The following is a 144179-nucleotide window of genomic DNA, read 5'->3' on the forward strand; positions in this document are numbered from 1 at the left end:
GAAAAGGGTAATCTTTTTAAGTATGATATACATGTCTATTGTACCATGTCTACACAGCTGTTACTGTTATTAAAGGTCTCTTCTGTTTGACTTTATAAAAGTGTCATTCATTTGTATTGTTCTACCCTGTTATAATAAGTTTTGAAGCCTGTTGACCCCCCCCCCCCCCACCTGTTAGTGGCATTTGAGTGACTTCAAGCGTATATTAATGTATTGCCAAGAAATCTGCTTATGGGTAAATAAAGAGTTTCCTTGCCATAACATGAATTCAGTTTTCTTACATTACAGTGAATTTCATATTCATATCTGGAAAATGTCAAAACACTTATATAGACACAAAAAAAGAACTATCTGTATGGTGCAAAGAATACCGTGTATTAGTCGTCCAAGCTGAAGAGTAATTACTAGAATGCAATAGTCAGATGCAATGTGAATAGCAGTAAGGAACACATTGTTTGCCTTTTCAGCCAGGTGAGAAAAATTACATGTATCATGTAATGTATAAATGAAGCATCCTGTTTAATGTAATTTTAGGTAATAATCTCTACATTTGACATTGCCATATATTCTATTTTTGTTTGTCCTTTGTGTCAGAAAAAAATACTTTGATTAGATATAGGGATGAAATACATATACTGGATATGTTTTTCTGTCTGCATTTAAGAATAAGGGGCATTTAAAGTCTGCTGACATAAAAGACAAGATACAAGTTAATAGTATCTATGCATAACGTATGAGTACACATGATGCAAAAATTGATGTAAACTGTAAAGCCAGTAAGATGACTTGTTATGCTTGAAGCATTTTCATGCCCACTTTTGCATGAAGTGGAACTGTGTGGTCTTTAATACCAGGTTCAATTAAGTAGTTTCAGTGGCAAGTAAACACTAATTGATATGAATCATAGGTGAGCAAAAATATAATCTTTTCTCACAGTAGTTGACAAAGTGTACATATAAATTTGCAAAAAGAGACTAGTTTTATTCCAGTGTTAAGTTAATATTTGATGTAGTGAACATTACAAGGTACTCATTCCAGAGCTACCAAGTCTCACGCATTCTGCGTGAGACTCAAGCATTTAGGGGCCGTCTCACGATCTCACGCATGGCACCCATTTTTCTCACGCATCGGGCGAAGTCTGCAACTTGGGCCTATAATAATGAGCATAGCTCAAAATATTAAAGTGATAGTTGCAATTGAAGGTATATTTTCCTTTTGTCTTTCAAAATAAGTAAAAATAGTCACTTAAGTATGCACCTGATCGCACCGTTAAGATCTAAAAATTGAAAAAAGCTCCCTACCGTGGGAGGCCACAGGGGAGAAAACCCCTCCCACACCCTCGCTCGCGCGCACATTTGCCAGCCGAGTCATGAAAATCTCACTCATAAAATTTTTTTGAACTTGACATCCCTGTCATTCGAGACATACGGTAGTATTGCCACATTGGTTTGGTAGTGTTGTATTTTAGACTGCCGGTATATCTACCACGTACCAGCAATAGACATATAAAGTTTCATGAAATTGCCTTCTACTAGTAATATAGGTTGATGTGACAGGCTTAATGTTTCTTTTGAAAATGTATGGCAACTGGATCTTTATTATAATCCACCATCCCCCAGAACATTCATAGGGCTTGACTTTAGTGGTGGCCCAAAGCTACTGGAAATTGGTGTCAGGCCACCAAATATATCTTTTGGTGGCCCAATCGTGCAAAGATTCAAAATGGATTACTGGTAATGCTTTTGTAATACTTCTATTTCTGGCCACAAGAATTTCAGATTTAAAGATTTTAGTAGCACATATGGGGCCACCACACAGAAAAGATCCCTGTTCCATTGTTATAAATCACCAATCTTTGTCAATCTGCATTTTTGCAAAAGTGATATCAAATTTTCTTTGTGTTTCTTATTTGATAAACTCTAACTATGCTAGTCTATATCGTGGTATCTGAGAGTTCTTTTCCAGATTTTATAGTGGACACTTTAGAGATTTCATAACACTTTGCCCCTTGATGTAACCTTAAAGGTGAGAGAGGGCACCTCCTATGCCTTGATCAGGGATTATCACCTTTAGATGGTTTAGCATGACACCCAGATATACAGTGTACATGTCATTCATTAGGGACCTTCACACGTGTAGGAGAACTGGATTTAAATCCTGTTCTAGGGATCTTCACATGTGTATTAACAGTTCACCAGATATAAATCCTGTCAGGGCATCATGGCACTATGGCATCAAGCAAACATGCATGTTGAGTACGATGGTAGGCTGGCTCAATCTTTGCAGGAATGTGGTTGAACTTCTAAAAAAACAGTAACTGATCCATACTTAATTTTTCAAAAAAAAGAAAGAAGAAAGTCATTTAAAAGAATTGCAGTTGAATTCAAATTTACTTTAAAATGACACTTTTCTTTGATATTGTGGTAAGATCATTCAAACTGCAATGCAAAAAAAAAAAAAAAAGAAAGGAAGAAGAGAAAACAATGATGCTATTTAAAAATGATAAATAATTCTTGCTTATTTCCATATTTGATATTTAATGTCCTACAATTGTACATACAGCCAGTATTGGATGGACTCCATATTTGTAAATGTCGGTCTTCATACTCACAGACAATTCGCTGAGCCTACAGGATAAAATGGACACTCCCTCTGTGGGCTATTGTGAATTAATTGATACAGTGGATAAGTTGGTACAATTATGAGACAATGAATCTTCCTTCAAGTATGTAAAATACCTGCTTATCCTACCCTCAGTAAAGCAAATCCTGACTTAATTTGCGCTCCTCACATTTTATAATGAAAATTGTTTGCCCCATCAGACAGGAGTCAACTCTCTGTCTGACTGCATTTTTTTAATGTCAGTTGTCTTCCTCCCCCCCCCCCCCCCCCGTCACCCCTAAGAAAGAAAGAGAAAGAAGAACAGAAAACCTTCCTTTTATGCGAGTTTGTGGAATAAACCTTCCCGGTAGAGTAAACTGGGGCACCGACTCGTTTAGGGCACATCCTGAATGCATTATCTGAACTCAACTGACTGTAGCTCTCAGAAAACCTCTTTCTTCCTATCTGGATCTACATGTTTATGAAGTACTGCATTATTTAGTGGTATGGCAAAAACCACCATCAAACTTTAAAGGCACTGTTCCACATCATGGTGGCTTACTTTCAGAAATTGCCGAACTCTGCATGAATGACAATTCCTTTGATCGCATGAAAACATGGCCACTTACTAAAACTTTGACTCATGAGAATAATGATGCCAGTATCAAGGGGTCTTTGAACAAATCACTAAAGAAAATGTTTACTAAATTTAGTTTATTCTAATGCTGCCAATGAAACTAAAATCCAACAAAGAATACAAGAGAAAGAGTGAGAAAATGTGAGAAAAAATTAAGAAGAGAAAAAAAAATGATGTCACGCAAATTATCCATTGTTTGTGTCGGTATGTGTTTTCCTCAAGATAATGAAATATTTAAGAGTTTGTAGAAGTGGGAAATATTTTAGAAAATACAGGAGTGCCATTTCTGTGTTAAACTACTCTTTTTTCTGGATTATTATGATAAATAGACAAGGATTAGAAGGTGGGTGGATAGGAAACAGGTACCATAAAGACACTGCGTACATCAACTGTCTGTATGTTAGCAAGGTGAATCTGAACTTCCTGTTATTTATGCATGATTAGCAGTTGGGTGGTACGGAAGGGGGGGAGGGGTTGGACTGGATGGGATAAACTGGAACTGATGTACTGTTGACCGAATCCTGTCTTTTCATTTCCTAATCCAGGTCTGATGATCTCACGCCCATCCTGCCCTGACTGTATTCGGCACCCAGCCACAAAGCGTTTGACAGATAGCGGGATGGCTGGTCAGTTAATCGGAGGTCAGCCCTCCTGACGGAACCCCCCCCCCCCTCCAAGTCTCTGAGGGAGACACATGTGATTGCGTATCTTTTAGCCCACCTTGATCACTCGGTATACCTCAAGCAGAAAAAAAAAAGGAGGAAAAGGCAGAAGCTGGATTTAGAAAGTCTCTAAGTTGAGAGTTCCCCGGGCCATCACGTGAGGCAAAGGTGAATGGAATAGCCGCTTCTGGAGCTAAATTTAGCCGCCACCACGGATCTATGACACATGTGTCGAGTCAACCGACGGGCAGTGTGAGCAAAAACCAGATCTGTGACGCATCAGCAAGCGACAAATACTTGCAGCCACCATTACAAGGAGGCTGCAGGCTCACCCATGCCTCTGTGTCTTTGTTGGAGAAATCACTAAGACTGTATAGATAAGGTGCAGATACTCGTGTTTATATGCGCGTGTCTGTGAGAATTTTAGGCCATTATTTTGTGCCAAAGTCGGATTTAACTGTACTGAACAGAGCAAGATAGATGGGATTGTTGAATTTCAAGAAATCTTTCAGGGATCTTACAGAGGATTACCAGATTGGCAACACTTTTCAGCTCGTGGATCACATCCTCTCCACTTCATGGAAACTATGATGTGTGTGTTGGCTCACTGTTGACCACCCTGTGTCTTCACAAACTTCTAAATTGTGCACAATTCTGGCACTTTGTTAAAGACACTCCATTTCTTTATTGACGCAAAAAAACTAAGAAATCATTTCCGAATTGATTTACCTGTTGGATATTTTCCTGGATTTTAGTGTCACTTGCCATTCATAGGAGTGACCATGCCCCTGTCAGGGTCCAAAGCGCTCCAGGAATGGTGCAAGCGGGTCACCGCTGGCTACCCAGGGGTCAAGGTGGAAAACATGACCAAATCCTGGAAGGATGGCCTGGCTTTTTGTGCCATTATCCACCACTACAAGCCAGAACTAATGTAAGTTTGTTGATTTTTTTTTTTGTGACAGCTATAATCTAAATATCATAATTAACTATGTTATTCATTGTTATTATTGTCATTATTTTTATTGTTCTTATTACTATTATCATCATTATCATCATCATTATTTTCATTACTACTACTTCTTCTACTTATGTTACGAACATTGTCAATATTGTAATTTTTTATCGTCGTTATAATCATAATATCAATTATCATCATTATCAAAATTGTCAATATTACTGTCTAATTCTTCATATTCTGGTTGCCGAGCGCATTTTTGTTTTACATGCTTTCTACCTGGAGGCAGCCCATTAGAATCTTCCTCATCCATTTGTAAATTACCCTAATCAATCAAGTCTCATTCAGGTTGTCTGTGTTTTGAGCCATTGTTTTATCACCAGCCATACTGTATACGCTATATATTTCGCGTGGGTTTTATTTTCGCGAATTTCGCAAGTCTGGAGCTATTCGCGAAATTAACAACACGTGAAAATATTACCTTCCAAAATGAATCCCTTGCCTTGACGATACAAACATTTTACGGCTTACCGAACAGACCATACTGGCTAAGCTTGTTTACGTACATATGCATGTCCACGTCTAACTAACGGTTACTACATTTAGTATACACAGCCCAGTCGCTGTGGTAGCATTCGTTGCTAGTAAGTTGAAAATTCACACTTTCTTTGCCACTTCATATTTTCTCTGGTCCCCCATTCGCGAATTTAACCACTCGCAAAAATGTGTGACATCGGCAATTCGCGAAAATTTATGTACGTGAAAATTATAGCGTATACAGTATTGCTTCACCTGTTCATGCAGGGTACACGCTGTACAGTATCGGGGCATCAGGTATCTCTTGGCTTGTGTTAACAAAATTCATTCGTTATAAAGACTTGATAGCATGAGGATTCATGGTTGGCCCAATATATTCGCTGTCCACACGAGAGTACATTTTGAAAACCACGAATAGCACCAGTCAGTGAATATGCGTACAATTGTATGTGCATCCAAGCGTACGTGTATGCGCATCCGTAATCGACTCCAGTCAAGATTCTTTGGTGGCGTATACAGTACTTATTTACGCAGAGATTTGTGAAAAGTTGTACAATATTTGTTATGGAGATTCTTGAATACATCTGAGCTGGGAAAGCCACTCTACTGGGTCCTGAAAGATCTAAATCAGAGGTTCAAACACTCCTTTCAAAACCAACAACCCCCCTCCTCTCCCCCCCCCCCCCCAAAAAAAAAAACCCAACAAATAAACAAACAAAACAACAACAACAACTACCCACAAAGAAACAAACAAGTAAACAAACAAACAAATAAACAAGTAAACAAACAAACAAACAACAAAAAAGCAGAGCTTGACCACAATTTTACTTCTGAAAATCTATTTGTGCTGGCTCACTTTTGCTTACTGCAAAACTTTGTCAATACCAACATTACTGGCCTTTCAGAATTCACATGGTAAGGCTCTTCAAGTTTTGCAGACTCATGGTCAGAGAGATATTGAACAAACTTGATCTGAGAGTTGCGGTGCCAGTGAATTTGCTACAAGATTACAGCTTACAGCAGAACCTGATGTGTGGTAATGCTACTGGAGTTGTCAGTGATCTGTTTAAGAAAGGAAAGCTGATATTACATCAATTGTCTTCTAACTGTGTTAGGAGAGGTTTTGTTGTAATCTGCTGTGGCGATATTTTATGTGTGTGGGTGTGTGTGTGTGTGTGTGGATGGGTTTTTTTTCAAGGGATTTTTAGCAAAACTTGACAATGCAGCAAACAGTCATTTTTACCAAGACTTTGCAACTAGCCGAAACAGATATTCGCAGGAGTTGTTATTAATTTACAGTGTAGTTTTCAAGGTGGGTATCTTTCAGTTGAGAATATCAATGCCTCATTTCATTTTCAAGGCTAAAATGAGGTCCTCCATCAGTTTAGCCTTGTTTCAAGAAGCTAATGGTCACTTGTGTCCTGCTGTACTTTGAGTTTGGCTCCTAAAATTACAAATACAGTACACTCCCGTTATAACGAAATGCTCGGGACCGGCAGTTTTCTTTCGTTATAACGAAATTTCGTTATAACCGAACAAATGCAATATAGCGAAAACAAGGAAGCCAAGCATACATGTATATGATATTCTGTTTGTTGAATACTCGTCATACAATGGAAAGCTATGTGAACAATAAAACAAATAGTTATTCAATTTCAGATTATTGTATTACAAATAATGCAAGTTCCCCTCTGAAACTGTGCGTGACACACCAAGCGAACATACAGTGATGTGACGCGTTTGCCCAGGCAGAGATGCTATAGATGCTTGTTCCTCTTCGTATTTTCGAAAGCAATCCTCAGTTCGTTATAACGGAGCACATTTCTTTTGTTTTTCTCTGTCAGTGGCGCTTGGAAAAGACTTCGTTATAGCGAAAATTTCGCTATAAATGTGTTCGTTATAAGCAAATTTTGTACCATAGACTATAATGGCCATTATTTTGGGACCAGAAGTTTTACTTCGTTATAACGAAATTTCGTTATAAACGTGTTCGTTGTAACGGGAGTGCACTGTAGTAGGTCAGACCAGAGTGGTAGTGCATTGGACCTTTGATGGTGAGGTTGTGTATTTCAAGAATCACAGGATATTGAATGATGGTTTAGCCTGACAGTTAATAGTTTCAATTTCAATTTTTGTAAATATTTGCTGAAATATGGAAAGAGAACTTTGATCTATAATTTGTTGCATTAGAAGGGGATGGTACATGAGTAGCTGTTCAGGAATTCTCTGTACCATTGCCAAGTTTGTGTTTTGTTAATTTCTCTGAACAGTTCAGAGCGGTGAACTCACTTTGTGGTTTTTCAGCCTCCTATCCCTGTATCACTAACAAAGAGCTTCGTCCAATTTTTATGAGAAACCACTGAGGAAGTTTCACATTAACTTTAATCACAGGCTTGATCCTACACAAGTAAGCATGTAACATTATGTTTATAGGCAATGGTAAAAAAATATGAATTGATGGTAAATTTCAATGCTGACATCCTTTCATATCAATGATACACATACCCTTTGACAAGGATAATTACTCATGATTTTACTAGAAGAAACTTAATGGTTTTTAAACTATCAAACTACTGGTACTGTAAAACGAGGAATGTTCCTGTGCCTTTTAATTTCGTGAATTTCGCGATCGCCAAAATTTGCGAAATTAAGATGCATGCGAAAGTTCTTGTCTTCATTACAGAGTTTACGCATTGAATGCCAATGGCAATTCACGAAAATTTCATGCCGCTCAAAAGGCCGTCGGCTCCAATCAGCGAAAATTTCATGCCGCAAATATATCATGTTTTACAGTTGATTTTATGAATCCATTTCAGAAGACTCATGGGAAAGGTTTACAGCATCATGTGAAGAAAATATCAAACTACATTCACAGTGTCAATGGGAAATATGAGATCATAGACAACAAGACCACCATGGATGTATAAAGTGCAAATGTACATGTAGCTGGCTAAATAGTTTCACAGCATGAAATTTTCGTAAATCGGAGACGACGGCCTTTTTCGCGACATGAGATTTTCGCGAGTTGCCTCGAACATTCAATGCGTATAGTGTAGGCAAGAACTTTTACATGCATTTTAATTAAATTGCGAACCTTGGCACTCGCGAAATTCGCGAAATTGGAATGCACGCGGACATTCGTCATTAATACAGTATATGACAGGATTAGACAGTGGCACAGTGTGAGTTGTTCTGTACTGTTCCACTGCTTGTCCAATGTTGTTCCACACTTTTCCACTGTTTACAGTGGTACAGTGTGATTAATTTCACATGGATTACTAAAAATTTGCAAGCTGTCATGCAATGTAGCTTTGTTCCGTAGTGTGTCTACAGCTCTAGCATATTGAAGTGAAGTACACTCGTACGGATTTACAGTATACCGTGTGGTGTTGCATGTTGCTATTCCACAGCTGACAAATTACATCAAATACATTGTAGTTTAATTAGGCACTTTTTCATTGCCAACACTGCTTCTGCTTCAGCATGGTTGTTCATTTTTTTTTCGGGGGGGGGGGGGGGGCAAACTACAGTTAAAGGGATGAGTACAGTATTGGTGGAGAGGAGAATTGGGCTTTTAACTTTTTGCGAGATACCAAGAAAACACTTATGAAATAGTACAGAGCATACCATTTTAAGAGGAATTCAAAGTTTATTTGATGAAAATCGGGCTTGGAATGACTAAAACATCCAAAACAAAGTAAAACAAAGCGATCGTAATAAAATGTGGGTCCCACACTTTATTAGAATTGCTCTGTTTTGGATATCTCAGCCATTTCAAAACCAATTTTCATCAAATAAACGTTGAATTCCTCATGGAATTACATGCTTTTTCATATTTTATAAGAGATTTCTCATTATCTCACCAACAAATGTTAGAAACCTGAAATTAGGTCTCAACCAAAACTATACGATCCCTTTAATGTAAAATGTTTCTGAAAGTGAACAAAAAAGTTTTTTTTTTTTTTTCAAAGTACCCACAGTGCCATTGATAATCAAATTACTTTGCTGTATTTCAGAGGAGCTGTCTGTTGAGTCACTTTTGATTGGTAAAATGAATTTTCTTTCTAAATCTTCAGAATAAACAAGAAAATACTGTAACACCTACAGTGTCGCTTCTACAGTCACAAGGCAGTTGCATCATTGACCTCAAAAATCAACTTTCACAAAGAATCTTGTGAGATGAGTAGTGGTGTGCCAGCCAATCTTTTTATATAATCTGATATCTGTTTATCTAGCAATGACTGTTGACGAGCCAGCCGCAACTGTTTTATGGAAAGTTTGTTGTGTGTAATCATATTTCCCTGAGCTTGAAATCTTGAACATGACTGTTAGCGTTCATGTTCCATGTCACCCTGCATCATGATTGATGAAAGAGGGAAATAAAGAGAGCTATCTTTAGCTGTGGGACAATTTTAGAATTTCCTCCCACCAGCCAATGAGTCAAGCAGGGACGAACATCTCTCTTTCAGCTTTAGTTAAAGGACAAGTTCACCTTCATAAACATAAGGATTGAGAGAATGTAGCAATATTAGTAGAACACATCATTGAAAGTTTGAGGAAAATCAGACAATCCGTTCAAAAGTTATGAATTTTTGAAGTTTTGGTGCAGTACCCGCTGGATGAGAAGACTACTGCAGTGTATGATTAACTTAGATTTCACATGCGTGCAACAATATAAGGAAAATATAAAGAGAATTTCACAAAATTCCATCTTTTGAAAAAAGTACACATTCCCCTGACTCGTTACCGACATATGTTATGGATAATATTATTCCCCCTGCCTTTAGAAAGAGGCAAGTCAAGTGCTCTATTATTATGCGAAAAAAGTGAAAATATGTTGAATTTTCTTTTACATTTTCTTTATACTGTTGTACGCATATGACTCACAAGCTGTAGTAGTCTCCTCATCCAGCGGTTCGAACACAAAAATTTAAAAAATTCATAACTTTTGCATCGATTGTCCAATTTTCCTCAAACTTTCACTGATGTGTTCTACTAATATTGTTGCATTTTCTCAATCCTTATGTTTATGAAGGTGAACTTGTCCTTTAATAGTAAGTGTAAGAGATTGAAAATGCAGGCATGTTTGCAAGTCTGTGCACAATTTGATATTGACATACCCTAGATAGTATCACAGGCATTACAGTATAGCAGACAAGATACGCAGATGAACAGAGAAAATGTAAATTTTGAAAAAAATGACTTTTTATAAATGACTTTTTATAAAAATGACTTTTTATAAATTTTCAGTTGATAAATTTTGCCAAATCACTTTTGTTTGCATTTTGAGATTTAGACATGTATGCAAAAAAAAAAAAAAAATGAAAAAAAACTTGTGGCATTAACAAATAGTTTTTATAAAATGCAGAGTGCTGCAGTTCCCTTGCCTGCTTCACAATGTTGTCTTTTGTGTAATATATTGAAATTTGTATGCCTGTGAAAATTCTCTGTGAGATATTCTTCTATATGTTGAGTGCTTAGTTGGTGCAATAGAAACATTTGATGATTTGGCCAAAGTTAAAAAAAAGAAAAAGTATATTTTGCAGTCTAATACATCAAGGCACAGCGCAAAGTGATCAGCTCATCAAGAAGTAAGCTCAATAGTGATGTAACCAGGGCTCGACACTAACGGTGGCCCGGTGGCCCGGGGCCACCAAAAATGAAAGTCGGGCCACCAAATTTCAAAAAAGGGCAAATTTGGTGGCCTGCCTCGGGCCACCAAAATTTTTTGAAGAGTATGTCAATAAATTCGTAACTTTTTGCGACGGAAATTAGCAGTTAAATTTGTTTAAAGGATGGATAAAAGGACTGAATGAGTGCCTGAGAGAGAGTGTTGCAAGTTTGTTGAAGTTTATATTTGGGTAATTCCATGGGGTTGGGACTGAAATTGTGACATACAAGTTGAAAATTCAAGTTGGGTAAATTGAAATTTCCTTTTCCCCCCTGATTTGTTACTCCCATTCTTCAACATATTCCACCAGAAATCTGTTTATTACTTCGCACACTTTCAGTCAGCATGGGTAAACAGGTATGGCAAAATACCTATGTTACACGGACTTCATTTGTTGACATCCTTCATCATTTTGTGTTCTGAAATGATAACAATGAACACATCCACGTTTTTTTCGTCCATAGCACATCAACATGTTATTTAACAGGCGCATGAGATCATTATCAGTAAGATTGTATGTTCTGATGTCAACTGCAAGCCACTTTTATTAACATGTTTTTTTCTACAAACCATTAACAATTTCAATCAAAGGTTTAACTTTTTCATCAAGAGTGACACAATGACAATATTCTTAAAAGCACCGCAATTGAAGCAAGTGATTTGTATGGGTATTCAAGTGAAAACATGATTTTATTGTTATAATCAGGGGTTTTCAGACAACAACCTCGCCCACGGTGTACTACCTATGTTACACAGACAGTATGTCTTTGTAACATAGGTACACTACGACATATCAACTGATTTCCTTTATTGTGGTGTGAGATGTTAAAACCTACACATATAGACTTTATGTATGTTCCCACAAATAACACTATTGTAACAGTTCTTTGGAATTATATCTACTGCACACCTGTGGAACAATACCTATGTTACACAGACTTCAATTCTTTGTAACTCTGATATGAAAGAAGGCAGACTTAATCAGAAGAAGAAGAAGAAAGTGAAGCTTTACACAATTTGACCTAATATACACTAACAACATCATCAACTAGTTGTCAACTAACTAAGAAAACTAATAAAGAGAAATCAGACAAGTCTTCTTGTCTTCTCCATGTTCTTTGTTTGAAATTAATTTCTGCTCTTTTGTCCAATGTCCATTTAGCCCTCGTTTTTGTTTTTTTCTGTCCATTTTCCCTCTCTGCAGTTTTCTTCTTGTCTAGTTTGTTACATTCGCTCTTCTTGGGTGTTGCTTTGTCGGCTTCCTCTCTGTTTGTGGAGTGCTGTGGATGTGTCCTTTTCACTCTTTCATGTAGTTTAACATGTAGCGGTGGTAGAGGAGGAGCCATGGCAGATTCATCAACAAACTGAACAAAAGGTGTAAAGAGAAATAGAATAAAAAAAATAAAAGAAAATTTTTGTCGGGGTTGACTATATATTCCTGTTGATGTATCTGTGTGTTTATGAATGGAATTAAATAATTTTAACAATTTTGCTTACATTTCTACCTCTTGGCATACCCATTAGCTAGAGTTCCATGTGTACCTCCCACCAAAATTGAAAAAAAAAATGGGTTATGCTTAAAATGATGTAAATATTAATAATAATAATATAGCATGTAAAACATAGGAAAATATCATTTTCATACTCTATGCTAAAAACTTGTTTTCAGATGCAAGCTACACTGTAGGAAGGGCAGGTTGCTGCCCCCAGTGTCCTAGCTAAGGTTAGGGCTAGGGTCAGGGTTACGGTTACGGTTATGGTCCTTAATAGACTCCCAAAATAATACTAGGCCCTATTTTATATTCATCCCCCATCGAAATTGTCGCCCTCTCTTTTTGAATGATAGTGTAGAGCAATAATAGTCCAATTTTGATTGGGGTTCATAATTTTATTGAAGCCTTTCCTACCCACTACCCACCCAAACTGAATAGGACACTGGCATTTTAGCTTTGAGACTTCACACTTGGGTGAACATGGAATGGAAATGGTGAATCTTTGTGAAATGTTAACAACTTCATCAGAGCATCTAACAGGTCAGTGAAATCTTGGAAGGAAAACATAGACATTTTCGAAGTAAATCTGTTAAAGAGAAAGAATTTCACAGCTCCTAGTTCCCTCAATATCACCAGCAAAATAAGGCAAACTCTATTTCTCTAGTTCAGATGCTGTCTGGACATCTACGTTTTCCAACTAGTATATAGTGATTAATACTAACTCTAGCACGTCTACCTTGGTTGATACCTAATGACAAAAGGGTCCAAAAATTCACAATAATCGGGAGGTAAAACAATTTTATATTGCAGTGAAGATACACTGATATACTTTTGTATGGTTTTCTAAGAGAGGAATATATGCTCCTTTTGCAGAGACCAGCATGGACGGAAAATTTGGCAATCAAAATTATGAACATGAACCTGTAACAAATATCTCAGTATGTGGGACTACAGTATCATCGTCCACAGTATTTTTGGCCAGTTCAGAGGTTTAGATGTCGTTTTTTTTCCTCTAATAGAGTTACAGAATATGACAAATGTTATTATTTTCATAAAATAGCGTAAAAGCTTACCAATTGACATCAGAAACATTAAAACTCCTGTACCTACGTTACATGGACAACGGCAGAAAAACAGATCTTGCGCTGTCCAGGTAGGTGTATATTGGCTGTGAGTAGTTTTTCTGCCATTGGGGGAGGACTGCCAGTGACATGAATACGATTGCTGAAGTTAGTAGCTCTTCTTTTTATTGCGAGAGCGTCTTTCCTTACCTACGTTACACGAAGAGGCCGGACATCGCACTGAAGTACAGTGATATGTTCCGTATTTTCTCGTTTATTTGGAGGATTTTGATGCTAATTTTTGGATAAGAATACTCCTGAAATATAAATCTCATTATAGAAATAAAGTTTCTAATCATATTATGATTGGAAGTGTATGTAAAACCATGCTATACCTATGTTACAACAAAAATTGCCATGGACATCGTTTGTAACATAGGTATGAGGTTGCTTGAAGATGCTCTGGTGTTCTTATTTTGTTACAAATGTTTATATGCCTTAAAGTCTTTGTAGAAGTCACCTTGCCTCTCTTAATTATGATAGGCATAATGCTGAAAGGTTGTATATTCCTGTTTTACATTGCCATGAAAATGGCATATATTTATGTCACAACATAAACCACAAAAAACCATGGGACATCATTAGTGAAACAGTCGTAGACAAAATACATTTGTACACAGGCTTGTTTTTTTTTTCATCAAATAATTCTTCACACATTTCTCTCCAAGAATAACTGCAAACCACGGACAATTATTTGATAAATTTTTCAGAATATGACTTTTATTCCCTACACAACATGAAAATCTAGAGAAGACCCAACCCCATGGAATGACCCATTTATGAGTAGATAATTATGTCCAACTTCTAATTCTTACTATCATAAAACTTAAATATTTGACTCATTAAAAAAAAAGGACTTTTAATGTTTTTTTATTGTGTTTTTTTTCGGGACACCAAATTTTTCTCTCGGGCCACCAAAAATTTGAAATTTAGGATTTTGGTGGCCCCATCGGGCCACCAAACAAAAAAGTTAGTGTCGAGCCATGTGTAACGTATACATTTCTCCACAGGGTTTTTGTGGGGATATTTTTTTGTGACCAAAATATGACTGAGGCTCCTTGACTGAATCCATATTTTTAGAAGACATACTTATGGTTTAGCAAGAGCTGCTTCCCTATTCAGCGACTGATGACTTGGCATAAAGTTGAATGTTCTTATCTGTGGATGGGTTTCAGAGCCTCCTCAGGGAGGTTCAAAAGCCCGCTTGAAAAAGCCGTCTCTTCTCTGTTTTTACTACTTGGGCTGGTTTCGCCCATGAAGGCCCAACTGGCTCGGTTCCCATGGTATCCGAGGTCTCCTCCGATACACGGCATGGGCTTTTAAATTTCTTACATTTGTACATTTCCATTGAGCATGAAAGTGTGCAACTTGTGCAACGTATGTCAGTACTTGGTTAGTTTTAATAAAGGATGACTGGTTTGTTTACATTGGCTGGCGATGACCTTTAGTGATATCTTCCGGGTTGGCAAAAAAAGCGGGTTCTCAAACCTCCTAGCATATGGGCAATTCCGCAGTTAGGTGGACATGACATGGATAAAAGAAATGTGCCTCTTTATCTTACTCTTTAATCTAGGTATCAACTAATGCCATGGATGTTCACCAATCATTAAGGTCTTTCAAATTCAGTAGATTTTATCTTTCATATTGATTGATTTCGCGAGATCTAAAACCATCATTTAAAATGTACATGTGGGACTGGGGATGCTGAAATTCACTTAAATGCAAATTACAGTGGGTTCCTTTGAAATTTTTTCCTCAAAGTTTTGCTAAAGGGTAAAAGATAAACACATTTAAATACTCCAGAAGTCATGTGACATTTTGTCAATTACAAAAGGGTGAAATGACCTGCGAAATTACTCCGGACAAATGTAACGTTACTAACCGTAACGTTACTAACCATGCTTTTGGGTTTCTAGCTAAGAAATTATTGGTCGAACTGCTAAAAAACATTGTGTGAACATTTGTCATGATGCAATGATTGAAATTAATGCAACACTTTGTTTCAAGTAACTTGAATTTTTGCACACTTTTTGTTACAAGACATTGATTTTTTTGTCATGTCCTTTTTTCGTAACGTTACTAACCAGTCCTTTAAGTTGCCATAGCAATGCTATTATTTCTTGGATTGTATTCATCCTTATCTGTATCATAAACCTGGGAATGATGAACATGTTTTTGACATAATTTTGGCTTGAAATGAATAAATGGTAATTTAGTAGTAAAAACAAATATCTAAATTTGTTCAAATGTAACGTTACTAACCGTGGAATTGCCCATATACAGTATATACTGCAGTGGTAGACTCTTCGAGGCTGCTATAAATTGTACAATGTATAGACTGCAGGCTCTCAAACCACCGCAGTGGTTTCAGAACCCAACCTGATTGGATCTCCTTTTCTGAATTTTGTCTTTATACTGGGCTGAAAGGCTGCTTGAAGCTATTATAGAAGGCTTCAGAACCCCCTCTTTCCTTAGTCTTATACGGGGTGAGAGATTACTCACCAGCAGCTGACCTCTATTGATCTTAAATTAGAAATTTCTTTAAGAGCCATGCAAATCAAAAGCTCACAAGATATCACAAAATTGCAGAAAAAAAAAATCCATATATTGTAGATACTTTGTGAGGGTAAATCCTGAATAGCACCTTGACATTTCTGGCAACATCAACCTCAACTCAGACAAGGAAGTTATTAAAATTTACAATATTTGTGTCGGCTAGACTAATTGTGTGCTTATGGAGCTTAAAGGGATGGTATAGTTTTTGTTGAGGCGGGGGATTCAGATTTCAACTTTTTATGAGATAATCAAGAAACCACATTTAAAGAGCATACAATTCTTAAAGAGGTATTCAAAGTTTATGTGATGAACATTGGTTTTGAAATGGCTGAGATATCCAACAACAGAGTAAAACATTGAAGTGGTTCTAAAATTTGAAAAAGGTCGATCCCACTGGTCTTTTACTTGGACCTCTTTGTTTCTGAATATCTCAGCCTTTTCAACTAATTTTCATCAAATGAACTTTGAATTTCTTTTCAAATTGTCTGCATTTTCATATTTCATCAAAAGTATGTACATCATCATCATCTCATGAAAAAAGTTAGAAACTTGAAGCCCCATCTCAACCAAAACTATTATTATCATCCCTTTAAATGCAGTGGTACATGTATGTGATAGAGGGCTGATATGAAGGGGGCAAGGAACACATGTATTGCACAATAATGTCCATGTCAAACCCTTTCCCAGTGGGCGCACACACACACACTTACATTGCTGTATGCACACAGGCATACACAGTACACACACAGTTGGGGAAGTTTAGTATCTGAAGAGTTTAGATTATGCTAGACATACGTGTATGAGAATGAATCACTACCTCTTCACTTTAGTCCGGTTCCTAGAGTGTGATGAGTAGTTATATCAATTCTTGCCTGCAAGTCCGTTATTACCCCATCAAGAATCTATACTACAATATGTAAGTCCAGAATGATAGTCCTATCATTATTTGTAACGGTCTACTTTACAAGTGTTCAATGCCAATAGCATCTTTAAGAGTGTGGTTCTGAAAGGAGTAATGTGGACCAATGCATAGTGTATAAACAGTTATTGAAGTAGGGCATAGTGCTGACAGCTTTGTTTCACATTTCATACTTGTGAAAGTTTGTGTGTTATGTTTTGACATTGAATTGATGTTGATGAGTAGTAAGTACACTGTTGAATCATTCCCAGTGTAAAATCCTTTAAAGGCACACTTGACTGTTTTCAAGTTCATTCATCCCTTTTGCAACCCTTGAAATTAGGTTTCTTTCATTAACTGGTACAGTGTACATATTGTAAAGGAAGGTAATTCAGACCTTTTTTCAGAATAATAGAACTGGAAATTTCTTTTGATGGACGGGGAAACAATACTGAAGATTTTCAATGAATTTATTAGGACCCCGAAAAAAATTCAAATTGATATGCTCAGTAGAAAAGGAGAGTATATTATTTTAAAAGTGACATCTAGATAAAGTAAATATTCATTTCTTTTGTTAAAAAGAACCCTCTAAGGTCTATTACCATAAGATTTCTTACACCATGATGGAAGACATTATTCTTTAATTGTGCAAAATGTCCCAATATTTGCTAAAGGGATAGATGACCTTTATGTTTAACAATATTTCTGGTTTGTTATACATCAGCTGCATACTCCTTTATTCTACTAGAGTTTCTAATATTGTTTTAAACATTAAGCTAGGTTATTTAAAAAAATTCAAATTAAATTGTTGGTGGTGTATCTGTTTAGGGTGCAAGTTCGTATCCCAGCAAGAGTTGCTGAGCAATGAACTGTGTGTTATCATGCCTCCCCCACTAGCACAGACAAAGCACTGTCCTCAAATAGGACAAATAAAATGGACATTCCTTGTATACATTTTGTAAGAGAGTTAAATACAACCCACATTGGTCAAAGATCCTGCTTCATTCATTCATTTCAAAGTGTCAGGTGTACTGTAAAAGTGGAAATTTTCGCGGTGTTCAAATTTTCGCGCATTTCGCGCAACCAGAAACTAGCGCAAAAATAAAAGCACGCGAATATTTTTGCTTGCCATATGTGCCTGTGCGTGATGTCTTGATTCCGCGGAATTAAAAACACGCGAAACTCTTCCGACCCGCCCAAGTGCGAAAAATTAGTAATGCGAAAATATCCACTTTTACAGTATAACCGAATAAAATGGCCAAATCCAAACTAGACCCTATGGAAGACCAGCTACTGTGTAGTGCAGCTGCACATCTACAGTTTGTATCAATAGGCTATCCAGCTATCATGTCAGATGCAAATTGAAAACAGACAAAATACGTGTACATGTATGTAAACAAACCAACCATACTCAATAGTTCCTGTAAACTGTAGTGTTACAATTTAATTTGAATAGTAGTTGGTTTATTGGCATAGTGGTACAGTATTCGTTCTTACAAAATGGGTTCAAAAATGCAGCCAGTCAGAAGCACTGGAATGAATCACATTACTAACTTACAATGTACACATGCAACGGCATGCAAAAAGAATAAAGCAAAAAAAAAAATGTAATGACATGCTATACTGACATTATGCTTTAGCAGCACATACTCAATCATGAACAGTGTATTAAAGATTATCTAAGTTCGTGTTCAGTGTGTTTAGAACATAATTATTAGCTTTGGACATCTGTGCTTTTTAGCAAGTTTTTCATGTAGCTAGCTGGTATCAATTATCATAGAGTGAGATAAGTAATAGTTCACAGACCCATTTTATAAAACAAATAATGCACAGTTTTAAGTTATTGATGTTTCAAGACGAGATGCAACTCACTCTCAGGTATTTACAATATTGTGCAACATGCACTCAGCTGCGCCTCTTGAGTGTGTCACCATTGCAAATACCCTTGAGTATGCTGCATCTCCACTAATACACCCTTACTTGTACATTATTTGTTTTTTATAGATCTCTTCCGACATTGATAGTGACTGCATGATTCTCAGAATAGAGTGTTTATTCATTAAACATCATCTCGTACAGCTCAGTGGGCAAAGTTCAACAAGTTCTGACATTGCACTACTACAATGGATGGTGACTGGCATTTTCCAACGATACTGCAAATGGGTTTATGATTCGCTTATTTGCTGTGGCTATTGTACTTCCCTTTCATACATGTATATCTTACTTTATGTTATTTTAGAGATACTTGAATTATTGTATGGGTGCAAGAGTGTAGTTAGAAATGTCAAATTTCAGAACAGGCCAGCCAATAGCTTGAAACTCTTCACTTCTGATGTTGATGGATGTGTTACTTCAGGATGGTGTGATTCCCCTCTGATATTAGTGAAAGACAGTGAAAATCTAGTGTCAAGGACCAATGGGTTAATCAAAGATTATGTTGAAGATTTCGATCTGTGAAACCTGCAATTCAAGAGCCACACTTTCAAAACATTCTGAATGTGCAACTAAGCAGAAATATCAGCAAATTCAATGCCCAGATGCAGTTTTACTTTCATTTACAAGTGTATACTCATTGAGAATGAGGTGATTTTGCTACAACACGTGTTTCCCATAGATACATGTACCTGCGTGAGTATACGCGAGACTAGTCTTTAATGAGTTAAACGGATGTACAAGTGTAGCCATTTACACGTGTATGTCATCATAAATTTAATAGCCGCCATTCTCTCTCATAATTTTCAGCCTTGTTCAGTAGTACAGGTCCTTATTCATGCCCACAATACAATATATCAAAATGGTTTTAGCACTCTGTCCAGTATGGAATCTATCAAAAAAAAAAAAAAAGAAGGTTTTTACCTGTGATACATGATGATAAATAAGACATTCTTACTGTCATTTTTTAATGATAACAAGCTCCTTTGTATCACACAAGAGGAGTTTCTGTTAGTGTTAAGCAGGAAGTTTTAGCAAGTTCCGAGTTTTTTTGTGCGAAACCAAAGTTGGATGATTTTTTTTTTAAAGGAAAACAAAGCTACACAAAGAAAATCATGAAGATTCACATTTCGATGTTGATCATTGAGATTTTGTATGGAGGTTTCTTATTCCTGCAATACAGTGTAATAAATGTCATGCACATTGCATATCAGTTGTATCCAGGAAGAGTGGGAGTGAAGTCTGCATTCCAGTATTTGCAGTTAAGAGTTTTTAACTTTTTGAGTTGACATCTGATTGTAAAGCGCTACACACATCGGAGATGTACATAGTGTTAGCCAGGATACACATGTATAAACTTTGAACATTTGCTTTAGGCACCATATGCCCCTCCCCCCCCAAAAAAAAAAAAAAAAATAATAATAATAAATAAAATAAATAAATAAAAAAAAAAATAAATAAATAAATAAAATAAAAAAATAAATAAATAAATAATGATAATCCTATACTATAATACTCGAAGTTGTTGTTGTTGTCGCGGCCTTATGTATTTCCTGTTTTATTTCGGCGTTGCTGGTTTCTCTATCTCCTCCCGAGCCGTCGGCTCCGGGCAGTTGCGACCGGTGCCGTCGGCCGCAGGAGAGTATCCTACATCGAATGGCGTGGGTTTCGTCCCCTCTCCGCCTCCGTGTCGACGTCGAGGACGAAAAAGAAAAATTAATTAGCTACATGCATAATGCATTTTTGTGCGTGACGAAAGAGCCGAGCTTTTCAATATTCATGGAACCTGCGCTGGCCTCCTGCTTTCTCGATCTTCCCTCTTTTAGCTTGCAGAGACACTGGGGGATACTAAAGATGATGGTGCAGCGAAATCTCTGACATCTTCCGGCGGACACGCACGCACACACACAATGTACCTCGCAGAACTCTATACACACTCTACACTGTGTGTATATAGTTCTGTGATGTACCTTTGCCTCCGCCTGTTACGTGTACTGAATGTGTTGATGATGGTTACACGAATCTGTGTGTGCGTGATATGGACTACAAGGGCATTTACGTACAGTTCGCCATTATTGGCGTCCCCAAATGAAAACAACGAACGTTGGTTATGTAATTGTATTTTGCACAACTGCGGAATACTATATGCAGCTCAGGTACGTCATTTAGTTTGCTCGCCGTTTGCTCTCAAGTCCGGTGTCATTGTACGCAGACTGTTTAGGACGCGGCTAAATATATTTGCCGATCGTACCTTACATATCAGATTACACGCGCAGCTGTGTCCATTCGTTTGATACTGCATAGCTGCTGTAATCATACATATTCATAAGATGGGCGGACGTAGAGGAAAACCTCGCTTTGCCGACCGCCTATTTTTAAAATTGCAAGTGGAAATAGAATGTGTGGTTCTATGGTCTATCAAACCAAGTTTTGGTGACAAAAAAAAAGAGGGAGCAAATGAAGACGAATGCAGTGATGTATATATTCTTCTTTCTTCCATAACATGGGAACAATATTAAAGAAAAAAATATGAGGTCGTGAGAACCTACTCCCACGGGTGCCTATTAAACCTGATGACTATGATCTCCCCCTCCCCAAATAATAACAATGATGATGATAATAATAATAATAATAATGATAATAATAATAATGATAAGGATAATGATAATAATGATATAATAATAACAATAATAGGAGCAATAATTGTAGGCCTAATATTAATTATGATAATGTACAATCTGAAGCAGATGTAGTTCTATATTAATATGATATATCAAGCCAAGTTTTGGTGATTAAAAACAACAAGGAGGGAGCAAAATTATGAAGACGAAAATATCTTATTTTTCTCTCATAACGTGGGGAAAAGAAACATGAAAAAAAAACACAAAACAAACCGAGGCCTTGAGACCAGCCGTGGATTCCCGCGGGTGCCCGCGTGGATGCAAGAGCAGGGGGTAATCAAAGTCATAGTGTTAATATCTTCCCGTTTCGACGGGAACAACCTGTGGGCAGAACTTTCGGGGAATCTCATTTGCGTTTTTGGTAATTTTTCCCTGAATGTTTTTGTTTTTTGCCCTGCGGAGGTGGAAATGTGTGTGTGCGTGAGGGGGGGGGGGGGGAGGGGTGAGGGGAAACAAGACAACTGTTGGACTTCAACGGGTGCAAATAACCCCTCGAAACTCAAGTTCTATAATAAAAGCAAGTAGTGGCGGGAATGATCCCTACCAATGGACCGGATCGCCTGGCATATACTACAAAAATGTATTATAAAATTTCTGGGAAGGGTGGTCATTTAGAAGACAGCACAATTAACGAAAGAATGAGAAGACTTTTCTTTTTATTTCTTCAAGAAAAATGTGCAAAATCGTATTATGAGAAAAAAATAATAAAACCCCTCAGACCCGTGGATTTCCACGGGTGCTGCTAGTAATTAAAGAATTGTGTAATTTGAGGAAAGCTTGTGTGCATGTTACTCTGAGACCCTATTCTACAGTATGAACATAAAAAAGTCAGGTACCGGTACAGTGTCTATTTGCACAGTAAGTCCATTGATTAGGGACTATTTTAACACCTAGATAGTTTCCACTGAATGAATAATTTGATTTTTTACATTTTCTCACTTGTATTTGTGGTTATCATGTATTGTGTTATTTCAAAGAGTGATTTCTTTCTTTATACCAGAAATGCTGGTTTATATTATTATTCTGTATTCTGTAATGATAAATACTTTCTTCTTTTTCTTGCAGAGACTTCAATTCACTGTCTAAGAAGAACATCCGTGAAAATAACACTCTTGTAAGTATACTCGCCATCAAAAGTGTGCAAGTCATTTCTGTTGCAATTTTGCTGGTCTGCGATTCATGTTTTTCAACTTGACTGATGCTATCAATTTATTTTCTCAGAAATGTTCCATACTGTCCGCTCAAATTCCTAGATGTGACTCGATCTTCTGCACTTCACGTCAGTTTTTTTTTTTCAGTATAAAATCAGGATATCATTGCACTATTGTTATTGTGACTATTCATACCTTTTGATTGACATCTCCCAGACAGAACATGTTTTTGAAGTCTATGTGAAGGGTTTTGAGTTCAAGTAGGGATATAATTTGTGTGTGTAGACATCCAAGGTCAAAATCATCAGCTGGAAAACTGGAGAGTAGAGACCTCCTGTGAATGTCTGATACTTTAAACAGCTATCTCTTTCAACCCCTATCATAGAGAGTTCATACTGGCAGCGGTGCATACTGGAGAGTAGAGACCCCTGTGACTGTGTGATATTCAGCTCTCCCTCAACCCCTTTCATACTAGAGAGTTCCTTTATAAATTTATAAAGTATGGAAAACTTATGACATATTTTTTGTAGAACTTCTATGTACTGTATATCTAGGCCTATGTGTCTGTGAATGGCCATGTATCGATACAAAACTGCATCATATGACTATACATCGTTTATCAAAACTATGGTTTGAGCATCGTTTCTATGACATATTCATACAATGCTCTCATATCCATATTTTGTCAAAGTAGGTGGGGCTGATTTGGAAGGTTAGCATAAATTTCCAAATGAATCCTATGCAATGTAAAAACACTGTGTGCAAAGAAAGTTCACACTGTACAAGGGAGAGACTCAAACAAGTTTTGAGCTTCTCATGAAACATGACAGTGCACGATGTCTTTAATATGCTGCCATATAATCATTGGACATCGAAACATTGTAAAACGTTCTGAGTGGTCTCATTTCAATATGTCGTATCCAGATACAAGGTGTGAATATAAAGTTGGATGTGTCTGAAAGCTCTGTCAGTATTTAGTGCATGAGTTGGTGCAAATCTGAGCTCTGTCGGTAGGCTGGTAGACCAATGTCCTACAGAGCAGTGTTTATCAAAGGCTCAGATTTCTGTCAAGCTACAAAGAAAGGGGAGAAAATGATAATATTACAAGGAAGTACAGTGTATGGTGCCTGGTATAGCGACTGTAGTATTATCAGGGGCGATGAGGAGTGATTAATAAGTTGGCAAGGAAATGGAAGATTTTAAAGGGTGTGTACAGTTCTGGTCGAGGTGAGGATTTAGCTTTTAGCATTTTGCGAGATATTCTGAAACCACTCTATGAGATGTCAAAGAGCATGCAATTCTAAGGGGTATCAAAAGTTTATTTGATGAAAAGCGGTTTTGAAGTGGCCGAGATATCTATAAACAAGGTGAAACAAAGAGATCCTAATAAAGTTGGGGCATGTAGTCTTTTATTATCATCACTTTTTTGGATATCTCAGCCATTTGAAAACCAATTTTCATCAAATAAACGTTGAATCCTTCTTGAAATTACATGCTCTTTCATATTTCATAACAGGTTTCTCATTATCTCACTTAGGAATGTAAAAACCATGAATCCCCACCTCAACCAGTACTGTACAGCCCCTTTAATCTACAAAGTGATTTTATGTGAGAACACAGACATACAGTATGTGATCTGAGTCCAGTTGAGTGGTACAATGTATGTCTTCATTAATTGCAAATATTTAGAACTAGACAGCCTAGGAGTGAATATAGGCCAAGGATGTGAATCTATACATAGGTAGTTTACTACATACAGTCAAATCAGCCTTAGTGGCCACCTGTCTATAGTGGCCACCTGCTGCATATGGCCACCAAATTAATTTTCATAATAAAATTCCTTTGCAGCAAAGCTGTGTTAAGGACCTTGTCTGTAACAGCCTCCTGTCTATCATAGCAGTCATTTTTGTCGAGCCCATCGGAGGTGTGGGGAGACTAAGGGATCGCCTGCGGCGTCTGTCTGGCGTCGTCCGTCCGTAACGCTTCAAAAACTTCAATAACTCTTTACTCTGGGCCTCAATTGCAATCAAACTTCGAGGGAAGAGGGGTCATACAAAGTTTCACATTTTACCATATATGAAGGTCACCTCAAGGTCAAAGCTCACAGGCAGGGGTCAACGAACTTTTAGAGCCCAATGTTAAGTTTTTATGGTGTGTTTCTATTATGGGTCATAACTTTTGATCCATAACTCCATTTGTGACTAAACTTGGATGATAGATGTCCTTTGGGGAGTGGATGATCACCACAAGGTCAAATGTCACAAGCAGGGGTCAACGTACTTTTAGAGCCCAATGTTAAATTTTTATGGGGCGTTTCTATTATGGGTCATAACTTTTGATCCATAACTCCATTTGTGACTAAACTTGGATGGTAGATGTCCCTTGGGGAGTGGATGGTCACCACAAGGTCAAAGGTCACAGGCAGGGGTCAACAAGCTTTAAGGGCCCAATGTTAAGTTTTTATGGCACTTTCTTTTTTGCCATAAATTTTTACCCTTTTATATCTCTTTTTATCTGTTATATCTCTTTTTTTATCTGTTATATCCCATTCGCATACAATTTCATGTACGTGAATGGGCGAGACACATTATGGCACTTGCCTTGTTTTTTTGTCTCCCTTGTGGATGGCCGCTGTTGACAGGTTTGACTATATTTCATTGCTAGTATTCTAGAATTTATAGCTTTTACTTTATAAGTTCAAGGAACCACGATTCTGCATTAAGTGAAATATTTTTCTTTTACTATTTTTTCAATGTTTTATAAATAGTATATCATAGACTAATGTAATTTTAAACGTTATGTCTTTGCCATAAAGTACTAGTATCCCATCATCCTAGTTTCCCCATGAAGCTGCAAACCCGGAAGACAAAACAAAGCTAAACTAGAGAGGGGCCGTCAAAGGCGGCAGACCCACGCCTAAGTACAAAGTCGGGGTAAACATAATGTGCATTCGGTCATCTACCAGAATTCGGCCACTTAATTGCCAGTGTGCTTTATCACCAGCCAGTGAGTTCTACCAAAGATCGTACACTGAAGTGTACGATCTTTGGTTCTACAGTCACATCACACGCAAATCACATCATTACACATACGGTATTAACACTCATTCACGTACAGGAAAGTCCTCAAGTCTCCTCCAAAAATCCATCGAAAATCCCAAATTCCACAGTCAAAAGTGCAGAATCGGAACTTTTCCAAGCGCGCGCGAATTAAGTCCAGTTTTAAGAGTATTGTCTACGCGACGGGTCGCGGAAAAAAAAAGCGCTAAAAATCGAGAAATACGCCGTTTTCTTGTGGGATATTTTGATTATAGCAAGCCGAGAGTGTGATGATATCAAAGGTCGTATGAGTGTACGATCTTTGATGGTACGATTGTATCCACAAAAACGCAAAAGAAAAACAAAATTTACGTACCCCCTAGGCAATTACCCCACCCTATGATTAGTGTCTACGGGAATTATTCAATGCAAGGGTTGAATGCAAATGTCTACTGCACCAGTATTCGGCCACCAACGAGCGCCGCAACGTCCCCGATGCAATTTTGCACCAACAGTGTAGAGCGCGATGCATTTTCAGCGGCCTTGCACACGCATTGACATTGAGCACGCATATCGTGCAGTGTGACTGCGACCGAGCAAATGCTCCTCCAACGAAAAAAACAATCAATGTTAATTTGAAAAATCATCAAAATACGGGCCAGTTTGTGATGACGGAGAACGAACTTTCATAAATCTAGAAGGACATAGTCCCTCAAATAGGCCTAAACGTAAATTTCGGAATTCTTACTAACATTTGAGCAGCGAAGTCGGATCGTTTGGGAGTTTATGTTTTCGTATGGTAGCGGAAAATCGCAAAGTGAGAAACGGGAAATTTTCGGAGTGGTCACTATACCATGGGGTCAAAACTTCAAGGTCACACAGAATTTGCAAGGGTCAACCGATTATCACCAAAATCTAATCGATTCTTTCCTGCCATTATCCAAACATCCCCATAACATTTCGTGCAAATCCGTTTACCCGTTCTCTTGTTATCTTGTACACAAACAAACAAACAAACAAACAAAAAACAAACAAACAAACAAACAAACAAACATACGGAACCCTTTACATAACCCCCTGCCGATTTTCATCGGCGTGGGTAAAAAGAAAAACAAAATTTACGTACCCCCTGGGCAATTACCCCCCTACGGCAATTATTCAATGCAAGGGTTGAATGCAAATATCTACTGCACCAGTATTCGGTCACCAACGAGCGCCGCAACGTCCGCGATGCAATTTTGCGCCAACAGGGTAGAGCGCGATGCATTTTCACCGGCCTTGAACACGCATTGACAATGAGTGCGCATATCGTGCAGTGTGACTGGGACCGAGCAAAATTATTTCATGATTGAGGAATGCTCCTCCAACAAACAAACAAAAAAAGAATCAATGTTAATTTGAAAAATCACCAAATACGGGACAGTTTGTGACGACGGAGAGCGAACCCCGAACTTTCATAAATCAAGAAGGACATAGTTCCTCAAATAAACGTAAATTTCGAAATTCTTACGAATGGTGTTGAGCAGCGAAGTTGGATCGTCTTACGAACAGAGTTGCATGCAGCGAAGTCGGATCGTTTGGGAGATACGCTTTTGTATATGGCGCGCCGATGGACCAACAACACTGTTTATCGGCGATAAACACTTTATCGAGCGATAAACTCTGTTTATCAAGCGATAAACTCTGTTTATCAAGATGAAGCTCTGTTTATCACACCTTTATCAACTGATAAACTGAATTTTTCTCGATAAACACCGTTTATCGGCGGTCGATAAACAGTGTTTATCACAAAAAACTCTGTTTATCGGTCGATCGATAAACATAGTTTTTCCTCGATAAACACTGTTTATCACTTGGTCGATAAACATAGTTTTTCTCGATAAACACTGTTTATCACTTGATAAACAGTGTTTTTTCAGTGTTTATCGCCGATAAACAGTGTTTTTCGGCGATGAACAGTTAATCGGCATTATTGATCAAATGGCGCGCCATATTTGTATGGTAGCGGAAAATCGCAAAGAAACGGAAAATGTTCGGAGTGGTCACTATACCATGGGGTCAAAACTTCAAGGTCACACAGAATTTGCAAGGGTCAACCGATTATCACCAAAATCTAATCGATTCTTTCCTGTCATTATCCAAACATTCCCTGAACATTTCGTGCAAATCCGTTTACCCGTTCTCTTGTTATCTTGTACACAAACAAACAAACAAACAAACAAACAAACAAACAAACATACGGAACCCTTTACATAACCCCCTGCCGATTACATCGGCGTGGGTAATAACTCAAAGTGGTTAAACAATATGTGTGGGAATGTTATGAAATTTAAAAGATATGTGTTTATGAGGTATATGTCATCGCTGTGGTATTACGAATATGAACCTGTCAACAAGAGAAGGCAGTTTATAATACTATATGCCTGGGGGCAGCTTATCGTCACTTTAGTAATTGTGTTGGGAAAATGAAAATGGAAGAATTATGCATTAAAAGATACATGTAGATTAGAGACAGTTCATGGATGAAATCCCAAAACAGAGAAATTAGAATTAACTGATGTTTGTTATCTCTTACCAGGCCCTCATGATTACAGGTCACATAACATGATAAAATTCTGGGGTCTAGGGCAATTACTCCCTGGGCAATTACCCCGGACCCTCCCCATGGCCCTAAACCTAATCCTAATCCTGAACCTAATCGTAACCCTAACCCAAACTCCTAACCCTAAACCTACAACGACCTAACCCTAATCCTAATCTTTACTGAAACCTTACCATTAACCAAGTATTTAGCCGGGTGGGGGGGGGGGGGGGGGGGGGGGGTAATTGCCCCGATATCCTTTTACGTCTGTATCTAGTTCTGATACCATAGACGAAAAAAAATCCTTAATATTTAGGTTTTTTTTTGTTGCTCTTCTTCTTCTTTGAAAGTCTTTGAAGACATCACAAACCAGGGTTACACAGTGACTGCCAAATTGATGGCACACATTTTCATCATATTGTGCTTCAAATGATGACTGTTATTAAACAATAGCTAAATGGTCTCTGTAACTATTGGTAATGCATAGATTAGCCTGGAAGTTTAACAATGTACAGGAGGTGTCCCCTTTACTTAACATCATGACTGGTTGTTTCTTTGGCTGCCAACTGGATTAATGCCAGGATTAGGGTGAGGGTTAGGGAAATATGATTGTGCAATCTTGAGTTTTTCTAGTATTAACTGTATGAGATAGGCAGACTCTTGTGGAAAGTAACCATTTTCCCTTCATCGTTTATTGCTTGCACAGAGGAGACAAAACACATTGCAATTATCCTTTGTGACTATTCCTTATTTGGGCACCCCCTCTCTCCCCCCCCCCCCCCCCCAAAAAAAAGGTGATGATGATTGTACAATGAAGAAATTTATGAAAAAATACCCTTTATAGCCTGTTTTAAAGAAGATATATACAGTCTGTACAAACCAATGAATGTGATGCAGGTTTTAGAAATATTGCTCAAATGTTGAGACATGAATCAGAATTTTAGTTGAGATTATTTGTTTATAATCTCTTAGAAATCAATTACTGTATGTTCCCATATGGCATCATACAAACATACTAGTACGTATTGTGTCATCTAAGTCAGTGTATTTTGTCACTAGCATTGTTACATTATTTGTATGGCTGAGTCTTTTAATTCATATTATAAACAAGGATTCTTATTTCATGTTAAATAAAACAGGCCTGTTCATCAAAGTGTTTTCATTAAAAAAAAATGTTCATTTTGATAACCAAACTTTGCTGGGATATCAGTGTGACCAGGAGAGTGCATTCATCCTTACAGTTCAAGCCGTTTGTCTCAGGCCATTGTCCTCGTGTCATTAAGCCTGATCAATTAATAATTTCCTTCCTTGTCAAAAGTTTTGATTGCTGTAGAGAGATACACCCATCCATGTGGCAGACCTTGTGGTCATCACACTCAAGAGGTTGTCAGTGGTCAGATGCTTGACCATCAAGTCCCAGAAACCATATGTTTATGTGGTTTGGTGCTGTGCCTTTTCATTGTTTAATGTGTAGTATTTCATTAGGTAAAATTGATTAAAAAGATTCAGCCTTTGTTATTCATAAATTTCATCGTTTCTTTTAGATACAAGATTTTCAAAAGCCTCTTAGTTGCAAATTTTATGATGGTATGCATATTGTACCGTCAACCTTGCTTAAGTTGACCTCGCATACGTGAATAATCACTTTTCAGAAGTGGGAGGTTTTTTCAAGTCCTCTTTTCTGTATATTCTTTTGATTTTATCTCTCATTTGGTCAAATTTTCTGTAAGTCGAAGCTATTTCTTCAGCCCAAATGAATTTGACTTAGGCAAGGTTGACTGTATGCTTAATACTTAATAAATACAATCATCACATTTTGAAAGATTATTGTTCGTATTTTTCTCTCCATATTTTTTTTTTTTTTTTTTTTGCTCTGATGTTGTGCAGATTTAGTGAATTTCTCCAGTTCCATCTAATCTTTAAACTCCGATGTAAAATAATGCAATTCATAGGTGATATTAAATCATAGTGAATATTAAATCATGATTGTATGGTACTTAACTTTCTTATCAAATACGACTGTGACTTCGCTTCCTTGACCGGTGTCATACAGAACATATCAAAGCATGTTTGTACATGTTCTCAAGAGAGAACTCAGAAACAAAGTTGATAAGTTGATTTGTCGTGACAACAACTTGGCTGAGCTGTCATTGGAAAACTAGCACCAGAACCTCATGTACAAGTATTAGAGGTAGGCCTACAGGTAATATAGTAAAAACACCATATAAGACTTGATTAATGAGCTAGCCCATGTTTGCACACAACAGTGAATAAAGCTCTACATGATAAACACATTTTACAAACATCCAGCAGTTAACGATGTCAATTACCGAACTGTGAAAAACTGAATGAAATTCTGAAAGAAGGCCAAAATCATTCAGTCTGGATAATAACCATTTCATTCAATGGCCTCATATCCCAGGGAATACTACAACGAAGATTGTCCTCATTAGGTCCACTCGTTACATGCATTGAATTCCTCTTGGACCTTATGACCTCAGGTTACGCTAAGGATTTTTCACTGTATCAGTAGCAGGTTGTTACAAACCCACAGAGGACTGCTTCTTATACTTGCTTACTGAGACTACAAACTACAAATTCAGCATATCTGATGTTCTGAAATAGATTAGGTATCTGTAGGGCAAATGTAATATCAATGATTTTAGGGGCTCTGCAAGGGCAATAGAAAGTGGTGTAATTCTCCCAATAAGATAATACCATCATCATTATGTTTGGGTCATAATCTAACTGAGTGCCTAGACACAGAACCCACATGAAATGGTGCTCACACCTCTGAAACGATAGCTTGATTTCTGCTTTCCGGTACAGCTCTGTTTCGTGTTTGGTTAAATGATCTCTTCCCCCTTCTTCACCTTCTTCGTCTTTGTGTGAAGCAATTTATTAAAGGACAAGTTCACCTTCATTAACATAAGGATTGAGAAAATGCAACAATATTAGTAGAACACATCAGTGAAAGTTTGAGGAAAATTGGACAATCGATGCAAAAGTTATGAATTTTTTAAATTTTTGTGTTGGAACCGCTGGATGAGGAGACTACTACAGCTTGTGAGTCATGTGCGTACAACAGTATAAAGAAAATATAAAAGAAAATTCAACATATTTTCACTTTTTTCGCATAATAAAAGAGCAATTGACTTGCCTCTTTCTAAGGACAGGGGTAATAATATTACCCATAACATGTATTGGTAACGAGTCAGGGGAATGTGTACTTTTTTCAAAAGATGGAATTTTGTGAAATTCTCTCTATATTTTCCTTATATTGTTGTACGCATGTGACATCTAAGTTATTCATACACTGCAGTAGTCTTCTCATCCAGCGGGTACTGCACAAAAACTTCAAAAAATCATAACTTTTGAACGGATTGTCTGATTTTCCTCAAACTTTCAATAATGTGTTCTACTAATATTGCTACATTCTCTCAATCCTTATGTTTATGGAGGTGAACTTGTCCTTTAAAGCAAATTCTGTCGCAGACCTCACAACCAGAGGTCTTTATACTGACAGCATTCTCACATACATGTAGATTCATCATTATTATCATCATAATTACCCTCATCATCATCATCAAGACTATAATAATGATCAAATGATAAAAGTACATTGTAGTACCCATGCTCTTGTTGAGTGTTTCACAATCATTTTGTGTAATGTGTTTATTTGACCAATAAGCAGAAATCTTGCAGTTTACTTCTAGTTTGCAATTTTCATTATTGCTGGTTCTATTTATAATTAATCATGCTGAATCACTGTACTATTCAAAGCCTTGTATAGAGTAGGTCAATACTGTAGCAGTTAACATCATTTCAGTTTTTTGTTTAGCTCAAAACTTATTCCTTTCAGTGAAAGAGGAAATTATGCCCTTTTGACTTTTTCTGCGGTTTCCTGAGCAAACAAGTAGGTGTTCTCACAAGTGCATAGAAGCATAACGACGTAAGTCACCGAATACAGAACTGACACAGAATGTGACCTCTGAAATCAAGGAACACACAGGAGGTCATGTCTTGTAGGAATGAATAATGATTAAAGATAGTTCTGTTTACAACTACTGTATACGCCATATATTAAGCAAGTCTAATTTTTTGTGAATCAGGACTTCGTGACAATTAAGCAATTGGTCAGATTTGTTATTTTGGAGTACAGTTAGTAATAATTGGAGGCATGTGCATAGGCACGTTGCATTCATATAAAGTTAATAATCTCGCGCATAAATTCGCGAATGACATATAATTCGCGAAATTCGCGAAAATAAAAACCTTGTTAGATAAATGGCATGTGATTATGTATCAGCGTGCAAGATGCTGTCGAGAATACTGCTCATTGTAGGTCAAAATTTACTGCAACATGTATTTGCTTTTGTTTTTTCAGGAAAATTTATATGTCAGAAATGATACTATTTCATTTAATTTTCTTTTATCAAGTCTCTTTTTTCTTTGTTTGTGTGTTTGCATTTGTTTGAATTTTATGTGTGTGTGGTTTTTTTCATGGGGGGGGGGGGGGGTGGTAGGGAAGTTTGATAACATTTGTTTATCTACATTCTTATGTACAATGTATGTAATCAAGTAGGCCCCCCTAAATCGTACACAGTAAATTAGCACAATATGTTGCCCTGATCAAAATACATGTAGGCCTATGAATCCAGTTTCCCTTCAGAAAAATAATGTTTCAACAATTAAAATCGAGAAAGGCCATTCATTTAATCTGTGGAAGAGGAATGGTATTATATTGTATTTCATAAGTGAGTTCTGGTTGTACTGTACTGTACAGTTGTATATCAAGGAAGTGATACCTCCAGTACCTTTCCATGTAGGATTAGTTTCTCTACCAATCAAGAAAGTGTTGAAATGTTGATCATCCAAATAGCTCACCACTAATCATTTGTTTATCATGGGAAGTGATAGAAATAGAGACAGCCCATTACAATTTGTGCCAAGACAATGATACATGTAAAGAGTAGAATTTCTGAGCGATCGCAGCACAACTACCATTTGTATGACCTTGCTCCACACGTATACACATACACAGAGAGTTTAATACAAACCAGTTCAGTGTAAAGCTGGAATTCCCAACGGGCATGTCAGGGGTCATGGGGATGGAGGTTGGGGTCAGAGGTCATAGGGATGGAGGTTGGTGTCATGTTCAGGATAGAGGGTACCGCCCCAAGGTCTGGCTGGGTGTAGTCTCATACTACAGACCTTCACCTGCTTTGGTATCATGAACTACAACAGAGAACTTTGTCAATCCTTGTCATTATACATATTTTGACTCATTTTCAGATATCCTAGCCCTTGCTCTTATTTCACAAGGTAAGCTTGGATAAAAATAGATATTCTTCATCAATACTTTTGACTACACCACCTCAAAATGCCACCAACATATAAACAACAACAACAACAAAAACAACAAGTACAATTACAACAACAACAGCAACAACAACAACAAAACCCCACCAATCCAAGTTGCCAGTGGTGATGATTGATTGGACTAATTGTTATAGGACTTTAGGTGATGTGTTGATATTACTTCAATACCCCATTGGTTTGACAGATGACACGTAGTTGATGATATTGATGATAATAAGATATATTTATGTAGTGCATAATACAGGGGTTTCTGATGGTAATGATTGAAAGCAATTGTGTAAGAACTGCATCATCTTTCAATTTTCAATATGTACATTTCATGTTACAGGTTTTACTGTGATTCATGTTTAGAATAAAGTTCAGCGGTGATGGCCGTATCATTTTAGCCCTTCCTAGAAAATCATTGTTACAGACCCATTAGATATTGACATATCTTTTATGCATAACCACACTTAATGTACCAGCTTGTGCTTACACAAGATATCAACTTCCTTTTAATATTCAAGTTAATTAGTAAGCCTACATGTACATACTACGGCTTGTAAATGTAGTTTGATCTGTGACGTCAAATTTTGCAAACATCAATCATTATCAGGGCCAAATTCTAAGTTTTTGCACGATATGCAGGCTCAAACAGTTGTACAGGGAAAATAGGTTGATATGCAATTAGGTTTGGCTATGCACTCACGGCATAGCATTTGATACTCATTTATATGTATACACCTTACTCTTTTGTGCAGTCACATACACATAGACTGATTGATACACACCACACACACACAGATCTCACCTTAGTCCCACCTGAATGATTTATCCATGACTCACTGCCAAATGTTTGTTGTTTATTTACCTTTTATGAGTTCATTGTACAGTCAGCCTATGTCTATTTGTCCTTTTTTTCTTTGTGACCTGAAATCTTTGTTTAAGTTGATGTTTTATTGAAGTCTGTTACTTATCACAAGCTGTTTAGTGATAAGATTATTTAGAAAAGATAAGCTTTATACACAATTAACAAACACATGAATAAAGTTTCAACATCTCTGCTGTATTCAATTCTGTGTTCATATTTTGGTATTAATGTTTTCAATGTACTTCCAAATTTCATGATTCTTTTAAGAAAATGATGCTTTGCAAGTTTGCAGCATTGGAGCAAATACAAGAAAGATAATGAGGGATAATTTCACAGATCAAGATATCTCTATAGAACTGATCACACTTCATGCAATTATCAACATGTATATTAATAGATTTAGTTTCCTTAATTTTGAACCTTTTTATGCCTCCGCCAACGAAGTGGCCGGAGGCATTATGTCTTCGGGTTGTCCGTCCGTCCATCCATCCGTCCGTACATCTGTCCATACGTCTGTCCGTACGTACGTCCGTACATATGTACGTCCGTCCGTACGTACGTCCGTCCCGTTTTGTTTTTGTCGATATCTCAAGAACCGTGTGGTGGTTTTACATCAAACTTGGTATGAGGGTATAACCTGGGGAGATAATACTTTGTTCAGATTTTAGGGTCATGGGGTCAAAGGTCAAAGGTCACAGGTTACATGTATTTTGTGAAAAAAGGTTGAAATTTCATGTTTTTCTCCATATCTCGCAAATGGTTCAAGGTATCTTCATGGAACTTAGTATATTATATGCATGTACCGATGGACAGTGATTATCTAGGGAAGTTGGGGGTCATGGGTCAAAGGTCAGGGGGGTCAAAGGTCAAGGTCAACTCCTCAAAATATCACTACTTTCCTTATATTTATGCAATGCCTGAAGGATTTTTTTTAAACTTGATGTATGCATGTATAACCCAATATATATTCTGTGAGAAGTTTCTTGCCAAAAGGTCAAAGGCCAAAAGGTCAAAGGTCAAGTGAAAGTGCTAAATTGCACTTCTTCCTCCATATCTCAAAAGTAACTCAAGGTATTATCATGAAACTTACATATTTATGCATGTTCTACCTAACAGTGATTCTCTAGGAACTGTGAGGTCAAAGGTCAAAGGCCAGGTTTAGATAATACTTCGATTTTACCATTTGATACTGAAATTATACTTTTTCTCAATACCTTGAAAATTACTCAATGCATAAACTTATAAAAGGGTCAAAAGTCAAGTAAAAATCATCAGTTCCCCCAATACCTGCACTCTGACGTTTTAATCATTCATCCAATTGAACCTAGTTCTAGGAAAGTGAACATTCAGCACATTTGTGGCAAACCTGTCATTTTAATAGTTTGCCAATTGTGTGAAACTGTCATCACACATTGTCAAGACATTGTACTATAGACCTATTAGGAGAACCATGCATTATTGCGGAGGCATACACCAGTCGCCGTAGCGACATTTCTAGTTTAAGCCATTATTTTTGCATGTTATTGCTATCTGACTGCAGGGGTGTATCCAGGATTTTTTCTGGGGGGGTCGTAATCAAAGTTTTTGGACCTTTACCTTTGCGAGGGAGCGGAGCGACCGAGCGGGGGGAGGGTGTGGGAGGGGGGTGTCCCCCCTCCCACAGTAGGGAGTTTTTGAATTTTATATCTTAAAATGGGGCCATTTGGTGCATACAAAAGTGACTTTTTCAGCATACTTTAAAAAAAAAACACCCATTCATCATGTTAAAATTGGTGATAAAACCTGTGTTGGTCACTTGTAAGTTCGTTAATCGGTAAGTTGAAAACTGCATAAGTGCATTTAAAAAAAGTTGCTAACTAGCTAACCTTACACCTTCCTAATACATAGACCCCAGGGTAAAAAGCCCTCGAAAAACAGAAATTGTCTTTTACAAAAAGTGGACCTTTTGAAAATTTGGGGGGGGGGGGGGTCGTACGACCCTCCCGACCCCCCCTTGCATACACCCATGGACTGTGAAAGGTTAGCCCACTTTGCTAAATGCAGCTTTTCAAAGTATCCCCAATATTATTTTTGCCTTTTAATTTGAGTTGTTGATTGTTGTTTTTTGAGAGAGTGTTTTTGAGAGTTCCTTCTTTGAAACCACTTTTGTTATTATTAAGTTGAAATACAGGAAAATACTGCTAAAGAAGGTACGACAGGTTCTGAAATCACATTTTGGATTTGATATGAGCTCATGTGCTGATGAAGACATGAAAACATTCATGAGCATGAGTTCAGTGAAACACTTTCAGCATTACAATGGAAAGAGACATGAAGAGCAGTTTCTGTAAGGCATTACATTGTTATTCACTCTGACACTGTACAAGGCTGTATATTGAGCCTCATTCAAGAGGTATGTGGTAAACAGGATTTTGTGGCTCCATTCATGTTTGATGCTTTGTGATAACACCAAGGTTCAACATGAACAATCTATACAATACAAGCATCACACATTGGACTCTGTGCTATGGACTGCTCTCTGACAGTGTGTAATTGTATGTAGAAGTTAATACAAAAGGTTGTGTCAGTGCCTATCAGGGAATGCAAACTTCTTGATCAATGCACTGAGTTCTACTTCATGAAATGTTATGTATACACTTGGAATGATGATACAAAATGAAAATATAACATCTTGTTGCATTGTTTGATTCACATGTGTATATTTCTGTCTACCAAGTAGGCCTATTGATGTAAGCATTAGTTTTATATTTTAATATGAGGGTTTAATTTGAGCTTGTTTCAGCACTAGAGGATGTACTGTAGGACCCTAATGCTTTAAAGTTTTTGAAAAGAGCACATACTTGTAAGGAAAGCTAAACCACTTTCAATATTGTATAAAAGCAGGATATACATGTATGATTGATAAACAATATCTTCTTTGAAAGTGAAAATTAACATTATGTAGCTGTCGCAGCATCTACCAATGTAGGATACAATATTAGACATAGATTCAATATTCTAAAAATTCAATTGTGAATGAATTATTGTATGAAATTCGATTCATTGCATTTTGATGAATATGCTTTTCTTCTTTTTATCTACATTCAATTGCTAATATTGTGTTTGTTCTTTTGCTCTCTCTCTTTCTTCAATTGTTTTACCCCTGAACCTACTATTATATTCCTCCATCACTATCTTCTTCATCATATCATTCTTTTGTTTCTTTTTTGTTATCTTCTTTTTGTCTGTCATATTTATGCTCTTTGCTTTCCTTACCCTCTTCCTCCTCAATTTTTCTCACACCTCCTCTTCCTCTTCATTTTATTGATCTCTCTCATCTTTCTGCCCCTCCTTTTTCTTGTCCTATTTTTCCTCTTCTTCTTCCATCTCCTCTTCCTTTATCATCTTCTACCTGCATCCATTGATCAATTCATCCATCCATCCATCCATCAATCTATCAATCCATTCTTTCATCTATCTATCATTCATCTATCCATCTATTCATCCATCCATTTATCCTCATCCATCTGTTCATCTATCCATCTATCTATTTATCCATCTATCCATCTATCTATCCATCCATCTATCCACCTATCCATCCATTCATCCATCCATTCATTTATCCATCCATCTATACAAGTACATTCATCCTTATATCTATCCATCCATCCATCCATCTATTCATCTATCTATCCACCCATCTATCAATCCATCCATCCATCCCTCCATTCATCATTCCATCTATCCAACCATTTGTCCATTCATCCATTCATCCATCCATCCATCTATCCATCATTTTCTGGAATCAGGCCTTTGAGGTGGCTGAACGTGAGCTTGGCATCCCAGCCCTCCTGGACCCTGAAGACATGGTCAACTTATCGTCGCCTGACAAGCTCAGTATCCTCACCTACCTTTCACAGTACTACAACTACTTCAAGGACAAGCAGCCTGGTAAGCCCACATTAATCATTGTCTTTCACACTGATGCCGATTAGCGGGGTCCAAATCTCAAGATTTGCATCGTGATCCATATCTTCAGATTTTTGCCTGTGTGGACATAAAATAGTGCGATCAGCATTGCACTCCACGGTACAAGAAATCTTGTGATCATTTCAGAATTATTAGTTACGTTCAGACGACAAGCCTTAACCTCGAGGTTAGAGCTTGTAGTTAGGGCCCGTGAAGACGCACTCGTAGTTAGCTAACCTCGAGGTTAGCTCGATGTTAAGAGCCACGAGAAATCTTATGGTTAGCGCTCTAACCACGAGCCGCGGGGGGTCCCCACTCGTAGTTAAGCACCGTGTGGATACAAAAATCAACGCACTCAAAGGGGCGGGAATTTAACCTTGAGGTTTCGTAACCTCGAGGTTAAGATTCGTCGTGTGGACACACGTCTAAGTTAGGGGGCAAGAGCTTAACCTCAAGGTTTCTTAACCTCGAGGTTAGGGCTTGTCGTCTGAACATAACTACTGCCATTATTTGAGAAATAGTGTGATAATTTGCATTGCGGTGGATTTCTGAATCGTAGAGAAAATAGCCTAATCTTAATATTTTCAATCCCGTTATTCCAAACACTCGCGAACACAAGGGGCAAGGACTTTTGTTTTGGTAGATTTGAGGCACATGCAAGGTGGTTGACAAAATATCACAATCTGCAATTAACAAGATATTTCTGTCCACCTGAATGAGCACCCAAAAAAAAAAAAGTTTGGTATTTGGATTACAATAAAAATCCCGCTGTTTTGTTTGTGTCCATCTGCCTATTAACCTGTACCATAGGGAAATCTGGTGTTCTGTGTATTAAGTGTATGGGCATTTCAGAATTCAGTATGGAGTGGGTTAATGCTCTATGACCCAGTCATCCCATAAGACACGTGTCGTCTGTGACCAAGTATTTGTAGTTTGGGCATTCCTACTTCTCAGTCAGAAAAGGACGAGTGTAAAAAGATGTGCAGTTCATATCTTTATGAACAACTGTTGATAGAAAGAATTTAGAAATTGATGACAGCTTTTGCTTCTGCATGATTTGTGCCCATTTGCTCCGCTCAATGTGCTTCAAGGTTGGTAGGTATCCTTTCACCAGGTGGTAAATGGATTATCCCACCCCCACAATTGAGGGAGGTGTTTTAAAATCGCCATAATTTTGGTCCATGGCTGTGTATGAAGTATACCCAGCACTGGTTTACGACCTTACATTGTATCATGTATTGATATTCACTACAGGAAGTAGTTAGGAACTGTTTCATATGATGTAGAACCAATGCCATTTCAGCTTTAAAGATATTAAAACATTTGCCTTTAAAAGCACGATTGGTATATTTCTTTTCCTGTTGATATGGTGCAAATACAATTTTTCATTATATTTTTTCAATAAAGCCCCCCCCCCAAAAAAAAAAAACAACAACAACAACAACAACAACAAACAAACAAAAACACTACTGGAACTTCAACCAAGATTATAAAGTTATGACAAATGTTAATCTACGGACACTGGGCCATTGCAGTTCATAATTATCCCAAAGGTTATAAATGTACAAAAAGCTGATGAAAATCAAAAGAAATGATACTTTAATTAATAAATAGAGTATGACAGAATGAGGAAACCATGTAATAGTCATGCAGAGTTTTGTCAGCTTTCTGCAGATGACCCATTTGCAGGGGGAAAAAACAACATATTTCCTCTACCTCAAAAGTGAGAACTTTAGGAAAAGAAAACTAGAGCTCTGTGATTTATTAAATGTGCAGAATTCTGAATATCCTGTGGGGCATGGGAGATCTTTTAGTCGGTGTAGGGTTGTCCAAGATGATGAATCATACATTCATACATGTATATTTCTATAATTTAATATCCCAGAATATTCACAGAATCAGTATTATTCTGGTATTAGTGGTACACCTGTAGAAGCCAGTCAGATCTGAGAGAGATTTATTGTTCTTTTTTTTTCAGTAAATCAGCTGTTATATTTAGACTATAGTCAATGAATCAAAGAAGAATTTGGTGAAAAGATTTTACCAGAAATAGTTTTCTCTCAATATTTTGCCTTTTTCTTGCATCATAGGAAGCGTCTCCTCTGTCATACAGTTGGCATAAAATGTTAGACTGCCCTCTTTGTTCTGAAATAGCATGCAGTGCTTTATTTCATGCAGAAAATATGTTGCAATCAGAAGGACTCTTATGCTACAGTAACACACGGCCGGGTCACAAAACGGATTTGATCCGGGTGTAAATGAGCAGGATTAGTCGCGGAATGGAGGGTAATTTATGGTACAGTCACACACAGCCGGATTTCGAACCGGGTCCATAAGGAATTAAAACCGTATCGACCCGGTTCGAGCCATAGAGACCCGTATTGACCTGTATCGAACCGTATAAAAATCCACTTTAAATCCTTAACTGAATCCTTTTCGACTCCTATATCGACCCGTGTCAACCCGCTGCGATCCGCGCTGACCCGGATGTAGACCTTGTCATCATCTGTTGCATGAAGGCTATGCAGTATACGGCAAGGGTCCATACGGTTTTACGCTGCAGGTTGCAGCGGGTCGATGCGAGTCAATGCGGTTGGAACCGGGTCAATTCGGATATCAATACAGAATTGTAATCCGTGAGAAAATTTTGAACATGACCCAAAATTTTTCACTGCCGTATCATAGCCCCCGGAATCCATCAGGAATTGATACGAGTTACGATGCGGGTCAATGCGGGTCTCTACGGCTTGAACCGGGTTGATACGGTTTTAATTCTTGAAATCCGGCCGTGTGTGACTGTAGCATTACTGAATAACATTCTTAGTGTTATTCAGGTTTCAAGTTTTTTCACAGTCTGTTGATTGTACCTGGATCATTTCACATCAAACAGTGTTTTCTTTTTTGGGTTGAACTTTTTTCCTAGGGATGCCCTCTCATAAAGGGATGGTATAGTATTGGTGGAGATGAGGATTGGGTTTTTAACTTTGTGCAAAATACTAAGAAACCACTTATGAAATAGTACAAAGCATACCGTTTTAAGAGGAATTCAAAGTTTATATGATGAAAATCGGTTTTGGAATGGTTGAGACATCCAAAAACAAAGTAAAACAAAGCGATCATAATAAAAGGTGGGTCCCACCTTTTATTAGGATCGCTCTGTGTTGAATATCTCAGCCATTTCAAAACCAATTTTCATCAAATAAATGATGAATTCCTCTTGGAATTACATGTTCTTTCATATTGCATAAGAGGTTTCTTGTAGATTCACCAAAAATGTTAGAAATGTGAAATTAGGTCTTAACCAAAACTATATGATCCCTTTAAAGATTTGAGGTAGACTAAAAAAAAAAAATCAGTTTGTCTGAATCAAAATATCTGAATCATGGGTGTTAAATAGAGCTGGGACTGCCATTAAAACCAGGGTCATGTTCAACATACAGTTCACCCCCTGCAGTCAATTAGTTAATTGTATTATGACACCTTTTAGTACAAGGCTGCCTTCCTGCTCAGCTCAATGTGATTGCATCACCACAGTACATATATCAAGCCACAAGTACGGGGCGTATGCTTTCCTGTGATAAGTAGCCACTTAACTGGCAAGGGGGGGGGGGGGGGCATTGCTAGATTGGCATTCAGTATCCCATACAGACATTTCTCCATCTGATATTTGGTTGCTAGGGCAGGAGTGCTTAAAAGTAGAGCGAGGTATCCCTTCTGTGGGTGTATTTAAAGGAGCTAGCCGCTGCAGGTGTCTAGTTAGATTATGGCCAGGCCCACTGACTGTTTAATGCACCCTTCCCATGTCACAGCCACTTGTGCACGTAACTTTACCCACTTTGCGAGCTCATCGTAGAACTCAAAAGAATGGCTCTTGGGAGGGGAGAATAGTAGAAACAGTATTGATATTATTGTTATAATTTTTTTTTTTTTTTTACGTAAAAGATCATCCCATAAAAGAATCTCAAGTCGAATATATATATATATATTCTTTCTGTTTTTATTGTGAGGGCTACAAAAATGAAGAAAATAGATAAATGGTGTGATTGCAGTAGTGAAGTTCAGTTATGCTAGTATACGAATAATTTATGAGTTGTGAGTGCATAGGGCACGAATATCGCACGAGGCGCGAGATGAGCCACTGGTCTATTCAACAAGGCGCGTAGCGCCGCGTTGAATAGACCAGTGGCGAATCTCGCGCCGAGTGCGGTATTACGTGCCCCAATGCACGAACAAAATCATAAATTATTCGTTTTATACAACACCTTGTCCACAATCACAATACAAAATTAGTGACCGCCAACTCAGGAAGGCCCAAAAATAAATGTAACAATTAGGCAGAGAATTGTAAACCACCCTGTGTACTGCTTTCAAACACTCGTCATGATTCGACCACACAGTCACAGGAATCACGAACTCCGCAGGGTCTATACCCATTCTACGCTAACGTTAGATCGAGTTAGGCCTGGCTGTTAGGTCGATCTGAGATGTCGGTAGATCTAGTAGTAGGTCTAGACTTTGTCTATTTCCGAAAATGATTTTGTATAAAAACACAGAAAAATAATCAAATTACGGTTTCTCAACTTGAAATGAAGTCTTGATGTTGGGATCACTGTGGTCCACGTAGCAGATCAGAGTCAAAAGTAAAAACACAGCAGTACCGCTAGGTGTATACAGGCCGCGATACATGCAACTAGCTAGGTAAAGTAACTGTGTGTATACGTTAACGTTGCTGTACTCCGCCGCGCCTGGTCTGTGAGACTTACCGGCAGCGCAGCGCAGCCGGCCAGCACGTACACTGTACAATGTAGTTTGCTGGCGCTTTGCTACGGGTGTGAGCCACAGAACTCTGTGAGCGGCCATGCATTAGTAGCCCCCCGCGAAGCCGTGCTATAGTACCTTCGAGCCGTGCTATAGGCCCATGCCAGGGGCCTATTGTATGGCTGTCACTCTCAATGAGTTTGATAGGTATTTTCTATTGAATGTCATGTGACATGTTCTTGGCCAATCACAATTCGACATCATTCTGAGGTGTTGTATAATTTTTGATATGACATGATTACAGACCTGTCAAAGCAGCAATTGCTTGTCTTGCCAGACTGTTGTCTAGACAAATGACAGCTAACATAGCAAGAGAGTGAGAGTGGATATAGGTGTAGGTGTTGCCTTAGGGAAATGACTAATAATCTACGGGAAACAGGCTGTCACTATATGAGGGAGTCGGAGTCGTTAGGGTCAACCGGTGTTACCCACCACCACCCTCCCCACCCCGAGGGGGGAAGGAAGAACCCTCCCCTTGAACTCACACCCTAGGTACTGGAGTGACAGGGGTGAATCCCCGTACCCATCCGGGAAGGTATGAGACAGATAATGAGCCTAATGTGATCTGTCGCTTTGACTCGATAGTTAAAGGCATAACCACCTGACTATAAATGGCTAATACAAGTTCTTCACCACACAACTAAAATGAAACAGTTGAAGACTTCATGAATAATATCTACACTGCCACTGAAATAAAAGGGGAAATTAATAAAGATTTATGAAATCAAATAAATTTCTCTCTATTTGGCTTTGTATGCTTTTGTTAGACATGAACAAACTTGTGGTACCAGGTAAGTGAATTTTTCCTAGTATTGCATTAGAAGCAAGAGTTCAAACTTAACAGTGCAAACACTGTTGTTCCTGCTCAGTATGACAACCCATGGTTATCATTCAGTTTAGATCACTGTAAAATTATGACTCAAGAGCATGGGTTTCATTTTCGGTGCCCAACATATGAACAAGCAAAGATGGCACAGACCATGGACCTACTTTTAGGTCCATGCACAGACTAACCCATGTAGTAAGTTTCATTGTATTCAAATTAGTTGTAAATGAAGAATGAGTGAAGAAAATGAGATTTCTTCTCGATGGAATCCCATTTTCTTTGCTTATTTTTTCATACGTACTTTATATTTTTCTGGTCAGTTTCTCTACGTTTGCATTTATCAAATAAGTTGTAATAGAATTATGAACAAATCATTTAAGTGAATGTTTCAGCAAAATTGTAAGGCATGCTGGACTGGCATCACTCTCAGGCTGACCAGTATAACTCTGATCTGTAAACTACCATAACCTGTGAATGTGAAAGTCCAGATTATTATCTTTCAAAGTGGTATATTTCTGTTGCTGTTTAGAACTTACATGTAGCTCTTTATATAGCTAATATTCATGGTTATTGTGCTTCAAATCACTCTGTCATGTTACCTTTTGTGGGCAAGTGGTTTCGAATCAACAAAAGAGGGAGCTAGACAGCAAAACTATGTTTGCATAGGAGCACTGTGCTAAGACTAATAGCTAGTTTTAAGGCTCCTCATATGTGAAAAGTGAAACAGTATTGATAAGAAGCCAACTTTTTTTCACTACTGTATGACTTATTCTTCATTGAAGACTTCATCCATGTAAAGTGATTTTGTCAAGTAATAGCCCCAAGTTATTATCATTATTATATATTAGAACTGAAAATGCCTTTCTTTTGATAGTGTTTGTGATAATGCTGTTAATGTATTACTCAGAAACCAAAAGTATGCTAAATTGGTTTAGTCTGAACTTCAGATTTTATTGTATGACCTCCAGTAGAAGTGCAGTTGTTGTTGTTGTTGTTGTTGTTGTTGTTATTGTTATTGTTTTATCCTATTTGATTTGAGTGTCTTTGGAAGGAAAGTACAAGTCTTGTACATTGTGTATGAAAGCAGCACAGAGATGTCAGGGAAATGCTTTCAACAAGTTGTAGTGACAGTTACCACAAGAGGGCAGTATTGATCTGTACCGTATCCTCTTGTTGGGGGCTGTTCATAAAATCTGAAGTGATACAGTGTGCTCTTAGTATTCTGAACATGCAACTTTCAGGAAAGTACGAAGGCATTCGGGAAATCAAGGAATAAAATGTCACAAAAATTGTGCAGTACATGTTTACAGAGAGTGGGATAGTACAGTGAAGGAAAAGAAGAAAAAGGAAAGATTTCAGTTGAGGAAAACACTTGAAAAAAGAAAGTTTCATGGAGCTTTGTCAAAGTAATCATATCACATGTAGAATGTTATCAAGAAGTTTCATCAAACTTCTACATAGCATAAGAATGCTTAGGAGTTTTCAAGTTTTGATATATTGACAGTGATAATGGTCACAGTCATTTGTTTGAATATATACATTGTACCAATGAAGTGATGGTTTCATTAGCTCTCAAGTATTCCACTGATCTGCACATGAATTGATGTTAAATTTCCTTTCTTGAAATGAAATAGATAGAAATAGAATCTATCCTTTGTATCAATCAAAGGTAAAGCTTTTAAAAAATCTGGAATAGTGAATATTAAGGGTAAGGGGGTTGTAGTTGCTGAATTAATAACCACAGATGTGATGTTATCTTGCCCAATTGCTGAGTTCTTCGGTGATTTGTTTATCTGGTAGTAACCAGCATCATTGCATTCTGAAAATACATGAAACTAGTAAATCTTTTGCACTAACATTTTGGGTTAGTATTCATATGAAAACTTGCAATTCTTTCTAAATGGCTTTGCTCCTTTGAAAGGCCAACATGACATTATATTTCACTGTTACATGCGAGAAAAAAGAGGACAATTCATAGACATCAGATTGACCTGCAGTATAAAAAAAAAGGCAAAGATTTAAATAGGTGAAGCCGTACTTTTTTTTGGTATTTGTAACTTTGTATGCTTCTGGAAATAAGACTTCTCCTCGTAATGCAATAATCTACTTCTTGAATGTCAAAAGGTTAGTTGTCTGTGCTGTGGGATGTGAATACTGTGTGACGGGAGCAGAAGTCTAAAGATCAATTACATGATATACCTCAAATTTAAACCGTGGAATTTCTTCCTATAATCCTGGGAAGAATTCTGCAATGACATCATTTCCTGTCAGTATGACGTTGAATTAAATGCCATGGTGAGAAACTCTCCACAAAAAAAAAAAAAATCATTAAATCTCTTCATCATTAGATCAATATCATTCTTTCAGCATTTGATTTCAGTTTGTGAATAGAATCATAATCCAGAAACATTTGCCAGTTCCAATACTGTAACGTACTTTCACTCATATCTGCTCATATCATGACACATAAGTTGATGTGTTCTCTTGTAATAGTGCACCACCTGTTGCCTACCGGTATATCCAGGAGGCTCCTCCAAGGTTTCTATCTCTCTTTTAGCCATATGATGAGAAGAAGCAAATCTCCTCCCTTCCCATACCATCGTGTCATACATCTCACCAGTTTGAAATATCCATCTCTTGACAGAAATATGTCTCTTGATCTGCTGTTTATTCATAATGTATGTTTGATTTATCAATAGTTTATTACCCAACTGTTGGTTTTGAAATGTGCGCAAAGGGGGGGGGGGGGGGGGGGGGGGTGGGAGGGGGAACGGAAGTTATAGGGGGCAGAAACTTTCACATAATTGCAAAGTTTTGTTTAAAGCATATCAGAATGTTACATGCATAAAATTAGTGCCTGCAGTAACTGTTGTTTCATGTACATACATACAATGTACTCAATATGTCTCTCAGTGTGGCAACAAAGCTGTGCCACCATGTACTGTAGTGATGAGGGAATTCCCCCCTTCCCCTCCCCCCTCCCCCCCCCCCCCCCTCCCCAAAGACATCAGCTATGAGTAGTGTCCCTCTCAGCTGGAGTGATTTCCAGATTCTGTGCATGCAATCTGTTCATAAAATGAAATGTTAATGACATAAAATCAAATACTGGTAATGATGAAACTTTCGCAAATTTCGTGAGGAGCCAAGATTCACAAAAGTTTTTGTCTTTAATTTACTTTGAATGCCAGTGGCAATTTGAGAAAGTTTCATCCTGCGAAAAAGACCGTCAGCTCCAATTCGCGAAAATTTCATGCCGTGAATGTTTCTGGTTTTACTAACTGCTGTTTACTTGTTTCATAATACAGAGACATCACCTAATGTTTAGCATTGATGAAAAAACACAAACAGATTTCTCTCCTTTTCAAACCATCTGTCAAATGCAGTGAAATAACTCACATTCTGAGTATAAAGATTACTTCATTTTCCAGGAAATCTTAATGAACATATTATCATTACAGTTTCCTCAAATTTAAATTACAGAAAGCAAGCTTATGGTCTGAATTATTAATATCCTTGTCACATCAGTAATTGAGTTATATTTGGAACTAGATTTGGGCTTCTGGGACATAGCCTCAAGGAGAAAGATGCTGCTAGGTTATTGACAGTCGAATGTCATTTAAGTCATCTACCATGGGGTCTCAAGGGTACCTTAAAATAGCTTTCAAAATCACTGCACTTGCATGTCTCTAGCATTAACACTCATTAAAGACGACTTCAGTGAAGACTGATTTCATGCCTATAGATAATGTTTGAAAATGTCTTCCATTGATTTATAGAATTGCTACTTATTAGAAAATGTGAAGTGAGGGAGGAACACAATATTTCATTTTTTTTTTTGATGTTTATAAACAGTATCAAACTTTACACATACTGTATAAAATGTTGTTAAAGGCCATATCCCTTTTGCAAATGTCACAAAATTTTACATGATTAAAGAATAGTGTCTCCCAACATCAAGTATGTACAGTAATCTTATGGTGATACATCACAGAGTTTTTTATTCAAAAAAAAATGAAAAACTATCCCCATGTCACTCCAGAATATGCTCCCCTTTGGTACCAAGAATAATGGTTGGAATTTTTGGGGATCCACTGGAAATCAATAGTATTGTTTCCCCCTAATTTGAAAAAGGTTTCCAGTTTCATTACTCTGAGGAAAGGTCTGAGGATTTCAGGGTTTTAGAACAGACACAGGAACTTTAAGAGCAATGAAATTGCTCTTAAAGTTGGGGAATAGTTTCATCATGAAACTTTCTGACCCTCTAGCATACAATAAGTCAGGGTAGTACAATGCCAGGCTTTTTTTTTTTGCCATAAAAATCTGTAAACATACAATTCTGTTGTAGGATATTATATTTATGCTTTTCACTTTCACAATTTGAGAGCTAAAGCACAATTTTTGAAGAGCTTATTCTTAATGATGCCTTCAGATTTCTGAATACATTTCTTATCTATCACTCTGAAGCCCAGCTAACATGGTCCATGAACAGACAATACTGCCTTGGATATTGAGTTTCAAATACATGTAGCTCTGTGTGAAATTCATAGACTGAAATATTCATACTTTGATGTCTTATTTATTGTTTTTTCGTCCCCTAGTTTGTTATTTTTGTTTTCTCAATGTAGTGCTATGTCCCACCATTTGGTGTGAGTGGCTCCACATTTTCTCCCCTACCCAACACTTGGTGCATGTTTACACCCCTGGAGCCTCACCACCTGTTCCCAAGGGACAAGCTAGGTCCCTTGACTCACCCCTCCACAGTCCCTGGATGGACTGCTCGGTACATTATAACAAGTTTTCAAACTTTCCCTTTTTCTTTTATAGCCATGTAACAGATGACTGGCTGTGGTATACACACTGTTCATCAATTGTACTTTTTGGATGTGTTAAAAAAAAAAACATTGATTTTTTTTTTCAAAAGGAATCATTTGATCCAAACAGAAGTTCAAGTTTTCTTGAAAAGGATTGATTGCACCTAAAAATGATTGAGATGGAATAGAAAGATAAAGGGATGTTTCCTACCCCCTCTGAGACCGTTTTCATCTCTTTATAACTTTGGGATTTTTGTAATCTATTGAGTAGGCAATATACGGTTACTGCATGTTAACAAAGTTAACACTGATATGTAATGTGGACATGTGTGTTTTGGTTATCAGGGGTGGATCCAGGAATTCCATAAGGGGGGGGGGGGGGGGGCCTTAACGAAATTAAAGGGTGGCACATGCCGGCTGACTCCCCCTCCATTTTTTCTTTTTATTTCTTTTGTTTTAACAAAAAAATAAGGGGGTGTGCCCAGTGCGCCCCCTCTCCCTGGATCCGCTAATGGTTATAATGTTCCTTGAATTCAACATATGCAGAAATTAGCAGAGTTTAGCAACCTTTTAAATTTGGGGTGATGTAACAATACCAGAGGTTAGTGTTGGCTGTTCAGGAAGTGACCCCTCCTCTGTAGGCCATACCTGTTTCCACATAGGTTCCATTGTACATTGTTTCAGTGATCTTTTCTGAACTATTGTATAGTCTCCTTCCTGCTGTGTCTTTTAACCCATTGAAGAGTAGTCCTGTGTATACTTGGGCAAGTGTAGATGGGAAATGTGTGTTACAGCAAAAAGCAGCTCACCGTTTTTGTTTGTTTTGTTTGTTTGTTCATTTCCATCTGAGAAGATGGCTGGATAGCCTATATTCAGCTACACTAAGCTGGTCTTCCATGGCGTCCAGTTGGATGTGAGGTGGGACCACTTCACCGGGTTAAACACTCTGCTCTTTGCGATGAATGAATGAAGCGGGATCGTTTACGTGCATGAGTTGTGACTCTCTCATACACGGGACCTCCATTTTATGTCCTATCTGAGGGACAGAGAGTTTTGCCTCTTGCTAGAGGGGATGGTATGATTACACACAACATTGCTCAGTCCAGACTCGGGTTCGAACCCGGGTCCTTAGGATCGTGAGGCAGACGCGCTACCGACTGAGCCAACTCACCGTCCTCATCCCACCACCGTCAATGGGTTAATCTCACAGTAAGAAAGCACTGTATACTGTACATGTGTATTATGAAGCAGGTGATTAATAAGCATTATTAGCTTATTCAGTGGGAAGTAAAGATATGGACTACCATTACCCCCTTCAGTATGCATAGAGTCTTCATGCATATTGATCTGTAACATCAAAATTTGTAATCAACACCTTCAAATTCTTGCTACCTGATTGGTCCACTGCTCATCATGTGAGATGCAGTAAAAGTTGCCGTGGCATGCCATTGCTGTTGAACATACAATTTTGTTGAGTAGTTTTAGATATACAAATTGCACTCTGCTGTCATCCCATTGCATTTTCTCCCATGACTCCCCTGATAGCCTCATAATCAACTCAAAGTTTTGCACCATTGAATTCCTCTGATGTCACAATACCTACTTTTGCTGCAAAAACTTGATCAGTGTAAGCGTGCACTTAATGGTAATCACTTATTTACTGTCTACAGTTTCAATGGATTGCTTGCTAGTACGATGGTACAATAATACAACCATTCACCTTTCATGAAAAATGGTTGCCATTTCCGTACTATTATATTGAAGAATCAGTGTGGACCACAACATGCATTGATATCCGAGGTGTTGTATAAAACAAATAGTGCATGGTATTTACTCATGCAATACAGTAAGAAGAAGAAGAAGAAGAAGAAGACTTGTGCAATGGAACAAGATTTCGCATTTTGTGAAAGATGAGGTGCTCTATTTAATGAGGCAAAGCCGAGTTGAATAGAGTGCCTCATCTTTCACCTTGTGCAAAATCTTGTACCATCAAACTCGTGACCATTCACTATTTGTATACTTTTGTACAAAAGTAATCCTCCTTGACCATTGCAGTAAATACTGTATTAGGTTTACCACATACAGGGCTAAGTATAAAGCAGTTTGTAAGACCACTTGCTCTTAAGAATCTGGAAAGATATTGCAAACTGGAAAATCTTCTTTGAATTGCACCTCTTAGTTTGAAATATAACAGGGTATACATCAAAAGGTGGGTATTGAAACTGTTGTATTTGCCCATTGCTGGGGGGGGGGGGGGGAGGGCATGGTTCTTTAAAACTGGACATTCAGTTTTCACCATACTTCTGTATGTATTTCTTTGCCAAGTTTGGAAACTCCTTCAATTCTGATATATAGCTGTTTGGAGGCCAAGGTATAAACTTCTTGGCAGGCAGATTTCTGAATATCAGCTTCAGTTGCACACCTGTCTCATATGACACTGTAAGAATGAAGAATTTCTGTCTTGCAAAATGTCTGTTAAGCCCCATATGTGATAAAGTACTTTATGATATGCCGGTTGCCATGGAAACTTGGAATTGAATCAAGGAGCAAACAGCTTGAGGGAGGAGGAGGCTCAGGGAGAGAGGGAGTAATGGCTGCTATGGTAGTCGCCTACAGCTGCTGTTGATAATTGATTAGTAAGAGTTGAGGGGATTCAAAGGTCCTTTTTGAGGAAGGGGGAGGGATATTCTCTCCTCATTTTCCATAGTTTGTAGATTTCTCGTTTGCTGGAGAGGTTTTGCCGTACCCCAGATCTTTCACCCAGGCAATTTGTGGCAGACAACCCATATTCCTATAGCATCATCTAAGGGTGTTATGTCATGGGGGATTCGTGAGGAATTGAGGAGCGGTACGGCTGGTGCAGCCAATTGGGGGAGCTGCCTGGGGTTCGCTCAAGGGCACTTCCCACCCCCGTGGGACTTGTTCCCCTCATCCGCAGCTTTATCCCAAGCTTACACTCGTGTCTCCAGTGCAAGCCTGTTTGCGATATGCAGCCTTACACTATAGGAAGTGATGCAGTGGTGTTAGAAGTTTCGAGGCAACATCTACTTTCCTATGTACGTGTCTGCTTCCTTTTTTTTCCTCAGCTAGTTTGTTGAAACCTAATGTTGGTTCAAAACCATGTTTTGCATTGCGAAAGGCTAGATGCTGTATTGATAACAAGTTGTGACTTCAGTTGACCTGGACTTTCATTTGCCACCTTATACTTAGCGCCTTGCATCTTACCTGCCTGTTTAACATCTACACTGTAATTGGATCTACTTTAGAAACATCAGGTCAGCTTTCATCGTCCAGTTGTGTGTTTCACTTGTAATCGCCAAGACTGGATTTGGTAATTTACCAGACTTTGGAATCAGTGACTCTCACAGTGTACTCATCTTCCCCTAATAGTCAATGTGCAGTACAGCTTGTCATATTTATGTAGTGCCTATCACTACTCTGGAGTTGACTGTCCTTTTAAGGAAGTTCACATACAGATGACTGACAGGTCATCACCCACTTTGGATTGTACAAAGAGAAACAAATCCATTTAGATTACAGACCAGCAACAAACCACCTCCTAATTCAAGCAGTTGATATTCTACCTCGATGTGATCCTTCATGATGCCAACTTGTGGAGACATTTTCGTGAATTTTACATCCTATCAGTGACTACAGACCAAAGAATCCTGCACCATCTCATATTGCTTGATAGTCGGCACAAAAAAAATTCCAACATGGATCGTCTAAAGACACGTAATGTGCGCAAGCGTCTTGTAAACTATAAGACCACTGTGTTGAATAAAGTGGAGCTCAGAAAGATTTTTGGTGAGTACCTGTCTTCACTAACACCATTTAGGAAGGATAGCTACAACAAAGTTAAATGTGCTTCATACCATAGTCTTACTTGTCAGGGCAACTAAAATTCATTGTTGGGCAAGAAATCTAAAGAGACACTTGTCTATGTGGACCATGTGGGAAAGTGAGAGAAGTTTATCTAGTGGTGTTTTCCTGCTAGGGAGGCTCTTAAAGACTAGAATGATATATCCTTAGGTGTGTGGTATGCACTTAATCTGTTTTGTAAATGATACTGCTTTACTGTAAAGCAAGAAATATTCGCGGACTGAAATTTTTGCAAATTTGAGCGCATATACTTACATCTCAAGGTATATAATGTGTCTCAAGGAAGAAATTTCCTTTGTGTGGGTCAAACTTTCACACAAAAATGTGATCCTGTTTCTTCAAAGTTTGGATGTCAAATTTTGGTTGATTTATGCAATTTTTTAATGAAGTTTTCTATCAAAACAAGTAGTAAAAAATGTACAAATTGAAATGGAATTATTGTGTACAGACTAAAAAAGGGAATGCTAAATCCATTGAGATTGGCCTTATTTGTTCATATGAAGAAAGGTTCCAAAGAAATTAGAGAAATTTGTACCATATGTGTCGGTTTGTCACACCTTGTAAATCTGCATTTCGGTCAAAATGTTCTGTCTATTCAAAGAGAATCTTGGCAGAGCAGGGAGCATGTAGTTCTATCAAAATAGAGGGAAGTGGGGGCAAACAGGGTAGGGCAGGATAGGACAGGGGTAGGGAGATTGTACAATGGGTTACAGTTCCTTATTCCGAAGGTTCGTTATTTCAAATGTTCATTGATGCGGAAATGAAATAAGGTTTCTTATTTCAAAGGTTTGTTACTGCAAAAATTAAATAAAGTTCCTTATTCTGAAGGTTCGTTAATCCAAAAATGAAAAGGGGCTGTTATTCTAAGGTTTGATCGTATACAAATAAGTAAAAAGATTCGTAATTCTGACGGTTCATGAGTAAGCACCTTCTTATCATTTTTGGATTAACAAACCTTATTCAATTTACGGATTAGCGAACCTTCAGAAAATGAACCTTATTTCATATTTTGTAATTAAAAAAAAAACCTATTAGAATAACAAACATTTCATTTTCAGTTTCAGTTTCAGAATAACAAACCTTTGGAATAACGCCACAAATGTTTGGATTAACGAACCCTACATGTATTTCAATTTCGGAGGAATGGACATCTAGGTGTAGGGAGTTTTTCTGTATTGGAATAACAAATATTATTCCATTTTTGAACTTTCGGAATAAAAAACATCACCCTGTACAATAACACTTTAGAGCTGCATGATCACATGCAGGGGAGGGCATTGGACACCTGATTAAACACCTTTTTTTTCCCCTTTTTTTTAGAGGTGCTTCTCCAAGTTCAGAGTTGACAAGTTCAAGGAAAAAACCTTGACTACTGCTTATTTCTTGTATGGACAATGACATGGAAAATCCATTTCTAAGCTCATTCACAACCTTCTCTTGCATATTTTTTTTTTAAACAAATTCTTCCAATACAAGGATTAGAACTTATTAAGAAGCCTGGTCAACCAATATTTTATTTTAATTTTTTGAATCCAGCACTTGTGGAGGCAAATTGTAAAAACACTGTCTAGAGGTTAAAAAGTGTGATTTCCTGTTCTTTCCTGAAACTTGACTTTCTGTTTTGACCGGTTCTTAACCCTTTAAAGAAATTATTCTTGCCATCAGAGATTCCCACACCTTGCTATACCTCAGTACACAGGTTGTTTTCCTGCAGTTAACCTTTCCACCTACATTGTATTTCAGTTTCATTCAATTCAAACAGGACAGTATGTTCATCTTATTTGAATGAAGTAATTCATTATCATATAGTCAATTTTGGGACCAGCAATTTTACAAAGTGTCAGTGTGGACACAAGGGTTGGCGAGCACCAGCATGCATGCTTATCTCTTTAAATGTTGATTCAAGAACGATAGTTTGTGTGGGGGAAAAAAACTGTGTTGTGTGCTTTTGTTCTTCATTTCTTATTTTTAGTTTCCATATCTCACTTTGGGAGTACTGAGTCGAATGACAATTTTTCCAGTGCTTGTGCTGCAAGTCTATTTTCCAGACTTCCCTTTTCGACACTACATGAATAATGCAGAGTGGGTCTTTCCTTGCGTGCATTGGTTTTTAGTCAACTCTTCAACTCCTCTTCCTTCGCCCCCTTTTTACCTGCTGTCCTCTTCAGGCTCTTCCTGTTATTCCTTCCATGCTAATCCCTTTCTTTCTTTCTTTTTTTGTAAAAAAGAATTGTCTTGTGTTCTCTTGTGTTAATATCTTTTGTCTTTCTTTTCTGTTAAGACGAGTTCCCTAGTCTTTGTTATTTCAGCAGTTGTTATACTGGTATATAAGGAGACTGCAAACTGCAAGCTCTGCTTTTCAGCAGTCTCACTACATTTCCAATCAATTTTGACACAGAATTTGTCATTAAAGTCATGTATGTTGTATTTTAGTTCACAGTATTTTCCTTGATAACAATTTTGTAAATATTGGTGTTGTACAAAAAAGAAATAAGGAAGTTAAAAGCTTGTGACAGATTACTTAGGGGTTGTTGGCATTCCTCAGATGTGGGACCTTTGCTTTCCAAATGGTGTGAAGTGCCTACAAGTAGTTATATTTGTCACTTACTATAATTCCACTCAACCTTCAGCAGGGCAATTGTTATCGTACACTCATTTCAAGATAGTGCTTTTATGCTGACCACTTCACCTGGTTATCTCTCCACTGTTTTATTGTCACACAAAGGCAACATCATGGTCAACTTGGCAGAAGTCAGTACAGTAAAATCAAACAGCCAGAATGGTAAAAGTGTCATGAAAATATAAGACATTTACTGACAACGCTGTGGAATTGTAATTGATAATTGATAATGATTACAGTCACAATATATGAATTCAGTTGATGATGTCATCACGTCACAATTTTCCCATTCGTTCATACACAAAAGTATTATGCAAATCATGTTTTTAGTCGATAAAAATAATTGTATCTACACGATGACCAGGTAAGTTATTTATAACATTAATAAAGAAAACAACCAGAAACAAAAATTTTAAAAATTCAAATTCTGTAACTTTCTAGCCTTATATCTGTATTTGAGAAAATTGCTGCTAGTTTCTTTCATTATGCGCTATTTGATAGAACCCACTCAAGCATGGTGTGGCATAGACCCTTCGAACCAAAATGGAATCTGTCATACACATGATTTGTTGTTATCCAAGACACCAGGGGCCTGTTGCATATAAACCTTTTTACCTGATAAAAACTCTGGTAAGAAAACTTGGGTTATATGATTCAGCCATTGATTTTAATGCAGGAAAAAAACTCTGTGAAAAAATAACCTGTATTTGTCATGTAAAAAAAAAAAAAAAAAAAAAAAAAAAAAATCCTGCATTAGATCCCAGGTCTTTACCTGTTGATCTATAGGACCTACATGAGCAGACTCTTTGGGGTACGTGTCTTTGCAGAGGGGAAGACGAGAAGTCTCATGTATAGCTCTCTTGTCCCTTGGAGACTTGAACTGGGAACTTCCCATCCTTGAGTCATGTGTTCTATTCCTGAGTCAGCCTACGTCTGTCATCTAACCTTTACCTCGCAGTAGGGAAATGGCTTTAACCCATTGAAGATTAGTCCCAAGTGTGTTCCGGCAGGTGTCTGTGAGAAATGCTTCTATAGCAAAACCAGCTTGTCCTCAAGGAGTTAACTATCATATGGGGGAGGGGGTGGGTATGGGCAGGGCGGGGCTTGGCTGAGAAAAGCTTTCATGCTTCAGACTGTGTGGTTACAAAGTTTAGTATTCACTATTAATCTTCCCCCATGAAGAGATAAGTGTTGCTATCGTGATACAGTAGCAACACTTTTATACCGTAACATAAATTTAGAAATTAATTTCTTGGAAGAGAGTACATTTAATTTGAGGACATATTGTGTCCTCATTCTGAATATACTTTCTTCCAAGATATATTTCTTTGCATGTTATGGTAGACATATATCCCCAAACAGTAAATTTTACCACACAAGAAGGGGCCACTGAAAATTGTGTGTGTTGCCTATTCCACAAAGTAACAATTACCTATGCTTGCAATGAGACAAGTATGGCGATCTGGGAAAATAACTCTTAATTTAAGATTTAGAGGTATGCAGATTTTCACATGTCATACATTTCTGTTTTGTTGCTCTTTTGCAATGTGTTTAGTACAAGTTTTATACATCCTTTTATACATTCTTTTCAATTTCTGTCAATGAAAGTTTTTGCGTACATCATATGAACTGACATCTTTTTTCTGTATTGTCAGAAATCAATCACTCAATCAAGCAGTTTATTATATTAAGTTTCTCTATTGTTTTGAATGAATGTTTGCATGTTTTACAGGTGGTCCACCCCCTCAGAAAACTAAACTTGAAACCTCTGGCATCAGCGATCGTATTTCTTGTAAGTTGGTCAGCAAAGTGAATATTTTTTGCCTCGGTGTGCGTCACTCCAAAATACCGCTCTGTTTTGTCACTGTGTGTTTTCACATGATCACTAATCTCTCTCACTGACTTTCCTTTCTGTAGTATCGTGAAATAACATTTCAAATTGTGTTTTACTGGAGCTGGGCTGTCAATATTTATCCAAGAATGCCACTTTTTCTGTCTGTAGTCATGTATTCACCTCTTTTGTATTTACTATTTAAAGGGGACCTCCGGATGATTTTCATACTTTTACATTTGAACAACTATAAATTAGTCAAACTGAGTACAGAGTTTCAGAATGTTTAGTGATTGGGATGAGGAATGAGAATGTTTTCAAAATTTATAACAAATTGCAATGAACAAGGATGATGACATGACAGCCTCACCATAAGAATGCATGAGTTGGGGCTCAAGGGAGCAGAACAAAAGAAGAAGGCATGCATAGATTTTTCACAGGTGAACTTGTTGAGCAAGTGGTATTGTAATGAATTACACTGCTACATTTCTGAAATATATGAGGCTCTGATGTCATCAACACTGTTCAGTGTAATTTGTTTAGATTTTCAATTTATTGGTTTCTCACCTCAAGCACCACAATAAATTCCACGAATCTATACATGGAGCTGTTGATTTATGTACTACATGATGTGAAATTATGAAAATCGTCCAGAATGCCCCTTTAAGGGAAAAAACAAGGAGAAAATTGCTTGAATTAAAGTTGTAGAAAGCAATGAAAATTATTGATATGAATTAAAGCAAACAACATAGAAATTATATCAAAATTTACAGCCACCATAAAGTCATAGACTTAAAATTGTATGATACTGTGTATGAATTTGACAGTAGCCACTGACCTCACTTGATACCTTATTTCGCAGTACTGTTCCCTAAAACTTCACTTCTTTCGTGTATTCTGATATTATTTTCCTCTGTGACCCTTTGTGAAGAAATTCTTGGACAGGTGGAAGAAATTTATATCTTTCATACAAAAAATAAATCTGAACTCCATTAAAAAAGCACATGATTAATACTTGCAGGAAATGTAATGGTCATATGACCATGGTGTGTGTGTTTTTTAATGCTAAAATTTGTTTTTGGTACAGGATATCAGGGTTCATGTGATGCTTTACTATGCATGAGCCTGATAAGGTAGACTTTGATATTTTTTCTTAATTTTTCAATTTGCAAACTTTCTAGTGTGATCCAATTTGTTCCTCCTTGCAAGATCGCACCACAAAATTTGACAAGGATGTGGCTACCAAATTAAACACAGTTTCAGAATTGGATATTTAAGTGCTGTCTAGCATAAAGATATTTGGTGAAATCATTAAGTAGATTTTGATAAGCCTTGTCCAGTTATGTTTTCACTTGTATATAGGACTCCTGTCAGTGTTAAAAAAACAGTCATCATTGTGCATCTACTTAAATTCATAATGACCTCTTCGTCAGTTGAGGAATTAAAAATTCATTAATTTTCAATTAATCTATAAATTATGATCAGAAGAGTGGTATTCAATATGCTCTTATGCATTTACTCAGTCACCTTGCCAATTATGATTTTGGGACTGTTACAGAGTCCATAACTTTTCAAGGTAATGAGATGGCAGATATGATGACAAAGTTCTTATAATTGCTGAAAATTTGCTAAAATTTTCTCTTGTTCTTTGCTTAAATATGATTTTTCTAATCAAAGCAATTTTCTCTTTGCTGTAATTCCCCTAACTGTCTCTTTTATTGCATATAGTTTTTTTGTCGTTTCATAACTGTTGTTGATTTCTTTTTGCATTCTCGTGTGGAGAGAAAATAGCATCAATTATAAAATATATGTCCTGAAACCAATGTTCTGAGTGATTTAAAGTAGATTGATTTGTAGCTCTTCAGAGCATGTGGCTCTGATGAAGCTATAGCTCTTTTTTACATTAAGAACTCGCCTGCTGTAACGCCACTCTCTTAAGAAAATATTACTTCAAGCTTTCAGTACTTCAAACAAAGCTAGAATAGTGCTTTGCCATCTCACAATATAGAAAGCAGGTTAATTTATTTCAAGGCAGTTAGAAGAGTGCTGCTGTGATTCACTTTGAAGAAAAAAAAATCAAATAAAAGTTTCCTCTGCACAAATTATTTTCATTAATCCTGCCAAATCAATGAAATGATCAGCAAAGCCAGCAGATTGATACAAAGACAGTATGATTATTAGTGGTATGATTATTATTATTATTATTATTAGTAGTAGTAGTAGTAGTAGTACTATTATTATTACTATTATTATTTGCCGTTTTGGCTGCTGTACAGTGTACAAACACAAAACAGATTTGATTCAGTATGATAAAGAATGAATGTTGATAATTTAAAATGTCCAAATGTCCAAATTGTGTGCTGTAGAATGAATGAGGCATCTGATGGTCTTTATTGTCAGATCAAGATGAATCTTTCATATCTTTTGAAACCATTAGTTTGAAATTTTGCTTTTTTCCTTGAAGGGGAATTCATGACCCATTAGAAGTTATTCTGATAAGAAAATAAAATTCTATAAGCACACCTATGATATTTTGATCAAAGTTGGATAAAAATTAGGGACATTTTGAAATCGTGAAGTTTCGCTAATTTTTGCAAGACGCTCCTCGAACAGTCAATGTGCATAATTTGCAGTTGAGTGAGTTGATGATGTACATTGTATTCCCCTCACAACTTGCTATACAGTTTGTGCACAAAATCAAGAATTTTTCTGTTTTTTATTCAAACACATTTATGCTCCAGTCTCAGATCCTAATTTCTGTAACCAGTCATCATTCTAAAGTTATTCAGCCATGATGAATAATGTTGTATGTCATAATTTCAAAGCAGAAAAATTGAATTTTCATCAAGTTTTTGTACATGATCAGTGGAAAATTGTGAGGTGATGACATCATCAGTTCACTTAGTGTATGTTCCAGCAAGCTTCACAATGTCATAATTTCCCTCAATTCTGATCAAATTTTCACTGTGGTACTTATGAAATTGTACTCTTTCTTTTTCAGATAACTTTTAAGTAGGCTGGAATTCCCCTTTAAATCCCTTTATTGAATTTTTTGAGCAGACACAAGTTAAAAGGAAAAATATTAATGTGATATACTTCCTTGACCCTTGAGAGAGGAGTTTTCTGTTGAAGATTTAAAATCAATGACACCTCATAGGAATGATAATGTGCAGCATTTGAAGTGGTCACAAATGAAACTACTTTGATTTGTGCTTTCAAGCAAGCAAATGAAGCGCATATTGATGATATATTTACTTATTTTTATAAACAAAAATGTTTACAGCACCACCTTAGATATCTCCAATACAGAAATAATCTTGGCACTGCTGGAAGCAAACCGCCTGCTATATGAATTCAAAGCTTTTTACAAGTTGTTTCTTCAAAAATCTTCATACATGTATGTCTTCTGTACCACTTTGTGCTTGTGTCAAACAAAGTACCCCAAAACATATCGCTAGAATGTTTTTCACATTTTTCCCTTGTTACCTTCATATTCTTTCTTCCTCTTTTTCAGTCATATACTCTTCATTTTCTGTATAGTTAGATGTGATTGGTTTTCTCCTTTGGAGTTATTTTGTGAAGGGCAAACTGTTTGTGACTCATGTAATGTGTTGCGGGTCATTTCTTCTAACAAATAAATACTTGTACACATATATCATTCTAATGAGTAATGTTTGTGAATAATTTAACATCACATATCAAACTTACCATCCTTAATTTACACACACATACACTAAGTAACCTCATGGTGTACTGGTGTACTATCATATCTTTGATTGATGTAGGAGGGTTGTGGATTCTTTTGTTTTTTTGATCTGATGATGTCATGTTAAAATGGGCATTTGTTGAACATTAATTTCTTTAATAACTCATAAAATAAAATGATAGAATGGTACAAAGACCAATGAAAGTACATAGTGGATTCTTCTATAAAGAAAGATAGTCTCATCACAAAGTGATGGAAGATTAACTGACTTTGTGTGTGTGTGTGTGTGTGTGTGTGTGTGTGTGTGTGTGTGTGTTCAGTTCATATTATCTAGCTTTGTTGGACTCTTGACCAGTGTATCCTCATCATGATACAGTAAATGCCATATTACTCCCGATTCTTCCGGAATTACTACAAAAGGTTCGTTCTGTCTCTTCATGAACAAATCTGTGCACCATCTGTCGAGTGTGGTTCCTTTGTATTATGTTTCCATGTTCATAATATTTCACCGAGATTTATATAGTGTGACTTTTGTGTTCTATGTCCTTGCACATATCTATACAGCTTTTTCTCCTTTACTCTTTGAGAAACATGTGTACTCTCCCACTGTGGGTGCCCATTATTCATGTCTCAGAAAATTAATATGCAGTTTTGTTTTGCAGTAAGTTTTCTTTGAAATATAAGTAAAATGTTGTAACTTCAACAAGAAAAACAGCTTCCAGCAGAAGAAAGGTAAGAAGGTCTGTAGGAGTTTGCCGCTGTGACTGAAATAAGTTACCTGTAAAAAGTGGAAATTGTAATGGTGTGGAAATTTGTACAGTCACATTTCATGCATCATGAAGCTAGTGTGAAAATAAGAGTCTGCAGATATTTTTGTGTGTAATATATAATGGTATTTTAGCTCTTACTTTCATTGTGCAGAATTTAAAACATGTGATATTCATATTACCCAACTGAGCATGAAAAATTACTCCTGCAAAAATTTCCATTTTTATACTACTGATAAAACACAGTTTATCTCTTCTCCGTGCTTTTGTTGAATTTTGTTGAATTTTGTTGAATTTCATGAAGAGAATGGAATCGAATAAACAGAAGAAGTTTCAGGTCAAATTGTGAAATGTACATAATGTTGTTTCGACTGATCTATGTTTAGCTGAACATAGTTTTATGCAGGCTCAAATCCAGCGCATCACAACAGAATTTATATGGCTTGATTTAGGTTCAAATATCATCCTCTAAGAATTCCTACAGGAACAACGGATTGGAATAAAACCAGACTTTTGAAACAAGAGAAATCACCCTTGATGTGAGACTCAAAGTTTTCTCTTGAAAGGTTGGAAGTCAGAGGTTAAAGCTACGCTGCTGACATTATATTGGGTGTTTATTAAAATATGTTTACAACTGGCCAAACTCAGTATATGTTTTACATATTACACATGTGGGAAAGGCAATGGTAAGTATATTGAAGCATATATGAGATGTCAGGGAAAATCGGACAATCTTTGGATAATAATTTCTTTTGTTTCAATTTTCCTTCATCTGATATAAATAAGTCTGCCCAGCACTTCAAGGTTGAGAACCTGTCATTTTTAATGCCAAGTGCTCTGCCTTTCAAAACAGCTCATCTAGCTTTTTTAGTCATCAAAAATTATTAGTGTTTTCAAGTCATCATCCACTCTCATTAGGAAAATATGAACATTGTCCAGATAGTTTCACATTAGAAGTAATATTTTCTCAAGTAGATTATTATGCAATACTGAAGTAGACTGCAACATTCAACTCTTGGAAGTTTATAGGCTGAAAGAAAAAATGAATGAGCAAATTAAGAAGCTGCGTGATTTCCTGGCCAGTAGCAACAAGTAATCACTCAGCAGACTTGTTTTGAAACTTCTTCTGGTTGTGTAGCCCACTCTTCTGTCTTTAGCCTAATACTATCTTTTGCAGTCATGTGAATTCACTGATGGATTCCTATTTTGATTAATTTCAATCACTATGAGTCAGTTTTGCTGTCAATGGGATCAGTTTTGGAGACAGATACATGCAGTACCACTACAGTTTCTATAGCTTTCTGGTTTCTAAATTGAGTTTCCTATCAAGTAGTGTCATATGTGTAGACTCTTTCAAATCTTGTTTGTGATAATTTACAACCTGGCACTGCATGTTCTTTTACAATTAGCTTGAAGGATTCATTATGTGTACATTACTCCAATACACCTTATTGAATGTCATTTGTTTGTATGCATGTTTAAAGAGAGTTAAATGATTGATATATCATAATCTCTCTCTCTCTCTCTCTGTATGACATAGACCCCATTTACAGTGCGAGGCTCGGCCGCGGCCCAGCCCCGCTTCAGTGTAAACGTGCAAAAGGCCAAATGCGAGGTCAAAATTGGCCTCGCATTTGGCCTCACTCTGGAGGTGGTCTTGGTCGCGGCTCGGCGGCAGCCGAGCCCGGCCTTTTCTCAGTGTAAACGTAAACTGGGCCAAATGCACGGTCAATTTTAGTCTGGCTTCCAACCCTCTGCCTGTACTATTTCGCTGTTCAGGATATTAACCCCCTCAACGTCGAAAACTACAGTAGTATAGTTTAAGGTGGTTTTGACCTGCAAAGGATTTTTTCCTTCGGCAAAGGCCTTTGCCCGAACGGCGACTTCGTCGCCACGGAATTCATTCGGCAAAGGGTCTGAAAACCAGACAATACCAAATTGCATTTGTTTACAAGCAGAGCGCCACTACGACAACATATTGAAAGGTTTGAATCAAAAGCACGGCCGAGCCCGGCAGTGTAAACGGACAAAATTGCGGGGCCCGGCCTCACAATTGAGGCTGGGCTCAGCCGCGGCTCGGCCCAGCCCCGCACTGTAAACGGGGTCTTATATGAGGTTTGTCATATAACCAAAAAGTTAGAAACCTGAAGTCCATCTAAACCAAAACTATATCACCCCTTTAAGAATTCATGCAGCAATGCAGGGGGGTTGTGGGAGATTTGAAGTTTTTCATTAACTTCAGCTGGAAGCAAATTCATAACTGATTGCCAATTTTTAGGAGCCAAGGCTGTATATCTACCATCATTTATCAATGAAGCTGACAATCAATGATGTCAAAACTTTGGCAAACTGTATCGTAAACTGTAAATACCCTCCCTCTTCAACAAACACATGTTTGCTCAAATAAGCTGATATGTAAATATGACATTTTTGAGGCCGCATCATAGTTCAGGGTTATTTATCGCCTGCCTGTTCTGATTGCTACCATGTTTGTCGGTTTCCACGATTTGTAATCCACTTCCTCCTGTGTCTCGCGTGACATTCGTCAGCTGACGCACTTCACTCTCTTATGTTCTCATTCACACTGCCAGTGAGTGAGACCTTGATATTCATGTCAACACACTGATTTCTCCATTCATTTACTGGCTGACAAGATAGTCATGTGATAAGATTTCTCCGTAACATTTATCATAATACATGTCGTCAGTACTAGCTCTAAAATTATATAAAAGTGTTGCAATACATGTGTAAGGTGTATCAGACCTACTAGTATCTTTGCAAAAACGACATATGATTCAGGCACCCCATGTTTCTCAGTGAATTAATTTTTAGCCTTTTTCAGATAGCCAAAGGAACTGGTTTGCAGATGGCTTTCAAAATCACCTTAACCCACTGAGGACAGACTGATTTTGCAACAACACGCATTTCCCATAGACACCTGCCCAAGTATACTCAGGACTAGTCTTCAACAGGTTAATCAAGTTACCTGTTTGTTTGTTTGTTTGTTTTGGTTATATGAAAGCAAATTACAATCATATTTTTCTTCATTGTTTTTAACCATTCTCGGCCATTTATAGACGAGAGATGTTTTCCATTGAAGCTTTGCATAATTCTATGTGACTTCTGGACATGTTTGAGGAGAAGGAGCTGCATTCTGATTTTCCACATATTACATATTAATTACTTCAGCAACTAAATACCTTTCAATAGTGTATCGTACATGCACATACACACATATTCTTGCATCATTATGCACTTACCACAAGCTCTATGTTGGATTGACAGCTCAAAATGTGACAACACAGCTGTAATTCATTTATTCAAATCAGTTACAACAGCAGTAGTTTCTGAATGACATTTGCAGTTGGTGACTCTACAAAGCATGATGACAAATGAGGCATTCTATCATTTAAAAATGACCTTGAGAAAATCTAGTAAATGTTGAAGTTTTTTGTGACTTTGTGGTCTCAGAATAAAGTGCCAATTCACCAAACTTGTATGGAAAGAAAAATATTGTGGGATTATCTCGATGTAAAAGTGTTCTTAGTACTTAGTCAAATGTTCTCAGTCTTCCAGTTATCGTGTGTTTAATTCAACTTAGAGTTAAAAGTAGGATTGTTGGGTTGTGTTTCTCGATCCAACATATTACTTCTGAAGAGACTATCTCCATACTCTTAGAAACAGGTCTGTAGAATTAAGTAGACATTTAAACAAAAATACACAGCTTCATGTGAAATATGCAAATGATAATTAGTAGGACTTCAAACATTTGCAGTCTTTAAACAAGTCTGTAGAAGTAATTACTCATTTAAACAAACTACATTTTCTCATCAGACATGCAAATGGTAAGTTAGTAGGACTTTAAACATTTGTAATAAAACAAAAAACTAAACTAAACAAAGTTTGCAGCCCAGTTTAATCTCAAGATTTGCAGCAGGGTGGGGTTTTCCCCCTACTTTCATAATGATTCGTCTTTCTTCAATGCCACATGTTGCGTTGTTCTGCCACACTGCACATTTGTGTCTCTCTTACACATTGGACAAGCAGTCAGGTGTAGAGGAAGTAACCAATTTTTGTATAATTTTAGCAGATGTTTGAGTATGACATCATGGTTTATCATGCATGTATGTTCTGAGTGAAGGACGACCTTAGTAGGGTTCTTAAAGCATGACCTTTTTTTAATGTGTCTACAGTCATCTTGCTGATGTACACTTTTGCAGTATGTATGTCTATGTTCTAGGCAAGTGTACCTATGAAAAGATGCAGTAGGTAGTCATGTTGCTTATGATAATGTTATTGATTTTGAAAGAATTTAAGTTTTTATAGACTGAAAGTATCCAAGGAGGCATAGAATTAAAGCAATGAGATAACATGTCAACCTATTGAAGACTAGTCTTGAGTATACTGTGGCAAGTTTCAATGGGAAATGTGTGTTATATAGCAAAATCACCTCATTCTCAATAGATTAATAAACTCATTGGCCCGTATTCTGCTAAAAACTTAGACCCGAGTTTAAACCCACGCCTGGGTCTAAAGTGGGTTTTTGAGGTTTAAACCTGGGTTTAAACCACCAGTTTAGACCCAGGTTTAAACCCAAGTTTAATTTGTATTCTACTAAGTCCAGCTGTGGTCTAAATTGGGTTTGAATTAAACCTACCCAGGAGGAGGTTTATTTCGAGTTTAAATCGAGTCTAACGATGACTGGTAAGGGTACCAGCACACAGATCAATGCCAAAATGGCACAAAACGAGTGGCTGGCTGGATACACTGCAGCTAGCTTGCCGGCCACACGCGTGTACACACAAGATACGCCTACTACGTACTATAGATCCACGGTACTTGTGCACTTAACAAGTTAGAAGAGACTAGAGATCTAAATGTTAGAAATACTACTACTACCTAGTATTACATGTACTAATACGTTAGTCTAGACTTTACGATGAAAATAACCTGAAGACTAGACCAAGAACTCAATGTAGGACTAGAGGGTAGAGCCTGCAGATGAGGTCGATTTGGCATAGATAGACTAACATTGTCAGATCGAGAACCTACGTGTAGATCGTAGGACTAACCTTACTAGAACGGTGTTAGGAGTAGGGTCCTACTAACGTTAGTAGAACCTATTCGAATAGCTAGAGTACATTATTGTAACGTTAGGACTAACGTTAGATCTATCAAAAGTTAGGTTAGTGTGGTACGGTAGGTAAAATCTACTTCTAATAGTAATATCGAGACAGGGTTGATATATGCCTCTAACTAGATCTAGATGTCTAGACCTGTCTATTTCTAAATTTTTAGAATGGTTTCCATTTTTATTAACCGACAATCTTAAGAGAAAAGCTTTTATTCAATTTCCTACCTCAAAGTCCTGGTTTGATCAATCGCCTATTCATTCCAAATTCACGATTCAATCGACATAAAAAGCCATGTCCCATCCAGCGCACACAGCAACCGTGCCACCGGCCGGCGCGGCGCGATGGCCGGCTCTGCTGGTACTGAGCATTCAAAGCTAGCTAGCCAGGAATATAATACCGTTGTACCATGTATCCTGTGATGTGCGTCGCACATGTACACAAACTGTACAGTAATGTACAGTGCTTCACGAGTCGTCGCAAGCAAAAATACAGCATGCCCTTATTCGACATAAATACCCGTAAAAACGATTCAAAATCCAAGAAAGTCACGCTCATGTGACTGATACACTGCCAATAATAAATTTAAGTGGATTTGTGGAGAGAAAAGTAATCAGAGAGGGAGAATTTCTTCTTCCATAGAGGGCACCATGGTGGCTTGACCCAAGACTATTTCGGGTTTAATTTAAACCCGAAATAGACTTGGGTTTAAATAAACCTCGCTAGCAGAATACAAAATTAAACCTCGGGTCTAGCTAAACCATAGGTGAGTCTAAAATGGGTTTAAACCTTGGTCTACAGTAGAATACGGGCCATTGAGATTGAAGAGAAGTCAAGGTTCTCGGGATGGTTTAATGCTTCTATCCACTAGCTCAATTATAGTCTAAGACTTAACGAAGTTTTATGTACAGACATTTCAAAGCATTACTCAGTGTATTGTGAGTACCTGATTTCTGTGATGTTAACCCTTTGAGGACAAGTCCCTAGTATACTTGGGCAGGTGTGTATGGGAAATGTGTGTTGTAGCGAAATCAAACCATCCTCAATGGGTTAAAGTTTGCTTCTGGGAAGGATAAAAGGTGTTGGCAAGTAGCCTGATTCTTTGAAACCATTGGTCTTAGGATCCTAGATTTTATGTGACCCTTTACCTTGAAAGCCTTGTCCACTATATTTGGGTAACCTGTTTTACAAAGAGGTTAGAAAGTCAGCAACCAGAAAAACTTAACTTTTTAGAAAATTGTCTTGAGGTTTACATGCAGTCAAATGACATATGTACAGGAGATGTACATGTGCAAACATAATAGGCCTTTTAGGGTAAATGTTATGGTAGGATGCATTTAAAAGAGATGAAGATGAAAGGTTTCAAATTTGAAACATCCTTAAGCTTTGAAATTTGGACAGGAGATTGAAATATGAAAGTGTCACTTTTCATTGACATTCAAATTCCATACATATCAGCCAAGCTACTGTGTTTTCGTAAAGTTTCTGTGGTTTTCAAGTTTGTGACTCTAGCCGCATTTACACTTACTAACATCGCGATTTTTAAAATCGCGATATTTTGGTTCCACCACTTACACTTGCGCAAAAGCATGCGAAGTTTGAGCTTCACGAAACATCATGATTTTCTGGTCGGTAGTGCGCATGCGTAATTTACCTCTTTTCAACACGGTAGCTGAGTGGAAGCGCGCGCTAGAGTCTGTTCGTTTTCACTGCAGTGCAGTATATTTTGATCACAGCTAGCTGGTTGGAGCGTTGAGCCAGGGCTTTTTATCAGTACAATGCACCAATGCACACATAAATTTGTGCTTCTCGAGACTGTTTACTTACGGTAAAACTATATAGCTTGCTATATTAGATCACATATGTAGTAGGTGTGTAAAACTTTATCTACAGCAGCATTCAGGAGGATCATGAAATTTCGCCGATGACGAAAGTGAGAAGTAGGACTTGGAAGTTAGGACTGGTATTTTATCAGGCGACAGCAAGAACTCGCACTTGTTACTTGACCGAAAGATCGGTCTGTATCTGTCCGTCGGGGAATGTTCCGCGGAGACTGCGTCTGGCTTCACGGATCCCCTCATGGCAAAATATAAAAGAGTCCTCCGGACAGACGGATCTTTCTGTCTAACTCGTTACATACTCCTGTATATTCCACAAACGACGTATATGGAGAGCAGTATGGGCACTCCCACAATCAACGCATTTCTGGGAGAACATTATTTTGTTAAGTCGTCATGGGGTGATGATACGTGGTTGGAGAACTTCAAGTTTGCTATGTAGTAGTTTTCACGTACTAGTTTCATCAGGGAGAGTGAGGTGAGAGACCATGAGCCGATCGAGGATCGGACGTTTAGACCTGTACACTGTACCGTGTACTTAATACGCTGGCCAGTGGACGTACTCTCTACACGTTCCAAAGAGGGATCGGGAGCGCGCATAAACTCCCGGTGCAATCCGATACCGAAAGTCACGTGATGAAAAATCACGATATTTCTGCAGCTTGGGTTTACACTCGCTAACTTCGCCTCAAACTTCGCGATGTTTCAAAAAAATCGCACTCCGGCTGGTGATTTTTCTGGCAATGTTTCGAGGGCGTTTGGGTGTAGTTGCTTAGCAACTTGCACCCAAATGTAGCGATTTTAGAAAAATCGTGATTTTTCCAAGCAAGTGTAAATGGGCCTTGTGTCAGGGTAGGGTGGTGATGGATCAGAAATAAAAACATTAACCACTATGAACTCACAGTTTAGTGCCCCGTTAACCACTAATTCACCTCGCCATTATCACAAACCACACCTTCTTGTCTCTTTCTATATACAATGTATCGTGAGGGATTATAATCCCAAAGTGAAGAGAAGGTGCATGTTATAGTTAAACAAACCTTCGAAATAATGAACCTCTTTTCATTGTCGGATTTACAATCCACAATCAGTCAAAATAAGAAATCTTATTTCATTTTTCAATTAACAAACCTTATTTCGTTTTTGGAGTAGTGAACCTTCAGAATGACAAACTTTATTTCGTTTTCAGAATTATGAACCTTTGAAACAATAAACTTTTTGAATAATTAACTCTCGGCATAAAGAATTGTAACCATCTATCTCTACCCCTCATATTTTCTCTCCCTCGTCCCCTTCTACCTCTCTATAATTTAAGACACTATTCTTATTCCACCATTTTAATATCTTCCTCCTCCTTCCTAGTAATCTGTAAAATAAGATCTCAAAAGCCAATCATTGAGGGACATGGTTGTAAAAGAAAATTGTGGGTTTGTTCCCAGTAAGCTATTCAGAACTAATTTCTCTTGTGTGTCTGCTGTAGCAATAGACATACTGTAATCAGTTACACAATGATGTGTTAGTGCAAATCCTGATGAAAACATCTAGATACTTGTCATTTCTGCATCTGATTGAGAAATTTCATAAATTTTAAATTATAATTTCTGTAACAACTGATCACACATCAGAGATTAAGTTAGGAAACTTATTCAAGGGAACTAGAAATATTTCAGTCTTGATTCACTGCATTCCAACTTTTAGCTGATATTAATTATCTGTCTTTCCATTTGTCCAAAGTATATGACATATCTGCAAAGAAACTAGGCATGGTGGGATATTTCTTTCACCATATCCCCATTGAATTAGATTTCCTGTTCAGTTAAATCCTGGAAGCAGCCTCCATATCATCCTCCTCAACGCCTCCTGTCTCCCCTGTCTAGTTTTTGTGGTTTGTTCAAATATCTCTTTGGCTCTTATACAGTGATCTTCTTGACAATGAAAGACTTGCAGTCTACAGGAATCAATCTGCCACCATCCCCTCAAGCCCCCCCCCCCCCCCCAACCAAGTTTGGCTCAAATGAGATCACAACTCTACAACAAATTCAATACAAGTCACTGGACAGTTATTATATGGATTTGTTCTTTGTCTTAAATCCTTTCTGGTCAGGCTTAACTGAGTTGGAGCCATGACTTAACAGTTTGCTAGTCATGTGCAGTAAACATGTTTTTGTTTGTTAGAGGCAATGTCACTCTGTATTTTGGTTGTTGGTGTAATGCTGGTATTCAAAATAAGAGCCAATGTGTCGGACATTGGCCAATTCCATTCATATATCTTTGAAGATGACTAACTCTTATTGAATGGCAGTATTATCATCAAGTGCTAAACATGTTGATAGCTTTTATAGTACTATTCTTTTCCACTATGCAGGAGAAGTGTAGCCCAATTTTTACCCACAAGATTAGCAGCATTGCCTGTGTTGTAGCTCTTATTGCTGTCCCTAGTGACTTAGTTTGTGGAGCTTCCTGTGCACTCAACTTGAGTCAAGTTACAAAAATGAATAGATTAGAATCAAACAAACAGAGTTGTGAGAGTTCATTGGACACCCCTAACCCCCCCCCCCAAAAAAAAAAAATAATAATAATAATAATAATAATAATAATAAATAATAAAAAATAAATAAATAAAATAAAATAAAAAAATCCAAAAGTCAGTTATTTCTGAAAATTATTGAGTCTCAAAGCAGTGGCATTGGTCAGACTCATGTTATACCAAATGAAGCAAAGCAGTAGCCTCAGATCTCTCTTCCATTGGTTTGTGCAAAAGGAATGATCTAAACTGCAAAGCTGCTTACTAGTATGTATTCACATATTACATGTGTTGTTCGGTTTTTTTTTCTTCATCTGAAGTATGATTAAAAAAAAAGATTTTGAAATGACTTATTCTAGGATTTGATTAAGCATGCATAATATGTCAAATCTCTCCATTTATTTTTTTGTCTTCACGGTATGTTTCTTGGTCTACAGAGCTTCTCAGTTCCTGTACTGTACCATCTGCAACCTCTACCCTCTATATTTGCATCATTGCCAACTTAATACAAGTCTTAATTTGATGCAAAGGACACATGTTATTCTTTTTAAGATAAAATTTGAAACACTGTTACAGAACTTGGTGTTGAATTCTTTAAAAAGTTGTCGATGTTTAAATTCCACATTCAACTCTGTCGTAAAGGATGCCTACAGATGATGTGCCCCATAGGTAAATCCTGTATTCTTCATGAAAATATTATTCTACATAATCCAGGGGATTCAGAGTCAATATTTTCAACTTGTGAGTCACAAATCCTCCGGTCTTGTAAACGGCCGATAAAGAAGGGGGTTAATACCCTCTCTGCTCCTCTCTGTTACCTTGAGTACGAGGAAAAACCGAGGCGTACGGGCTTTAAATTTTTATCATAGCTTTACACCATTGCAAGACGTCAAGACATATTTATGGAAAGACTGGAATTAAGATATCTACTTTGTAAGTAGCCTGAGAATAACGTCCTTCATTTAGTAAGGATGTGACAAAACAAAAAACGAAAGATATTTTGTGCAAAGTGTATGAAATTGATTAAATTAAAAATTCATTAGCTCAAGTTAATACCCCAGCAGTCTCTGTAGCATTAAATCAATAACTGATATATTTTTTTATTTTTTTTAGTGTTTTTTTTCTCAGAGGTTGTGCTGCTTGTCAATTCAGGTAAAAGAAAATATTGCTAAAATGTGAATATTTCATACATTGATGCTCCCTGTTGTACCAATTATGAGGACTTATATGAGTATTTTTCTAGTAAATGTCCCATTATTGTCATTAAAAAAATAGGCTTCTATATTACAAGTAAAGAAAAAAGTGTTTGATGTGCAATACCATATATATTTGCTTAATATTTCTAGAAGCTCCTGGAGAATTAAAAAGTGTGATGTAAGAAAACTGAGCCATCAATGAATTTGGTTCAATTCAGAAACAGCTATTCTGAAGTTAACAAAAACAAAAGTTATATTATGTAGTTTAGCAACTTCAGAATTGTTTGTAGGTATATCTTCTTATTTTTTTTGTCTCTTCAATGTTTCCTTTTAAAAGATATAAATATATAAGTATTTTGTGTCATGAATCTATACTTAGTTTCAAAACTATTCAACAAAAGCTATCTATATTCTTATTCTCCACACCTATAGCATTCCAACTACACAGTCAAAGAATATCTTTCTCTCTCTCTGTCTGATAGGTTGAAAGATTATTAGGTTTACATTATGAATGATGACACTAATATAGCTTTTAATTCCAGTATTGAATTCCTTTCAGATCAGATTAAGCATAATGTATCTCTTCAGAAATTACTGCTATATCAAAACTATTTCCATGTTAGTATTCTTAGTTCCTTTTAGTGTTCCCCATCTCCAACCCTCATGAACTCACACCTTCTTTATAGCAATCCTGGTTTGTTTTCTTTCACAACAGATGCCCCTCTGAAATAGAGCCAGAGGAAATTAAATCTTTCCACAACTTTGGCAGAACCCATTGGAGATTTTGGTCAGAATCACAATCAATTGCTGAGCTCATCAGTGTCTGGGGACGCTGTAGACGATGATTAAGCAAACGTGGCGATAATCGTTCTTGTAAAGAGATACGAGTGGATCAGGAAAATGGATGTGCACAATGAAAGGCAAATAAATCTGTCTGGTGGAGAGAAATGGGCTGTCTTCAGTGGCTTGAGAGGATGTCTACTGATAGCTCTCAGTCAATGTAGTTGTTGTAAATAAAACTAATTCATTCAATTGAAAAATAATGATCAACCCCTCTATCAAAATTACATATCATATAAGCAAAGTTAAAAGATAGTTGTAACAACAACAAAATCCCTTCTCTCCGATATGTGCATAGTCTAATTTTAAGAAATGTCTTCAGTGTTTTTCAAAAAGAGAAAATTCACATTTTGCTGAATATCCCACATCAAAGTCATAGATATGTAGAGATAATTGATGATGAATTGATAATTTTGTTGTTTTCTTTTAATGCAGCAGTTGCTAGCCCTATATGCCCACAATTTTGTTGGACTGTATCACTCCTAGAAAGGCTTAGTGCTTACTTGCCTCATGTATCATGCCATAGATTTTTGTAAACTTTTATGGACTGTTATGGGGCATCAAATATTGCTGTGGGCCATGGTTAGTATGTGTTCACATCGTGTACTAGTATCATGCTTTTTCTTTAACAGGCCCACTGGGGCAAGCCTGGGTATTTGACACAGAGGCTGTGTGGAGATTGTACGAAAATTAAGCAATCCAGTGAAGTTGCTGTGCAACCTCTGCAGCCTTCATTTAAAGCCCATGAGGCTAGTGTGCAGAGGCTGTGCAAAAATGATGCAGTGACCGTTTAGCCACCGTACTGCGTAATTAGCATAGGCCTACGGCCTACACATGGTCGGACATCCATGTGAAGATTATGCAATGCCACCTACATTGTATGACACGTCTAGTATTAGGCAGCAGACGTACAACTCTCTCAAATTTTTTTAACTTCTCATGAAATAAAATCGTAAAGGCTGCAGAGCTGACGAATCTGTACGTAAATCTCCCAGCCACCTCCTGCCTAAGTCTTTAGGGAGGCCTCACAGAAAAGGTGATCCGAGACGGGATACACGCTCCTTACTCCCATCACTGGCCAATAAGGTGAAAGTTTATCATACTGCCGTGTGAGGTTCCCCTCCCCTTCCTCTCCCTTTCCCATCGTAGAGAGTGGTACCCCTTCTTTGATCCACCACCTTGACCCATATAGTATTGAGTAGTTTAGTAAAAATCCTATGAAATCCCCCTCGGCTGTCATGTGATCCACAAGTGTGATCATGTGATCCACAAGTGAGGAAGATGACACAATTCTAGTCATGATCACAAAGCCGCCTTTCTCCGAATCCACATGACTTTGCCCTCTGAATGGGACTCTAGTATGGGTGAGAACAAGAAGGGAGATGTTTTTCACTTGCTGAGATTTACAAGGCTGACCAAACAAGTAACATTTAAAGGGAGAAACTTTTTATAATGTCCTTTAAAATTTTGCCATTGATTTTGGTGTTAGTTGTGGAAAATGTATTGCAGGAAAATAGTTAATGTCCATGTATCTTGACTACAATAAAGAAAAAATGGGGGTGGGAAGATTTTAAAACACACAGCTGTAAGACACACTGTATACATTCTTTGAAATATCAGAAAAAGACAAATATGAGAACAAGTTCAAACTTGCCAAGTGTAGGATAACATTTAATCTCAACATTTATTTTTCCCCCCAGTAATGCATAAAGAATTATTCACACATTTTTGCACTCTTGAATTATGATATCTAATTGAATTTGTAAAAGTCATTTTCTCAGCAGTCAATGTATTGTGTAAAAAAATGTACAATTTACTTCCAGCATTTGATTATTCAGTAAGTGTACTTCATATTTACTTGTCCAGCATAGCATGGACTACACAAACTTCAAAAGACCTGGCAAAACAAAAAATAGAAGACAATACTTATATCATCATGGATGCATTACCTGACCACACATTTTAAAGAAATTAGCAATCATCTTTGAAATTGATTGCTAATTTCTTCTATAACTGCAGTTATAAAATCACCTAATTATCTTCTTTAAACAGAATTTATGTCTTATAAGTTTATTGGGGAAAAAAATTACATTTACAAGGTTATAAGAAAAATGTTGTTATATCTCTGGAATGTAACCGACATTTTATGCCTGCGAAAGTCACTTTCTGGATGGTAGTGTGCTGTGATGTCACAGACAGAGGGTGAAGTCATGACGAATTGGGAGGTACCAGCCCCCAGTTTTGGGAAAGTTTACCCTCCTAGGTTCCTACTTGTGACACACTGGGAGGCACCAACCCCCAGTTTGGGGGAAAGTTTACTCCCGGGTTCCTAGGCAACGCAACAAATGCTTCCTTAGTCTTAGATACATGTAACTTTTGGCTAATAAGGTCCTGTCTGATGTCTTCATACCTCCAGGGAGGTGTGGTAGAGGGGGGGGGGGGGGGGAGGAGGGGGTGTCTTGCAGTTTCTGTGACTTGTGGTTGGGAACAACATTCACCACAAGGCTGGCTATATACTAGGCCCCTGGTAGTAATCGCATGGTTCATAAAAGTAACATCAGTGTACTTTCTATTCTGCTGGTATTTTAGTTTGTGCTGTATAGGGCTCACACAGGTAAATAATTTCCCATAGAGACGTGTGTTAAAATTCAAATTTCAAAAAATTCTGTAAAATAGCTGGGAGAAATGAGGTGTTTCATCTTCACTAACCTGAATAAGTGAGAAATTACCTTTCATCCATCAAATTTCCAGGGTGGGTTGTTCAGCTCAAATTCTGTTCAACGGTCCAGAAAGCCAGACTACGAGTTCTTGTCACTCAAAAAATCACCTATTTTCCATACACGTACCCAATGAAATATAGTCCCCTCAAATTCCATCAGAAAAGCTTTCATCTTCCAACCAAAATGCAGTTTGGAGAGGAATTCATACTCAATATCTACAGCTATTCAGTTTTTTGCCAAACTACATCATTGATTTTTAATTATTTTTTTTTTCATTTATTTTGTTATCTTTGGTACGAATTTGTGAAGAGGTCTGGGACAGTCCATTTTATTTACAGGTGTGAGCCCTATAATGTCAGATATTTTGCTTCCATTTGTGAGCCAATGCAGCAAGATGTATTGAATGATTTGATCATTTATCAACATTAGGTCCTGTGAAGAGGCTAATACTTCTGATTGGAACTTTGCTTATTCCTCACTTATGCTATGTTTTGAGACATTTATTCTTTTTGTTCATACACAGAAATTTACTAATAGTTTTCTGACATTGTAGGTTATTGTACTGGTAATATCCCTATGAAAATATAAGAGTGCAATGTTACTCACATACAGAGATATAGCAATATATAAAGAGACATAGAGCAATCTCTAAAATGCCAAAAATTACATGCGCCTTGATCTAAGAGTAGTTGTCTGGCGTTGTCAACTGCATTCAATTGCATAGTTTGATAATTTTCTGTACGATCAGTGTACTATGATACACTCAAAACACGCAAACGCACGCAATTAATGTCCTTGTACGCAGCTAGGTTGGTGTTGCCGCGCCGCGCCGGGCTATACTGATAGACAGTATTTGATAAAGCTGTGTGCAGACGGAGGAGAATGAAGAAAACGTGCGCACGCCGATGGTATACACATGCTCTCACACCTTTCAAATTCAAATTTTAGGGGAGAGATTCACTTGAAGTGTTACAAGGGAAACAGAACAAATTAATCTTGATCAGCAGGTATTCATATTTATATGCACGTAATGATGACTGAGCTCAATAAAAAAAAATTAAAAAAAACAACTTTGCCTGTTGAATGACTCAAAGCTTTCTCCTTGTACATTTGTGACCTTGTGAGGGCGCTTCAAGCAGATTTATGACTGAAAGCAACACAAATGTTGAGAGTCCTGAGATATCTCATCCTGTGTGATCAAGAAGAACAGCATGTAACGTACTTTCATCAAAGCCACACTGTAATTCCTGGGCTAAGAACTGCATGGATATCCCAAAGTGACAAAGGTTGTTCGGTTAACCCCCAAGTAACTTAGGAAGCTGACAAGAGCAGTGGTCACTCTATTAGGTGGGATTTAGCAGGGATTATGCTTGAAAAGTTTACTTACTATGATAGATTTGTAAGATATAATCATAACATTTTAGAGATTGCTACTCATCAGGTTTGAATCTCATGTACCCTGGTGATGTAATCTCACTTCTGATCGTATCGGATTCTGCTGAATGTCAGCACGACTCCACGTATAATCCTCCAAGACTGGTTCTGCACCCCCAGCTTATTCCATGTGCTATGATTCACTCTTCCATCACCCCCCCCCCCTTCCCCATCCCTCATGTCTCCCCCTCTTTCTTCTCTCTCTTTCTCTTTCTTACTCCATCTGTTTCTATGTCGCTGTCTCTCTCTCTCCCCCTTTTCAGACGCATGCCATTTTATACCAAAACTTGATAACGAAATGACGTATAAAGAATCATCGTATAGCCGACAGACCGTTCAGACACTAATTTCGACCGTTCTGGGAAACGTCGTATAGATGTGCAGTTTCCCACTGCGCATGCTGTTATACTGTTGTGAGTGACAGCTGTGGGGTCACCTTTTGTGCGCGCTCCCATTAAGCCCCGCCCAGTTATACTGTTCTATGGTTGCCATGCATTCAGACGCACACGGAATGCTGATTCGTTATCGAGTTCTCGTTCGAAACGATGCTCTGACCGTCGTTTCGCTATACGTCGTTTCGTTAGTCAGCGTTCAGACGTATAAATTCATCGTATAGCTATACCGTTTTGCTATAGCTATACCGTTGTAGTATAAATTTTTTGCGTCTGAATGCCCTGTCTATTTCTGTATGTTTCTCTGCCTCTCATTGTATGTTTTCCGTTTCTGTTTTGTAGTCCCTTTTGAAGTTTAAGATTGCAAATCTTTTCAATCGCTGGTGGTCTGTTCACACTGGCAGCCAAACTTATAAATCTTTAAAATCAAGAAGTTTGTGTCACTATTGTGTGCACGTGAGAGAGAAGAAAGAGTCTATGTCATCTGATGGCTAGTGATTGTGATGTCACAGTGATTACCTATACATCAGAATGGCTGTGTGCTTCTGAGGCACCGCCAGCAAACAGATGGACTGGTCACATGACAAACATGGCAATGTTTCAGATGATGGTGTTCATACTGGCAAAAGATTGAGAAGGTTGTTAGGGGGCCGGGACTATCCTTAGTTTGAGTTTGAAGTAATGTGAGAAGTTTCACAGGACATTTACAGTCACACTAGCAGAACTTCGAGATCGTAAAGATTGTGATCTTAAACTTTGTGATATTTTGTCAGTGTGACTGTGGCTCATATGTGGGTTTTTTTCTCTCATTTTTTTGTTTGTCCATTTCTGTCTGTCCATCTCTTTGTCTTCCATGTATACAGGCTCTCCTCTCTCTCTCTCTCTTTCTCTCTCTCTCTCTCTCTCTCTCTCTCTCTCTTCCAGTACCCCTTTTGTACTACTATGTCATACTGGTGTATGTCTGTTTGAAGATGGCTGTATGTATAGATGAGATAACATCAACATTCTATCCATGGCTGTGTGTAAAATGTGACGTGAGTTTCCAGGAGAATGAATGAAGCCCCCAAGGCCTTGATTAGAACCTGACCTCTGAGGGGATTATGTGATTAGCCCCTTTTTATCCAATGTTTTTGAGTGACAGCCCAAGAGTGAATGTGGCTTCATGCATCATATATTAGTTCGGCTGTTTGAAGTTTAAGAAAAAAAAAAAGATCTTGCTGCTGAGCCAAACATGTGTACACAGCATCATTATTATAGAGTATGCAGGGCTCGACATTAGCAGCGGCCAGGGGCTACTAAAATTGATGTCGAGCTACCAAATTTCCAAAAGTGTTATCTTTTGATGGCCCGATCAGGCAACTCAGATTCAAAATGGATTGTGTTATATATAGATACATATATTTATGCTTGAATAATATGACCACACAACTTTTGGTACTTTTTTCCAATTCCAAAATACTCTTATAGTCAAACTAACATCATGGACAGGGTTTATTTGCTATAATTCACAAGACTTAGTCTTTCCAGATTTGCTGAATCCACATATTATATGTCTGGTGAGACTTCCCCTTTAAATGTCATATGACTCAATGTTAGCAAAATCATGTCATATCTCCCAGTCATATCACAAATATTTCTGGTTTTACATGATGTCATATACTGCATTTATCACTTTTCCACACATTCCTGAGTAAAATCTCCTTTGGATCAGTGCCAGAGGATGAATTTCGTTATCATTTTCAGTATTAGTTTGAATTTTATCTGATCTTGTTTCCACTTTGCTACAGTCACAGCATGCTTGTATTTGGTGTGTTATCATCCATGTTCTTTTTCTTTTCAGATATCATCATTACAGGATTTGTTATTTATGAAATATTATAGTGCAATGATGTGTTTACCATCACATAACAATGTTTCAATTCTTTTTTTTTTCTCCTTCTCCCTCTCCTTCTTATATCTTTTCTTATCCATCCTCTTTTTTCACATTCATTTTCCTTTCCTCTTGCTTCTCCTCTTTCTATTATTTCTGCTCTTCATTTTCTCTGCTATCATTGTTCCTCCTTTTCTTCATCCTCTCTTCCTTCTTTCTTCTCTGGGTATGACCTTTGACCTCCAGCCATCGATGAAGGCGTGTCAGAGAAGGGTCGTGAGATCGGCAGAAGGAGCCTCAAGAAGGCTAAAGACAAAGAAATCAAAGCAGTGAGTATCAGTTCTCCCATCCGCCTCATTTACTGTTTATTCATCTCAACCATGCTTGTCTCAGATGTTGCTTGAATATCTTCGAAGGAGAGAAAAAATTAGATTTCTAACATGAAATGAAAACTCCTTTTGTTTAACACGATTGCTGTGAAGGAACAGTAAATTTAGACTTTTGCAAGGGTGAAATTTTCTTGAATTTCACACTCTGCTGTCCCAGCATGATAAGATGACAACATTGATATTTTTTGAAGATGATTAGAATATGTACATAAATAATTTCATCCTCAAATTTATATACACAGTTGCATAAATGAAGTTCACAGACATTGATTCAGCAGAAAAAAAAAATCTAGTTGTATAAAAGTTTCCACTTTAGAGGTTTGTCTGTTTTGGAGTTTGGTCAGACCCATACCTGGGTTAGTCTTACCTCATTAATAATCTGCCACCTCACAGTAACATAGTGCAAACACTTAGAACTACAGTGTACATGTATATTAATCCATACTTGTTCACGGCATGAACGTCACAAGTGCTCGCTGCGTGGGTGATTTAATAGAACGCTTCTAATCTTCTCATCTCGTAGAAAAGTTCATTGCAGGAATGTGCCCTTGATTACTAAAATACTGTGACATTTAATGAAATGGAGAATGACATTTGTATTAACTTATCAGATCATTGCTAAGGTTACAAAGAATTTTTAGCCTGTCCTTAACCTGGCATCCATGCAATATGCTACTCTTCCTATGTACAATATTCAGTGAAGAAAACATGGTAGACGACTTTCATTATTTTGTACCTAATATTAGCCAAAGTCCCTTTATTAGAGCATAATTGATATGCTGCAACCAGGAATGGGCTGAACATAGCACAGGGCGTGGCCAGTTTATGTACACTGAGAATGAATGAAATAATGCAGGGGAAGGGGGCGGGGGGATGAGAAACTCATAGCACACACCCCCCCCCCCCCCCCCCCCCCCCAAAGACCTGGAATTTTGTATCAAAGACCATAGCAGCCTTCACAGATTGTTTGTATGCTGGTATTTTCTGGCAGTTTCCAGAGTGACTATTCCTGGGCCCCGTTTCATAAAAGATGTTAGGATGGCAACTCTTGCTGGAATGGCAACTTCCAATAGCAACAGCCAATCAGGAAGCTGGATTCTTGTCATTACCATGACAATTGCCATTCCAGCAAGAGTTGTCATCGTATCAACCTTTTATGAAATGAGACCCAGGTCTGTGTGATAGGTGACACTAGCACCTTGAATTGAAATCTTTAGGTGGTGGCAAAAGGATATATTTTCAAATATATAGAGCCAGTTTACACTGAAGACCTCTTACAATGTTTCTTTGAATTTAGAAAGGAATTTTGCCTCTCATAAAGGGTTAGCATGATTCCAATTCCACATGCTCATGAGCAGGGTTTATAGATTGTATAGAATTGGATACTTTCATGGACATGAAAAGCAAAATGTAATAATCACCATCCACTATGGCCCAGATACCAGCAGTAAAGCATACACCAATACCTCCTCAAAGGGGTTAACAGCCAAAGAACTCATTGAGTGTTGTCACATTCATAGATAGCATGCTGAAAAAGTAACTCATGTTCCAACAATAGAGGGCACCACCATAGATGTGATCAGCCTAATATATATGTGTTATGGTCTCCATTCTTGGTCACTAGAGTCTGGCATGTTTTGATTTTGTGTGGTGGAAAGATGGAGGAAATTATAATAATAATTGATATTTTTAAAGCACCTTTTCCACTGAATACAAAGCGCTATGAGATGTCATCCCTGGTTGCCATAGGAGATGAAATATGTACAAATTAAGGGGAAAGGAGAAAAATTGTGACTTTCCAGCTTATAATTAATCAGAAACAGCTCATAGTTAGTAGTACACTGTGTTTTGGTTTGTTTTTGTGAGGATAGTATCATATATTAAGCCTTGACATAATGCAATAATAAGTAGGAATGAGTTATCCCTTTAATCCAATGTGGCATTCATGAAGGTGTACCTTTTGGCACTGATATGTGTACTGACATGTTTTATGAAAATAATCCTTGCTCATAATTTGTTGCTGTATTCTAGCACCAGTTTAGGTGATAACTTTGATATTATGCTTTAACCTTTACACGATTTTTAACACAACATTTTAGTATGTAATGGTCTAATCTCCTGCAGTAGTGTAGGTTTATCCCTATCACCATGGCACTGTGCTGCATGAAAAACTGAAAGTTTTGAATTTCAAAACGTAGACATTTTGAAACTTGGCCAGGAGGTAGGCAACATATGAAATGTGATTTTCATACGAATATCACATTTCTGATTTTTTAGCCAAAGCATGTTACTTTGCATTTTTGCAGCTTTTATTGTCTGCGTCTTTATCAGGGTAACATGATAGTGGGTTGTAGAAAGAGAGGAATTTAGTAAGATTGAAATGTAAAAGATAATTTGACCCATCCTGGTCTGATGTCAAGTGCTATTTTAGGATTTAATCTCACATAAAATGGCATGACTTGATAGATTTTATAATGCTTTTCATATCAACAGATGTATAGGGGAAGGATATACGTGCCTGTTTGAGTTTTCAGATTCAGTGCTCAGTGGTTTCAGATCATATGCTGGAGTTTGCAAGGAGCATGGACCTACCAGCTCCATGCAAGGAATTTGTACTTTTACGTTACCAAGACTTCTTAATACTCTGTTTTGTATTCATGCATTACACTGAGATGATGTTGATGCCATTGCTTCAATGCAGTTAATGTCACTTTGATCAGAATATATTCTACCCTCACCGAAGCACATGAGTGTTTAGATTATGGCAGGAATTTTACTCGCAACTTTGATTATCTTTTCCCTATCAAGAATGAACCATCTACGTCAGCAGCCGTAGAAAGTCATACTGTTGACGTAAGTTGTCATCACATTACTTAATGCTCTCCCCTCTCTACGGCTGTCTAAGCTGCATCTATGAAATGATATTAATTATGCTGATACAGGCTGGTGCCTCTCTGTGTTTACCAGTTTGTGTCTGCGTAGTATACACACATATGAATGTGGAATGCAGTACATGGGTCACTGTAAGAAAAAAAGAAAGAAAGCTTCAAATAACCGAGAAAAGTTCTGCAAATGAAATTTGTTAACATTTCAAATGAGTGAATTATCAAAACAATTAATTTGTGTCTTTCTGAATATTACTCATATAAAGACATTGCAACAACAAAAAAAAGATAATGATAATTTATGCTCATGGGAAGCATGTCATATCTGGCATAAACAACATTTCAATTTGCACCATTGAATGATCATTCTCATTCACTTTCTTCATGTTAACCTGTTGAGGACAGGCTGGTTTTGCTATAACACACATGTCCCATAGACACCTGCCAAAGTATACTCGAAACTAGTCTTTAACGGGTTAATATACAAATTAATATTAACAATAATGTTAATAATAATATGTCAAATTACAGTAAATTTTCTGATATTTCACATCAGTTTTCCTTTTGAACAATTTTGTTTTCTTTTGTTTATCAAACTTTTGGACAGTTATGTAGATATGGTGTAAAGAAGAATATATGCATAAGAAAATGACAATAATGCAGATTTAGAACTGATTTTTAAGCTAGTTAAGAATTAAATAACTGAAAGTTTTTGCAAAACCTCAACATTAGTGGCCTTTACATTTTGGTTACTGCCTGTCATTCCTTTGTCCACGTTTTAAAGATTACCAAATTACAAATTTATCTTGAAAGCTAATATAGGAGTCAACTTTTCTAGTTACCACGTGTAGAGTGACTTATTTTTTTTTTCTTAAACATTTTCAGTGGGGTGATGGGGGGGGGATATGTTTATTGGGGAAATGCAGTGTATAAAATAAATGGCATTCCAGGCACACACACAAAAGAAAAAAAAATGGAGTACAGCGCATGTAATGGTACACATATTAGACTTTCAGGTATTAAGAAAATTGAGTTCTATCTTTTGGATTTATTTGAAATTCAATATATTGAATATGAAATTTTCTTCAGGATATATATAAGGTCCTTTCAACATGATACTGTGGTTGGCTGTTTTTTCACACTATTCCTCTTGTCACTTCCATCTCATATTTCAAATGAAACAACCAATGTCCATTGACCCAGGTGAGATATTATGTAAAGCTGATTGCATTGTTGCAAAACTACTGCTGAATGTAAAGACTGCAAAACATTTAAATCCTATGGCATTGAAATGAAAATAGCTGAGGAAGACAAGGAGGCTCTGTCTCTTTCGCTCTTTGTCTGTCATGCAAGACACTAATGCTGCAGAAAAATAGACTCATCTATCTAACAAGTGCCATTTGGAGCCATTTAATAGATTGTAGATATGTTCATTCTCCAAATCAGTGTCTTCTTAGCTTGATACGTGTGGCAGGAGTACAATTCTTGTAAGACAATGAGTGTGTGGTACTCTTGTTTGTTCGTATGTACAGACTTAAAATTTTGATTTCAATCTTTGTCCCAGTCAAAATCTGACCCAGTCACAATAGAAATGTGAGATAAGACACAACAAAAATTGATAGATGACGTAAAGGAAACAAACTAATAAATTATTTGATTTATGAATAATTGTTGCTTGTATACCGTGCTCTAAATGTAACCATTGAAATCTCACACAGTAATTGTTGGTTAGTCCATTGCACTTGATCTGAGGTGCTTACAAGTCTATAATCAAATTGACCAAAAAAAAAAAAAAAATGGGATAAGATCTATCAGACATGATGGTAGAAGTGCTGTCAAAATTGGATACAAACTATTGAAAGAATGGTATTGAATTGTAAAGTTCCATGTTTTTGTTGTGTTGTTGAATTCGTCACAATAACATACAGTGAACATGCAAATGAAGTGAAATGATGATGTCATTACCACACAACTCTGCCACTGATCTGTAGACAAATCTTGATCAAATTTCCCAGTGAAGTGAATTAAAAGTAGATATGTGGTATCCTTTGCCATTCATAAAACTCAGTAGATTTGAATGTACATGGCAATAATGATATTGTAAAGGAGGAGTAGGCTTCAGTTGGTAAATTATTTACCAAACCATGTTCTTTTGTGTATTGACATGTTTGTGTGACAACCAGTGAGAAGGTTGTGAGGATATGACATTACAGCTCCTCTAAGTTGCATACATGGTTATAATTGATTGTTTCATGAAACCTTTCTCCATTTTGTGACCTATTTCAATGAGAAATTTTTATCATTATTTATTTCTTTGATTTTGAATCAAGATTCAAAGGCAACTTGAAAAAGGAGAGAAATAACACTCTATCTTCATGTATTCTTACTGCCACATATAAATTTTTCCTAATTCATGCTTAGCCATGACTGAGCACCAAGAGAATCAACCTGCATACAGTACCTACCTGCTCAGTGAGATAATTCTTTAGCTGCAGTAACTTGTAAAGCTAATTCACAACAAATACTTCAACCCCATGCCTCTGGCTCAGCTTCCTGAAATCAAACTAACAAGAAAAAGAAGAAAAAAAGTATGTGTTAGTGTTAAAATTGGCTGCCCCCTTCAATGTAAGTTCAGCTCAAACAAGCTGGTCGGAATGAAACAGCAATCAGCTGATCCATACCACTCTTTTTGCTTGCTGCTAATTCACGCATGAAGACACACTAGCATATTTCCTTCCAGTAATGTTTCAAGTAGAAAAAAAAATGACAAAACAAAAGCTTAAAAACTCATATTAGGATGGAAAATATGTAGTAGAACTTACCAGCAGTAGATTGTTCTTGTTAATGAGATACTTCATTTCACTAACATAGTGATTTTAAACTGACATTTTCTTCTAAGAAGAGGCATAAGGAATATGTTTTCATCCATGCTTTTTCCATCAAAGTCTTTGCGACTGTCTTTTTTTCTTCTTCTTCGTTTGTAATGCTTACCATGGCTAATCAGCTCATAGACCAACCTTTAAAGCAGAGACCTTTTTCATCATGCCACCTGCTTGACTGCAGGTTACATCTTACCTACAACTGACGCAAAACTTTCCCTTGATGAGCTGTTGCTGTTGTTGTTCTTTCATACTTTTTCTCTCCATCTCACCTCCTTGAGTCGCTGAGTAGTACTGTGGACATTCTCCTTGTGTACACGAGGCTTGACACGTGGTACAGGACAAATACTATGCAGCACATTTGGCAAAGCGGTGATAAAATTCTGTGTGTCCACGATTTAAAGCAAATCCCATCATGATGCTCATGTTTCTGATCTACATATGCAAGGTTTTCAGTCAATCAGGGCTATTTCAGACCTGTGCCATGTCAGTTTCATTCTGGACACCAAGAGTTTTAGATGGAACACTACAGCTCTCCTCTTGCAGACCCTATTAGGCACTTTTGTAGCTCCTTTGCTCTCCGAATGCCTAACTGGTTGTTCCATCATGCACTTTCAACTTTCCAAGCTGCCAACTTTGTTCTATTTCTATATCAATTATTGCCTGAGATCATGGACGTTCATACTGTTTCCTGTTAAATATTTCAATCACAATTTCATCACGGTAAGAAATTTTGAAATGTCTGTGTGTAAATTTGAGGACAAATAAAATGCTGCTTTGTAATGTGTACTTTTCTGTACATAAATGTGCATGATTGGTCAAATGCTGTCAGTGTTGATTACCCATGCAAAGAATCCTCCATTAAACCAAGACATGGTCAGATGAATTCAGATCCATGTATGATGTCAGTGGTTTTGCTGCTCTTATTTTTGACAAAGAGTGGTACTTTCTTTATGTGGATGATGGCATGTGGATTTGAACATGATGTACTGACATACGTGGTGCTGTGGGTGTTACTATGCACCCTTTAAAATGTAAATCGGAGTGTCAAAATAATGACAAGTATATCAAGTACATCAAAACATGGCATCTATCCTCTCTCTTGGTTCAATGGCAGTGTGTTAAGTTTGTTTGTTGCTCTCCTTTTTAATCCAGTTTTATTCTCTGTACCTGAAGTTAACATCTTCCATTACTTTTCATCCTTTTCTTTGCATTACAGGCGGAGGGAGGTCTTCCGACCAAAATATCATTGAAGAGTGACAAGTGTGAGATCTGTGGAAAACGTGTATACCTGGTGGAAAGACAAGTGGTCGATGGACGTCTCTTCCACAGAAACTGCTTCCGCTGTACCAAGTGTAGGAGTACGCTCCGCCCAGACTCCTACAAGCTCACAAAGGACCCCAAGAAGTTTGAGTGTATGTGCCACAGTGAGGGAGGGGACATATGGAATCTACGGATGACGCCTACCAGTCGGGCGGGTGCACGACTGGCAGGTGTGGAAGAGAGCAACACCATATGGCAGAGCAGAGGACCCAGATCAACACCAAACACTCCAGAAAAAGCTCCTCCAAGACCCTCAACTCCCGTGAAAGCAGGCACTGCAGCAGGGCAGGCCACAGGGAGTGTAACACCAGTGTCCTCTCCAGCTAAGCCACCCGCTCCAAATGCCGTAATGATGCATCCTCATCTAATGATGAGTGCTGCCAGGGCGAGGTTCAATTCTCCAGCCAATGGCGGTCAGAGCAGTCCGATGGCCAGTCCTGTAGTCCAGAGACGCCAACAGAATGGTGGTCCTGCCACGCCCGTACCAGCCCAAAGAGCCACTCCAGTGCCAGTATCAGAGCCAGAGTCTTCCAACAAGATTTCAGCCGACTTTCCTCCTAAGCCAGTGCCACAACCAAGGAAATCACAGCAAGACAACAATGTTGTAGCAACAGAACAGCCATCTCCTGCTAAAAAGGTTGCTCTGGATGAAAAACTGATGACAGAAAGCAGCAGTGAGGACACTGGTGACATGGATGTACCAGGAGAGATGCCCTTGTTCTCCACAGATGAAGAGGAGAGAAGTATGCAGGATGGAGATACACTGAGCAGCATTGGCAAGGAGTCCAGAGACTCCACAGGGTTTGAGAGCAGTGATGTTGAAATCACCAAGACCAAGACTGGAAAGAGTGAGGAAGATACAACATCCCATGATGAGACTGTTCCAGCGGCAAAACCAGAACCAGCAACACATAAAAATGACTCGCCAGTAGATGCACCAAGTGCAACACCTGTGAAACTTGAAAGTAAGGAATTGGAAGAAGTCGCGGGGGCTGACAAGGAGCCTATAAGTGATAAAAAGGAAGATGACACAAGCAAGGAGGATACCTTGAATAAGGTCAATGAGGTCAAGAACCAAGAACAGGATAGAACTGAAGTGAAAACTGGTGAAGTTATAAGTAGCAACCAAGATAAAACTGTCGTAGAAAATGGTTCTAATGATGTCACAAACAAATCAGTCGAGGAAGGAAGTAGTGGTGACAGTGCATTGTGGGATACAAAGACAGAATTGTCAGACTCTTACCAGGAGGACGCTATTGAGGGTAAAAAGGTCGATGACACGCCAACATCCATCCACATAGGTGCTATTGAAAACAAAGATGACAAAGCAGAATCAATAGCAGTGACTGTTCCAGAGACAAAAGTCGAAGAAGAATCTACAGCCGATAAAGGCAAGGAGAACAATGAAACCACTGAAGATCAGCAGAAAGATGAGATTCAAGTAGATGCTGTGACATCTAGTCAGGTAGCTGAAAAGGAAGACTCATCAAAACAAGATGGGTATGAAGAATCCTTGAATCCTTTTGGAAGTGACAGTGAGGATGAAGAAGAGAAACAAGAAACATTACAACCACCCAACGAAAAAGTAAGCAAGAGATTTTCGACCAATCCATTTGACAGTGATGAAGATGAAGAACCTTACGATGAGAGTCTGAATCCTTTTGGGGATGATGATGACGATGACGAGGGACCTGTAAGCGACAGTGCAATCAATCCATTCTTAGGTACATCCACCAGGGACACACCCTATACTCTCCGACTCAAGAACCAGGAATTGCAGCCAGCAAGGCACTCGTTCTCCCACCCACAGCGGCCTGTGAAGCCAGAGAGACCCCCACCTCCTACCCTCAGCTCTGGCTCCTACAATGTCAAGACCAGGTCACAGATCCTGGAGGAGCTCAAGAGAGATCGGGAGACCCTGAAGAAGAAGAGGAATGCACCAGCACCACCACCAGGAGGCTTCCCAGGGTCTGTCAAAGCTCCACCAAGATCACGAAAAAGCCGCAAAGCACCGCAACCTCCCCAGGGGGGTCCCTCAAGGCCCGCAGAAGAAGACTCACCAGCTAAAGCCAAGGATGTGGAGGCTACACCTACCCCAGCCCCCAGGGCAACACCAACGGTTAATGGTTCAAATGATGACTCCAAGCCAGAACGTAAGCCGTCACCACGGTTGAGGAAGGCTCAGAAGGTGGGTTTTAAATTGCCAATCGCCAACTTACCCCAGCTGAAGGTGACCTCTGGGAATATTCAGAGGGTTGATGATAGTGATAGGGACGGGGATGATGAGATGGAGGAAGAGGTAGTTGTAGGTAAAGTCAAGAAAAATGTGAACTACTTCACTGACCTTAAACATGACACTAAAAGTAGCAGTTTGGGTGTAACAGAAAAGAAACATGTCAGCCATTCCAAAGCAATCGCTGAAACAGACAGTAGTAGTAAAACAAACACTCAAATCCATGACAAAGAACAGAAAGTAGAAAAGGTTGTTGAAACAAAAAATGCTTCCAACAAAGCAGGTGACAAAAAAGTTGTTCAGACTAGTGGAGGGGATAGTTCCAAGAAAGATTTGAAAGTGGTATCAGGGAGTAGTTCAGGAGGTAGTGTTGTACAAGACAACCTGACACAGAAAGTCAATCGTTACAAAAAGAGAGATGACTTTAGAGATCTGCCTGAGGAAGATCCTGTCCAGCAGACATATATCTCGGATGCAAAACCAACTTCAAAGGTGGAAGATGATAGGGCAGCTACCAAAGATTCTAGCAAGGTAGCCTCCTCAAAGGGTAGTGCACCGACAGCGAGTGACATTCCTGCAGACATAAAAGCTGACAGGAAATCCAGTGCAGATACGGACGATCTTGAAGACATTATGAAGAACGTCATGGAGTTTTTGAACATGGACCTTGAGTTGGAAGGGTTGGTGCCGGAGAAACCAAGCAAAGCTGAGGGAAAGAAGACCAAGGAGGATGCTAAGGCAAACCAGAGTAGTGAAACACCAAAGGCAGGCAAGTTTCCTACCAAGGAAGAAAGGCAACGGCCTGAAGACAAGACCAGTGGCAAGAAGACGGATGTAAAACCCCCCTGTAAGGATGTTGCCACGGAGATTAAACCACCCTCCAAGCCGAAGCACAGGCAGGATAGTGATGATGACGATGAGTCGACTCCAGTACCTGCCCCACGGCCGAAGCGTTACCACCGGCGGCACAGCCGACGTTCAGAGTCTGATTTCAAGGCATCTATCCATGAAGCTAAGGTGTGTTTGCATGTAAGCACGCCACTCCACAGATTGGCCAAGCCTGACTGGACGAGAGCATAGCTGGAACGGGAAGCATTGTGGAGTTCTTGGTATGCATGCCAGACTTTTGATTTCCAGCGAGTTTAGTGACAGACCACCAGGTCAAATATCATAGGCAGCATCTTGAATTGAAAATTAAGACAGTAGATCTCATAAACAAATGAGAATATTTTGAATTCATCATGTGTTCTCACTGTCTCATAATAGGTAGAGAGAGTTAGAAGCCATCCATTAGCAGCCAAACAACATAAACATTTGTTAAACTCATTGAAGACTACCAGGTACATATAGTCCCAAGTACTGAAAAAGTGGAAATTTTTACGGTGTTGAAATTTTTGCGCATTTCGCGCAACCAGAAACTAGCGCAAAAATAAAAGCATGCAAATATTTTTGCTGCCCTTATGTTCCAGTAGTTGATGTCTTCATTCCCCCACCCCCCCCCCCCCCCCATCCCCAGCATCCTGCGGATAGGAGCCTCCAAACTGTTAGAATCCCTGCATGTACCCCACTCTGTGCATGTTTGTGCATTGTGATGCATGACACAGCATTATATATGTGACCGTGCACCTCAAAACGAACATAAAGTCGCACACACAGATTTTGCCTGAGGACTGAAAATAAGTGAAATGGGTCAACCTAGCCAAACTTGACTTTTTCATATTTTCTGAAAGAGCGGGTCTTCTTTTACTTTATGCTAAAATTTGGTATCATAAAACGGGCAGGAAAGTGTGTTTTTTTTAGCAGTTTATCTCAAAAATTTTTGGTAGAATAGTGTGATTAGGTGTGTCTTTAGAATCCCTTTTTCATTTCAGAAAAACCTTGTCCACACTCTTCACTTTCAACTCTAATAACTTTTGAAAGGATAGTGCTACTGCTTTGAAAGTTGCCATTAATTATGAACAGTATGTGTTAATGAGGCGTGCTTAATTTCAGTTTAATCTGATAATCCCTTCATTGTTGTTACTCTGATGGTTTACTTCCTGTTTTTTGTCCCATTCATCGCACGGCCAGCACGGTTTGGTAAAGATTAAGCGCTTGAATAGACACTGTACTTCAGAGCCTCTTTTCTCAGTTCACACTTTTCCTTAGTTGTGCTTTCTTTCCAATATCTACATAGGTTAGGAGAGTCCATTTGATTTGAGTTATACATCATTTTAAAGCTTAAAGTCTGCCTTTTCATAATATGGTCTTAACTAAAAATTCATGTCTGGCGACTTTTTGTTTGTTTTGAGGTGCAGGGTCACATATGATAAGACCATAGCAGATGATGTTGAATGAGAAGAGAGAGAAATATTTTGGGGGGAACTCATGACCACGTTTCCCTGATAGAGTCACGAATCTTGAAGCTGAAGATATGTCTAATATTTACAGAGTGATCTTGGTAAAACAAAGCAAAAATAAAAATTGAGCTATGTTTGAAAGACAAAAGGTTAGATGTTTTTTCTGCCTCCTGTCCAAATGCAAAGTCTAAGATTGGGATTTTTAATCTTTTCAGTAAAGACATGAAAATGTAAATCTCTTCTAATGATATAACTAATATCAATACCACATCTATACTGCCTCTGGAAAGCTGTACAAGTGTCAGCAAAAGAAGGCATACACTGGAGATATCTTGGCATTTTGAGTTAAAACTTTCTCTACATAAGGCATCTGTAGAATAATGCTGACTACGGGTAATCATGATATCCCACCTTATAGTCGTGCCGTTACAAGCCACAGAAGAAGCATGGGATGTTGATTTCAATTTCTGTTGTGTAGCATGTCAGAGCATCTTTCCATGAATTGAATGCATTGTATGGATATTAATCAGAGAACGAATGCTATTTGCTTTTAGCAATATTCTGTATGCTTTTGGATGGCTACACCATGTATTAAATCTAGACATGTAATTTGGCAGTGCTGGAGGGGGGTTTGCTATGCAGATGGTATTACCAAGTAAACATGAGCCCTCTGTAAATATGGACTGGTTTCCCCATGGATCCTGTACACAAACCATGTGATATTTTTGGTTTTTACCTTTTATTAAGAAGATTTGTAATTTGACTGTTTATTTTGGCTTGGTTTTCTGGCACTCTGAATTTCTCTGGAGTACTGGTAAATCAAATTTCTTTTCTCCGGTCACCTTCCCCCTCCCCTTCTCCACTGCCCCTTCTATTCATTCCCCCCCCCCCCCCCCCCCCCCCATTTCTTGACCAGCCCTTTTCAGCAGAGTTGCGCTGAATCATTTTTCAGCTGTAAACATGGGACCAGAAAAGTGTTTGTGAGCCACAGATGTATAGGTGAATAAATAAATGACTGAATATATACAAATGTGTATAGTTCCGTGAAAATATAGAGAGATTTCTTGACAAAGACCAAGCTGGCCAAAATCTTGAGAGAAAAATGAAACGTCAGAATAGATTAACCTCCTAGCAGTACCTATTAACTTCTTCTGCATAGCCTACTTGATACTGCCACTTAAAAGATTTACCCAGCATAGGTAACATTCTTGCACCTATTTATAAATGTTGTTGTATTTTAAAGAAAGAAGAGAAAGAGAAAAAATGGGGCCCTAGGTATATGCAACAAATAGTTTGCCCCAGACAATACTGATATAACTCAAACATAATAAATCTTAGAGGTATCGAACAAGAATATTAGATATACCATAATATGATGTTTCCACGAGGGAGCTCATAAAGTCTCCACAAGGGAGCTCATAATGTCCCCACGAGGGAGCTCATATTGGAAGTCTCCGCAAGGAGCGCATAAAGTCTCCACGAGGTATTTATAGATACATAATTATGCTAACTACACATGTTATGCTTCAAATGCTGATTGGAATAGATACATGTACATATGTGGAAGTTGGTCAGTCCTTCTGTGCAATGACCAGACCTCCAACACCTCTCTTCTAGTACGTAGTTGCTGACAGATAGATAGACTTTCTTTTTCAGCCAGGACTTTCTGCTTCCATGGGGGCCTTCCTAACCCAGTCATGTGATGTGATGGCCTTTGATCAAGGCACTCTTAGTATTTTCAGAATGGAATAGACAAATAACTAGAAGTACACTTTTCTTGAATTCGTCCCCTGTAAAGTTGTGTCTGACTCCAATGATGTCGACATGAATCATCATGAGGTTTGAATTGTTGGCTCTGAGCCAGGGAACACCCTGGCAGATTTTTTTTCATGTATTTATTTTGATTTTATTAACAAAATGTTTTCTCCAACTCTGATGGCTGACTATGAGGACCATGAATACAGTTATTACTAAATGTGAACTTAGACGAATAAACAGATTTAAACAAACGTGTGGTGCCATCCAAATGCTATGAATCACCATCAATGTCATCAGAATTTTCCAGTTTGGGTAGATATTTTAAATATTCCTATAAATGCATGTTTTTTCTGGAGTGCCACATGCTGCTATGTATTAGTACTGCTGTGGTATATAATATACCATATGTCCCCCAAAGAATTACAACAGGAACCTCCACAATGATAACTTTACAAAATGGTAAATCAATCCAAATACAGTATCAGGGTATGAAACTACAACTTACTGCCCACATCTCACAGAAAACCCCATCCGATTTGCTTCGGTTGTCAAAGAGAAATGAGGAGTTTTGTAGAGCATGTTGGGAATCCCTTCCCTCCAACTTCTGCAGTCCATTGTATTCACACATTATGCAGTTCCAAGAGCATCCAAGTGCTGAACTTGGAAGAATCAGACCCATGACATGCTTTACAACAATCCGCATTACTCTGTGACCGCTAAATTAAATTGAACGGAGTTTTCTGCAAAATAGAAATAAGAATGTATATTTCAAGACCCTGAAGTAGCATGTAGACAGTTTAATCATATTAGGAGTAATTGATGCAAAAATCTGATCATATTTTTTTTTGACATACTGTATATATTTTTTAAATTTTATCATAAAGAAAGCAGCTCTTATAGTAGATTGCCTAAAAAGTTCTTCACACTTCCTATACCTACATCCTTTAGTTCTTTGGCAGCCCCCACTATTCCTAATCAATCAGCATCACTGGCTTTATGGCCAAGGAGGGGGGTTGGGAGGTCTGGTGTGCAGCGAGAGCGAGAGATCTCTGTTCCTTTCTAAGCTGTTCTGGGTCAGCTGGGCAGTGTGCCAAGCCAATTAGCTGGTGTGGGGACTTTATCCAGCAAAGTGACCTTTTCAGGCCTCTGCCAACATTGTATGCCTTACACTGTAAGAGAGAGCAACAGACAGACCAACAGATAGACAGAGAGTGAGAGAGGGAGGTAGACATTCAAGTGGTCATCTCTTCCTATTTGCGTGATATTGCTCCAAGATCCAAATGTGGTACTATTCAAGAGAGATCTCTTGCAGCAGATCCTCGGCAACTCTGTTACATTATTGTGTGTATTGTTTCCCAAGACTTGAATCCCCAAGGTTTTACCAACTTTGAGTCTACTCATAGCAGTGGCTGATGTTATAGAGGCTGTGTGTATTAGATACAGTGTGCATCATCACAATCTTCATTAGGTAGTACTCAATTTACTTAGTTATTTCGTAAGCTTTTCAAAACCGCCTTTCCTGTCTCTTTCCAGGCTGCCCGCAAGATGCCTATTGTTGATTCTTTCTTGGACCAATTTCTCACCCTCTAGTGTATAAACACCTAAATTTGTTGGTACACTCAGGTTTCTGAGCTTCATTTTCTCCTTTGCTGGACGTTGGACATTCAGTTTGACCGTCTTTGGTAATTTGCCAGAGAAATGTGCATCTGTGCAGGAATGAAAGTCCAAGCACCTTTCATGCCAAATTAGCTTCTTGCTTTAAAAGGTACATGTATCACTGCAAGATTAACGCGTTGAGGATGGACTGATTTTGCTATAAAGCGCATTTCCCATAGACACCTGCCTGATTATTCTCAGGACCCCTCTTCAACGGGTTAAAGAAACAAAGTTAAGATAGCAGATGTGTCCACACTCAAGCAAAGAATTATCTTTGATGTGTTGTCATGACTACCAACAAACTTATGTAACCTCATTAATTTGCGAGAGACATTTATCATCACAACAAAGTTATTTTAATTGGCCTGCCAAATGTGCTTTCAAGGTTTGTGTTTCATTGTGTCTTCTGTTGAGTAAATGACAGTACTCTGAAGACTGAAGGCAAAATTAGGTTAGAAGTGATGAGTGAAGACTTAAGCATAGCATCAAGTTTTTCAAAATATTGCAAAAGTAAAAGGATGACTTTCAGCTGTTCTTTATTGGTATCATGTCAAGCTATCACACATGCTGTCATGCTGGTATGTTAAGTTGTAATTGTGAAGTTTTTGCATCATCATGCAAGGACAAGTGACAAAGTTTTGAATCAAAAGTCCAGGTTCCATCACACTTCCCCGTCATCTCCCGCTGTATTCCACCTCCCGTGGCTCCCTCATTACTGGACAGGTGGTAGGTTTTTACTGGGCCTGGATGGTTAACAAACAATGAGTGAGTCAACTCTCTGACACATTTCTTTTCTGATGCTATTCATGTAAACAAAGAGGGTGTCTTTCAACTCAAGTCCTTCCCTACGTGTCCTTAGAGTCGATTTGAGAGTCTTGAGTATGCACACTGCCATTGCTGTTAATCAGTTTTGGATGCTGTTGTACACGGTCTCTTTCGCTTGCAATACCTTTAGAGTAGAGGACCAATCTGTCTAATTTTTTTCTAATTTCCTTTTGTGTTCTTGGTGCTGTTGTACACGGTCTCTTTCGCTTGCAATACCTTTAAAGTAGAGGACCAATCTGTCTAATTTTTTGTTTTATTTCCTTTTGTGTTCTTGCTTTTGTGGAGGTTGCATAGGGAAGTGATGAACATTGCAGGAATGTCAGTTTTAAGGCAAAAGTCTGAATTTAGGCCCTGGTAGTACCAAAGTTCTAGCCCCTCGTGTACGAAGCAGCCTCATGTAAAATGTATTTCAGGCCCTCTCTGTCTTTCTAACTGGCATCCCTGATGACACTGATATGGTGCAAGAATAAATTTAAAGATGATTCTTGCACAGGATAAATTACCTAGAACATGAATAATGTATACTGTAAAAGTGCAAATTTTCACAGTGTTGATATTTTTGCGCATTTTGCGCAAGCAGAAACTAGCGCGAAAATAAAAGCATGTGAATATTTTGATAGAGGATGTCTTGATTCCAGGGAATTAAAAACACTCGAAACTCTTCTTACCCTGCCGAGTGTGAAAATATCCACTTTTACATTATGGCGAATATTTTGTGAGGTTTTACTTTAGCAAATTTTGAGAGGCAGGTGCTATTCGTGAATTCAAAAACCTGCGGAAATATTAACTGTAATCCCAACATGATTGTGACGTGGACATATACAATGTACACTTCTCCATTTCAGTACAATGTACTCCACGATCGTAAATTTAGCCACTCACAAAATTTGCAGTAAATCCTGATTCGTAAAAAATTAGACTCACTAAATATATGCCGTATACAGTACAAAGTGTACATGTTTGTTACACAATCATACACACTATGTCAGCAGAAATTTGAGCTTCATGAGACAAATGACAGTTTTGATCATTCTAATGCCAGACTGTAATTTGTCGGGACATTCTGTAGGTGTGTTAAATAGCTGTTATGATCATGTGTCCATGCATAATCCTTCCCACGGTACAACAACAAAAAATAAAAACATCTTTCTATCTTTATTTTGTCCTGAGCATTGGTTACATCTATCTTTGGGGATGATTATTTAAAGATAGTATTTCAGCACAAGTATATCTTTAGCTGAGTCAAGGGATATTCTATTTTAGTTTTGTAAGCATCCAAGTAGCAACATTAATAGCAGTGTTACTATGTAAAGCAATGAAGCACAATGTTGAACAAAAAACCAATGTTGTTACTTCTCTAGGAGACTACAAGACTACATGCTAGATACTTTAACATTCAAAACAATTTTTTTTAAAGCTTTTCAGTTTTATCAAAAATATGAATACATTGTGTACCCAGTGCAACCGTAGTGGGGATTGATTACAGTGCGTGCGTGAGCAGGGTACGTGCCTGAGCTCATGTAGGAAGGATGACCTTGTCCGACGAGCACTCTGGCACAACACCAGGAAAATTTGACAGAACAGATTGCCATCTACAGTTGGCAAAAGTTCAGTCGTCAGTGTAGACAATGAATATAGAGTATGATCTGATAGAAGATTGTAGTATCCAAGTTGAACTATTGACATTCTTCATTGCTGAAATTTCATTTTTGACATTGCATTTGGCAAGAGTATGGTCCATGGAACTATGCATCAATTACTTCTTGTTACATCACATCCAGTATTAAGAGTGGAAATCCTATGGTACATAAATTCATTGGAGGAGAAAGGGGTTATTAAAGTATCAGTCTTCCTCATCCGTTCCAAGAACATCTCTCATCACACCGCTTGACAACATTGTTTCATGTGGCTGCTTTTAGTATAGGAAACTCACAAATTATCTTCAGGAGTCAACAGCATGTGAGGCAAAATTTACACATTTGTGACCAGCTGGGGTTATTCTTAGGTTTGTATGTATTTAGAAAAAGAAAACTTATTTTCAATGCAATACAACTTTTTGAGCACATGACATGACAGTGGTTTTTTCGTTTTTTGTTTTGTTTTTGTTTTGTTTTTCCAAAGTGATTACCGGTAGTCATTGAAGGACAAGTTAGAATGAAGCATTTACTTTTGAAAACTGATTTTATAGTCAGGTCAAGGTTTCTGCAGGGATTTCCTCACTGGAAGTTGAAACTCTAGGGCATATAGAGGCTTAATTTAGAGAAAATAATTTTCAAACTGCTGATAGGAGTATGCTAACATTTTAACATTTAGCAGATAACATTTTATGTACCCATGAAACAAACCAAAAATATATATAGAAGATGAAAATGATGTCATTTCGAAAATCAATTGACTATCTACTCATCCGGGGTGGTATACATGTGTACTAGCACCTACTCTTTCAACTGGATGTAAAGCTGCTGACATTTCAGTCTTTATGAGCAAATCTGTTTATGTTATCTGCTATTACTACTGCAGAAGAGTATACAGTGCATCTACAAATTGCAGTCCAACTTGCTGTATACGCCAAATATTTATGAGTCTAAATTTTTACGAATCAGGACTTCCGACGACTTCATGAGGGATTAAATTTGCAATCTTGGAGTACAGTACTGAATGGAGAAATGTATACATGCATGTCATATTTATGTCGGGACCAAAGTCAATTTTTGTGTGTGTCTTTAAATTTGTTCATAGCACCTGACTCGTGAAGTTTGCAAAAATATTTGACGTATGCAGTTCATTGTATTTCGTCTTCTGCACGCCATTTTTACTACCAAGGAATCTCACTGAATTTAGGGCATTCCATTATGATAGACCACTTCAATAATTGATACTGTCTGAATGTCTATATAGACATTTAAAAACTGAATATCAAAGGAAAATAGACGGTATGCATCAGAAAGCTTGATAGACAAGCTAGGGCAGGTTTCAAACAGTTCAGCTTTCTCGCCCTATCTGGCTTGAATGCAGCAAATTTGAGATGCAGTCATTTGTATAGCAAAGAGACTTGTTAGGGTGTAGCCAAGAATATTGTTTGGTTTAACATTGGACAAATGTCAATGTGCAAGTGTTCATTATGTTAAGGTACAAACATGCACACACACACACACACACATACCCCACCCAACAGAAGATACTGTCCATTGTATCATGTTCCTTTGCCTATCTTTTTATGACTCTTTGAAGTTGTCATCAAGTAGATACCAGGACAAATGGTTATCAGAGAAGCAAGTGCCAGTTTAATCAAGTATCTTTATCAGGGAAAAAAGATTTAATGAAAGCTGATTGGCTGATGATGTTGAGATATACTGTGTCTGTTTTGTCTCCGTTCCCGGAAACGCTGTGTATTGAATGGAGATGTCATTCTAATCGGAGGGATTTATCTTCCCCTGTGTGTGTATGTTGGCAGGATAGGATGGAATTCTATGCAAAAATATGTCTCGTTTCAGAGAGGGGAAAAAAAAACACTGTAGCTAGCTTGTACGTCATGGTCTGTTTAGCAAAGTGTATCTAGTTCTCTGAAGTCCCTGTGCCTTGTGTGAACATGATATTAGTAATGGCTGTCTTCAATGGACTTTGAAGACTTCTTGAGCTCATCTCCTTCCGCTTGATCCATCTTGTATCTGTGCTGGATTAATTTCAAATTTTACTTGATGCTTTTGTTTTACTTGTGAGCTTGCCTGTGGTGACACGGTTCACATTGGTCACTCGTTTCTGTCAAACTGACCAATGGGTAAAACCATGCCTTTCTTTCTCTATGAGCCGTTTAATTTCGAGGACATCCTGACCGAATTTTACATCGGGAAACCGACGTATTTCTCCTACGAGGTAAGCCCAGGTGAAGACATTAAATGTGTTGACTATTGAAATATGACACATGGAAGAATTTAAAGCCGTAATGCTGTGAATGAAGGAAGTTCACCATTGCTTGAAGATGTCACTCTTGTTATGTTGATGTACAGTGGAGAAATAACAGGTGAATTTGGGGGATAGAAAAGGTCTTATAATAGGTGGTAGATGCATCTATTTTGAAGCCAATGTGGTACCGACGTTCCAGTCTGTTCCCTCTTTATGACTGCTAGTATTTGGATGATTTGGTATGCTACAGTTGTCTGCATTTTCACCTCCTAAAAGTGAAATTATATTCAGGTAGCATATGAAAAAGTGGGCATTGTTCCCTTGCACTCCCTTAATATGAGTACCGACAGGAGTGACTGAAGAATCATGCTCTCAAATCTTCTTTTTTTTCTGTATTTAATGAGACAAATATTGTGTAGACCCTGTAAAGGAAAATGCTTTCCTGCATGGCTCACAAATTTATATTTCCTAGCGGATGACGCAGTAAAGTGTGAGTCATCCAGTTGTCACATCCACAACAAAATATTTTGATACATTGCGTGCATTGTTGTGCGGGTGTGATACAGCTGTAGCTCTCATACTGTTGTGTAATGAAATGTGAGGCTGGTGTCTTTTTTGAGTTCATTGCAGAGATTACACAAACCTTTAATATTCTCCAATATTTTATTTCTTGATACACATATTTATCTCTTGCAGTACATTTGTGTTTGTTGATTACCTACGTTGAGTAGTTGACAGAATGAACAAACTTCTCTCTCTGATTGTAAGTCTTTGAAGGTGGCATGGAGCTTAAATTGCTTATATTGATGATGTTCATGATGATGTTCATAATGCTTGAAATATGGTGATGATTATGAACTCAATGATATAATTTATGATTATGAGTAGCAAATATTGATAAATAGTCATAGTTCTGTTTTGCTGCATAGGATTATGATCTGTGTGATGGTGACACTGTATGTGATGATTATGAGGATGATGATGACGATAATTATCATGTTGAGTAAATGATTGCAATGAAGGTGAAGATGATGTTTTTAGTGGTGATGATGATGATGATGATGGTGCTGATAAAATTTTCTTTCCCATGGCTGGTCATGATACAAATGAGACTTATAACTCGTATTGGATTTGTCTTTGTTTTGTTTTGTTCATAGTAGTGCTGACTTTCAGAGATACATGTAATTGACTGGTATCTGTGCACATGTTATCATTGACATGTAGTACGCTCCATGTGTGCCATTGGTCCAGTAGGTTTTTCATGATTTTATTGGGATTGAGGGTGGCAGAGGTTGCTGGGAGGGGAAGATGGGGGCAGCCTAATTTGGTGATGATTCAGTTTTTGTGTGATGACACATTCAGTGGCGGGTCCAGAGGGGGGTGCACTGGGCGCGCACCCCGTCTTTATTTTTTTTTTAAATATAGGAAATAAAAAGACCAAAAAAAATGGTGGTGGGAGCGCATCGCCCCCCTTTAATTCTGTAAAGGCGCCTCCCCTTTATGAAATTCCTGGATCCGCTCCTGACATTTCCTACTTCATTTTGTTGTTGTTCTGTGATGGATGTTGCCATGTGATCATATTTTATCATCTCTTTCTTCATCATTTTTCTGTCCTTTGTTTCTCTCTAAGCATGGTGGTGATGACTTACTGATGTAAACCTTTCTCATTGTCTTCCAAATTTCTGTCCCCTGCCATGGAAGTGTCCTAAGATTGGTTGCTTGTGCTGTAAAAGCTTCCTTGCTTGCATAATTATTGCTGTATTCATCCTTCAATGGAGTATCTCACTGAGCAGCCAGTGTTTACGAACGTAGCCAATCTTAGCAAATTTTAGGTTTTGTAAGGGTTTGTAAACTGTGGCAATCAAATTCACAAACAGTTTTCATTGTCGCAAAAAAAAAAATGAATATGTTTAAAAATGTTTTGGTGACATGTATAGATGTACACGTTTAGTATGACAGTGTTGTATAATGTGAAATTCCAGGCTCATATGAGCATATATTCTCTAATGCAAATGAGAAAGTATTGTAGTGAGGATGAGTAGTGTAATTCCACAAACCACAGAGTTATGTTGGACCATTAGGACAGATTAGTGGTGTAAACAGGCAGCTTTGCCCTTCCTTGAAGGCAGCCTAGGTCCAGTAACCATTGGTTACCTAAAATCCTGGAAGAATGCCAAAATTAGTTAATATGGTTTTGAGTGAAAATATGAAAGTAAAGTACAGTAAAAGTCAATATTGTGTATGGAGCAACCAATTACATCTACTAGCTAGGATTCTGGTAGAATATTTGAGAGTGCAGTGAAAACAAACTTAACACCTTTCATTTAAGATTCTGAAATTTGTCAAAAGATTCTAGAAAAGCTCCACAAGGTTTCAGTTGGTTAAGGGTTAGCAATACACAGCACATAAAATCAGTAGGATTCAAGTTCATGACTTTTCATTTCATCAATTTCAAGATGGATTAAGAAAATGTCTAATGTATTAGTTTCCTATGAAGAAACATATAAATTATATAATCTGCTCTTAACCTCTTTGAATGTTGCATGTATGAGGACAGCTGTGCATGTCTGCCTTGCATGGGTTGTTCATATTTCATCTTTTTTTGAATCCTCAGAAAATTTCACCAAAGATGGTAAGCCTCCAAGTCCTCAAGCTTTGATATATGAATGTAGGTGTCAGTTGAAAAGAATCTTCAGAATTCTTGAGAGTATGCATTTTTGTTGCCAGAAATCAGTGTGTGTACAGTGACAGTGTCTGATTAATTGATATGTTAATCAGGATAACACTTGTGAGTGATTGCATGCAGGATTTGATTTGTATTCAATACCATACTGTATCACTTCAAGTAGATATCATAGCTCAACAATGAAGCATTTAGAGCTCAAATTTGAGCTCCATGAGACATTAAGTAATGCAGACAAGGAAAGGAAGAGATACTGAGATATTTCATGACACCCTTTTCCCCTCACTAAAGATTCTATCAGGCACAGCTGGACATTTTATGGGACAGTCTGCAGTGTTAAGTGTCCTGTTCATTTGGCAGATAACAGTCTGATCGAAGTGTTTTCAAATCTGACTTCTCTTTGCAGTAATGTCCTTTTAACTTCTCTTTGCAGTAATGTCCTTTTACTGCTGTTGCCGTTGATCATGTTCCGTCCTCGTACATGTTCTGGAAATTCCACCATTCAGCAAACATTAAAACTTAATACCCCATAAGGGGTTAATTAAATCTTGTAAAACACTTGTGCCTAAGTGATTGTATCATCGGTTTCATGAAAGATTTCAAACAGATTTAATCAACATGGTTGTAAGAACCATTAAAAAAAAAAATGATGAAAGAAAGACCTTTTTAATCAATGAGTGTGCAAAACCAGTTGGTCTGTTGCATAATCTGAGTTTGTATTTAAGGCTAGGGATTTACTTTTTATCACTTTGAAAGAGAATCGTTCCAGTTGATATGATTCTAAACAGCTTATCTGTTGAATTATGTGACTTCATGAAAGATTTGCAAAGGATTCATGTTACATCTACACAGAAAGAGATGAACTTTAAATGGTCATCCAGTATGCATTATCTTCACATTTGTTTGAGATCCTCTCTTCAAGCTTAATTTTTCATTTTGAGTTATATTTCTCTTTTTCATCACATCGTGTGTTAGAAATCCCTATGATTTTGTGTTGATCTTTTGGGTCATTTGCAATTTCACTTCCTGCTCATAGAAAAAAAAAAAAATCTGCAATAATCTCTGTTATGCTTATTCATCTTGTTTTGCAAGTTCAAAAGTTTACTTCAGTTTGTTTTTAGTGAAGTATATCTCAGTGAGCCAAAGTGTAAAGGGTATTTTGAATTCAGTAGGAAAAATCTCTTTTTAAAAATAATTATAGTTCTTGTAAGACTCCAGATGAAAATCAATGAAGTGATTAAGTCATCCTCATCATTCTAATAATATGTATGAATAACTTGATCTTTTAAGTTGTAAATTATGCTGAATTTATTCAAAGGTTAGAGAATTTCTTCATGATTGTACGTGTTACTGATTTGATTCTCCATTAACCTTTTGTATGCTCTGAGTGCTGATTGGCACAGCAAACCCCATAGCATTGTACACACTGTCCAAAGTCTCTGGCACAAAAAGGGTTTCGTTTGTATCTGTATCAGGCATAAATGCTGAAAGGTAAGTACTGAGAAAATTTCACAAGCAAAGAGACTTTGCCTTTTAAATAGTCAATATACCATATTACCAGTATACTGAATACAAAATTTCGCCTCTGGCATTTATACCAGTTTCTTGGAGAGTGTAAGCAGTTATTACTCCTGAAGTTCATAGCACAAGATATATGGAAATAGATTATTCAAATCTTTTCATTTAACCATTCTTCTCTCTTTCCTCATATAGGTGATATGTTTTCTGGGCAGAAGTAACAGATATGAAAAATATGTAGAGATATGTCCAGTTTTTAAACACTTATCGTGATAATGTCTTAAGTATTCCTAATCTCAAGTATCATCCCCAGTTTTTGTCCTAGTTATAGTAATTAATTTCTGTTGAATTGACTTCAAATATTTTATGTATTTTTAATTGTTTTGGATAGCCGGAGAGACCCAAGTATGCCCCTCCACCGGTCAGGACGCCATCAAATGTTGGAAAGAGGCGAGCTCCTGCACCCCCTGCCATGAAGAGAGAGGTACGTCCTGAAAGTTTCAAACTTTTGTCATTCTTTTGCTCAAGATCATATACTGTAATAATCATCTTGCTCCTATCCTGGCCACTCTGAGACCTACAGATCAGGGGTGGTATTCTGAAAGTCTTCCTAAGTTTTTTTTTTTCCTAAACTTTCTTCCTAAGTCAGAAAGTTAGGAAGTGCCTGGGAAAGACAGAATTGGTATTCTAGAACACCAACTTCTTTGTAAGTCAGAAATTTGCATAACTATCTCATCCTCATTTGCATATTTTCCTAAGTTCTTCATAAGTTTAGGAAAAAAAAGTTAGGAAGACACTTGGGAAGAAACTAAGGAATATTTTCAGAATACCACTTATAAAAAATCCTGATTTTGGAAGAAATTTCTTCCTAGGAAGGATTTCAGAATACCACCCCAGATGCTAGTCGTTATGTTTGAAAACAGACCTGCAAAGCTCATTGTATTTGCAAATGATGACCTGATAGCCAAATGCTTCATTTCCTATTATTCCAGTCATTCATGAATTGGTTATAAAAAAATGTAGTATTTGATTTCTCAATTTATGATCATCATGTAGTGTGAAATATGGAGTATTGTGTTTAATAACTATAAGCCAGTTCATGGTTCCAATCTGAGCATGTGCAGTTAAAGGTCATTGCAGACCTTCTCTTGAAATGGATTTTCAACTGAGGTATTCAAAACCTAGATAGGGCTTCATGACAACTGTGTTATAAATGAACCAGGTGCAGATTGGTACATGTATTTACCGATGAATGTGCATTCTTTTCAGCAACATTAACAAAAGCCATTCATGTAGCACTGGCATGTAAATTACCACTTCCTGCATGGCTGTTTTCAACTGCTCTTCTTGAAGACTATTCCATGTTTTGCAAAGTCTGTGGTTGGAGAGGTCGTTGCAGACTAGTGCTAACTGTGAACTGGCTTATTGCGAAGGAACTGGCCAACACATCTAATTTAATGCAAAAGAAATGGTATTGTACACTTAGGCTAATTTACAAATACGCTGATACAGACACATCATGTAATTTTCACTGAAATTTGATGCATGAGAAGGATTACATTGTAGATGGAACTGGTTAGTGGCATTAAATCTGCACACAGATCAGAGCAAAGTTATCAAGAGTTGCCAATTTGAGACAAACATTTCTTTGCTGTCAGTATCTTCAAACACATGTTGCCAATTTAAGGATTTGCTTGAATATATGAAGCAATTTCAAAACTTTTCTTAAATCTGCAACCAAAATAAACAATTAATTATCACAAAACTAGTGCAAAAATAAAATAAAAGTTTTAATTTTGTCCTTTGATGATAAAGCTTTTTGCCTAAGTAGCAATAAGTGATGAAAATAATGTAGTATAAAGAGCACAGCATGAAATCACAGAATTGTGGTTTTAAGGACTTGATGATGGGTCAAAGAATCAAGCTGAATGTAGTTTGATTGCCAGCTTTGGCCATGCAGAAAGAAACAAGCCAGCATAAAAGTTTGTAATCTCCCATTGTATCCAATTACAATCAGAGCTTTGATTGTAAAGAATAGCTGAGAAGTCAAATCTGTTCACTTAAAACAATCTTGGATGGTAGTCACGATAGGTCTCAATATTAGGGAGTAGTAGAAGTCAGCTCAATACAAGATAGTATGGATTTCCCATCCTTGTGGAGTTGCAGCCAATGAGATGGTTTGTTTCATTACACAAAGGAACATAGAGAAGACATGGCATATGATCAAGTTTTACTCTTCTTCAGCATTTTTCACAGAACGTCTTCAAAAGCCATTCTTTATCCTGTTATTTACAAAAAGCTGTAGAGAGAATACCATTCAACAGAGCTGTCAGGTCTCCCTGAATCAGCAGGAGACCTCCAGAAAACTTACACATCTCTTCATGTCATGACAAGAGAACATACTGTAAAACCAGATTTTTATGCCTCCGCCACGAAGTGTCGCCAGAGGCGTTGTGTTTTCGGGTTGTTCGTCCTTCCGTCTGTCTGTAATCAATTTTGCAGGACAGGGCAACTAAAAAAACGTTTTAGGTATCCTAATGAAAGTTGGCATGTATATGTATGAGCGGGTGAAGTTGTACCTATGAACTTTGAGTGCACATGCTCAAGGTCAAAGGTCAAAAGTTCAAGGTCAATATATTCGCATGCATTTGTTTTTGCGCTAGTTTCTGGTTGCGTGAAATGCATGAAAATTTCCACTTGCAGTATGTGGTACGTCTGCTGAACATGATGCCCAATACTGTAAAACAAGGGATTTTCACATGCATTTTAATTTTGCAAATTTTGCAAGAGCCAAGATTCGTGAAATTATCACAGATGCACGTGAAAGTTCTCGTCTAAACTATACGCATTGAATGTTGACAGGCAATTCGCGAAAATTTCATGCTGCGAAAAAGGCCGTCAGCGAAAATAATGTGTTTTCTATTTTCCAATTTTTTCTTCAGCGCTTAGAAACATTGTAATAAGCGCTTTATAAATGATATTTATTATTATTATTATTATTATTATTATTATTTTACAGTATCTCTTATGATCTGCATGTTTGTATGTATGTTGGCAGGTTGGGAAGGACCACATAGACACGTGTGTGATCCAACAAGAGCTTCAAGAGATTGAGAGCAGACAGAGAGAGCTGGAGCAGAGAGGGGTAGAGCTGGAGAAGAAACTTCGCCAGGATGGAGACGGTGAGTTCACAAGTCTCGAGAGATTTGCCCAGCAGCAGCAGTAGAAATCCCTGCAATCTGATTGAACCCAAGCTGGTGCCATTTTAGGCATTTGCCTCCTTGTGCTGGATGGCATATTTGTTTTATAATCAACTTTTGCCACATGAGGAGTACATACATGTAGTACATCATGATCATAATCAAGCAAGTTAGCCATGCATCTTGATGTTATGGGAGTATCCCACATTGCCCTGACATTTTCCAGTACTGGTTTCTTCAAAGTTGCATGATATGTGGAATATAAGAGTGAACTTCCTGAGCCTATGAAAACAGTAGTCATGTATAAACTTTTTATTTAGCTGTGTACAACTTTGTTTTGAAATGCTACAGACTTTGATTGTTCCAATAGATCAGGAATATACTTTTTGTTGTTGTTGTTTGAAATTACTTGTTTGACCCATATCTTTCTGCTGCAGTGGAAATGGGAGCAGCAACAACTGTAATATCAAAATAACACTGAGTGCATTTTGTCTTGACTACATTGTACAATTCCTGAACTCAGTTTGTTTTTAATCCACATTTCACCCCTGACCTCTGACCTCTGCCTGTGCTGACCCACAGACGATGCCACTCATGATGACAGTATGCTGGCCGAGTGGTTCGAGGTGGTCAACAAGAAGAACCAGCTAGTCAGGAGGGAAGGAGAGTTGGTCGCACAGTAAGCAATCATGATCCATCCCTATTTCTGCCTTCAAAAATCCCAAATCCCACATTGACATACATGTACTTGCCTCTATTCCATGTGGAATCATGGTGTTCATCTTTTCTGACTTGCCTTTCTCTTTTTAATTCCTTTGTTGCCGTGGAGATCACCCACAGCTTCCCTCAAGTTGCTTTTCAGTTTTTAATTTCCATTGTCACCCACCCCTTCTCCCCCCCCCTTTGCCCTCCCCTACGTGTGTAAGCCTTCCTCTCTCCCCCACAGCCCTCCTCACCATTAAGTCTACCCCTCAAGCTTCCTCCCCCCCCCCCCTCCCCCATATCTTGAAGATTTCCTGTTTCAAAAAGAAAATCGCATATAGGAGAAATATTATATGAATCATGATACTATCACATGTCAGCACTCACTTGGCATTCACTGCATGCTTCTTGGACAGACAGACAGACAGACAGGCAGACAGACAGACTGAGGGGGAGAGAGAAAGGGAGAGAGAAGGCAGCAATAAATGTCAACTCTGTGCAAAATTGGGCAAACATCCAAATGAAATGTCAACAAAAAATTGGATCTCTCTGTAATGATTTTATCCTGCAGCTGGCTTGGTTCATCTCATAGAATGGAGAAATGAAAGATTCCTGTCATCATGGATACCATATTAGGGCATGCATCCAAAAAGTACCAGCTGGTCAAGATCCTCAAGTATCTACATATTGTACACTGTGTGCTAGCTGTTGACTGAACACAATGTTGTACCTAGTGCCAGGGTTGTCTTAAATGCCAAAATCTCTCCTCTGTGTCTTTTCCGTAGCACTACTTTTGATACTAAATGGTATTAGTGTGACAGTCACAAACCATGAATATGAACTTTTCACCCACTGTGATTCTGTAACAACACAAACAAATTAGTGGCACAGAAAATATTTAATTCAGGCATGATATTCTGTAGATTTAAATCAATCTGATTTATTAAATCAATCTGATTTCAGATTTTTTTTGTTCTCACGTCTACTTACATTTTGCTTTTTCCATCTCTCAAAATCACCTGAATTTTTTTATTTCTGATTTCTTCAACAAACATCAATATCATCCATGTTAGTTTCCATTTCTCTCTCTTACTTTCTTTCCATTCACAATCCCAGAGCGCAGCAGCAGGAGTTAGAGCTGCAACATGCTGAGATTGAGTACCAGCTCCGCATCATCCTCCAGAAGCAGGAGCACGAGCGCATCGATGCCGACGCCCAGCAGGAGGAGAAGCTCCTAGAGATGCTGGTGGAGGTGGTTGCTAAGAGGAACCAGGTGGTGGAGAGACTGGAGGAGGACAGACTGAGGGAAGAGGCTGAGGATAGAGACATCCAGGCTCTGATGCAGACAGGTGGTGAGTCACTTTATCACTTTAATTAAAGGGGAAATCCAGTCCAAAAACTAGAAAAGCACTCTGAGAACGCAGGCCTCCGCCAAGCAGCTACTTTCCACCAATGATCTTGCTCTTTCATAGAGATCGGTGATTTCCACCCAGACGTAGGCATGCATGCTTAAAATCGCCTGATTTCCCAATACAGAAGCCTTTTGTTTTGTTATAAACCCTCAGCTGCGGGTTCATTCACACACATCAACTTCAATCATGATTCACATTGTGCTTTATTGCGCTCTGCTTCACACATACACAGGCAAGAAAAACATTATTTTGTGATCTAAATCGAAATCAAATCAAATCAACTCAAATTGCACCGGTTCGAGCGAAGCTAAACTGTGCACCTTGCGATGTGATATAAAAACAGGAACGATACTTATTTCACTCAGCGTTCATATTCACATCGCACCTCAATTGATCGTGACTAATAAAAAAAAAACATGACTATTTCAGAAGTACGTAGATCAAGATTTAAATCTCACTAATAGTCATGATCATTATGTCTGCACACATTATGAAAACAATGTTTTTTCCATCACGACTCAAATCACAAGCCAATAATCACTAATATTGATGGCTGTGTGAATGGACATAATGTTGACAGAATAACTTCCTCTTTTAATGCTTGACATATTTGGCTCCCAAAAATTTTGAGAGAAATGCAGTTTGTGTCATGAAAGTGTGAACATCCTTTGAATAATGATTCTGTTTTTGCTTGATCAACTCCCTCCAAAAGATTCCAGCATCATAATGTTTTGCAAATTGTGATACAAATGCCTGCATCATTGAGTAGGTTGTGATATAAAAGTATAACCATACAAAATATTAGGTTTGCTTCCTCTGTAGGGACATTTTCCTCTCATGTCATTGAAATTTTAGCAGAATTTGACCCTGTGATTATAAGGCCTGTGCCTACACCTTGACGTATGAATACCACATATTTCTGATGTGATAAAAAAAAAAATGTGTGTTTAAGCATGTAATCTGGTTAACCCTTTGAGGATGGACTGATTTTGCTATGACATGTATTTCCCATAGACACCTGCCTGAGTATTCTTGGGACTCGTCCTCAACGGGTTAAATGTATCTACATTACCACTATTCTGTCATGTTGTGATTTTGTTAGCTATTTTTTATTATTCTATTACTGAGTAAAATCATGAAAAATTGTGAAAATTAACTGATTTGAATGATATCTCATTAACCGCTTTCCTTAACCCGTTGAGGATGGTTTGATTTTGCCAAAACACGCATTTCCGACAGACACTTGCCCAAGTATACTCAGGACCCGTCCTCAATGGGTTAAAGATAAAAAGGGTGGATGTAGACCTCTGCCTTTAATATCATTTTACTGCTACAGACTGTACTTGTATTTTCTTCTTTTCTTCATTCAGGTTCAGAGAAGAAGAAGGAGAGTGGGAAGGAGAAGAAGCAAAAAAAGAAGAGTAAATTAGGACTTATCAAGTGAAGAGTGGTGAATCAACCCATCTTCTTCAATATACCTTCCTTTCGCCTTTCTTAAGGAGAAGAAGCAAAAGAAGAGTAAACTAGGACTTATCAAGTGAAGAGTGGTAAATCAACCCATCTTCTTCAGTATACCTTCCTTTCGCCTTTCTTAAGGAGAAGAAGCAAAAGGAGAGCAAACTAGGACTTGTCAAGTGAAGACTGGTAAATCAACACATTTTCTTATACCTTCCTTATGCCTTTCTTAAGGACAAGAAGCAAAAGAAAAGGACTAAGCAAGTGAAGACTGGTAAATCAACACATCTTCTTGTACCTTCCTTATGCCAGTCTTATGGAGAAGAAGCAAAAGAAGACAAGTAGACTATGACTTGTCAAGTGAAGACCGGTGAATCAACACATCTTCTTAAATTCAGCAGACACTATTGGTCTGTGCTGTTATTGTCTTCTTCAATAGGATATACCAGACAGGAGTAATTCACTGAAGGGGATAGAGATTTAGCCTTCAACCAGTCTGGTAGGAAGACTCGAAGGGAAGGGTTGTAATGTTGCTGTATCTGCTCATGGTTAATTAGCTGTGTATTCTCATGCCATTGATCACAGTGAATTTTATCCTTGATCTTGATGACTCACATGGCAATAGAGTGAAGAACCCCATAAAGCATTTGCTGTATGTGGTTTTAGAAATTTGGACTTGCAGAACAATTTTATGAGTGGTTGAAATCATGATCAAGAACTGTGACGACAAAATCAGAAATAAGTGTTTTCCTTTTTCAGGTGAAAATTAAATGATTTCCCACTCAGAGATGATATACGGGGCATTTGTATTTGGGTGGCGATAATTTTGCAAATTGTGAATATCAGTTAGCTCACAGAATTCACAAAATACTTGTATAAAATACTGCAAAATATACCATGTATACAGTATTTAAGAAGCTTCTTCAAGGTTGTGATATTACCTGAAATGGTTGTTAAATCTACAAGATCTGCCCATCACAGGTACTCAGCACAATGTGTAATATTCAAGCATAGGGTCTTTAGTGAAGTCCCTGATACTCAAACTTCCATTTCAAATGGAGCTATCAGCTGTGTGTGGCACTGTGCATGGGTCAGATTTACTGCCATGGTCTGTGAGATGAATATTGACGCTTTTTCCCAGCAGAATTTGACTTGCATAGGAAATCAAAAATTGATGACATTTCCTCTGTATCTGTGAGTAGAGAACCGTTTGTGTCTCACTATGTACATTGTACACCTGTGTATGCAGCAGTAAGCAGTGAGCTACACGTACATATACAAAATTTTAATACAAACACTCATAGTCTATATGAGACTGAACACTGTACATTTAAGATGACCGGAGTACTGTATGTACCAAGAAATGTTAGCAAAACAGGGTATTGTAAACCCACAGCTTGTGTTTTTTTAAGCAATATATTTCATAAAAAGGAAAGAAGTATGATTTCCAACAAATACATGACCCAGTGAGCACATTTCTCAGTTAGATACTTATTTAGAGTCAAGTTTGTCTTGGTTTCGAAAGTACGACGTGCAGCTGCCATTTCAACTTTGTCAAGCTGGCAAAAAGTAGAGTATACCAGTGACTACACGTATGTGCATTACACATAAAGCTGTAGTGTAGAATTTAATGTGCAGAAAGCTTAAAACTCTGTACGACCATAAAGATGCATGTGAAGTGTACATTGTAGAGTTGTATTCCTAAGGTTGTGTGATTATATACCATGGATTGAAGAAGTGGAACCTCTATGCTTGATGTATTTCAGATGGGAATAAAGCAAAAAGTACAGATGCACAGTGTTGTACACACTCAAAACCCACACAGATTTATCCTGACATGAATACATACACACACACAAACAGCATGTACAATATTGTATGTATATATTCACCCAAATTTATTTGTTCCTCATACAAGTATTTATTCACAGGGTCAGCTGAAAAATCAGCCGGTGTCTTTTTTTGTCCCCTATTGTTCAATGTAGGTTTGAATATCAGGCTTTGGATGCAAAACCACTTTGTTAAATTTGCTTTCATTCGTGGTACTAAAATGAAGAAACAAAGAGCTAGTTTGCTACAAAATGAGACATTTTCTTTTAGTTCCTATGTGTGAAATGACACACAACCAATTGAATGTTATCATCAGGGTTTGAATCTGCAAATGCCCCAGTTTGTGACATGTCTATAGGAATGTGGGTTTGTCAGTCAAAAATGTGTACAGCTGTAGTATGTCCTTCTTGGTCTATATGAATTGCAATAGCGCCCTCTTGCTACTCACATGCTTCAATTCTGGCCTGCTGAAGGGTAATACACACCACTTCATCGGATGGAGATGATTTTAATGTGTAGTTCACTCAGCTCAATTTGTACAGTGTATTCATTGACATAAGTGTTATGTATAAGGGAATGAGCTGGTGTTTGTGAGATACTGAAGTTGGCTCTGTATTTCCTTGTGACAAGCACTGAAAAGCAATCACTACGGTAACCCTGTATTTTTACACAATGTTAACTACTCGTGCTGAATCTGACATTTTGAGTGTTTGAATTTCACAGAAATGCCGGCTTGAATTGTCACACTGTTTTACATGTCTGAAAACTTGTTTTGCTATCATGCATAGACATACAATGTTGTATATGTACATAAAGGTTAAGATATTATATAAGCTTTAATATATTATCTTGCTATGTTATATATTACTGACTAATGTTTTTTAAAATTTTCACATCTTGGTTTGTTTGATGCCTTGTTTATTTGTGTCAGCCATTTTTCAGACTGCATCATGTTCTTCCATTTTATGTTGCTTTAAATATCTCATGGACGTGGCATCATGATGGTGGCTAATTTGTGTCTATATATTGTTTTATCTATTTGTATGCTTGTACTGATCTGAAATCCACAATTTGTTATTTTTGTTTGTTATAATGTTAGTGCTCCTTTTTTTTAAAGGTCTTTTCTCTTTGCTGTATATCTGGACAAAAACAAAATCATATTAGGCTTTTAATGAAATGATGAGCAGGAATATTGTGTGATCATCTTAATTCTCTGCAGCAAATTGTCCTCTCATCTCTTCAAACTTTCTTTTGTTTTGTAAACAAAGCTTTAATTGAGACTGACACCTTTTTCAGTATATGCCTTTTAAACCTTTATATGTAAAATTTGATGCCATTTTAAAGGAAAAAAATACTTATTACAGAGATGTATTTCATGTGTGAATCAACATTTCTTTTTGTTCCTTTTTTTAACACTGAGGTGATTGAGAAGGGAGGTACAATGTATGACTAGAATAATTCTTGCCCATGAAGTAAGCGACAAATTTTCGGAGCAAATAAGTGTTGGGTCTGTCTCTGTGTATTTGTAAAGAGGCAAACTGGAATTACCACATGTATGACAGCCTATTGGTAACAGGCTCACAGTAATGTTGAAACAACTTTTATGCAAAATCATCAGTATTGGCACTGGCTTATAGAGTGTTATACTACACCTAATTAGAATGTAGCTATCTGATTGGTCGATTGCCCATCACGTGACATTTAGTTAAAAGTTCCATCGCATGCTGTGGCTGTCAGTTATGCAGTTTTGTTTGAGCAAAAATGGATAGCACATGGCCGATGTCACCTATTTCCATTGACTCACGTGTTAAACTCATGATTGACTCAAAGTTTTTGTTCCTTCGCACAGCTCTGATGTCACAATAAACAAACATTTTCCATGCGCACTCAACAATTACAAGCGTGCTTACAAGTGCGTGCTTTTGTCACTCATTTTTGTAAACAACTTCAACCAATTGGCTTCACATTTGTCGACTGTGCAGCTACTCGTTCATCTTTCACAGAAAATGGTTGCCATTTCTGAATTGAAGAATCTATGTGGACCACATCTGTTGACGTTCGAGGTGTTGTATCAAACAAATAGTGTATGATCTTTCTCGTGCAATGGAACAAGATTTTGCACTCAGTGAAAGATGAGGCGCACTATTCAACTCGCTCCTCTATCTTTCACCTTGTGCGAAATCTTGTACCATCACACTTGTGACCATTCACTATTTGTATACTGTATGTTAGTGTACATACTTCCAGCGTGGATAACTACACTTGTAGAAGAGATAAGTCATGAAAGGCTCTTCAGTGCTGTCTTGGCATTTTCATTCCTTTCAACAATATTGATAAAATTAGCTGGAGATCATTGAGCTTGCATGAAAAAGTAACATTCATCTGACCGGTGACCTTTCACCCCAGACATTCTCTTTTCCCTCTTCTGAGCTGCCTTTACAGTTGTATTTGTGGCATTTGTGTCACATTAGTAGCAAAGTATCTTTCCAACAACAACTCATCCTTATTGTGTAGCCCGGTGTATCCATGCAGTTTAAAAATTTTTCTCCTGCAAATTATGTTATTTTTTTTCTCTGAATTATTGTAGTTATTTCCTTTTAGTTCAAGTTCCTCCTCAATCTTACCACTCATCTCTTTAGGAAAATGTATACACAATTCCAATTGTAAGTGAAGGGGTGTGATATTGAATTTATTCAGCTTTCATCGTGTGCCGCTTGCTACAATGGGATGCTAGAAGCATGCAATCTTAGTGTAGCTGTACGTGGATTTGTAAAAGCCAACAGGAATGGTTTTCCTGTGTAGGCCAATCCCCCACCCTTTCACTACCCTAGATCCACCATTGGAAAATAGCTACTGTATACGCTATAATTTTCGCGTACATAAATTTTCGCGAATTGCCGCTGTCACACATTTTCGCGAGTGGTTAAATTCGCGATTGGGGGACCAGAGAAAATATGAAGTGGCAAAGAAAGTGTGAATTTTCAACTTACTAGCAAATACGAATGATACTAGTTATACACTGCATGAAAAAAACTTACCAAACTCTGCGAACTAGTAAGTTAGAATTCAACATTTTTGAAGTGCTTAAGTCCATCGCGCTAGATTTCTGACGAGTGGTCCCCTTGCGATAATGGATTGGCTCTCTACAGTATTCGTAAGTAGACGTGGACGTGCGTAAACAAGCTTAGCCAGTATGGTCTGTTCGGTAAGCCGTGACATGGTATACTAGTACTGAAATGTTCGTATCATCAAGGCAAGGGATTCATTTTGGAAGGTAATATTTTCGCGTGTTGTTAATTTCGCGAATAGCTCCCGACTCACAAAATTCGCGAAAATAAAACCCCCGCGAAATATATAGCGTATACAGTATCTGTTGTACCAGTAATGTATCTGATGTCTCATTTGTAACAGCAGCTGTGAATGCTATGTCAGGCAAGGCCTAATCAACTTGAACTGTGGATGCATAGGAAACATGCATAAAACTACACATTATGCTTTTCACTGTTGTGGCGCAGATTTCTCTAAATTGGTGTTCTAACATGCGAAATGGAACAAACTGCATAGAAATGGTGCACTATTTGCTTAAAGGGACATTCCAGACGATTTTTCATAATTTCACATCATGTAGTACATAAATCGACAACTCCATGTATAGATTTGTAGAATATAGTGTGGTTCTTGAACAGAGAAACAATACTTTGAAAAACCTTAAACAAATTACACTGAACAAGGATGATGACATAGGAGGTTCACATATTTCAGAAATGTAGCAGTGTAATTCCATTTGTAATACAATACCGCTAGCTTGCAAGTTCACCTGTGTATAATTTATGCATGCCTTCTTCTTTTGTTCTGCTTCCTTGAGCCCAAACTCATGCATTCTTATGGTGACTCTGCCATGTCATCATCCTTGTTCATTGCAATTTGTTTAAATTTTGAAAATATTCTTATTCTTCATCTCAATTATCACAAATTCTGAAACTCTGTCCTCAGTATAACTAATCTATAGTTGTTCAAATGAAAAAATCTGAAAATCATCCGGAGGTTTCCTTTAATACTCCATCCACAGTGTCCTTTTGCAGTCCTACATGGTGGTGATTTGTTGAGTATGATGCTTTCAAAAAGCAACCAATACAGGAGCAAAGAGCGGAAGAAGGACTTAAATTCCATTATGTGATTTGGATAGATGGACTAGCATGTTCCCTGTAGCCTTCTTGTTATAATTCTGAACTCATTGCTTATTGGAAACAAGTGTGCCATACATCAATCTTCTAGATTATCTGGGAGAGAGATGGTTATTATTATTTCATAAATGTAAGTTTACTTTTGATGTTCATCACTAAGGACCACTTAAAATTATGCATATTTCATTTGCATACAAAACTACATAACCAAATTCAAATACCAAAGTAGATTGTGTTGCATAACAAAAGAGCATTTAATCATATATATTTTTGCTATTACAAGGGGGCCGATGTACATTATGAATTCTACTGTCGGCTTTCATGTCAAGTAGGGTTCTGATTGATTAACGTTTGATTGTGATACACCGTATAGTGATTTTTTCTTTCTTTCTGCACAAAATTCTTCCAGAATCTAGTTTGCCTTAACCATTTATCATTTACAGTTTTGATTGATGTTGTTACAACTTGTAATGAATGAAATGTGTGTTCTATTGCATTCTTACATGCTATCTCATTTTTTTTTTTAGTTGGAAAATACTTCTTTCAAATATCATTTGCACCTGATAGCTGCTTTGTCATTAGGCCTTACTCTAATTGTTTTCTTTTAATATATTGATTTTCTCCTTTGATATGTATTTGTCAAGGGCATGTTGAAAATGGGTATTTCTTTGCATGTTGTTGCCCAAGAATGCATGCTGTAACTGTTGTTCACTGCAGTCATAGTACTAACTAATTTTGTGATTCTCGCAACCTTTTTAAGAAGTTTGTGAATTTGTTCACCATCAGAGAAGTAAGACAGTCCCAAAGATCTTGCAAAATGCTGTTTTAGGAGAAATAGAACAGAAAAATGAGCAGAACAAACAGCACAACTCCATTATGCATCACTGATTGCAAGGACAAGCTGCAAATTAAGAGTAGAAACATATTATCTTGAATAGTGCAATCACTCTGCTGTTAAAGGTAGTGACTACAACTTGGCCAAGTTTCCACTTTCCTAACATTTGATCCTCATTTGTGTGGTTGCAAAGTGATATCTATTCTTTGTCTTAGTTTATTAATTCTCATTTAATTTCAGATGAGTTATCTCGTCTTAATCCTCTTCATTACTTACTTGCTCTTTACATAAAAAGTAATTAGTGTGAATTATGATATCTCAATGAATGTATTAGTCCTTGTGCTTTAATCCTACTTTCACATATTTTGAAATTATATTTTGCATACCTTGGAAGCTGAATAGTATGGAAGCAATAATGTGTCAAATATTTGCTTAAATCATTAAGCTTAATGTTTTTAACTTACTCACCATTATAATGTATTAATCTTCCAAGCCCAAGCATTTTAGTGAGAATGAATAACATTGTAAATGACATTTTGAACTGGCAGGCACTGTATGCTAACATTATCAATAGACTTAATCCTGTTTGCATGACATTTTTTTTTTTTCATTTTACCTTAGTATGATTTGCGTCTTGTTTCACAGCCATGCAGTATGCATTAATATGCATGATTGGAACTTTTTTTTTAATGTCAAATACGTGGAAATGGATCTCAAAATAAATGACCATTATTGTATGCACCATTTTACATGTAAATTATGATATGCAATGATTGTATATGAAATTTTGAATGTATAACATGGCAATTGTAACTGATGGACTTCAATAAGAAAACAAGTTCACTTAAATGTGTGATGTTGGCAAGCTTGTGTCTTCTTTTGAAGCTCGTGAGATTTATCTTTGATTTGTTGAGAGACTACATAAAATCATACTCCCAAGAATTAACAAAAAAGGTGAAAACAGGTGAAAGGTGAAAATTTAACTGGTGTTAAAGGGTGTGTACAGTTCTGGTTGAGGTGAGGATTTAGCTTTTAACGTTGATGTCAAGATGTCAAAGAGCGTGCAATTCTAAGGGGTATCAAAAGTTTATTTGATGAAAATCAGTTTTGAAATGGCTGATATATCCAAAACCAATGTGAAACAAAGAGATCCTAATAAAGGGCGTGTCCTGTCGCCTTTTATTATTATCATTTTTTTTTAATATCTCAGCCATTTGGAGACCAATTTTCATCAAATAAACGTTAAATCCTTCTTAAAATTGCGTGCTCTTTCATATTTCATAAGAGGTTTCTCATTAGCTCACTTAGGAATGTTCAAACATGAATCCCTACCTCAAGCAGTACTGTACAGTCCCTTTAAAAAACTCTCACACATTAGGCGTTTTCACATCAGCCCGCTAAAAATCCAAGCTCGAGATATTTTCCAATTTCCCAAGTCAGAAAATAGCGTGCTATTTCGAAACATCGGGCTGATGTGAAAACGCCTATACAGTGCATACACAGGTATTTCATACATTGATTGTGGACAAAATGAACACAGACAATACAGAGGGTAGGTCTGTGCCTATGACCAGTTAAATATTATTCACATTAATCACACACACTCAAGTACAATACATGTATCACTAGTAAAAAATAGTTTTCCATCTACTTGGCAAAATATTAATTTATTTCAAGGAACTCGTCCAACCATCTCTTTCACTTCGACAAGGTGATACAACATGATAAAAAATGTACCACTCACAAATGGAAAGAACTGATTCAATTCCACTGAAATCTTCATTGAAACTTCATAGACACAAGAATAATTATTTGAGATTATGTCCAACAAGTACTTTGTACACTAGATGAGGTGATGGAATACATTGTATAGCAGTACTTCTTTGTCTTTTAAAGAGATAGTATAGCATTGATGGAGATGAGGATTGGGCTTTAAACTTTTTGCGAGATACCAAGAAACCAGTTATAAAATAGTACCCAGCATACAATTCTTATAGGACTTTAAAGTTTACTTGACGAATATCAGGTTTGGAATGGCTGAGACATCCAAAAATAAAGTAAAACAAAGTGATCGTAATAAAAGGTGGATCCCACCTTTTATTTGGATCACTCTGTTTTGGATATCTCAGCCATTTCAAATTACAATATGGGAGTCCAGTGTATTGAATTACACATCACTACTGTACAGTCTATCATATCACATCTGAGGAGGCAGGTGATAGTACAGTATGTCCAAAAAAAAATTACAATCAGATTTCCACATTGATATTAAACTTTCAATATGATTAAACTGTCTGAATGCTTTTCAGGGTCTAAAATTATAACACCTTACCTACATTTTGCAGGGAACCCCATTCAATGTGGTAAGGTGGTCACAGAGAAATGTGGGTAGTTGTAAAGCATGTCGTGCATATGATTCTTCCAAGTTTAGCACTTGGATGCCCTTGGAACTGCATAATGTGTGAACACAAAGGACAGAACTTAGAGGGAAGGGATTCCTGATGTGCTCAACAAAAATCCTCATTTCTCTTTGACCACTGAAGCAAATGAGATAGGGGGTTTTCTGTAAGATGTGGGAAATGAATTATAGTTTCATTTGCTGAAATTGTATTTGGATTGATTCACAATGTTTTAAGTTATCATTATGGAGGGGACCGTTGTAATTTTTTTTTTTTTTGGACACACGGGACAAGTGTACCTCTTACTACCGTACATGTAGCCACATTTGCCACACTCACTGTAAAGGCTATCCACCGCACAATATACCACTTTTGGTCGCACAACTGACCGACTTTAAATCTGAAATATATCATAAAAGCCTCAGAATAAACACACTTGTTTATTTCAGATCCAAAGTTGGTCAGTCATGGGATTGAAAGTGGCACAGTGTGCGATGGTTTCAAGATACCTCTACCAATACAAAGAAATAGTTTCTGGCAGAAGATCACTAACTAAATACAGTGCACATGTACCAGTATGTGATTTATGTCTGTTCATGGATAGTACACCTACTTGTTATGACACATTCTCCTAGAATATGTTGACTTTCAAGCCATAAGCAGAAGCTCAACAGTGCCCATAAACGAGGCATACAAAAAGATGATTTCAGTAGAGAAATTATAAGATCATGGGCCTGATCAGCATTACAAACTTTCTACAAGGTTTGTATTGAATGTAATGCACAATGATACTGACTACCATGGCAACAAGCAAAAGTCATGAGAGTTAATTGGCTGCTGTAATTGCTATGACAATCGCTGCTTCAACAAGTATTAATGCTATGGTGGGTCTTTCATACAATGGGTTCTGATATGATTATGTTACATTTCACATCAATGGCATAAAAAGAGGACATGCATATCAAAGTATACATGTACATGTACATACATGTACAATGTACATGTATATACACACAAATAGAGTTACATACATGTAGTTACAGTGAAACCCCGTTATAACGAGTTCGGTTATAACGAGGAACCGCTTATAACGAGGAGATTGCGTCGGTCCCGTTTTCCTTTGCGTGTAAACCTATGGCAGAACGAGTCGTTTATAACGAGTTCGGTTATAACGAGATTCCGGTTATAACGAGGACAGTTTCGGTGCATCATGATAAAGAAAAACATAAGCAATTTGATCGGATATAACGAGGTTCCATTTCTTGACTGAATTGCCGCCTTCAAACGCGACAAACGAAACACTGAAAAACGAATTCACGCTATCCACGTCTTGTTCCCGTTTTGCAGAGAACCGTTCCTTCCACAATTTTTCTTCTAAACCACGATATAAGACACAGGAATGCCTTCCGACGACATAATCGTTCGATTTTCTTTTTCGCGGGATACGCGTGCGTGATATTAGGTCAGACGACAGCGCAACGAGAAAAAAAGAAAAAGATAACGCACTCAAAAACTTTGCTTGTAGCAACACTTGTGACCAAAAATGGGCAATTGGAATGCGTTTGCAACTCGTCATATCATTTCCATTTTTAGTTCCGACTTCAAGTTCTTTTCCTAGTTAGCAAATATGAGTGTGGATGAATAAAGCTGAAATAATTGGTGAATTCATCGCGATCCCGCCGGATGACAGTAGCGTAAAAATATAGTTGAATAACGCATGTTAAACTACTTAAGCAGTGTTCAGAAAAAGAAACAAACGCATTTATTAGTTTGAATAGATCTGAACTTGTTCATAATTATTCAAGAAATGATGATTTGAATATAAGTGTGTATGATTAAAGCAGAAATAATTAATGAAATCATCGCGATCCCGCCGGGTGACGGTAGCGTAAAATTAGTTGAATGACGCATGTAAACTACTTAATCGGTGTTCAGAAAAAGAAACAAACGCATTTATTATTTTGAATAGATCTGGATTTGTTCATTATCATTTAGCGTTATCATTTAGCAAATGATTTACATATGAGTCCGTACGATTAAAGCCGAAATAATTGATGAAATCATCGCGATCTCCACGGGTGACAGTAGCGTAAAAAGTAGTTGAATAACGCCTGTTAACCTATATTAATCGGTGTTCGGAAATAGAAACAAACGCATTTAACAGTTCAAGAACGGATGTACAAAACGCGGAGAGATTTTCGGAAGAAAATGAAGAACGCATTTTTAATCCCTTCGGGCGCAACGACCATACATTGTACATGTATAAAATTACAGCCGAAATGATTCATGAAATTATCGCATTCCTGCTGGGCACCAACAGCGTAAAATACCTCGCAAATTAACGATAAACAACGCATGTATGTTACTCTGAAATCAGCGCGATCTCGCCAGTTGACAGTAGCGTAAAAAAAAATTGAATGACGCATGTTAACCTAAATCAAAAAAGAAACAAACGCATTTATTAGTTTGAATAGATCTGGATTTGTTCATTATCACAATTTTAACACTGCATTTCACAAAGAAAAAAAAAATCTTTCTTTAAGATTTGTCTTCCAGGTACAGATTTGCGCAAAACGGATCACAACCTTCCACATTCAATCCTGTCGCATATTTTTCAAGAACGGATGTACAAAGCGCGAAAAGATTTTCGGAAGAAAGTAAAGAACGTATTTTTAATCCCTTCGGGCGCAACGATCATACGTTGTACAAGATTACAGCCGAAATGATTCATCAAATCATCGCATTCCCGCTGGGCACCAACAGCGTAAAAATACCTCCCAAGTTACGGTGAACAACGCCTGTATGTTACTTTATTTGCGCTGGTGTTTAGAAAAACTTAAACCAGAATTACAATAAAGATTTAACTATTTCAGCCCCTACTTTTTCGTCTAATTCACAAATAATTTCCCTTCATTCTCTCAATAATAATGATCCATAATTGTGTAATAACAACGCAAAGCATATTCTTAATTTTCATTGATGGGTATATGATGTCGTGCTTATGTTTTTCTTTGTTTTTGATGCGTACGGATTTAACGAGGTACCGGTTATAACGAGGTAATATCGCCGGTCCCACGGACCTCGTTATAACGGGGTTTCACTGTATATAAATACAAATCTTCAAGTATATTCACAGTTTATATATGATAATCAAGTACCGTTACACAAGTGAACCATACCAAATTTTATTAGGACCATGTACGATTGTATCAGTGCATGACACAGTTCTCCACACCCTTGACAGTCTACAAACTATTTTCATAGCAAGGCTCTGTTCGAGAGTATAAAGACATAGAGTAGTTGCAATTTCATTATTACTACTCAAACATATCAAATTATGGGTGGAATGTCAAAGCTATGCACAGGTTTAGTCATCTTTGCTGGCACTGAGTGAAAAGGAGACCATATTTGATAATGAGCAATGATCAACAATTTCATAACACTTGCCCAAATGTAGTCAAAGGAAACCCCAAATCCTCAAGTCAACTTGTTATGAATAGCAAATGATTAAAACTAAATCAGTGAAAATGTGAACAAAATTGGGCAGAAGAATAGAAAGAAGAAGCAATGACAGGCTTTTTATTTTTTTATTTTTAGGTGCTTGTTTATTTTGTTGTTTTGATGTATAGTGAGGTACCCGCATCTCGTCAGGGGCCCTAACATCAACACCCTGTGTAAAATTGCTACAAGCGCACTGAACAAAAATGTAGGCTGTGTTCAGTACGTTTGAAACTTTGCAGGGTTACCACAACCAAGCAAACTGAGGTGAAAACCAAACAGTCTTCTTGAAAATCTTATATTTGTGTACAGAATACATGTTATCAGTATCATCACAGTCATCCGCACATGTCTTTTACCTGCTTTGTCTGTGGGGGGAGAGCGGGGTGTGGCGAGGTGCAGGCCCCTCCCTTAGCTCACATGAATTCCGTATCGTTCGCGTTTGACGACGATAGCTGCAAATTTCCAGTACTGATCATTGAACTTATGGTTCCATTTGAATCTTCACCATTTTTCCTTTATGTAAGTGGGATTTCATAGAATTTCAGTGACGAAATGTGATTTAAACATGCATAAAAATTAAAGGGGACCTCCGGATCATTTTCAGACTTTTACATTTGAACAACTATAGATTAGTTAAACTGATTACAGAGTTTCAGAATTTATAGTGATTTGGATGAGCAATGAGAATGTTTTCAAAATTTATAACAAATCACAATGAGCAAGGATGATGACATGGCAGCCTCACCATAAGAATGCATGAGTTGGGGCTCAAGGAAGCAGAACAAAAGAAGAAGGCATGCATAGATTCGTAACAGGTGAACTTGTTGAGCAAGCGGTACCATAATGGAATTCCACTGCTACATTTCTGAAATATGTGAGGCTCTGATGTCATCAACACTGTTCAGTGTAATTTGTTTAAGATTTTCAGTTAATTTGTTTCTCTGCTCAAGAACCACAATAAATTCCGTGAATCTATACATGGAGCTGTCGATTTATGTACTACATGATGTGAAATTATGAAAATCGTCTGGAATGCCCCTTTAACTATGGCGAGGTGCGGGTCACTCAAGCATACAGAGATGACTGAAGGATGATAACCAATATTAAGCTCTGGCCCCCTTCTCCAAGAATTCCTCCCTCTGTTTCTCAATGGCTGTGTCAGATGATTCACATGATCAATTACCTTGAGGATTGACCTGATGAGGTTTGTCACTTTTCTCACTGAATCATATTTCTCATTAAAATTCACATAGCTGACATTTGACTCCCAGACAGGAGAAGTGTACTGAGTAGCTGAGGTGTGATGTATCACCCTCAGTTTGACTACAAACACTCGCCGTGCACAGACAACAAATATTCACATGGGTGATACACTCTACACTTATGAACACACTAATTTGACCTCTTCTTGGGTCAAAAGAAGAAAATATGACGCTACATGTACTTCCTTGCACACGGCCTCCATGTGAAGCAGTTCATTCATGACGTCATTTTACCAATAAAAGAAATAGAACATAGAGAGAGATGATATGATACAATAACAGCATCTGTATCAAAGGTCTCAACTTCCGCCAGCGTCTGATGAACTGTGAGCTTCTCCGTGCTCACTCTCTTCGATGGCTCTTTTCAGCTGCTGCGTCCTCTGTTTGTCTATAACCTCCATCTCCCGGATTTTCTGAAAGGCAGACAGAAGCCACAGTCCCTTTAAAACATATACTACATTTCATAGGTCTTTGCAATGTATGAAAGAAGCAGTAAGTGTCCCGAGTGTCAAGGTACAGACATCTTATCACATAAAGGTGCAGCACTAACATCAAGAATGTGGTAAATTGTGACTGGCTAAAATGTGTTCCTTCCATTACTCCCAGTATGTCACTTCCTGGATGACAGGATTCTAGAAAGTATTTCTGTAAAACTTTGTTTGAATATGCCTATTACATGGAGTTAATCATGATATTACTTGCCAGTTTTAAGATCATTTGACCACATCAGTAGGTATTCCGAGGGAAAAATGCATTTATCCGAGGGAAAAATCAGCGCCACTTTGCACGAACATACATTCTTCAAGAATTAGATCATGTTGATGCTATTGCTATGGAGTAGATTGTAATCAACTGTACATGGGTTTCGCAAGAAGAAAAAAAAATTTAAACACCATAAACCAAATGGCCATATTTCACTGGACTCTGAAACTGTTTAAAGGCAATTAGGTGTGCACTGCCCTCATTGGCCAGACACAGCCATGCCCGTTACCTGTGAGATCTCTGTACTGATGATTGTCTTGTAGTGCTTCTCCTTGCCAAGTTTCTTCATGTCTTCCAAAAACTCTTGCCTCTCTTCGATCTCTGCTTCCACTATGACACAAGTATGAATATCACATGTTTCTGTCAATTTGTCTTATCGACATTTTGTTTATTTTGCTTTCTTTCATTCACATTATAGTCACTCATCCATCTAGTCATTCATTCATTCAATCATTTACTAATTAATCAATTCATTCATTCATTCATTCATTCATTCAATCATTTACTGATTAATAAGTTAATGAATTCATTCATTCATTCATTTGTTCCTCCATTGATACATCCATCCACCAATTCATCCATCCATCCTTCATTCATTCATTTATTCAATCATTCATTCATATACTGTAAAACGAGAAATGTTTGCGTGCATTTTAATTTCGCGAATTTCGCGGGCGCCAAGATTCGCGAAATTAAAATGCACGCGAAATTTCTTATCTACACTATATGCATTGAACGCAAGAGGCAATTCGCGAAAATTTCTTGCCACGAAAAAGGCCCTCCGCTCCAATTCGCGAAAATTTCGTGCCGCGAATATTATCATGTTTTACAGTATTCAATTCCTGTTTTGGGCCTTGTTGCCCTGTTATTTTTTGTGTGTTGTTTTGTTGTTGTTTTTACAATAAATTCTATATACAATACATTTTATAAACATCATCCCAGACACAAACACACACATACACACAAACATGAACACACAAGATGATTCACAAAATTCTTTCCTTGGTCCAGTATATCTAAATACTTCTGTTTGAGACACACTCAGTTACTGATCAATTACTAAAACACACAAGCTAATGAAGAGTTTGGGATGGTGGGGTAATGGGGTGGCGGGGTGGTGGGGTGGTGGGATGGTTTGGAATGGTGGTTGCCATACTCACATTCTGAGAAGCGATCCCTGACAGGTTCTGGAGATGGTGTCCTCAGGAGCTCCTGCTTCCTCTGGTCTGTGATGGGTGGGAGGTCCTCACCGTATGCCATCATGTTCTGTAGCCTCTGCTTCTCCTTCTCCAGAGATTCTGGAAGGTAAAGTAAAAAGATCAGGGAAAGGGGGAGTGGCAAGACAAAAGGGTCAAAGGATACTGGTTGGCAACAGTATACTTTACTTTTCCTTCATAAGCTGCCATAAGACTGAATGCAAATTTTGTGTTTACAGATAAATATTCCAAATCCCTTCCAGAAATGAATACAAATGCATTTCTTATCATTGAAGACCCTTTAGAGTGTGATGTAATATTTGATAGACAAATAAAAACACATGATGAAATTATATAAAGGCAGAGATATCATTTGAGCTGTTTGAACTTTTTGTTATCATGAAGAAGTCAAAAATGATAACAGAAACGATCATAACTATTTTTGTCACCGTAAGTATCACTTCACTCAAGCTTATGCATATAAAAGTATCATAAATCTCTACTCTCAAAACCTATACAACTACTATCATGACAAGTATGGCCATTTTTCACTATTATCCTTTCAGCTTATCTTTCTAACAATTCTAATATCATTAGTTTTTCATTCGAAATTTTGTGTTATTTTCACATTTCACATCATGATGTAGAAAACCTATACACATGTCATTATGTACCTCACTTTCATCAGTAAGGATACCAAAGTGAGAAGAGTCAGACGTAAAGACTGTAGACTTCTTCAAGCCTTCTTCAACAATCCAGCCAAATGACACTGAATGAAATCTTGACATACTGAAGGCAAAGTATACAGATATATTTTGAGAATAAAGATGCTGTGTGGCAAACTCACTTGTAACTCCTCCTCCTCGATACTGTTCCCTCTCATACGCCCCAGACTCTTCAATGTCCTCCTTTGTCCGCAGCGTGCCCCTGAGGGCGCGTGGGTTGGTCCGGGCACTAGGCTGCACTGGTGGGACAGGCTGGGCTGGCCTTGCGCTGGTTGTCGGATTGCAAGATGTTGGCAAACTCCCACCCGCTGTAAATTTGATTTAAATCACACAGTATACATCAACAGTATTCTGCCCAGTGCCTGGTTCATTAATCCAACTGTGCTTTGCTTTCTACATATCTGGCAAAATCTGCAGGTTTGCTTCATTAATTAACGGCCAAGATGGTCTTAAATTTCAATTAGGACTGTCACTTAAATGAACAAATGTTATCCTGGGAAGTTTTCATACAGTAGCTGTGCATATCAAACAGTTATTAGGCGACTTTATAGAAGACCTGAAAATAAATTGTTTTGTTTTGGTAGAAGAATGAAAACAATGAGGGTGATAATAAATCTTCCAGTTTGTATACACAGGCACACTGCAGGTCAATTGTGTCTCTTCCAGCTCAAAGGTTCATATCTTCTTGTTTAATTTATAACATGCATGACCACACCAACAAACTGAATGCTTGCAAATTTGTGACTGATCCTTAACAATTTCATTTTTGTCTGAAATTTCCCATCTGACACAAGTAGTCTGTCTTACCACTAACTGTCTTCTGTAGCTGGCGCATCTGAAAGTTGTTGAGTTTTGACTCCTTCATCATAACTGGAGAACATTGAAAGAACAACACAGTTTACAGCCACACATTAGTCAGTTACAGCTACATGAATGAAAATCATTTTAAAAAAATAGCCATGAATGATTTTTATATGGAATTCCATACTATGCACTTTGTTTCATGAGCAGTAAATTTACTCAAAACATAAACTCATATTTATTTTGAGAAATCATAAACTGCCCATACTGGTACTGAGTTTGAAGATACAAATCAAACAGATCTACACATAGGTTCTTTAAACCCTCCCAACAGCCCCAACCGCAATGATACATTATTGGTTACAGCACCTGGGGTTATGGCGACCCTTCATGTTTGGGCCGCCGGTGTACCTCTGCACTATATCCCAACTGACATCAAAATCGGCAAGTGGCAATTTTTTTTTTTTTCAATGGCAAGTGACATTTTTTTTTTTCAGCGCAAAATTACAGCTTAGCAGAGGTACTACACGCACAGCAACACAGTGCAATATGCTCAGAAAACTTCCGGCTTTCTTTTCCATATCTTTTTCCGCTTTCTTGATATACATACCATGTAGATTTTGGATGATTTTTAACAGAATCATAGGCGTAAAAATGATGCAAAAGTCTCATCAAAACCACCTTTCGATTCTCATACCAAAACGAAGACAAGTTAAGCCGCAAGGGGAATCATTCGAAAGCACAACCGCTGGAATATATGACGCATAATATCCTTTCGTAGAAACATTCAAAGGGTGCTCCTAGAGCAAGTGGTATGACGTCAAAGTTCAACGGTCTGGCAGGATATTTGGGTAAAATCATGAAATCAGCCCAACTGCAGTGTGCATGTATCCTTGTATCAGCAAGCAAGGTTAGGTTAGGGTTAGGGTTAGGTTTAGGTTAGGGTTGTATTTGTAGTTAAATTAGTCAAAAGATATGAGAAAGTCCTTCCAATAATAATTTGGAGAAAGAAAAGAAAGAACAAAGGGAAAAAAAAAAGGAAGATGGAAGAACAAAAGATTCTGTGCTGTGGAAATTGGCCCTCCGGCTGTATCAGTCATGCATAAATGCCATTTGGTGGGGCCACATTTACGAGTATTATACTCCGGAAGAAAGCCCCACTGCTGTGGTTACAAATTGCATGTGCTTCTACACACCACACAGTATTAACAGAAAACCAACCATACTCAAAGTACAGACAGGCAGTAGTGGGGCCTATTTCACAAGTACGCCAACATTTCCCAAAACGGCCACCTCTGCCCAACAAAGACATCACACAATTCATCGACATGGAGTATTTTCAAAAGTTCTTTTTCAGCCTTTATGCACTGATTTCATCAAAAATGGATACTATCTCAGACTTGAAAACTTCAACTCCTTGGCTGCCTTGGGATGAATCTAGAAGGTAACTAAAAGATGAAGAAATGTGGATTTTACAATGAATTGTCGTTGCCGGTACATGGTTTTCATAGGTTTGGCAGATATGATTATGCTAACGAAAGCCCCCCAAAAGGGCAATCTGTCATATACTCCCCACTAGATACATTGACAATGATGCCAACTCCAGTTACAACTACTGTGTAGAGGGATCTACTGTGCAGTGGACCTTTAATACCTTGTTGTTGTTTTTGGCGACAAAGTCCAAGAAAAAGGGTGTAGTAGTTCGTTAGTTCTAACACTATTAACAGTGACAACAGTATGAAACTGTGCGGTAACAGATAAGCCTCCACAGAAGGTATCCCTGACAACCAGACACAGACCAATTTTTCAGTCAAACGACAGGCCTACATACAATGGGTGATTTCGAGTTAATAGGTTTTATCACCTGTGCTACAATGTAGTGCTGAGATAGCAGTAGCACTAACCAACTACCTGGTATGTTAGCACTAAAACGTTAGCACCCAACTTGAAATCACCCAGTGTCAGTTTAAAAAGAAAAAAAAAATGCACATCATATAGACTAGTGTATATACTATAGCCTAGAGCCTATTAAGTAGACTCTAATGAAGTATGGCATTACCGGACAGCATGGTACATGTATTCTACCTATACGCGGCCCTGTCGCTGTACACAAGTGTAAGTCGCGACTTACACTTGTGTACAGCGACAGGGCTGTGTATGCCGTATACGCCATATATTTTGCGAGTCTAAATTTTCGCGCATCGGGAATTCCCGACGATTTCGGGAGTGGTTAAATTCGCAATCGCGGAGGCCTGTGCTGAACGGAGAAATGTACACACGTACGTAACATTTACATCGGGATCAGAGCTAATATTTTCGCGTGTCTTTAATTTCGCGAATAGCATCCGACTCGCAAAATTCGTGAAAATTAAAACCTCCTTAAATATTTGGCGTATACACTACAGTAGTTAGGTATATTCTGGACACGCTCATTTTTGTGTAGAAAAACATTCAATACCGGTACGCACAAGACTCTGTAAATTTGTCTCCAGTCACAGAACGTTGTGCAGATGGAAATCAAGAAGAACACACTAGTTTGACTTAAAAATGTGAAAACGCTAAGAAATTCACATTCTACCTCAGATTTAATGTTAGAACTAACGTTACAATTTGTCGATTTTTCACAGGGTTTTTAATTACGAAATTTGAGCCTCATTTGCCGATTTTTTCATCGTCCGCTTGAATGTGTATGGTGAATCGCGGGTATGAATTGTGACTCCAGTGCAAGGCCAGGGCAAGGTGCGAAAGATGTCGATTATTCCACAACAAAAATCGTGTCTGGAATTATAGCAAATCATAATGGCAATGGCCAATGCGATTTTACACGGCGAAAAAAGACAACCTTTTTTGTTGCTATACCATCCCAGTATAGCTTCCCACGAAAAGCTGCAACAGGGATTAAAATTACTCCTTCAAGGTTCAAGGTTGGAGAGGGGTAAACATGAGGTGATGAAGTCTATCTTCCAAAAATAGGAGATAATAATTTTTCATAACTCTGAATTCGTAATTTTCAGGACTTTGTGAATGACTAATGCTATTTGTGGCCGAAATTCTATCCCCTCAATACGGAATTTAGAGAGAGAGAGAGAGAGGGGGGGAGGGAGAGGGAGAGAGAAACAAAAAAGCGTCCGGTGATACGATCAACTCTCGTACACTTACATAAAAATGAATACATGGGACAATGATACGTCCCCTCTGCCTTGACGAAGCTTCGTGTATTTCCATGACAACCTGAATCAAGCGCATGCCAAAATAATGCCACCTTTGTCTATATACGATCATACGAACCTTTCAGTAGATCCTGTGTCTCCTTGGAATATGCAGGAGTTCTCGTATCCCACATACCCGCCGATGTCTTCTGTTGTTTCGCCGACATTTTCACCCTTGTTTCACCAGTCCTTATCCGCAGAATCTAACCTTCTCTGTTTTTTTCGTTAGCAGAGCCAATCAATCATACATTGTAGGTATAGCGATGAGGGCAGCAAACCGCTTGTCTAATGAAACGAGACAAGGAAGGAGGTAGGTGCGTGGAGATTGTAGAACTGTTGTTTTTCTTTCAAAATTGTACATGAAATGAGAAAGTTGTGGGATTTAAAGATTCAAAAATATGGAAGTTTAACACTACCAATACAAGTGTATTATGTCTATAGAAAAGCTTAACTTTACAAGTACCTGCCAGAGCTGATTCGAGTAATTGCCATTACTTCTCAAGTTTCCCCGTTCATCAATGCAGCCATCAAATGTCAAGTTCAAGTTTATTTTCCATTCGACATAAAAACAACAAACACATTAAATGGCAACAACTAAAATGGCAATACATATGAAGAGTTTGTTCGCAAAAACCGACAAGTCCATATTTGCCAAATGGAGATATTTGCTATTAAAGGTCTAGAAAAATAATTCACACGTGGATTCATGCAAGGACCTAGGAGTCACAGTTGGTCCTAAACTGAAGTTTGAACAACATTTTCAGGAACAAATAAACAAAGCAAATAAAATTATGAATCTAATAAGACGCACATTTGTTTATTTAAATAAAGATAATTTTGTATTGTTATATAAAGCTTTGGCAAGACCTCATTTAGAATACGCCCATGCGGTATGGAGTCCTTATTTGAAAAAACATATAGAAATTTTAGAAAATGTCCAACGGAGGCCCACAAAATTAGTTTCTGAAATAAGATCTTTATCTTATGAACAAAAATTGAGGCACCTCGGTCTCTCAACTCTAGCATACCGCAGGGCGAGAAGTGACATGATTGAAGCCTTTAAATTATTTCATAAATATGATCAGGAAGTAGTGCCTGACTTGGGTTTAATTAAAAAAATGCACAAGAGGACACAGCAAAAAATTATATATTTTTCGATCACAAACCACTGCAAGAAGAAACTCATTTTACATGCGTATCAGGAAACCATGGAATAGTTTACCAAGAAATTTAATAGATGCACCCAGCGTCTTCAGTTTTCAAGTTGGTTTGGATAAACTATGGGAACATGAACCCATAAAATTTAAGTTTGACGCCACGCCACCTGGGCACTACCCAGCTCATCTTAAGGACTGAACCTGGACTGAATACAGAGGCTCAGCCTGCGTTCAGAATCTTCCATAGGTATCCATAGGTAGGTATAAAAAAAAAGATGCTTCTTTTGACCATATCCAATTCAATTCAATTCAATATGGTTTATTGTGCAAGTATTAAAAAAATAACAATACAGCAGCTCGAAGGCTGATACGGTTGCTTTACATTAGAATCATTAAAAAAAATAATAAAATGACATTGATAGGATAAGCATGCTCTCTAAACAAAATCGAGTGAAAATTTTCACTCTAAAAAGAGTGAATACAAAAAAGAGTGAATTTCGAGTGAAATTGGAGTGAATTTTTGGTGAAAATGCTCATTTTCACTCATTTTGGAGTGACGTCAGGGATCACTCGAAGATTTTGGAGTGATCCCTGACGTCACTCCAAAATGAGTGAAAATGAGCATTTTCACTCAAAATTCACTCCAATTTCACTCGAAATTCACTCTTTTTTGTATTCACTCTTCTTAGAGTGAAAATTTTCACTCGTTTTTTTAATAGAGTGCGTGAAAATATATATATATATATATATATATATATATATATATATATATATATATATATATTAAATGACATAATACACATCAGACCCCGGGGCATCAGAAAATGGGATAGGTGAGAGTATTGCACAACTGGTAAAGAGATACAGTATGTACTTGTATAGAGAATAACAAATATGGCAAGATGGAGACGAGCGGACAAGGAAGTAATGAAATGTTAAAGTGGGTGAAAAATTTCAATGCACCGGAGCATGAGAACTACAAATAAAGATTGTGATATCGACACAACATCAAACGGAAATACATATTAGTCATCATGCAAAATCCATAAATTATTTCTAAAAAAGGATAGAAAAGGAAATATATTCGAATAGTGGAAAAAAAAGACGAAATTTTGATATAGAATTAAAGGGGAAACCTAAAAATTAATGCCGGTTGACATATCAAAATTTCAATACCATTCAAAACGTGAGAATGTGTTTCCCACGGTTAATGAAAGGGGATAATAACCGATTGAGGTGGCATAAAATATGACAGATGACATCACAAACGCATACAGAATCATACCATAAAACAACAAAAAAGTAAAATAAACCAAAAAAATACTTCATATTATATCATATCACACATACAAAATGTTTACCTATTATGTAGTGACCAATATGATATATTAATCAAAAGGTATTATTTTGCACTTTATGACAGAGACCGTACTTCAAAATATTCAAAAATGGACTTATCGATTTTTTGCGAACAAACCCTTCATATCTAACAATATGGTTTGGATTCAGACGAACAGAGAAGTACATAGCAGATTATACGAAAAACGACAACAAGAACAAAACCAATGCATACATTTATGGAATGGAGCTAAGAAATGAACTTAAAATTTCATACCTTTGTTTGTTTGCTTTATTTCCGTATCAAAAAATTATCAACACATTCCATACAGTGAGGTAAGTGTTACATATAGGTCATAAAAAACATAGACGATGGTTCATTTTTTCTGATTCTGTCAAACCTGTTCCCTTGGCTGTGGTTTCGCTATTTATAGTGAGTGGGCACAGTGGGAATCTCGTTACTATCCCACATGACATGATCGTCACTTCTAGTCTTCCATGGAGCCCTGTTTACAAGAAGTAATTTCACACATTATTATTGTAGTATACAGCAGGGGCGGATCCAGGAATTCCGAAAAGGGGAGGCACCTTTGAAAAATGAAAGGGGGGGGGGGCGCAAGCGCCCCTCCCATTTTTTTTTTTTTTCTTGTAGTTTCTTTTGCTTAAAGAAACATTAAAGAGGGGGAGCGCGCCCGGTGCGGCCCTCTCGATCCACCACTGTATAGGGACCTTACGGTACAATGACAACATTGTGATTACATTATGCCATATTTTGCATTAGTTTTCTTATGTTTGGAGCATAAACCATTACTAAAACGTTCCTATAACAACACCAGAAAAATATGTCGAAAAGATTTCGGTTATGTTAAATTTGAACTTTAAAATGGGAAAAGGGGAAGATTGTAATAAATCATCAGGTATAATAAGCATCATTGAAAGCTATCTGCTGCAGCTCTGTATAGGAATGGTATAATAGTTTGATTTAGGCCAAATCGTTTTGATTATGGAGAGGGTGGGATGATGTTTTGGACATAAAATCTTTCAATATTCGGGGCATGAATGACAGCGAAATGAAATTCTGTCTTTTCGTTAATGTACTCGCATCTTACCCCAAAATTAGTTAACATCTTTGGCAGTGATGAGAATAAGGGTTGACTTTTAGAAGTGGTTTATTAATTGTTCGGGTTGCAGGGATGTTCCTGTATTAGCGTGTGTTTGTTTGAATGTGTGTGTGTATCTGTGTGTGTCGTATGGTCCCATTGTTTTACTTTATAACTCTTCCTCTTATCTCTTCTGAATCGGAATGCCCACTCGTTTATTCGAATCTATACGCACATGTGCATAAAGATTCCCCCTTTTTTTTTACTTGGGGAACTTGCTAATTGTACAAGCTTTGCTTTTTATACAAGTTCCCTCCATATTCGTTACCAAAGCTAGTGCTGTTTCAATGGAGTGATTACATGAAGATCATTTTATGAAGATCAAATAATTTGAATAATACGTAGGTTCATATGTTTGTAGTTACAGGTGTGTATGTATCATACTTCTGTTACACTATATTGTTTGTATTTGCTTTGTGACACTCCAACCTTGTACAAATAGTTAATGTCCTACGTAACAATGCATTTGTATTATTTGGATATGGAAATAAATAAATGTAATCTCTCGGTTTCATTTTGCATCTTCTGGAATTGACAATACGGTATGCCCCCCCCCCCCCCCCGAAAAAAAAAATCAATTACAACATACAACGGGACCGTCCGTAATGATAACTTTAAAAATAGTGAACCAATCCAAATACAATTTTAGGGTTATGAAAGTATAACTTACACGTATTACCCACATCCTACTGAAAACCCCATCCGATTTGCTTCAGTGGTCAAAGAGAAATGAAGATCTTTGTAGAGCAGATCTTTGTAGAGCATGTTCCCCAAGAATATCTTTCCTCCAAGTTTTGTCACAGAGCATCCAAGTGCTGAACTTAGAGGAAACAGGCCCGTGACATGCTGTACAACAATCATGTACACTTCTCTGTAGCCACTTAACCAAATTGAATGGGTTTTCTGCAAAATGTAGGTAAAAAGTTAAAGTTTCATTTCCTGAAAAATCATTTAGATTAGATTGTATATATAGTATATATTTTTTTGAGGGGGGGGGGCATACTGTATAATAGAGTCGTTGGTGCATTGCAACAGTACATCGCAGTAATCAATTTCAATTCAATTCAATAGTTTATCTATTTCCATCATCACAAAGAAAAGAAAAAGTTGACATAATCCAAAGTGATACATTTTTTTCATTTTTCGTACAAACGTCTGATAAAGGATTTTTTTCAAATACAATATAATGTATATGCACGAAAAAAAAGAAACAATGCACTTTGCCATGGCAACAAAAATAGTAAATAATCAAAATGATGGAAAACAGTGTTCCACTTAAAAAAGCCAAGCTTATAAGACGTGAAACACTGGAACAAAACAACAACAGCACCAATTTGTTAAACCAATAAAACATATTCATTTCAAATTCTTCTTTGTACTGTTGTACATTTACTCATTGATATAATAATGATGCTGATACTATATATTATAATACTTACTAGGATTTTAGAATGCAAACATATAAACTATAACATATCACATTTTGTGGCACAGACACTGTGGGGCCAGGACATGCCAGGAAAATTGAACGGAAAGGAATATATGTAATCGGCCACACAAAAAACAAACAAACACGACAACAACAACAACAAGAACAACACAAAACACAAAAATAACAGAAATTGAGGAAATGCACTCGGACAGATACTGGACAACGAAGAACGAGGAAAGAGGAGCAGGGAAGAATAGAGAAGAAAAGGGAGAGGGAAAAGGATCAGGGATAGAAAAGGTCCATGGACGTACAAAATCTGAAGGACAAGTGAAAACATTAAAAAAAATTAACTGGCAACATAGAAAGCAAATATTTCAAGTTTATACTTAAATGTAGTTAACTTCACAGATTCTTTTCAATCATTAGCTAAGCTATTCCAAAATCTGGGTCCGGTGTAAACAAATGTATTTTGAGTGTGTAAAGTTCTCACTAAGGGAAAACGAAATTCTTTAGATCGTCTTGTGGGATAATTATATATGTGGCTGTTACGGTGAAATAAAGAATAAAATATTTTGGGTAGATGGTTGCAGTTGTAATTAAACATAATTTGACCAAGTTGAAATAAATACAACTCTTTTATTTTCAGAATTCTATGTTCAAGCAACAGTTTGTTAAAATGAGTCATACACAATGTAATTATAACATACCAATTTCAATTCAGTCATGTTAACAAATTGCCTGGACCGACCCATATAGATAATAATTGTACTTGACTTGTTACAAAGCTGTTCATTGTGAACATCCCACTGTAACTCATCATCTATACAATGACTCCCAGATATATTTAAATCTTTTCATCTGAAGTAATTGTTTTTGAGTAAGTTTAACGTTCAGATGCTGTTGCCTCTTGTACCAAATAACATACAAACAGTAATGTTTTATTATCTTATTATTGTCACCCATCCATGTTTCCATACTTGTGAACTCATTATGCAAACATTTTCCACAGCTTTTGGATTTGTACTTGAGTAAAAGATAACCATGTCATTGGCGTATAAATGGGTCATGCATTCAGAAAACGGCCAATTGATATCAATAGTATATATACTGTAAAAACATCGGTGTGAAATTTAACACCATGGGTGTTAATTCAACACCGATCAAGTGTTAATAGAGGACCACAGACACAGGTGTAGAAAATGTATTGTGATGGTGTTGAAAAGTGTTCACCTGGCACTTCGTGGTGTTAATTTGACACTGTATCTGGTGATATTTTTGACACTGTGCTGGTTTTGGTTCAATGATAACACCGCATGGTGTTGACTGGTATTGCTGGTGTTAATGTCAATGGTATAACACTCGTCCAGCTTCAATAGGAGACCACACCAACTGGTGTTACTGTGGTGTAAATGTGTTTACACACTCTTTTTTTAAAAAATCAAGTACTTCATCGGAAAATTTTTTATCGTCTTGTTGAAGTTCAAAATCAACAAGAAGTGCAGTTACTAAGAAACTCTTCAAAAAACAATTTTATATTTTGAAATAACATCCAGAGGTGTTAATCTAACACCATAAATGAGCACGGAAAATTTAACACCAGCTCGGTGTTTCATATTAAACACCGGACTTTTTTTCAGTATACACATAGCAACAACGGTCCTAACAAGGATCCCTCTGGCAAGTAATCTTTTCTCCGAGAGTCTATTATTCATGGAGATTCTTATTCTTCGGTTCGAGAGATAACTCTTTAAATAAATCAGTTTAATTCTGTACCACAGACATAAATGTTTTTAAGTTTGCATAAAAGACATAATTATATTAAGCCGGATTATTTTCCACTGTCAAGTCGCACAGAGTTATACCTCTCCTGCATACATTACTAAGCAGCTACAACTTTTCGGCGTTATTCCGAAGGTTCCTTAATCCGAAACATACAAATTCCCTATACCTATTGAGGTTCATTAATCCGAAAATGAAAAATGGGTCGTTAATCCCAACATTTGTGGCGTTATTTCAAGGTTCGTTATTCCAAAGGTTCAATGATCCGAAAATGAAATAGGGTTCGCCATTCCGAAGGCTCGTTTATCCGAAAATTAAATAGGGTTCGCTATTCCCAAGGTTTGTTGATCCGAAATGATATAGGGTCCGTAACGAACCTTTGGAATATTTAAAGAGCTTTGTTTCATTTTCGGATTAACGAACCTTAGGAAAAACGAACCCTATTTCATTTTCGGATCAATGAACGTTCGGAATAACAAACCTCATCACATTTTCGGATTAACGAACCTTCGGAATAACGAACCTTCGGACTAAAGAACCTTCGGAATAACGAACTGTGACCAACTTTTCTTCGTTACTTTGAAGAGCTAAAAAGATCACCTTTCAAAACAACAACTCCCTCCCTCCTCCCCCCCCCAAAAAAAAAACAAACAAACAAACAAACAAACAAACGAACGAACGAACAAGCAAACAAAGATGGCTAACGGTAGTTACGGGTTGACAGGGAGCTGCGCTAAACCTTGCCAGCCCTTGCAAACATGATGGGAAAAGAAGCGCAAACCCTTGCACACGTGACAAAAGGGGCGCCACTGCATGAAACCCGACCTCACGTTTACGTAATAAATTGTTTGTATGCAATAAATTGCAATAAGGACAGGGGAAGAAAGGGAATGCACACAATGTGATAATGTGCATGACGCAAAAAAAAAAAAAAGGGAGAAGAGAGAGGGATGATGGAAGAATGGTTGGGGGGAAAAAGTGAATTCCAGATGCTTTATTGGATGAGTGACATGGAAAAATAAATAAGAGGTATTTAATTCTGTTAGGACAAAAGATCGTTCAGACGGTAATCCTTAACTCCAATGAAAGCTGTCTTTCAGAACGAGCTTTGCCCTCTTAGCTACGACGCGTTTTCACAAGATGGAGCCTTTCCTTGAAGGTATCCTAGAGGATATGGGGGCTTTAACAACGTATAGTAACATTTGCCTTCGATACGTGTGGCGTACGACAACCGTTCTATTAGTTTTGTTTGAAATCATAAGTATCATGAAATAGTTTCGTTAAGCAACACAATATTCAACTTTGCTGTGACGTTATTAGTTGTAGAAGGTGCAGAGGAAGTGATTTGCATTTTTTGGATTTCAAGTGAAAATGTGAGAACAGGTTAAAGGGGAATCATAGTGCGATGAAACTAACAAACATTCCAGAGATATGTGTGAATGTGATTGTAATAATTATGTTAAACTTGTAAAGAACAACATGAAATAGCATTTATCTCATGCAACTTTTACTAACAAAAGACATCGAGATGCGTCTTCCACTGAACTGGTCAGAATTTGCATGATTCCATACAGTGTCTTTGGGTGATCATATTAAAGCATGAAAACATTCTTAGTCATGTTCAGTTCAAGGAGAATTTTCGTTCATAGACTGTCCTCTGTTGATCATATCAGCATAGCTCAGAGAATGATGAGACGATGCCACAGAGTCATGGTTTGAAATATCTTTTCTTTTCTTTTCTTTTTGGCTTATAGTATATCCAAAAAATAATAAACATTAACGAAAAAACAACGTTAGAATGGAAGTGTTATGTAAAATCCTTTTTATTTTTAGTGTCTACACGTATTATATACATGCTTCCTTAACAGACCTACAGGCCCTAAAGCTTTCTGAGATTGTGAATAACAAAATATTCGCGCAACGAAGAGGTGAATTTATCAAAACTTTGTTTATTCTATTGCAAACCATTTCATTAGGAGGTTTCGGGAAATAAAGTTTAATATGGGGCCTAGATAAAACTGGTCTCTCCTTGAAATGAAAGCAAATACTTTGTACCACTGTAAATGGGCATCCTGCATCTTTATTAATGCTCAGTTTTTATTTATATAGCAGTCACTGCCCCTGGGAAATGATTAGCAGTGACAGTGTGTGGGTTTTTAGTTTAGGGCAGATTCTGAAAGATGTATAACCCAATTCAATTGGATTTTTTAAAACCTATCTGAATATTGAAAAGAAAATACATACTTTGGAAAAGTGTCTCTAAAGAGGCTCTAACGTTGTAGAGTGTATTCAAGTGTTTAATCTTATCAAGCCAGTGGTGGATCCAGAGGGGGGGGGGGGGGGGGGCGCAAGAGGCGCACGCCCCCTTTATTCATCGTTAAAGCAAAAGAAATAACAAGAAAAAAATGAAATGATACCAAGAAGTGGCACCAGAATTACTAAGATGCGCCGCCCCCCTCCCCCTTTACAGAACTCCTTGATCCTCCCCTACAAGCGGCGCTAGCTGTGCAATGAATGGGACAATACTGTGCAGCTTAAACTATGAATTGGTTATCAATTTAAGGGGAAATTGTTTATGCCTCATGAACACATTCTATTGTATCTATGACTATACCACCAAGATTACAAGCAGTAACATTATCCTTTCAAAAGTTACCGAAGTTGAAAGTCAGGAACGTGTAAAGTGCAAAAAAAAAACAAACAACAACAACAAGAAAGAATAAAAAGGTGACTCTATGACACACCCAATCACACTATTGTACAAAATAGTTTTCCAGAAAAACTGCTCATAACACAATTTCCTGTTCGTTTCATGGTCAAAACTTTAGAATAATGTAGATGGTTTTTGTTCTCTTCAAAAATGAAATATCTTTATGCAAAGCCATAGATAATTTCCATCAACAAACATAACCATACTGTAATCCTTATCCTCACATCAAACTTAGCCTAAAATCCAATTGCGGCCCAACCCGAAATCCTTGGAGAAAATAAGACCGGATCAATTGTCACAGGAGTAAGAAAAAAACAAAGCTTTTTCTTCGTTCCCCTTGGATGAACTAAGTAAGGAATTATAACCATACAGGTTGGTTGAGACCTAAACTCAGGTTTCTAACCATTTTGGTGAGATAATGAGAGATTTCTTACGAAATATGAAAGAGTATGTAATTCCAAGATGGATTCAACCTCCATTTGATAAAAATTGGTTTTGAAATAGCTGAGATATCCGAAACAGAGCAATCCTATGATAAAAGGCGGGGCCTTACCTTTTCTTAGGAGTGCTTTGTTTTACTTTGTTTTTGGAAGTTTCGGTCATTCTATAAAAGATTTTTACCAAGTAGCCATTGAATTCCTCTTATGATAGTACGTATATGCTCTGTATAATATCATTAAAAAGGTGTTTTCTTGGTTTCCTGCGAAAGATTAAAGCCCAAGCCTCAACTCCACCAATAACACCTCCACTTCTGGTGGTGCCCTTCCGTAAATTCCTTGAAGTTTCAGCTTTGCAACCATATTTCCCTCGGAACCCAAAGAGAATCCCTCCAAGTGTCTCCTAAATTGGAATCAGTCACAAACAAGCATGCAATTTCAAAGTTGGTGATATGTAGGCGAACATTGGCGAAGGAAGGGAAATGTGATGTACTAGTACTTTTTTTCGGTTCAAGCCTCGTCGTGTTGACTAACCAGACAAAATATCAAGAAAACAACAGCAACAATAAAGGTGATTAATCCAACGAGCAAACAAACAAACAACAAAGAAACAAAAATGCCAACCTTCGAGGAAGATTACAGTAATAGGATAATAAGGTCCTTGTTTCACAAGAGGAATCTCCTTGATTATATCACCGTATTTCTATCAACTGTCATTCTCCTTCTCGGTGGATTAGGAATCATTCTTGCCTGACATTCCGCGCCACTATGATTGTTGGTTAAAAGAAAGGACCTCGGCGTAGGTAGCGCAACAAAAGAGGCTATTTCATCGTAAAGGTGCAATCACACATCGCCGGTTTAGACGGCGGTTCATGGCGGTTCAGCAAATCGCCGTGCTCCGCCAAAGACCGTGTTTACACCGTACACAAACCGTGGTCATTCGTCACTCATCCGCCATGAACCGCGAGAACCGCGGGGAACCGCGGGGAACCGCCAGAAAAATTAAACATGTTTAATTTTTCGTGGCGGTCTTGGCGGTTTGAAATGGACCGTGTTCACATCGCCGTTCATCGTGTAAAGAACGGCATCCTCCGTGTTTGCACCTCAAGATCCGTGATAATACCGTGTTAACACCGCCATAATTTTCAAGCGAAAAGAAACAATGTACTTAAAAGAGAATAATGGCTCCGGCGACACTTTGCGGCGGAGCAATAAGAATGGAAAAAAAAGCAAAGATGAACCCATAATTCAAGATCGGGTAAATATATTGAATGTTATAGTTTCCTTATACTTCTTTAACACATATACAGTAACAAATAAAGTTTAATGTTCAAAAAGTTGTTAGGTATGTTGAATTACCTTATTTACATCAAAACCATCATTTTCATTAACTGGTAACTTCATAATTTTACTTAAGCTTAACAGCTTTTAAGATGGCCAGCCACGTGAACCTGATGAGTTATACACAGAAGACTTATGTAAATACGTTATGTTGATACAGATAAAAATATTATGTTGAAACTTAAGAGAGTAGAGGGAAATGCAATGTTGAAAATTGAAAAAAAAAGACACCATTATTATGTTACGTGAACCTGTAAGTAAAGAGGAAACTATGCACACATATACTGTATATGCTTGTTTGATAATGTATAATATACATAAATGTCTTTTTATTGACTGTTGTTAAAGGTATTATTATTATTATTATATTATCATCATTGCCGCTCTAATAAAGCGCATATACCTTTGGCAAGGTCTTATATGCGCTTTAGAGGGGGAACAAAAGATAAACACGAAAAGGTAATTCCAGAAACAGCAACATGCTCCTTTAATCATCATCTACAAACACTATGTTACTATTTTAACAGATAAGTTTTTAAAAACATTTTGGACTTATTGATAGAACTTGCATGTTTTATCTCTTGGACTGCTGTTCCACAGTCCTGGAGCGGCGTAAACTACGTTTGCCATAGTAGTTTGTTGTAATGGATCGAGGGTATCACATACAGATTCCCCTTACGATTTAGGAACTCTCATAGGCTCATATCAAATTTTCATAAGGAGCACTGAAAGGTAAGAGGGAGCAATTTTGTGAAAACATGGATAAACAAGCAACAAGATCTTAAATTCAATACGCGAAATAACTATGTGAACACTAAATGAAAAAGAGAGATGTTGAAACAAGCAAGTACTCGTACGTCACTTGATGAATAAACCTGCAAATGAACAGGAAACTTCGGAAACTATGTTGGATTCTGCTTTGATATGTATGTCTTTTAATGACAGTTAATACAGATATTTTAAAAATCAAAAGAGAAAGAGAGAAAGCACGTTGAAACTTGAAGATAATTGCTTGTTGCATCACTAATATCAATCTGTAAAACATAGGGGGCTACAACGA

At 37.6% G+C, this 144179-nt stretch overlaps 3 protein-coding genes across 3 annotated transcripts; 2 read left to right on the plus strand and 1 right to left on the minus strand.

The window, feature by feature from the left end:
* The first annotated feature begins 4607 nt into the window (after window positions 1–4607).
* On the plus strand, window positions 4608–107518 carry LOC139733101 (uncharacterized). The gene is made up of 9 exons (XM_071643943.1): window positions 4608–4831; window positions 22810–22858; window positions 38535–38676; window positions 57384–57443; window positions 80148–80230; window positions 83099–83143; window positions 87274–89565; window positions 104684–104776; window positions 107351–107518. The coding sequence occupies exons 1-9, from the start codon at window positions 4683–4685 to the stop codon at window positions 107516–107518; spliced, it is 3081 nt and encodes a 1026-aa protein (XP_071500044.1). The 5' UTR covers window positions 4608–4682.
* Window positions 107519–108079: 561 nt separating this feature from the next.
* Window positions 108080–111057, plus strand: LOC139733114 (MICAL-like protein 1). Its single transcript, XM_071643961.1, has 3 exons — window positions 108080–108171; window positions 109311–109546; window positions 110977–111057. Exons 1-3 carry the CDS (start codon window positions 108098–108100, stop codon window positions 111048–111050), a joined length of 384 nt encoding a protein of 127 aa, XP_071500062.1. The 5' UTR covers window positions 108080–108097; the 3' UTR covers window positions 111051–111057.
* Window positions 111058–125371: 14314 nt separating this feature from the next.
* LOC139733102 (UPF0193 protein EVG1-like) lies at window positions 125372–131941 on the minus strand. The gene is made up of 6 exons (XM_071643944.1): window positions 131845–131941; window positions 128563–128625; window positions 127878–128063; window positions 126995–127132; window positions 126064–126164; window positions 125372–125485 (listed from the first exon to the last, which is right to left on the minus strand). Exons 1-6 carry the CDS (start codon window positions 131930–131932, stop codon window positions 125372–125374), a joined length of 690 nt encoding a protein of 229 aa, XP_071500045.1. The 5' UTR covers window positions 131933–131941.
* Window positions 131942–144179: the final 12238 nt, after the last annotated feature.

This window comes from Diadema antillarum, unplaced genomic scaffold, assembly GCF_040938485.1.
Source record: "Diadema antillarum isolate AM-2024a unplaced genomic scaffold, OU_Dant_1.0 seq00000460_RagTag, whole genome shotgun sequence".
In the NCBI taxonomy this organism is placed as follows: Eukaryota; Metazoa; Echinodermata; class Echinoidea; order Diadematoida; family Diadematidae; genus Diadema; species Diadema antillarum.

Excerpts from the sequence above, each read along its gene's own strand:
- LOC139733114 (XM_071643961.1), top strand. The coding sequence starts at position 108,098 with ATGCTGGCCGAGTGGTTCGAGGTGGTCAACAAGAAGAACCAGCTAGTC. Across the intron at positions 108,172-109,310 it reads GAAGGAGAGTTGGTCGCACA|AGCGCAGCAGCAGGAGTTAG; the intron begins GTAAGCAATCAT and ends TCACAATCCCAG. Across the intron at positions 109,547-110,976 it reads GGCTCTGATGCAGACAGGTG|GTTCAGAGAAGAAGAAGGAG; the intron begins GTGAGTCACTTT and ends TTCTTCATTCAG.
- LOC139733102 (XM_071643944.1), bottom strand. The coding sequence starts at position 131,932 with ATGTCGGCGAAACAACAGAAGACATCGGCGGGTATGTGGGATACGAGA. Across the intron at positions 128,064-128,562 it reads GCTACAGAAGACAGTTAGTG|CGGGTGGGAGTTTGCCAACA; the intron begins GTAAGACAGACT and ends TCAAATTTACAG. Across the intron at positions 125,486-126,063 it reads TCAGTACAGAGATCTCACAG|AAAATCCGGGAGATGGAGGT; the intron begins GTAACGGGCATG and ends TCTGCCTTTCAG.
- LOC139733101 (XM_071643943.1), top strand. The coding sequence starts at position 4,683 with ATGCCCCTGTCAGGGTCCAAAGCGCTCCAGGAATGGTGCAAGCGGGTC. Across the intron at positions 4,832-22,809 it reads CACTACAAGCCAGAACTAAT|AGACTTCAATTCACTGTCTA; the intron begins GTAAGTTTGTTG and ends TTTTTCTTGCAG. Across the intron at positions 57,444-80,147 it reads CATCAGCGATCGTATTTCTT|CCATCGATGAAGGCGTGTCA; the intron begins GTAAGTTGGTCA and ends TTTGACCTCCAG.